Genomic DNA, 144,179 nt, shown 5'->3' on the forward strand with positions numbered 1-144,179 from the left:
CCAACGGACGTTGTACTCATATTGAGACATATTTGTGTTTGTGTTAAATACAAGATTAGAAACCCCAAATTTATAGAAAACCTAGTTGAATATGGACCACCCATTTTCTATCACAAATCGTTCCGTAGGTATATTCACCGAAAGATCCTAGATATTTTGTTTTCGTAGGTGCATCTACATAAAAACTCATAGTTTGCAAATTTTGTACTTTTCGTAGATACATCTACGGAACTTTCCGTGTAAGTTATTTTACCGTAACATGATAATATAGCATGGCAGAAATTGGGTTGATAATGTGAGCAATGCAACGAATAAGGATGAATGTTTACCTGAAATTATGTCTTCTCTTACTCCATTTGATTTGTTGCACCAAAAAGTTAAAGCTTTAGAGTGAAAAATGATAATGATGGTGCAAGGTTTTTTAGGGTGGTGAGAGTGAGTGTTGAAGAAGAAATGTAACAATGGAGAGTGGTCATGTTGGTTCAAACTATATCAGATGCTTCTGTAGATACATCTACGAAAAATTTTAGCGCTAAGTCATTTCGTAGATGTACCTACGAAAAAATCACAGAACTGAACTAATATGCAACTTCTCCCAACATACACTACTTTAAAATACTTCCGCCAGGTGCCTAAGAGAATCAATGCGTGCATTGAGCATTTCTAAAAAAAGAAAAGAAAAATTGACAATAGTCACAAAGATTTTGTGTTTTAAAATCTAAAATATTTAAAAATCAATTTTACTTTTGACTTTTATTTTGAATTTCAATTATAAATTAGTTAAAAAATATATTTTTAATCAAATCATTCTATTTATAAAAAATATATAGATTATAATTATAAATTGAAATAAAATAAATTTATTAGGGTAAAAAAAGATGAATCAAGTGCAACTACTCAGCACTGACTCCCAGAAACCCCAAACACATGAAATAATATTATACACAAAAAAATAAAAAAATCATACTATATAGGTTGCATTATTGAAAAATCTCACTACTACTATTCCACTTACTAAACACACCTAACACCCATTACTAGACTGACAGCGAGACAGATACCGTTAACTTACAGCTTAATCTCGTTCTCCTTCCGGTAGTATTGGACGGAAAGTCTCACCGTCACCGATGTACCTTTTCTTCCCTTTCTCCGATTGGTCTTGGTGGAACCGTTTCACCGATTCCACTCTCATTCACAGTCCTTTCTTCTACGCTCTTTGCGCTGTTTACTCTCTCATCTCCTTCATCGCTCTCGTCTGTTGCTTTGCTCCTCTCTCTCTTCTCTTTCTCTCATTCATTGTTTCGTTATGTTGAATTTCGGATTTCGATTTTGCAGATTCAACTCATTAGAATTGAGCTTAGAGTGCCGGAATACGGTTGGACTACGCAGAAGATTTTTCATCTGTTTAACTTCATTGTTAGCGGAGGTTTTTATTTTTTATTTTTTTATTATGCTTTGTATTTTTCAACTTTATTATTCGGTTGATTATCCATTTGTATGTTTTTTTTTTTTACTTTGATTTGTAGTTCGTGCTCTAGTGTTTGGATTTCACGCTCGGGTTTTTTTCTTGCATCCGAAGGTTAGTTTTGACTTTTGTGTCTTTGGAATATTCAGCTTCACTTTCAATTGCTGAGACTGAGAGTGATGATGCATAATAATTCTGTGTTTGATTCTAAGGCGAAGAAAATTGAGTTTGACTTAATTGACTATGATAAATTTACTCCAGAGTTGAAGATAAAGTGATTTATTTATGAATAAATTCTTGCAAAAGTGAGTTGAAGATAAAGTGATTTATTTATGGATAAATTCTTGTAAAAGTGAGTTCAACCGTAAATTTTACTGTCAAAGTTATGTTTAAACTCAAAAGTAATAAGTTCTAGCTTCTAGTATAATCAATTCTGAAAAACATAATCAATTTTACTTCAGAGAAATCAAATACATCATAATCAATTTTATACATCCAATCAATTCTGAGTGCTCCAGATGTGCAACCAAATATACACATTATTATGGCTAAAATTGATTTTAATTGAAGTGATTTTAGCTAGAATGAGTTTGAAGTGGAGTGTAAAAATCACTTTGAGAGGCAAAAGCTACAAATTATGGCTTTGAAATAGAATTGATTCTAGAAGCAAAATAAATTCTAAACAGTAGCTGCTGCAACATACCAAAATCAATTTGCAGTCTTTAGAATCGCTTTTGACTCTCAAAATTGGATATGAAGATGCATTGCTGGCTCATTTAGGTTTTATATTTGACTTTTGCCCCTGTGGAATGTTTAGTCTTTGAATGGTCAGTTTCACTTTGAATTGCTGAGATTGATGATTGGTAATAAAGGCTTGAATACTGACATAGAGTGGTTACTTTACTTGTTCTTTTAGGTCTTGATTTTGGTGCTGTTAGATCTGCCGGGGCTTGTGTTTTTCTCAACATACACACTTCTTGTCCTTTTCTGGGCTGAAATTTATCACCAGGCATGTTTTTTTGCTTTAGTGAATATAATGAACCAGCTATTATTAGGTGATTATTATGCACAATCTTCTGATTGAAGGAATATTTTCTATTTTAATCAGGAAATGGATTATAATTTTATTTCATGTTTGAGCAGGCGAGAAGTTTACCAACTGATAAGCTCAGGATAGTTTACATCTCTGTAAATGGTGCCATGTATTTTATCCAGGTATGTCTCATTTCTTGTTGCAAACAACAATACTGAATATTTAAGCTTACCCGCTGTATTTTGTTTGTTGGATTTCCTTGGTGTTTGTTTTGATACATGACCATATTTTAGGTCTGCAGCATTTTATTTGAAGCAAACTTTTATTTTTAATTTTAAATGATAATCTGTTGGTGTGTGGGCCGGTGACTGAAATTATTATGGCACAATAATTTCTAGGACACTTGTTCTTGGTTGAGTACCAATTCTGGCTTCTCAGTGTTGAAAGTTGTTTTAAAATATGCAATTTGATATCTGTTTTGGATTGTAATTCTGGGTTGTTCATATTTTTTAGCCGCACGATACATCTCGATTCAGAACAATTTTTCCCTAGGTAAACAGAGCAAAAGAGTTAAAAAGACTCTTTGCTAGTCGACATCAATTATCACAATACTAAACTGTGGCTTTTGATTCAGGCTGGTATTTGGATTTACCTCTGGATATATTACAATGATGTTGTCGACTTCATTGGGAAGATATTTATTGGAGGTTAGCTTTTTAAGCAAAGAATTATTATGCATCTCATGTTTAAGAATTGCTTTTGCAACATCTGAAATATTGGTAAAGCCATAGCACGTTTTTCACAAGAACTACTTTACTTTTCTTCAGGTCTATCATTTGTGGTTGCAATAGGCTTCCTAATATTTGGAGGAAGGTAAGACTTCTGCAATTGATTGGATTATCTATGAAATACCTTTTGCAATTCCTCAGTTTTGTTTATTCACTAATGGGTTTTGTTTTCGGTGAAAACTTTTATTTCCACCTGGTAATTCATGTTTTCAGATTATTTTTCATGCTGAAGCGTTTCCCAATTGAATCGAAAGGGAGAAGAAAGAAGCTTCAAGAGGTATGTCAAATTCCTCTTTTGGTCTCATATGGTCTATTATTTTCTTTTTTGATGTAGTAAGTTCACTCTTCTATTACAAAAGTTCATATACATTATAGAAAATAACAATAGAGACTTGGGTATTATGGGATACGTAAGTTTCACATTTAGTAGTATGAAATGCTCGATGGAGTACTAAATGGCTTGGTTCTTTCCATTTGACAACTATCTTTTAAGAGATGGTTCTTGTGATTGGGTGCTTATCTTATAGTAATCTTTGTTTTAATTGGAAAATTACTATGGTTCTGCCAAGAACATTACTGCATAAATTTTATGTTTTAGGTGCTCTTGGGTTAGATCTCATTGTGAAATAAAGAGAACTTTTTCAATATTTTCATCTCTTACTCTAGATGACCAGATGTAGACAAACTATAAAATGAAAATATGTATAATAGTATAGTTATACTCACATAAATTTGGTTTTGCATTACAGGTTGGATTTGTCACAGCCATATGTTTCACCTGTTTTCTGATAAGATGTGTGATGGTAACGTCTAACTATATTATTTTTCTGTTATATTATATATGTTCAAGTTGGCATTTCTCAATATTATTTCTGATTTTCAGTAAATATGTTAGGTGTAAAAAATTTATTCCTTTTTTGCTTGGATTCTGCTCATTGTTCCTTTGTTATTATGTAATACTGTAACCATCTTCCCTTTCTTAATTATCCTCTTGTTACACGTGTAGGTTTTTGTATCTGCATTTGACTCAGATGCATCTCTTGATGTTGTGGACCATCCGATTTTGGACTTCATCTACTACATGGTATTTTACTCTGTTCCCTTTTGTTAATTGCTCTTACTACTTTGGTGTCACTCGTTAAACATATGGGAATTTACCTTTCCTTTTTTAAGTACAGGTGGTTGAGATCCTGCCTTCAGCTTTAGTCCTCTTCATACTGCGCAAATTGCCACCAAAGAGAATATCAGCTCAATATCACCTTATTCGTTAACTGCAAACATCTTGGATCTTACTGTATTCTTTCACCAATTGGTTATGACTTTAATGGCTCTGCAGTTAATGGTGTTCTTCTGCTCTTGCCCATCAAGTATATATTCTCGTGCAGCAGTTCTTTACACGTGTGATAATCAGCAGTTGCTGCTCGGGTAGAGTAATATGTAATCTTATTTTTTGATTTGTGTCATCAAGATTGTGACTTTCACTCCATGTAAGTAAACCGAGGATTGAGGGAAGTTCGTTGAGGGAACTAAACAAATAGAAGTTTTTATGACGTTTAGAGATGTAGGCTTGCCATGATGTATTCATTCTTTCCATATTCAATACTCCATGAAGTTTCTGATGCTCAACTCTGAATGAATGTACACTTGGAGTGAGCGAAAATGTTGAAAAAGTGAATTAGTACTGTTATTTATATGAGGTGGATGCATTTCAAGAATTAAAGCAATTCAGTAGTATTTGTTTAACACTAGAAACATGTTTATTTTTTCTTTCTATTTTTGCTTTCTACTGGACCAAGTATGTTTCAAATTTAAAAGACATGCTGTAAGTCATGGCGTAAATGTTGAGTTGCTGGTATCTTTGCTTTCCATTATTTATTGGAAAAACTTAAATTCACTCTAAGTTCATGTTTATTTTGGTCTTCATGTTTATTTTGGTCTTCAAATTTTTAAATATCTATGTCGGAGCCTCACATATCATAAAATTAATTTCAATTGCATTGTATAGCACCATTACTGCCAATCCTTTGGACTTACATAATGCACCAGATATAATTAAAACCGACATCTCATAAAAGCAAGGACCATAGCATAAATCGTTGATACAATTAAAACCGACATTTCATAAAAGCAAGGACCATAGCATAAATCGTTGGTCAGATGTTTTCTGATACACATAATCTTTATTTCTGAGGCAAGTGTAGTGCATACTAGCATCTTAATGAGATATCAATGTTGAGAACATGAGGATTAAAGCTTTTAGAGAGAAGAGAAAGATTCTTAAAACATGTTTAGAATATAAGCACACAAAGTTTTATTTCATTTGCTTCTGCCGAAATAGGATACAAATCATCCCCTTTTATAGCTGAGGAGAGACATAAAGAACAAAAAAGTCAACAGTGAATAAAGCATTATTGAAATGCTTTATCAATTGGCAGACATACTTTTGACTACTTTTTCACAAGAAAATAAAATAACACTGTTCATAGTCACACCTATTATAAAAAGTAGGTATCTGTCCACATCAATATTAACACTATTCATAGTCACGCCTATTATACAAAGTAGATATTTGTCCACATCAATCATTGTAGTGGGTTCATGAGATGGAGACATATTTTGACCGGATAAGTTTCCTTCAAAAAAGCAATCTTCAAATTTGGATGACTCGTGCTCCCAGATGTCATCCATCATGTAAGTATGGTCCATCATTTTTCTATGAGCTTCTTCCATGTCTCCTTCTGGGAATTCAGCTTCCAATGAAGAGTTTGATTTCTGTTATATGGCTTGAGTTGAGCTTTCTCCTGTTTCTAGGCTTTTAAACTTTTGATGATTTATGCAAGTTGTATTGTAATTCATGTTCTTTGGTTCATGGAAGTTGACGAAGCATACATACTCCATTAATTCTTTTGTTATTTTTAGTCTGGGAGATTAATCATCAATGGTTTCCCATAAATGAACATCACTCTTACAATCAAGTAACTTAGTTGCAGGATCTATTTGATAAGGCCTGTGTAGGAAGAAAACAAATTTGAGTTTGCTAATAGCACCTGGAGCTAATCTTCGCTCTTTCACTTAATATAGGACTGACTTTAATTGATTTCTCAATCATGTTAATGGAGAGTACCATTCAAGAGTAGTCCAAATTAAGGATTTGTGTTTTTTGGGGTCTATTATGTGTTGATACATGACTTCGGTAGGTATGAGAACATGCATAAAATATAAACTAGTGGCACACCAGATATGCCATAAATGGTGTGAATTTAACATTTGAGTTTATTAGAATTGGTAGGAGAAATGGTGTGTATGGAAAATAAAGAGTATGATCCAGGAGTTTATTCCTTATGATTTTTGTCATGTAATAAAAAAGATTATTCCTGACATATTGTTTGAGTTGTGATGGTGAAGAGGGTCTAGTTATTTCTGGAGGAAAGTCCTTGAACTAGGATGAAGACTTATTCTTAGAACCTTAAACTCATTTAATTTGAGATATTATAACATTTAATTATTTAATGTTTGTTGTTGAATAAGGCAAAGGCCTTGGCCGTCTAAAGTATGAATTCTCTCAAAAATTTAGTTTAAAGTAACAAAGGTAGGATCATATTCTTTTCTCTTGCAAGGGAAGAGGTTTTAATGAGGGGCTCTGCCCCTATGATGTTGCACCAATTATATAATGGATATTTATTGAAGATTCATTGCCACCTATGAGGCAATTATACAATGAACCATCATTAAAGGCTCTTTGTCGCCTATGAAGCAATCATATGTTAGACTTTTGGTGAAGGATTCTTGCCACCTATAAGGCAATTATATGTCAGATCTTCACTGAAGGAACCTTGCCGCTAGTAAGACAATTATACGTTGGACTTTTATTGAAGGATCATTGTCGCCAATAAGGCAATTATACGATGGACTTTCACTAGAGAATCTTTGTCGCTTATAAGACGATTATACATTGGACCTTCACTAAAAGATCCTTGCCTCCTATAAGGAAATTATATGTTTGACCTTCACTGAATAATCCTTGTCGCATATAAGGCATCGATATGTTGGACCGTGAGTGAAGGAACCTCACCATTCACCAAGGAATACTTTATTCAACACTTGGAGAACTCCCCCCAAGTGACGCTTGAGGAATTCGCCTCAAAACAATAAATTCGCACAACTAAGACAACATAAATTTCAAAATTAACGGGCAAACTACGACGAGTTTTAACCACCTTAAAATTAATCATAAATTCTAGACATTTTATTAATTAACCTCGATGAGCATGGTTGCTAATGTGCCTACAAAAGACAAGAACATAAATGCAAATTGAACTCCCCCCCCCCCCCCCCCCAAAACAATGCTTAAGGAACTCACTTTTGCAAGCCTCGTCGGATGGACTCATTTTTGTAAATCTCATATGAGGGATTTGTCTTTACGAGTGATGTTTGAGGGACTCACTGATAATTCTTAGAGGATCCATTACTGATGATACCACTAAGATCGTAGCAAGTTTAAGTTAATCACTTCACCCTTTTCAAGGTCTCGTGCTTAAGAAAGAGTGGACTAGAGAATATTTCACTGAACCTAGAAAGGAATACTCCTTTATAAAACAGGCAAAACTAAATACGGTATTGTTGGGCCCCGAAACAAAATTGGCCGTCCGGAGCGCCCGAAATAGAGTTGGTCACCCCGTCCAAAATAGAGTTAGTCGACCGAAGCGTTTAAGACACGTTGCGGGTCGCCCGATATGGTTGGACCTTGAAATTCATGATTTGTCTCATTTGATATCTGACATGTGAGGTATCTAAGGAATAATGATCTAAAAATATCAATCAAAGAGAAAACCATCTCCTCCAAATTTTTAGGAAGAGTTTGTTTTCCTCAACGACATGTTGAGGATGAGAAGGAAGGAAATTGGTTTAAGTTGAGGATGAGAAGGAAGGAAATTGGTTTTTCCTGGAATTAAAAGAGGAGGGTTTCATTATTTCCACAAAACTCTAACATACACCTACATCTCATAGCCTACTATTTCCAACCTTTATTATACTTTTGCAAATTCACACATATTTTGAAATGACATAAACCGAAATATCTTCCAGACACTCTTATTTATGTATAATTATTTGCTAATAACTTTTTTTACTAGTACAAGCTTCCTAATAGCCTTTATTCCTACTCATCGATAAATGTTGAGACCAATAAATCAATTAGAGCTACTTTTACGCTATTACTGATTTTGTAAAAACCACATCCATCCAGACATGTCAATCTGAATGACGAAAAACCATCTTTTTCACCATCAGAATAAATAAACTCGAATAAATGATATCTACAAAATAATGAGAATTTTACATGCAGACCTGCGAAGTAAAACTGTTATCAACTACCCAGTTTGGAACTGCAGTGATTGTGAGTTTGAACGTAATGTGGTGCTAGAATGTATATGTCATTGCCTAACCAAACATAGTCTTAGTTGCACATAAAGGCCTACAATTGACTCTTAAAAATGCAGGTAAGATCCACAATAATTTTGACAAAACTGCAACTCAATCTTTGAAAGAGTTCACTCAAATATGCACAAGGTCGAACTATTTTTATTTTGGCTTAAATATATTTTTTGTTCTCTTATGGTCATTTCTAAAATCAGGTTTTCAAACTTTTATTCTACAAATTTTGGGATTTTTTATCCTTACCATTATTGATGATGTGACACAACAGAATTGAAAATCTAGAAATAAAACTATAATCTTATCTGTGAAATCAAACTTTTCAAGCTTTCATTCAATAAAGACATATAACTAAACAACTGTAAATAGTAAAAGGAATGATAATATTATATCTACACGATCAGAAAAGAGAAAATCTATCATCTCACTTCTGTAAAAACTTTGGTCATTCGACTAGGTGCAACTAAAATCTTAATTAACAATTGCACGCGAAAAAAAAGTTTGAAAATATTAATATATTACAATGTTTGATGACCACTTAGTTGTGTATTTTCTTCATGTATGTTCTCTCACAACAGTGGAATGGACCACTCAATCTTGGTGAAGTTCGTCAGCTTGCGGGGCAGCAAATCTAACATTGGCAGGTCGTGCCACAACAACTGGGTCATCAGCAAAAAGTGCTTTGATGAGTGATGGTGTTTTTAGGGGCCGACGACCGGTCATCCTAGGATAGACATCTTCAAGAAAATAGTATGCATGGCCAGCAATCATTCCCTGGAAAATGTTGCCGAGAATTACATTAGTTGTTGTATAGATAGAAATCAGATGTCCACATCAAAGTATATTTATTCTTTGAAAGGAAACATACCAGTAGGTCTACCCAGGCACTAGCACCAACAAGGACAGAGAACCCCAAGAGAACCTACATGTATAAAACTTTAAGATTAGATTTCCTTGATTATAAGCTAGAAAAACTTATGTCAACAAAAAAACGATCTTTCATACAAATCAAACCAAAAACACAGATTAGTGTTATCCTATCAGTAACCACTGTATAGCTTACGCACCCAGGGAAGGTAGGCCGCGGTGAAAGTAAAAAGACCTAGGAAGCTCATGTGAATAAAGGGGTTCTGTTTGCTCCATACATAAACCTGAAAAATATAAATGAAGGCTTTGAGTTTGAAGTGGATTTGAACACGAGGACTCGACAAAAAAAAACACGATGTAACTCACCATCATAAAAGTCAAGGAGTTGCTGAGGAATATAATTTTTGCAAATGACTCTGATAAGTAAGGTATCATTCCCCCAAGAAGAACGATTCCAGTCAATACAGAGGCACCAAATAAGAGCATGTAAAAAAAATCAGCAGTTCTTCCCCTGAACGAGTTCTCTTCTAGAAGCTTGCAGTACCGAGCAAGAAAAAACATATGAAACAAGAAATCCAAGTCTGCATATTCCATAAGATACCATGATGAAGTTAAATGTATGATTCATAATTTTCAAATTATAAGGATTGAAAATATATTCCATATTTCCATTGATCATCTAGTCCACATGTAGAAAAGGCAAACGAAATCAGAGGTGTAAGAGAGGAGGGAAGCATCTTGCACACCCATTTATATCAAGAGATTATTGATTTCAGTAAATATTTAACACCAAGCCATCAATGTGAGTCTCAAGTTTCAATCCTCTTACTTTAGAGTATGCATTAAGAAATTTGCATAGTGTATCAATGTAAATGTACCATGACAAGAAAAGCATTATATCTAATTTGCAATGCAAAAAGGGAGTTCATCAAATGAGGTAACCAAGGTCATGTGTAAATATGAAGCAAAAGCTATGCTATGATCTAAGCAACAAAAATAAGTATGATAAAGTGGTTCTATTGCTTCTGATAAGTAGCATGGGTGCGCGAAAGCTCATATCTCATAGGTAATTTAATAATTGGAACTATCATGCCCACATCCATTCCCCCCATGGTTGTATTTGGATCAATCAATCAGATTAACACCATATCCAATAAGTGTGTACATGATCTCCCCTATAGCAACAGCCTCTCCTCACTCATGTTGTTCCCAAACATAACGTTGATTTTATTAGTGCATTGGTCCTAAAATGTTGTTTGTGATGTAAGAAATAAGCTCATGATGCTTGAAAAAAGTCCCTATTTATCTCAACAAATATGACATAACCAATACTCATTAGTCACATTAACACACATATTATAGAGGGAAAGATAGATGCATCAATATGGTCTTGATAATTGGAACTATCATGCCCATAATCATTAGCCCTATGTTTATATTTGGATCAATCATACCCACAACCATTAGCCCTATGTTTATATTTGGATCAATCAGATTGACACCTTACCCAATAAGTGTGTACCTCTCCACTATAGCAGCAGCCTCTCCTCACTCGTGTTGTGCCCAAACCATAATTTTGATTTTATTAGTGCATTGCTCCTAAAATGTCTAAAATGTGGTTTTGCTCCTAATATTTAAGCTCATGATGCTTCAAAAAAGTCCCCATTTATATCAACAAATTACGAATAACCAATACTCCTTTAATCACATGGACACTCACACATGTTACAGAGGGAGAGATAGATGCATCAGTATATAATCTTGATAAAATAGGAGTAAAATGAGTTCCGCACATGTATCAGCAAGTAGAAATCTCCATATTATGACAATTACGAAACAAAAATCAAAGCCACAAGCATGTAAGCCACGCCACCAATCACAATGGACAGGCAGCTCGGTTGGTGAGCAGAGGGATACCAAATGAGTTCCAAGTAGGATGACCAAAGTTCAAACACCAAAAACAAACATAACCATTAACATACTAACCTCTAACATTAGCCAAAAAAATAAAACAATGCAAAGAGCAAAGAAAAATTTACCCATTTTCCTGAAGTACAAGAAATTAGTAACCAAACGCCAAAACTGATATTGCTTCACAACCAGTCTAGGATTCAAGTACAAATGATACGGAGAAATTATCTGCAAAATCATAAACAAGAAAAAAATAATCAACCACTTGCAATTTCCAAATCAGTAAAACAAAAGAAGAAATCAAACCCTACACAATGTCAGAAACGAGAAAAAAAAAACCTAAATCACGATAACACAATAGCTTTAACAATCTGATTTCAAATTAGTGTACTAACAATTACAAATCGAGAAATCAAAACAACAACAATTCCAGATAGCATGAAAAAAGGATTGAAACCCTAAAACCTAGAAAGGGAAAAGAAAATCGGTATACCTCGAGGGAGCATCCGATGGTGGTGACAACAGCCGCAGTGAGATAGGATCTTGTAATCACCGGCATCTGTTTGTACCATTCTTCAACCGCTTGAGCCATTGTTGTTTTTTGCCCTAATCTCTGTCTGATCCTAATTAAACTTTATAATAAGAAGAAGAACGATGTGAAACGAAAGTGAAAGTTTAGCTGTGATGTTTTCAGAAAAAGTGGGAACGAACAAAGCAAAAAGTGAGGTTTGAGGGGAATTTGATGTGATAGAAGAAGCGTGGAAGATGAGAACGAGAGGAAGAAGAAGAAGAAGAGGTGAGAATACGACGAATGACAGAGAAACCACGAATCATAAAGCGCGTGGTTTGCACGGACCAATAGGGTTGTTCCTACTTGTTGTATTTTGTTTTTGGTAGCACAGGAGTTGGGCTATTATTGCGAAATGGGTTGGCCCGTATGTTGAGCCCAACATTTATCCACAAGTTGTTCTTGTTTTTTAGTTGGAAAAATTCTCCAAATATATCAATTCGAATATGTATTTTCGAACTCACTAAATTTCAGTTTTTTTCATAAGTTTAAGGATAAATATCCGAAAGAATCAAAAAGTATATTCGAATTAAAGATTGACTCTCAAAACAGAAGAAAAATCTTAAAAACAAACTAATTTAACATATATTTAGTATAGATAGTCGAAATTACATAGATAATGAAACATAAATTAAAAATTACATTTAGTTATAAACGGGTAGTTGGGGATGTTGCAACATTTTGATAACATCTTCTCCCGATCGTTGAAGCTTCACATTGACTTCAATAAGACCCTTAGTAGAGAATTGGTGAAAAATACTCCACATAACTTTCAAATCATCATATGTCTTCAGTGCAAACTGGGTGAACTTTATCTTTTCTTCAGTGTCAAGTGAGTGTGAACGATACTCGAACTTGACCACCTTTCAAATTTTTGGATATTGCATGAGAGAATTCAGTATGTTCTTATAGTATTGTGGGCTAAATACCCTTTTTGGTCCCTTAAATGTACCTCGGGTCCATTCTGGTCCCTTATCTTTAAAAAGTTCCAAAGTAATCCTATAATTGTTCAAAAAGGTCCACGTTAGTCCTTTCCGTCCAATTTTTGCTAACGGCGTCAAATTTTTCATGTTGGCATCTGACGTGGCGCTGAAACATACGCGTGGCACGTGAGTTGGCACACATTCATAAAATTCTGAAAAAAACATTTCAAAACTTCTGCTTTTGCTTGGATTCGAACTCAGGCCAAGTTGTTTGCAAGCAATATATATTATCCTCTACACCATTTCACAATTGATGTTAACTGGATCATTCAATTTTATCATCAATATTATTATTAATATTATTATTATTACTACTATTCTTAATTTAAAGTAAAATAATAAATAAAATAAAAAACAACAAATTAAATTGTTCTTGTTGTTCTTATATCTTCATCGTGTTCTTCATTTGCAGAAAAGTTTGAAAAACTAAAAGAAAAATAGGAAGTATCCTTAAATGTAGTATCCTTCTTTGTTCAACTTTCCTCTTAACCAACCCATGAATTTGAAGTAGATGAAGAAATAAAATCCCTCTCTCAATGTGTTAGTTATTGCCGCTGTGGCAAGCAGTTTTCACCACTGTTAGCTGAGCAATCCCAATGGACAATGAAGACCTACGTTGCCACCTATTTCCTCTTCAGATCTGCACGTGAATCCTTTTATTTCTCTCAGATCTTCAATCTCGTTTTATCCTTAGATCTATATACGAGTCTTTATTGATCTGGCCATATGAATGTTTCCCTGGTAAATTCATAGATTTTGCTGCAATGGCAAGAGAACATAACTTTGTTTTCTTTTATCGCTGAAGAAATTGTTGGAAAGAAGGATTTTAAGAAGAGAGTTTTCAAAAAAGGAGAAGACAAAAAATCAATTTTGCAATTTTGATTTAGAAACATTTTCTTTCATTTACGAACCTTTGCTTTGATTTAGGAACACAAATCACTTTTGCAGATCTGAAGCATTTGATAAAAATGAGGATTTCAAAGCTGATTTTTTATTTAATTACTTTGATTTGAGATTTGATTTAGGAAGATACATTGCTTTTTGTTTTTATTTAGAAACATTGCTTTAATTTGTGAATATTTTGCAGCTTTAATTTTCATTTAATAATATATCAATTTTTATATTTTGATTCATTGTTTAATTAATATTTTTTTATCACATCAGCATATAATAATAATAATAACAATAATAATAATAGTAATAATAATAAAAGTAGTAATAATAATGTTGATAATAAAGTTAAATGAAAATAATAACACCAATTGTAAAGTGGAGTAGTGGATAATAGTTAGTACTTGCAAAGAAGTTGGTCTAGGTTCGAATCCAAGTAATAGCCAAAATTTTGAAATGTTTTTTTAGAATTTTAATGAATTTGAAGATGGCGTATGACTCAGCGCCACATCAGATGCCAGCATGAAAAGTTTGACGCCGTTAGCACAAATTGGACGGAAAGGACTAACGTGGACCTTTTTGAACAATTAAAGGACTACTTTGGAACTTTTTAAAGTTAAGGGACCATAATGGACCCCGAGGTACACTTAAAGGACCAAAAAGGGTATTTAGCCTAGTATTGTGTTTGCCTCATCTCTGTTTGTGGTGTCTGATGTTGAAGAAATGGTTTGGAGACTATATTTATAGAAGATTTGGAGCATTTTGGACGCAAGAATTCTTACCCTGCCACCAAGGCATGTTTCGGATATACGCCTCTGAATTCACATTTTTTTTATAACGAAAGTAGGAGTTTCTGATATGTATATCCGAAATATGCAGAAACAGGAGTAAAATCATTTCCATAGAAACATGAAAAAGAATAAAACAGTAAAAGTAAACAACAGTAAAATGTAGAATAGATATATTATACATGTATTGAATCGTATAGAATATACATTGTGCACGACAACATTCAAAAAATGGTTCGATTACATTCTAAAATGCACCGAACAAATTGTCACAACTTAAATCTAAAATCGATTCTTTCTTATACTTCTCCCTATTTGATTCTCTCTCAAGCTCCTTCAATTTGGTGAACTTTGTCATCCTTTCCGAAAAGTGATCCGGCCAAGTTTTCGCCGCTTTTGTAGAATGTGTCGTCCACTCCACTGATGTAGCCGAAATAGGATTCTCCGGTTTAAAATAAACTTAAACAAAATGGAGCGATCTAAGATACCCAATACAAATGATGCGGTCAAATGGGTCTTAAGGTGGGCGACTCCGAAGTGGGAAAAATATCTCCAAAAAACCATATCTCGTCTGATCGATATACACCCTGTCATATGCACTTGCTATAAGATGACATATTTTAGGGAAACACGTTGAATTTACAACTAGTATGGGACCACTAACACATGGAACAAGAGCGTTGTAAATTTTATCAAACTCTTCCCTTTTCCCATATAGTCGTGTGTAAAGTTCCCTATGCACTGTCAACTCCGAAATAAGTGTTTGGCGCACAAAAGTGTGTTTTTTCTCTCCTTTACCAAGTAAATCGAACACGGCCTGAAACCCACAATTACCATCACACCCCCATATCTATGATCCTTTAAATGTGTTTGTGCATAAAAAATGACATCTCATCAATGTGGATAATAGGTGGCTGTTTTTAAATAGGCGGTATACGATGTGGATGATAAGTGTTTTTTTAAAAGCGTCATCTTCTCTCCTACCATTCAAGCATATGTTGACGAGCAATGAAGGGGAAAGAGTATGAGAATTTACGGATGCACCAAAATCACGCCAAAATATATTATTTTGAGGTTCATTCTAAATTGATTAAAATATTATTTGGAGATGCATCTTCGTATGTTATTTAGATGTATCCGGATATGCATCTTCGGAAATCATCCTGAATCAAATCAGGACAACAACATTGTCCAAACATTGCAATATTTTGAGGTGAAGTTATATTAAAGTGAAATCAAGATAAAATGAAGTTATATTAAAGTTAAAGAAAATAACAAGTCATACATTAATAAACAAATTCAAAACCATACATAACCTTTTTCCGGAAATACAAAATAATAATACATCCGGATATAAACTATTGAATATGTATAACCCCCTGCCTCATCCTCCGCCACTTGTATTGCACGACATTTTGTAACTCGGCAACCACGTGTTTCACGACGGCCAATTAGGGAGTGTTATCCTTAAAATGTCTTGCCTCTATGGCTCATCTACCCATCTTCGCAATACGCCGACAAAACATTGTCACACTCTTGGTCTGGTCATCCTGAACCTCAACTACCTCCTAGTTAGCTGGCCTATATCGTCTTCCAGGAGTGTCTAATGTCAAGATAGGTTTTGACACATTATAGAACCATGTCATGTAGCCCTCAACATAAGCCTAATTTACATGTGTTGGCTCTCGATGATATTCCTCTGGTGCCAAGTGACTCTTGAAAGCATCTAGTATATCACCAAGATCTATGTGGTGGATAGTCGGAGGAGAAGACTCACGGGGAGGTCTTGAAATAATCTACAAGTAGCCAAATTAGCGCATTTCTTGCTCTGGAAGATAGGGCTACATAAGAGATAATTTACATGCCATCCATTTGGAGTATAAATAAATGACGTCAAACTCACGCGTTTGACGGTGACCCTCGTATGAGCGGAAGCACCATCTAATACCATACGGTCAAGAGAGACTTTGAATGACTCGACCGCATTGTCCCCTATGTACGGAACAAATGCGACAACCCGCGGTCAATCTTCATCGTAGGCAGGTGCAACTTCCCACCTAGGGATGGCAAAACGAGCCCGAACCATTTTGCCCGTACTTTAGTGCGGGGCGGGCCAAGAATTTAGACCTTCACCCTCTAATGTGACCTCCTCGCCCCGTTTTATGCGGGCTTTTATGGACACATGCATTTATATGAATTTTTTATTTTTAGACCTAAAATATGTGGTGCCCGCGGGTTCGCCCCGACCCGCCCTCACTTTTAGCACGGGGGCGAGTCAAGGTTTTAGGCCTGTATCCTTAAGTATGTCTGCCCCGCCCCGCCTCATTTTTTGCGATCACTTGCGGGGTGCGCCTAAACAGAGCGGGCACGCCTATTTGCCCCCTATCCCCCCCCAATGATGTGAGGGAAGTGGGAGATGATTCATCCTTGAAAATGGTTTGGATAAAATTATACTAATAAAAAACAAACTACAAATTAAAACATACAAAGAAATCAGCTAACGTAGCATAAAAAACAAACTACAAATTAAAACATACAAAGAAATCAAAATTTGGAAAATTTACCAAATGAAATTAATTGATGAGAATGAGAAGCTTAAATGTTATGAGATGCTGGAAAGAATGAGAAAAAGCTGAACTAATGCAAGCTTGAATGAAAGGATAAGATGCTTCAGTGGTTGTGAAAGGTCAAATGTTTTGTTTTAGAACTCGAGAACTTTTGAGAAAATGAAGAAGGAGGAAGAGGGAAGGGTCTAGGGCGGGATATGAAACAACATCTAGAATTGCATCTCTCAGGAGAGCAAATTTTATCAAACTAGAGCTCAAAGATGGGGGATACCGTCTCCTTATTAGAATAGCCTTGTCGGCCATACTTTTTTGTGTATTGTATGTAGAGTACTATTGTAATGAAAGATATGTATATATTTTCATTCTTGAAATTGAGTTATAAACTTGTTATCTGAATTTGGCATATTCTCTACATATATTAGAGAGATAATAACAAACTCACTATTTGTTATGAGTAAATTGCGAAGAACTATTGGATGTGCATGTAGTTAAGATCCTTTGTGATTATCCGGAGGAAAGTCCTCGTGTGCTGAGAAGATTTTGAAAGGATTGCCATTACTTCAAAGTGGTCAGTCGGGGTCGCTATAATCAACCTATAATAGGCTATATTTGTACAACAACTACATTTTTATGCATATATTTACACACACAATTTTAAACAATTATCTCATCTCTTAGTAAAAATAATTATACACATTTTTTATTTCAAAATAAACCCAAACTATCATAATTCCTGGTCCAATTTTATGCAAAATGGTGGCAATCATCCTTGTACCCCAAATCAACAAAACTCCTCATATTTTGAAAACACATCTCATAACCCAAATCTACACCATTATCCAAATTTTTTTAAATTCCCCTTTTATCCCACATCCGCAAAATAATCCACACTTTGGAAATTACTCATATCATACTTCACCAAATCAATATCAACAATTTTTTATCTCAATCAACTAGTCCTACAATGTCTCATGGGATTCAAATGGGTACTAGCGACACACAATCAAATGATCAAGAGCTCGAAACACCAAGATTTTGCACTCAAAGTGGCATGAAAACTATTAGCTTTAGTGAAGAAATCAGACCAACATTGGTTGTGAATACGCCAAAAACAAGATTTCAATCAAGTGAGGATGAAGTTTTCATTCAATCACGGTTCAACATTTCAAAAGACTTAATTGTTGGGATTGGTAAAAAAAGATAGTTTTTGAAAAAGGATGACTAAAGCTTATATAAGCATCGTGACAAGAATTATTAAGGGAGAAATTTAATGGCATTAAAATGTTGATGGCACAAAAAGATCAATCCTTTGTTCATAAGTTAGCTGGGTGCTACAAACAAATCCCCACTATGAAGAAAAGCAGTAGCTCCAAGAGCAACATCATTTTGACTGCATATGAAATTTATTACCAAGATGGACATGAAAAATCTGCATTAAAGGGCGCGTGGTAATTAATGAAGGATGAACCTTCATGAAATATAGGTTCATCTAAACCTTCTTAAAAAAGAACAAAATAATCATCTTTTTAGAGTGTATCCATCATCTTTTAACCCAACAACACCAACAAGCATCGAGTACAATCCACCATCACCTACTTTGTTACGTCATCCAATCAGTCAAAAGACGGCCAAAAGGATGGAGAAAGAAAAGCTTGAGGAAATTTGTAATTCTAAGCTCAAATACAATGTTTCACAAGATGACTTCAAAAAAATTGGAATTAATGTCGAAGTTTGTACATGAATATGATTATGCACATAGCGAAGGTGAAAAAGTCGAGATAGAGAGAAAAAGGGTCGAGCATGATATGTTAAGATTGAAGATCAATGATTTGGAAATACTCACAAAGGATACATCTTTTATGAATCAAAGACAACTACAAGATTATGAGTTTTTGTGTAACGTGATTAGAGATAAATATGGAGTTAATTGATATTAATATGTATGTCAAACTTAATTGTTATATCATTAGTTGTTTTTATGTATTTTGAACTTAATTATTATGTAGAATTGATATTTTTATGTATGTTTGCCCGTTATTTAAACTAGTTGTTAGTCAAACTAGTTGTTACTTATAAACTAGTTTTTAGTTAAACTAGCCGTTATTTAAACTAGTTGTTATTCAATTTAATATTATAATGCAAACTAAATTTCACAATCATTCCTAACTTGTATCTTTCTTCATTCATTATGAAACTTCGCTTAATATGGATCCTTCCAATCCTTCACATATTGGGAAAAATATTCATGAATTATATGAATGACAACATGGATGGAGAACTTGTGAGGCTTTTACTTTGAAAGTCAGACACAAAAAGAATTTGCGAGTTCCAATAGGCTTATACGCCAAAAAAGGAATATAGAGAGGAATCATGAAGAGGGACATGAGCGGTTATTCAATGATTATTTTTTAGAAGCTCCGATGTACACGAATGAGCAATTTTGTGGAAGGTACCAAATGCATAAACATGTCTTCCTTCACATCCTCGAAGCTCTTGTTCATTATGATGAATATTTTCAGTTAAAGGTTGATGCAACTGGTAGGTCAGATATTTCACCGCTACAAAAAGCACTATTATTATTCGTGTTGGCATATAGAACGCGTGCAAATAATATGGATGACTATTTGAGGATTGATGAAACCACAACACTAAAATGTGCTGATAAGTTTACAAAGGGTGTGATAAATGTATTTGGGTCACACTTGTGAAAAGTATCTCAATACCCCAATAGGAAAAAAGAAAATTGTTTTCCCAACATCAAGAAGGTGCATGAAAGGCCATTGAAGGAGCATTTGGAGTTTTTCAATCCCGATTTGCGATCATACGTAATCGACTCGATCTTGATACTTGGATACATTGAAGCGTTTAATGGATACATGCATCATTTTGCACAACATGATTGTTGAAGATGAACGTGCCACATATGGCGACAATTTTGATTATTATCATGATCATCTGGGAATTGAACCAATTGCACCACCAGACGATTCTAATAATGATTTTCAAGAGTTCCTACGGAGTAGACATCATGTTCACAATAAGGAAATTCATCGACACCTAGAAGATTTAATAGAATATTTATGAGAACGTTTTGGGCATGTCCCAATGTGATGATGTAGTGTGTTATTTAATATATTTTTAATTTATTATTATTTTTTTGGATATTTAATTTATTTAAATGTTTTGTTCTTTTCTTTTTAATATATTTTGATATAATTGACTTAATTTGTTTCAATTACTTACCGTTTAAGAGTAATGCTATTCATACACCCAATTGTTACACCAATACTTACACCCAGTAGTACTTTACACCCAATTGTTACACCAATACTTACACCCAGTAGTACTTTACAGTAGTCACTAAATTTGGTTAATGCAGTGTAAAGATTTGGTTAATGCAATAATGAAGTTGGTTAATGCAACATCCAGGTATTAAAAATAATTTTTAGCAGTCACCGCACTTGGTTAATGCAGTGCAAAAACTTGGTTAAGTCAGTAATAAAGTTGGTAAATGCAACATCCAGGTATTAAAAATATTTTTAGCAGTCATCAAACTTGGTTAATGCAGTGTAAAAACTTGGTTAATGCAGTAATAAAGTTGGTTAATGCACGTCCAGGTATTAAAAATAAACGTCCGTACATGAATAGTATCCGCCCATACATGAATAGTATTCGTCCGTACATGAACAGTGTCGTCCGTACATGAACAGTGTCGTCCGTACATACGGTGTAGGTGTAAGATTTGGTGTAAGAATAACATTTCTGATAGTTTAAACACATGAAAAAAGTTAGATAAATAAGAAACACATGTATGTCCAAAGAACTGAAATTTTTGGATTTTCTTTTGAACATAAGAATATAATATAATGAGATTAAGATGAGTGATATAAGCACTTCGCACGCAAGACTAACTAAATAGAATAAGTACCAATCATGCAAAGCAAAAATCTCATTTCATTGATTCTAATCCACAATCAATCAATTAATCCATTGGTAATCAAATATCTCCTAAAACAACCTCTCAAGCAGCTCTTGCAAGAACATCCAATCTCTCAGGCACAGTAGCAGGGTCAATATAGAAACCTCTCCTGATTAACCTCGGAACTGTAACAGTTATGACTCCATTTTCATACGCAGCAGAGATTCCATCAACATCAACCCTCCCAGGAAGCCGAAACTTCCTCTTAAACTTCCTTACAGGTTCTGTTGATTCTCCATCCATTGCAGCAGCTTCGGTTCTAATGATAAGGTAGCTTGAGTCTTCAACCTCTACCCTCAGCTCTTCTTTCCTAACACCTGCCATTACAACCAAACACAAAAAGTTGCAATATTTGTTCCACATCGCAACTATCTTGCAAGAAATCTTCGTTGGCAACTCTCTCTGAACTTTAATATAAACAAAAAAGTACTTGTATTATATGGACCATGAACATATACATGTATTATTTGTTTGTATTGAAGTTCAGAGTATTATCAATTAAGAACAAATCCAAAGCAAAGGAAAATTACGCTTAATTACCTGGGATGTCAGCTGAAAATATATGAGATTGAGGGGTTTCAGTCCAGTGAACATAGTTTTCTGGAGTGAATTTATAGGGAAATAGAAGGTTAGAAGGGACAAGGTGCCATGGAAGATAGTGAGGTGGTGCAGGGAACTCCATTCTATGGTTCTGTGAATGAAATCAGAGTTTTGGATGGTATTAGTGGAAGGGAAAAGTTAGGTAGTTGGCTGGCCTTTCAAAAACCAAGTGGGCAAGTTGTGTGTATCTAAGATGTTACCTTACCAAAGATTTTTCTTATGCATATGTTAATTAAATGGTCTTGACATAACGTGGGTCACTGGTTGAAAAAAATCAAGGACTCCTCATCTATAAATTATCCTTCACTATCAACAATGGAGCAGTTTTTAAATAAATAAATAAAATAAAGTTGTATCACATGATTCACCGCCTTTTTGGAGCAAAGCCACCTCACTTCTTGACCTTTCTTTATCAAGAGGAAACATAATCAACAGAATAAATAGACTAATAAATAAAATATCTAAGTTTGAAAAGTGAGTACTCCAAATTGTAATTTACAAATCTGTCTAAATTCTTACAGGATTGCAAATATGGACACACTTGCTCATATGTCTAACTTTTTGTAAAAAAACAGTCATTTATATATTTGATGCAATATAAAGATGAACTTCAGTTTCACTAGACAACCTTTTGTAACAATCAAGGTGTTGCACAATATTCATTGAAAAATGAGAAGAATAAAACTTCATTGTGACAATTGACAAAGGACAGATGAAAGAACTCACCAAACTCAAGCTGGAGTCATCGGTTACATAATTGTGTAAATAACCTTAGGATCCATTATTCAGATATTAATACTAAGAAAAAAAAAATCATAATCAACACAACATAAAAGAACTTTCCTAGTTTAGTGGTATGTCTCACTCAACCACACGACAACTGAGAAGATTTGAAGTTTGCAGCAAGCTTGAATAAACACTCATTTTCCTAGGTTCTAGGACAGGCTGCATTTATGTGTTAACCCCAAACACAAAACCATTACTGTACGAAGGAAGATTGCTAGAAGGCGTGATATTTTTCACAGGGGAACGAAAAGGATTCGGTGTGACCGGATGTGTGATGTGAAGTCCAGCATTGCGAAGGACTTGTTTAGCATTTACGCACGAAGCTTCAGATTGATCAGTAAAGAAAGCAGGCACACTCATTGATTTAATTAAATCAAGTGCTCCACCCCAACTAGAATAATTTTCTAATCTAGAATTTAGAGCAATAACCACATGTGGAGAAGGTAGGTATGAGGCTTCCACCTGATAAACACCTCTCACAAAATTCACTCTTACTCTGCTTCCTATTCCTGATGTTGTACCTGATACATTTGTTGGAACTTCTGGTCCCACCATCACTATTTGTACATTTCCCAATCCATTAAGTAAATGACCTACTTCTGCAAATGCTGGCATCCAATCTAGCTCGCCTTCGGGTCCAAGGTAATGAATAATCACTTCCTTCCCTTTCAACAAAAGGTTCTTTGAACTTACATTAAGAGTAGTTAGTATGTGATACACAGTCAACGGATGCGAGAGTATATCGGCAACAGGACTTGACAATGGAAGTGAGCGAAGGTTGTAGTACTCCGACCAACCCGAGAGAAGTAACGGGCTTGAGGCAAAATGGTTATTGAAAGAAGTGTCATGAGGATATTCGAATTCATCGAGTTCACCCCATTGTTCGTGCAGGCCACCTTTCAATGGAAGGAGACCAAAAGGGCAGTGAGAATAACAACTGCATTTTCTCCTCCACATACCCTTCTGGTGAATATCTAATGATTCAAGCCACTTGCAAGGTTGGTCAGCAGAACATGGGAACAAGAAAATATTTATGGCTAGTTCTTCATCCCTTTCCATCATCGCCTTGTAAAGTCCACACAAGCTTTTGTGTGTCTCATTCCAGTGTTGCTTCTGGCAGATGGAACCGCAATAAACTACCGTTCTACAACGGCCACAACAAATCGACTCTTCTCCGAACACTTCTCTCTCACACATAGCACACTGTCTCAAACCAGTACTCGAGTATGCATTTGCGTCCATAAAAGTGTCCTCCCTGGGCGGTTCTACATATTTAGTCGGCGTTGAACCAGCACTCACACTACTAGATTTTTCATCGTACGGCCGACCAGGTGGATGCGAGACAGTAACAGCAACAAGGTCATAACCTCCCTTAGTTACTTCTGGTGGCCACTGAACATCAACTGTTTCTATAAAAGGTTCAAAGTTCACCATTGTCGAATACTTCGAACCACCTTCCCTATCCGCCACCACAAGTAAAGGATGAACCATACAAATAGCCTTCATGAACGCATACACAAACCTAAGCTCATCAAGAGTCGGACCTCTAAACTGAAGATCACCCGCAACCGTGGACCGAGCAACATCAATAACAGGAAACCGATCATTCCCCGACGCTTCAAGCGACAACGACTTGATTATCTTACGGTTCAAAGGAAACATCATAGACTCCACCTCATAAGTAACCCTCAGAACCTCAACATTCGGAACACGGACAGTCTCTCTAGCCCCAGTCATTTTCTTAGCATCATTATCTGATCTATACATGTAAAAACCAATATCCCCTCCATCACCTCCAATGAACTGAACACACGGAAAAGGCTGTTTCTTAGCATGCCAATCCGAATCCTTTCCAACCCGAACCCCGAAATAATGCACCGGACGCAACCTTTTCCACGGCTCAGTTCTATACAAAGCTGCAGAAGCTTTGTATATAGATCTGATGAAATTGGGAGCAATGCCATCCACTTTCATCAAACATGTCCCAGATCCAGGACCAAGTCCAGGTCCACACCCAAACTGTTCCTGATATCTATCAAACAAACCCTTCAAATGCAAATCCATTCTCTCCCCAATTAACAAATTTCAAAATCCACCAAATCACTTCACTGAAACCAAATCTATGAACATACACTTGAAATTACACAAAAACTAATCTAAGTATCACCAAATCTATTAATCCATAACTCTATTCCACTTCAACAAACCAAATCAACATCATATTCACTATCCATAACTACTCAAATCAAAATCATCAAGATCAATTCACATTCAATTCTTGCAACAAACAAAACCTAGAAGGAAACATAATCAATTATTTCAAAATCATGAAAACAAATGAAAAAGTTAAGATCAGAGTAAAATGTGATTCATTACAGGTTTCAGTTCTTGGAGAAAATTCTGAATTTCTTGTTTTGAGAAAAACGAAGGAATCAGTGTTGACTGTGATATATGCTGCGGCCGTTCTCATATTAGATTCAGTGAGCTTGGAAATTCTATCATGAAATCAGTGCCATTGAAATAATCGACGGTCAAAATAAGAACCTTTGATGTCAAAGGTTATTTTAAATCTCCGCGGAATCAACGGTGATTTTTCGTACAGACAAAGGGGTTTTCAATTAACCAATAAGAGCCTGCCAGCGAATCATTAAAAGATAAAATCGTAAAATCAATTATTATTAATTAAATAAATAATTATTTATGATAATTTACCTGCGGAAAATATCATCCATTGCATCAGTATCATTATTCTAGGGTTAGGGTTTGAGGATTCTTTAAATACACAACAAGACACGAAATTTGCTCTCTCTTTCTCTCTCTACGCACAGTCGCTTCCTCTTTCTCTCTCTAGAATTTCAGATTCGGTGAGAAAGATGATGCAGCCTGGACATGGTATGGCTCCTCCAAGCTTAGGACAACAGCCACCGCAGCAGTACCAGCAGCCGCCACCCCAGCAACCGTACGTCATGATGCCACCTCAAGCGCCGCAAGCCTTGTGGGCCCAATCCGGCCAGCCTGCTCAGCAGCCTGCCAGCGCCGATGAGGTCCGTACTCTCTGGATCGGCGATTTACAGTACTGGATGGACGAAAACTACCTCTACACCTGCTTCGGTAACACCGGCGAGGTATAAAAAGTTTCTTTATCTCTTGGTGTGTGTCGCTTATTTTGCATAATTAGGGTTTTTTTTGTGTTTATTTGAATTGCGAATTTATGATTTTATGGATTCATTATTTGTGTAAGTGTAGGAACCATGGTAGTTTTATTGTGTAATTGAAATTAGGGTTTTGTGATTTTGGTTTGTAGGTGACATCTGTGAAAGTGATTAGGAATAAGCAAACTAGTCAATCAGAGGGTTATGGTTTTATTGAGTTTAATACTCGTGCTAATGCCGAGAGAGTGCTTCAGACATACAATGGAACCATTATGCCAAATGGTGGCCAGAGCTTTAGATTGAATTGGGCTACTTTCAGTGCTGGGGAGAGGTCGTCTAGGCAGGAGGAAGGTCCTGATCATACGATTTTTGTTGGAGATTTGGCTGCGGATGTTAGTGATTACCTTCTTCAGGAAACTTTTAGGGCTCGTTTTAACTCTGTCAAGGGGGCGAAAGTTGTGATTGATAGACTGACTGGTAGGTCTAAGGGTTATGGTTTTGTGAGATTTGCTGATGAGGGTGAACAGATGAGGGCTATGACTGAAATGCAAGGGGTTCTTTGTTCGACAAGGCCAATGAGGATTGGACCAGCCACTAATAAGAATCCAGCTGCCACCACTCAGCCCAAAGGTTTGTCTCTTACATATGCGTGCAGTTCTTTGTTCTGTTGCGTAATCGTTAATTGAGCTGTCTTCCTTGTCTTGCTAATATACGTGATTTTGATTGATTGAATTCAAGGCCCTGTGTCACTAATTATTGTCCCTGAATGATGCTGTTTAAGTTATGTTCTTTTCAGTTTTGCTCTTGAAGAATTTACGTCCACAGTCCTTTCTTCCTGCAATTTTCCTTTTCGAAATTTGGGCTAAATAAATGATTGTATTTGTAGTAATAAAATCTTATAGAACTCCTGTTGTCTCAAAGCAGGGTCTCAGGAGGCTCTGTCATATCTCTGAGCCTGGAACTGATTTCAGCTGAAATGGTTAACATTTTAGTGCATGTCCATGCTTAGGTCAGTTATGCGTTTATGTTTGCCCATTATTTTTTCTTGCGGCATTTTCTTTTCCGCCTACATTTTCAAGTTCTTTCCGTTTTGCTTTTGGCTTAGTTTTAATTCAATTTAAGTTTGCAATTTCTCTGCTTACTTACTTTTCAGTCCACCATTCTTAGTTTCTGCTCCTTTAATTTACTCATATTAGTTTTCCATAAGATTTACAAGCTACAGCTTTAATTTCTTTTGTAGCTTTTCCTTATGCCAAAGTAAACTTATTTACATTTAAATATATCTTCTGTTCTTGTATCAAATGCTTATTTATTTCAGTTTCCATTCACTTGGCATAAGTAAAGCAATCTTTATTGCTTTGATTTTCCAAAAACCACAATTTATTGGCTGGTTAAGCTTTCCGTTTCCTATATATGAGCATGTTGTCATGCAGTTAAATTTGTAGATATGAGTCTTAAATTAAGCTTAAAGCATAGTAATTGGTGTATTGAAATAAGGTGTTTGTGAGCAAGTGGTTAAATTATTTTCTGTGCAGAGTCTCTGTTATAGAATAATTATAGAGGTTTTTGCCGCATAAATTACTAGCGTCTACTTTTTCTTCTTGAGTTAGCCTTTCATTGGCTGTGGTGAGTTAGCCTGTCAATTGCTGCGTGGACCCTGTGCATCACTTTGTCAGATTCTAACTGTGAGATTGATGTTATGTATTTGTGGGTAATTATTACCAGTCTTCTGTATGTTGTCCCTTTTCTTTATCCCATCCCAGGTGTCCTAACAGTGCAAACTTGTGATGACTTGCTAACAACTATTTCCATTCAATTATATTAATGTTTGGTAAACTTAACACTGATTTAATCTCCTTTGGCAAAGCTTATTAATTTCATTTCTTTTAGCTTTTGTTTGATGGTATCTGGTGCATGATAATGTAAGTTACTGCCCATTGTTGCTTCTGAGACTGCTGACTAAATATATGTATATGTGAATTGCGCCCACAGCGAGACTTCTAGTATTTTATAAAATAATTAAAGTAATAGTTGTACCCTTGGTTTATATTGTCTTGTCCTTTATCGTGTATGAGTTAATTTGACATTCATTTAACTAATCATTTTACTTCACTTTCATTTGAAATGCAGCCTCATATCAGAATCCTCCTCTAGGTGGACAAAGCGAGAATGATCCTAACAATACAACTGTGCGTACATCTTTTCAGTATGTTGAAACTGCCTTATTTGCTACTAGTTAGTGATTTATCTTTTCATTGCAGATTTTTGTTGGCAATTTGGATCCTAATGTCACTGATGATCATCTGAGGCAAGTATTCAGCCAATATGGTGAACTAGTCCATGTAAAGATTCCATCAGGCAAGCGATGTGGGTTTGTCCAATTTTCCGACAGGTAATGTAACTTGTATATTTGTTATTTGTTGTAATATGTACAAAATTGTTTCCTAATCTCATTGTGCCATTATTTTTCTTGCATCAGGAGCTGTGCAGAAGAAGCAATACGAGTTCTAAACGGAACTCTATTGGGTGGACAAAATGTGCGCCTTTCATGGGGTCGTACTCCCTCAAACAAACAGGTAATTCTATTTACCGAGCTTTGCAATTCTGGGTTTATTTGGAATCAAAGTCTTTTTCTTATTCTTTTCCTTGAATGTGTGCTTTTTTAATCTCAGACTCCACAAGATCCAAACCAGTGGGGTGCTGCTGCAGGTGGTGGATACTATGGTTATCCTCAGGGTGGTTATGAAAATTATGGTTATGCTGCTGCTCCTGCTGGACAAGATCCCAACGTGTATGGAAGTTATCCGGGTTATGCTGGTTACCAACATCCCCAGCAGCAACAACAGCAAATGGGATATAGCTAAGATCTCATTGCAATATATATGTCCATTGTGACTGTACTGTTCTGATGGAGTTGCTTTTTCCCTTGTGGAATAACTTCCCTCTCCCCCCTTTGATTGCTAGAAACATTTAAAATTTTCAAAACTGGCTCTTGTATCCCTTTAAATATGCTTGCTGATTTCTTTTTGGTGTTTAGATTTGATTACATTGGCTATCTGTTGTCTGTTAAATTATTTCATGTTTGCTGATCATATTGACTTTTAGGTCGGCCTTGGTTTCTTATGCTCATGTTTCTTCAAAAATAAAAGATTAGATGTTGAATGGATTTTTACCCCCATGAATGAAATTATCAAACATGTTACTTTTTAAAATTTCCCATTTTTGAGGAATCAATCACTGACTTTAGAAATGTGACATTTAATTGTAATTTAGTATGCTCTTACATGTAAATGACATCATTGAATTATCCATCAGGAATTGGTATTGTTCGCTTTACTCCATGAACTCTTCACTTTTGAGGAGTCTTCGTTCATGGTAAGAAGGGAATGGATGGTATTGTTCGCTTTACTCCATGAACTCTTCACTTTTGAGGAGTCTTCGTTCATGGTAAGAAGGGAATGGATGGGTGTGAAGGGGAGGTATTATCTTTTGTCTAATAAAATCCCCGGCAGTGTCTTTGGATTTCTAAAGTCCATTTAAACTTCAGAACACGTCCTTTATGCTACAAAACCTTCTTTCCCTCCATCATTTCTTGTATTGTCTCATTTCTGGCTAAATTTCTCACTTGTTTAACTATTTTGAGACATGATAATACGCATTTGTTTGATTATTCTATAGATTGCATATGTTTTTCTTCTTCTCGGTTGTGGGTGTAACTCATTATAAATTTCGAGAACTTATCACGGTGTGGATTCAAATTATAGAGTTCAAACTCTTCTTGAGATATGCACTCTGATTCTATAACTGATTTTATTTTGGTGGTATTTTGGTCCAATTTGATTAGTTAATACTACCTCTGATCCAATTTATAAGAACAAGTTTATTATTATTTTTTTTTTTTGAGAAGAGAAAGGGCCAAAGGCCCAAAGAACAAAAAAGAAACTACACAACAAGCACTCTAGGAGATTGACTGTGAATCAAATCAGCACGGAGAAATAGTTTTAAACTTTCAGGAGCCTCCTTGAAAAACTTGAGGCCACTCTTAGACTTCCTCCCCAGCTTTGCTAGATGGTCTGCAGCAGTGTTTGTTTCTCTACTAGCATGCACAATTTCCACAACCTCGTGCTCAACAATTAACAGACGAATTTGTCGGATCAACGCCAGCTCTGAGCGGTTATTCGTGTCAGATTGATTGATGACATCTACAACCCGCTTGGAGTCAATATTCAAAACAACCTTCGCTAGACCTTTTGACGACGAAAGCTTTAGCCCTTAGAACAAACCTGAAACTTCCGCCAAAAAGACACTACACCTGCCAATGAATTTGGAGAAACCACAAATTCAGTTACCGTGGTTGTCACGAATAACCCCACCTCAGCCAATAAGGTTTCCATTATCACATGCACCATCCACATTCAGTTTTACAAAATCAACTATGGGGGGACCAGTTTGCTATCTCAACATTCCGCTTCCTTCTTAAAGCTACATTTTGCAGCATAATTGCATTTCCATAGTCTCGAACTCTATCCACAATAATACTATAAGACTTAAGAGGCCTTGCAAAATCGTCCACATGAATCTTTTTTTTCTCCACATCCAATTAGCGTGACATCTCATAGCCTACGTATTTCCCCACTGTAAATCATAACCTTGCACATTTAAGTTTAGATGAATCCATTCCTGTAAATCTGTAGAAAAGAACCTGCCAAGGATTTGAGTAGGAATAAGCTTGTCCCAAGCTTGCTTTGCTCTAGGACAATCTCTCACAATATGGAGAATGCATTCAGCCATTCCCCCACCAAGTTGGCAAGCTACATCACTAATGCCACACAATTTTTTTTCTCATGTTAGTCATCAATCTATCATGTTTAAGCAACCAAAAAAAAGTTTTCGCTCGTTCCGGAATCCACGACCTCCAAACATGAATCCATGTTCCATCTTTACCAATATCCACTTTCGCGTGAAGTCTATTATAAGTACTCCCAATAGAAAAAACAACCATTTTTCAGTATCTACAATTTGCATATAATCCTCATTATCATTCCCCACCGGCGGTAAAATAGCTTCTAGCCACGGGACATAGTCCTTTCAACCAGTGGCCGTTTAGTCCGGAAATCAAATAAGTCGGGGCCCTTTTACCTTACCAAGTCGAAACGAAGATTTTCTAGAAATCAACTTTCCATCAAAAAAAGTTTAGTTTTTAGATACATTGAATAATTAATATATTTGGACACTATAAGATACATTAATTATTGAATGAATCTAAAAAACAAAATTTTCTTTTATAAATGAATCTAAAATACAATTTTTTTCTTATAAATAGGACCGGAGTATTTTTTTAAGAATGACCTCGAACAATATGTTTAGAACGCGCTCGAAAGACTCAACTGCCGCATGGATATAACTAAACTACACATGTTCCACAATTAGGCATGGCAATAAAAACAAAATAATGTGGCTCTCAATTTACAATCATGTGTTTTCCTTTCAAATAAAATATATTTTTAATGTGATTAATTCATATCGAAAGATTTTATGAGGTTGAGAAAAACAAGAATAGGGGAGCTAGGTCTACCTCTTCTGTAATTGGTGTGGTCACACATGCTGGATTATAGAATAGGGCATCTGTGACTAGAAAGAAATCTGTGACCAAGATGAAGTTCTTGAAGAAGAGACCTATTCAAACCCATGAATCTGACACAAAGGCTGATGAAGACTGGATTACCTTCATGAATTCAAAAAGATGGACTAGAGATCAAGATTGAAGGGTGTTAATTTAAGGTGTTTCTTTTGCTTAGCCCCTGTATTTGGGCACATTTTGTTTTCTCATGACTGGGTCTGTATTGGCCCTGTTGCAAATAATTGTGACTGATGCACTAGTATCTTGATCAACATATGTGCTTTTGGTTGATGTTTGTCTACTACTGATCTGATATGTGCATGTACTAACATACTAACCTCTGTGATGACTGACCAATATTTCTGAGGAATATCTTTGCCAATTTGTGGCAAAAAGGGAGAGAAATGGTGTGTAGGGGGTATTTTTTCTGACTACTAACTGCTGACTGTGAGGATCTAATATCTGCTGATATTTTATGTGTTTAGTACAAACTAATACTAAACATTCTGATTTTCTGGTATTTTGTGGAATGCACACATGCTGAAACATCGGGTCTGACATCTAGCTCAAAATTTGATTAATTATCTGTGATAGCATATAAGTTAAATTTATTAATCATATTTCTATCTTCTATCCACTTATATTGTCACTTATCTGAAAAGTCCTCTGACTTTTTGGTTATTTTCTGTTAGTTTTGTTGTTATCCTTAAGATTTTGCTTGATCTATGAGCTATATTAACGTCTTAATTCATGGAGCAATATGTTTGAGTTAACATTGGGAATCATTATTACTATTCGTAAAATGAAATTTGTCTTGCAAAGTCAATTTTTTTTCCAATCGTTTTAATATAAAACAATATTGGCTAAAATGATTGAAGCGCATCTATCAACATCAGTGATTTAATCAAAGGATTACTCTGGAAAAAATTTCATAAAAGCTTTGGGAAAAGGATCTGCTAGTTTTATTTAAGAAGAAACCAATACATGTTCTGAATCATTCTCAAGAAAACAAATGCAATACAATAAATGATTATAACCTTCGGTATTGTTCAGTATGCCATCCACCTGCTCTGAGGAAGTTAATCTAGTCTTCTTCTTGAACTCAAAAGTTCTTCCTACTTTTGATGTTTCAGCAGTTGTGGCAGTCTGAGCTCTTGTTTCTACATGGGCCTTGATCTTCTCTTCCCTCTTCCGCTTTTTCATGAGCGTGCTAATCTCCTTGGCGAAGTCTTTCCTCAAATTCTTATCTGGCTTTGCCTTACTCATACTACTTGATAAGAAGAGAGCTATTTGGAAGAAAGAGTATTGTACTGTTGCTGGTATTGAAAATCTTCTTTTATAGGGAGTTCAAGATAAAGCTAAATTAGTCTTGGACTTTGCGCACCAATGGACACAAGATATAGAGTTGGTCTTCATGCACATCTTCCATGCTTTGACTCCTACTGAACTACGATCAATTGTCAGAACCGAGACTTGACCATCTTGAATATTGGAGATGCTTTTGCAAACATCTTAGCCAAATCAATATTCTTTTCAATTTTTTTTACTATGGGGGAGCAAATAATGGTTTTAACTCATTTTTATTCATATTTACTAATTTCCCAAACATTTTATCGTGTTTCAGTATTCTAGCTTATTTCCATTATTCCTTTTGTGCTCTTTTTGTTGATGACAAAAGGGAAAGTGTGATAAGTATTATTTAAGCATCTGAATCTAATAGGTTGAATTCTATTACTGCTTAAATTCTGAAGATTTGTTTTTGGAATTTAAAGATAAATGTGTTAATATCTATTTTCACTCCTATCATATGGAATTGATTTGAAAAATCTCTGCCAAAAAAAAAAAAAATTGCAAGAAATAAATTATCATTGTATATCAAATGTAGTTTATTACAATATCTTAGAGTAAAAAGTAGATTTCGACTAAATCATTTGAATTGTTTAAAATTCAAAATTTCTTAAAACAAAGCCACTCATAATCTAAATAGTCTCTATTAAAAGAATTCCAATTACTCGACTACCATATAAAGGCAAATGGCTGTAAACTAAACGAAATCACTACTTTTACTCAAAGAATGAAAACAAAATTAGAGAGAAGAGCACAGAAAAAAGCTTCGAGTATATTTAAGAGAAAAAATTTTAAAAATTTCTATGGATTTTCTAAGACTCTCAAGCACGCTGTTGGTAATTATGGTATGGTCTATGTCGCATTGCAAATCGACCCAAGCTTCTATCACGTGGATGCAACTTGCACAACTATTAGAAATTTCATGCTTCTTTTCATATGAAAAAAAAATAAAAAATAAAAATATCATTCTGTTCAGACTAATGCCTCTTCTGAGTCGGTGATAAAAGGTATGCTATTCACACTACATCTTATATGTGAATAGGACATACTACAGCTGCGCATTAACTCGTCCTTTCAAATCTCATTTCTTCTTCTACTATTATTTTGTTTATTGATAATTATATAACTTATTCTAGTCTTTTAGTATAAAAGATCCAATAACAAGAATATATGTGACCTGGTTTGCTCTTTCTTTGCCGCGGACCAATGTTATGTGAGAAGCCCTATTAAGTGACTGATTGTGTTGAGTCGGATACCTCTTTATAACGAAGTTTACCTCTAGTACACTGTTGAATTTAATTGGATGACAATCAACACACGACAATGACATTTGATCCTACGAATACAGTTTTGACCGTTCACAGTATATAAAACACAACACATTTTACTTTAATTATTCTCTCATTCCACACTCAAAATACTTTTTCTTAGATTAACTGTTTTGAACGTGAGTGTTAATCTTGCAGGTCTATCCTACTCTGTCGCACTAGAAACGCAGTCCACCACATCATAACTCTATTTCATTTAATTTTTGCTTATTTATGGTTCTAGTACAGAACAATGGCCTCACACGTGAGAATCGACTTCTGATTCTCGCAAATTTTCTACGAAGAACTATCATATCTCTACCACGATCGAGATCGTCGATCTTTCCCCTTTTATTTTTCTTCTCTCAAAGCACCGATTTCTTCCTAGTACAGATCGACGATCCACTTTCTACTATCGTGGCAGCTTTGAAAGCCATCAGTTTGGTGGTCGCATGCCACTACTATGACCAAAGCCGCATCCAACACTCCCAATCCAGTGAAGGAGGCTCCAATTCCTTCACTAGCTAAAGATGCTTTGATCTTAGTTACTCCTTATACAGTTCCAACGCCACAAAGTCTAACATCTCCAATAATTGAATAAGGGAACCTTCCAAATTGCGTCAATCTTCCAACCTTATCTACAACCATTCCAAGGTCAAACATTGAAGTAGACTTCGTCGCAACCTATAATTCTTGGATATGAAATGCTGTATAGTCTCCAAAAACTGCAATATAATTTAGGCATGCAACAGACAAACAATCCGTTGAAAAATGTCTATAACCTAATACATCGTAAAAATTCAAACTTCCTTGTTGAAAGGATACTTCAGCTCGAATAAATCTTTCAGTTTGTCTCCCATAGACTGCTTCATGCGGTGAGTAGAGAACTGAACCAGAATATATCCTCGTCGGCACTACTTCTCCACATAGGGTGACCCCTACAACACCATGCCATAATCGACGTCGAGGACACCGGCCAGACTCCGCCTCTAGTTCTGGAGGAAGAGGTGGGAGCCACACACCACCACGTGACTGTTATCACCATCGATGGTCATCACACCAGTTCTGAAGGTAGAAGTGACACGACTCTGAAGCATAAGATCATAATTGAAAGAAGAACCCTCCCTCAAGAAAAATCCCCGATAGTAGGATCCTCATATCTCTTGAAAACTCAAGTATGCTAATAGACAATAGTATTCCAAATTGTCCTTAGCCTTAAATTCTTAAGGGTATACTTTCTCAGACAGACCACTCAGTATATACCAAATATGAAGGCACCAATTTTACTGCTATCCTAGTATATGTATATGACATTGAGCTAGCTGGAAAATGTAAGACAAAAGCCCCTAATGTTAAAATGTTTCTTTACCAACAATTCTACATCAAAGATCTTCATAAGTTGAAGTTTTTTCTTGGCTTAAAAATTGCAAGATCATCCAAGAGCATCATTGTTAATCAAAGAAAATACATCCTTGAGCTACTTAAAGACACTGATTACCTAAGTGCCAATTCATGTCACATTCTTTTTAGGGCCAGTTTGTTTCAGTTTTAAAAAAATGAATTTTTTCTTTGTATTTTTGAAAATAGATTTTCCAAAACCGTTTTTCAAAATGTTACAAATTTTTTTATATTCGTTTTTTCTAAAATGAAACACTAATTTTGACATCCTAGAACATAAACATAGATTATTGAAGACCAAAACTTAGTCAAAATCGTAACTTTTTCAAAAAATTATATTTCAAAAATGATTTTTAGGAAAATCTATTTGAAATAGCTTCAAAATTAAGTGATTTTTTGAAATTTTGATATCCAATTTTTTTTCCATAAATAAATGAAATACCTAAAATCACATTTTAAGAATAACTATTCAAACAAAATTTTTATTTGAAGCTTTTATAAAAAGTTTCTTTATAAATTTTTTTTCACAATTTTTTAACACTATAAAAATCATTTTAAAAAAAAGCCAAAACAAACGGGCCCTTAATCTAACCACTAAAATCTCGAAATTTTAAATTTTATTTTCATGATAGTTTGGTGAGATTTAAGAGATATTGTATATCTTCTAAATTTGATGAGATTCAAAGATACTATCTTAAAAAGGTAGACTTTATAACTCTATTTTTTTTATATATAATGAGATATTTTTCTAAATTATGTTTCATAATTTCTCTTTTTGATAGAGTATTTTTCATATAAATTTTTAATGTGATTTTACTATTCTATCATTTTTACTTTTATTTCTACATCTAGCTGATATTTATGAAATAGTTTATCTCTCTCATATTTTTTGTTGTTGTAATAACATGATACAAAATATTAAAAATTTCTTTAATACTCTCCATCTCAAAATAATTATCATAGTTGAACATTTTATACGGATTAAAAAAATATGATAAATGAAAGAAGGAGAATAATAGTTTTACCAAACTATCATTAATTTTTATTAATATATTCAAATTATCATAAATATAGAATGAAAGAATAATAAATTGATAGTATTAATTATAAGGTAGAACTGAAAAATAAAAGATAGAATTACATTGGAAATGTAACACTTATTTTGCACTTTGGATCCTCTCCTTTATTTTTCTTTCATTCCTTCTCCATCCTTTCTATCTCTCTCTTAATTTCAATCTCTCTCTTGATTATATTTTGTTTTTTAATGATGAGTGAGAGTGAGATTAAGAGAGAGATAGAGAGGATGGAGAGGGATTGAGAGAAAAATGAAGGAGAGGATCCAAGTATCTTATTTTGAGATGGAGGAAGTAATTGTTATATAAAATTATTGTGGTCAATGTACCTTTATTTTAAAAGCATTATTATTGTACAAATATATTTTTTTGTACAATGTAGATTTGTTTTGACGGGAAATTGTACAATGTAGATGTATATATAAAATCCCAGTTACTTATTTCTTATCTCAAAAGTAAACATTTTTTTTGTTGAAGAAATACACTTTATTAAATTCCAAAAGCAATGTAGTACAAGTGATCTCTTCTAGATCCAACTAAATCAATAACAATAAACTATACCCTAACTCAAAATAAATATGACTCACATCAAAAGATTGCTCACAAAACTCCTATGTTTAACCTTAGACCAGCATCTATAAACAATTGCATCAATAATTCTGCCAACTGTTGTACTAGGGGTACCACCATCACCAAAAATCATTTGATTTCTAAAATGCCAACTTCCATGTACCGTCTCCGTGAAAGCACACAGAAGCACACGAGCTTTGCTCCCTTTCTTACCGCATTCAATAAAGCTCTTTTTCCCAAACATCCGGACTATGCATAATTCTCATCCAAGCTAGGATTTTCTCCCAAATTTGTCTATGACCATGGCATAGGAACAGAAGGTGGCTCTGCGTCTCAATCTCATGGCAGAACTGGCAACTGTTGTTATTGATCATCCCAAACCTACAAAGTCTATCTTTGGTGGCCAAGCTGTTATGACATGCCATCCAAAGAGTGTGGATCGCACGAGGTTGAGCAAGATTGTTAAACATGAGTTTCCTCCAACTGACTGCTGAAACTGAATCACACAAGGCATAATATATTCTCCTAGTCACATATTTATTTTGCTGCATCATACTATGTCATTCCTGCAAGCTACTTACACTATCTCAAACTTTCAGAATGCTCTTCATTATCTAAGAATCTAACTGTTTGCTGAAGATTGACTGTTTGCTGGAGATAGCCATAATGCCCTCATTCTTAATGTAATAGCTATAACCAGTAAAATTCATTTTTATATTGGATAAAAGTTTAATTTTATCTCTAAATAATCACACTATCTTATTTATTTGTTCTCCGAATTGTAAAAATATAATAAATTTAAATCACATGTCAACTATTATTATTTTTGAAAAAAAAATTAATGAAAAAATTACATAATAATCTATTTAAAAATAAATATTCAAATACAATTCACTAATATAGGAAGAGAAATTTGATAAAAAAATTCGCTTATAAAACATCAAATTGACATCAAATTAAGAACTAAAGAGAAAAAATATTGCACAAACTATTTTCATTAGATAAAATTGGTATCTAAGATCCTAAAAATAAATAGTTATTTTTTTAAAAATAAAATAAATAATACCTAACCTAACAATCTTTCTAATTTTAAATATGATTGTTGTATTGACTTGATGAACTGACAAATAATTATTAAATTTTTGTAGGTCAAGAACCAGGTGAGTGAGAGGGAGAGGCCAGAGGGGAAGTTTAAGTTATCAAGTTCTATAGTCAGTATTATATCGAATTATTATGGTCAAACCTTTATTTAAATTAGCATTATAGAGGTCAATGATGTCATTACTTTAACAAATTAAAATTAATTTAAAATTTTTAATACAAAGATATGACATGCCTTTAAGTAATTGGATGATAACTTGATATACAACAAAGTTTCATATACAATTTAAACTTTTATTTTCCTAACATAAATTAATTAAACAACAAAAATATTAGTAGCTAACTTTAAGAGTAGTGGATAATATAAATTACACATAATTTTGTCACATTTCATGCTGGTTTTATTTAGAAGCCAAAAACAAGGAAAAAAAGGACAAATTATTCACTAAAATTAACTTAAATTTTGAGGTGGCAGTGTCACTAGTTATAAATTTACATGTGTTTTTCTAAGGTAGGTTCTATTAATTAAATTAAATGATGTAAGCCAGTTCAGAGGCACAAATTAATAAACTCCATTATTTGTAACACATAATTGGTGCACATGATCTTCTTCATCACCCTATGACATTATAGAATGACCCCACATTAATATATTTTTTTGCACCACCCCTAAAAATAAATACTATAATTAATTATTAATTAAATATTACTTCAAAATCCATATACTATATAAATATAGTAACCATAAACTACATTGTTACATCCACATCTACCTCTTCTTTCTTAGTTTCTTAAAAATGGCTCTTTCTAGGAAACAATGCTCTTACTCAAAGATGGATAAAGAAGATCCTGAAGAAATACTCCATAGAAGAGCACAATTCTTGATCTACAAGGTGTTGGAACAAGCGAATTCTCGACGAAAACAATCTTGTCTTAGAATAAAAATATCTAAGTTGAAGGTGAAGATTGGGAAGAGGTTAAAGAGGCTAAGAAAGAGAATTATGTCAAGTGTGGTTGCAACTAGGGTTGGCATTCATGGACATGTTGTGAGTCAATTGAAAACATTGAAACGTTTGTTTGGGAGAGAAAAACAAACCCTTTTAACCATTCCTTCTCTTATTATCAAATAATGTGCGAGCAAATTCAAAATCTAGCGCAAATGATTATTACGCGAAGCAGAGTGTGTGTGAGTGTTGTAAATCTCAGATATTGAAAACTCAATAATGTTTTTGTTTTTTGTGTAATACAATGTTAGTGTTATGTTTTCTTCATTTATGTGATATGTTTTTCTTTAGATTAGAAAAGAGTGAAATTTTGAATTGTACCTCAAGATCAATATAGTTTACTTTTGAATGTTCTTTTTGCATTTCCTCTCCCCTTTCTTGTTTTGTTAGATTCTTGAATATGTGGTAGAAAAAGTACAAGAGAGAGTAATTTTTCTATGTTTGGATTATTGTTCAATTTCTATCATAATTGATTATGATTTTACTTCTTCTAAAAAATGATGCGATTTAGGTGATATATACATGTTCTTATATTTTTGCTGGCATTGTGCAACTTAATAGGTATAAAACAAAATTTGAAATGATAGCTTTTAAAAATTAACGACAATAAACTTTAAAGTTTTTCTAAAATTAATTAATTTTACATGTTAAATAAGATAAAAATAAAAATTTGAAATTTGAAATAATTTAAAAATATAGCCAAAAATAATTAGTGTTAGTAAAATTAATAATATTAATTAAATTAAAATCATGAACATAAAATCTGGAAAAAAAATCATGTTTGTCCAATGCTTGATGAAACAAACACTGCAAATTGCAATGGCTGGTGGAAGTGTTTTTGCAGTAATGTTATATATTAAGAATATTTTTTTATTGGAAAAGAATAATGCAAAAGTTAACATACATCATACATGTCTTATTTTCAAAGAAATATATTTTTTTTTAAGCAATATGGAATTAATACGAGAACTAAGGGTTCCCGAAACCTGATTACACGGAAAGCGGGCAACAAAAACAAAAAACCCCGCAAAGAGAGATTACAAAGCAAATAGAGTTATGAGAGGAAAAACAAAGGATCTTTGCTAAACTCATAAAAGCTATAAATTTGATGCGTAATTTCTCCGATAAACGACCACTTCCATAATAAAGACTTGATATTCCAAATTGTGTTATCAACAACCCAACCTTCATTTCGGAAGCAAATACCGTTCCTAGTTAACCAAAAAATCCAAACAATAGCTAGCCAAACCAAACCACATTTACCCTCTTTAACTTTCTTTTTTTTACAAAAAGTGAACCACTCCATGAAACTATGAAGACTCTCTTCTTCCATATTCCCAAACGGTTTACCAATCCACAATGCTACCTCCCTCCACACTCCCTCAAAGAAATAATGGTGATGATTTTCTCATTGACACAGAATTTTTGTGACATTAGTCAATAAAGAAAACTTCCTACATTTTTGTTTCTAAATTTGTTATATAAATATAATTTTAATATAATGTTAAAGTACTATTTAGTCCTCTTCTAGTCATTAGACTCTTTAATTGTGTATAGAAAAAAAAAAGATGTCATTTTATTTATACAAAAAAAAGTAATAACCACTAAAATCAAATATTTTTAACAAATATTGTTATTAAAAATTATTAATTTATAAGTATCAATAACAAAAATGTTATTGTGAGATATTAAACTATAAATTAACAACTAACACTCATCTAATTCAACTAATAAAACAAGTAAATAGTAGTTGGTTTAATATTAAAATTCATTAAAAAAAATTTGATAAATGTTTATAAAATGTACTTGTGAATACTTGAATAGAATCCATTATTATATTAGTAGTATTTTACAACTCAAATATAATGTAGTGGTATTTTTTTCATAAAAACTGTTATGCTTAAAATAGAAGTTGAATTAGCATACACTTCAATTCAACTGAGGCCGGTAAACATGGATGCTGGCTTGCCAGGAGCTTTGGATTCTTGTTTTCAAGATCTAATGCTGACTTCTTAAACAAATTAAAAAAACAAGAAGAATCGAAACCGTGTGAAAGTTAGTGCAAGCATTAAAGAGAACAATTATTGGTGAAATGAGTCTATTAGTCAAATACACCATCCACATCCAGTACACTACCGTAGTAAGCCAGCTACTAGTTTATTATGTACAAGAATCTGCTAGTAATGCAATTGCTTCCTTCCATCTAGCAAAATACACAGCCTGGCTACTAAATCTTCACATATCCTACCAATGGGTAAATCATAGTTGAGTGGACTAGTCTATTTCTATAATATGATGAATCAATCTGAGGCAAATTAAGTGGTTTTCGATGAAAACTAGGGGTGGACATCGGTTAAGTTCGGTCCAGATTCATGCCTAAACAATGCAATCGAACCAATTCATCGGTGAAATAAATAGGCTTCATTTTTTATTGATTTAAATATCATTTTTTCGGATTCACTTCAAATCAGTTAAACCTAAACACATTAATCTTGTAAAAAAATAAATTAAAAACGAAACAATAAACAAGATAACACTAAAAAATTTAGTCGTTTGATCTTAAAGATTTGTTATAAGTAGCGAACGCAAAACAAATTTTAGTATGATAAGGAGTGATTACAAGATCGAATTCATGCTATATTAGGCTTCTTTTGGTCCGTTACAAGATAATACCGTTACTTCAAAAAGCAAACAACTATGAGGCAATGACATGTGAACCAAAAAACAACACTGACAATGTAATTAATTGAGGCTAACTGTATGCCTAGCTGATAATAGTTTGTTAGGATAGTTGACAGATGATTTCAAGCTATGCTACGATAGGTGCTAGAGTATAGTTGAGTTCTAACTAAGCGTGTGTTTGGATCAGCTTTTTTTTACCGCACGTTTGAAGAGCAGTTTACTGTGAAAACCAGAAGCTACAAAGTGCAGCTTTTATGCTACCATAACTTTTCACTCTGCTTCTTCAATTTCTGCCGCCAAACTAAACATAGCATAACTTTATAAATATCACTGTACTTCAATGAAGTTTCACTTTTCTAACTATTTTATCAAGTTTCATATATGGTATCAGTCACCATGGTTCATACTTCATTCTTATTATTTTCTGCTGAGTTTTCGTGTTCCTTTTCATCAATGGTTTTCGAATTCAGTTGCAAATTTATCCATTCATATCTTTGATTTTTCTTGACTCGTTTGTTAAGACCACATTGTTCTTAGCTTTCTCTTCTTGTTTATCACTAATCGTTCTTCATTATGCCTTCCTGCGCTTGATAAAGAGGGTTCAACAACTATTACCAAATAAAGGAATTCACCATTAAAAATAACACAAAACTAAGAAGAAAGATAAAATTCTGGTTTCATTCATGCCCCCTGCTGCTACAAAAGAGTTGCTATATATACAAACAAAACCCTAATGGGTCACTAAAAAGGGCCAAGCCCAACAATAAAAATTAAAAGGCTGCTGAAAATATAAGAAGGACTATTAATTAGTAACAAAATCTCTCATCCACATGGGCTGTTTCCTAATTCGGGTGGGCCCTCTATCACTACTCACCGGCCCAAGGACAACCTTGTCCTCAAGGTTGGGTATTATCTCTTTCTGTGGATCAGCACTACAAGAAGGCCCAAGAGGAGAAGTAACACGTGAAGCCTTGTGGTGGACAGGCTGTACTCCATGATGGGGAAAGTGTGGGGCGCCAGCTGTGTCCAACGAAACATGGGGAAGTGTGTTGGTCTTGGAACTCATCAAGTCACGTGAAGGGGCAGAAGGAAGCAACGGTGGAGATTGTAGATCAAGGGTAGGTGGGCTAAAGGATGGCGCAGATCTAATTGGATCAGAGACGTTAGAAGGAAGCGTGGGAGAGTGGGAAGGTAAAGTACATTGGGACTCTATATTTTGAGTCAGAGTATTCACTTCCTCATTTCCACTTCTTTTTTCTTCACAAGTAAACGCAGCTTTCCCTTCCACTTCTTGACTATGTTTTCTATTTTCAACAGATGTTGTTCGCTTTCCATCTCCCTTATTTTGTGTATCTTCCTCCCTAACTTCTTCTGCTTCTACATCCGTGGTGGCTAGCTCGGTAGGGATTGGAGTGAAACGCAGCGAAGGGTTCGTACCATGGAACTGACGTAGTTGTGACACATGAAAGATTGGGTGGATCTTGGCGGAAGGAGGTAGATCCAGATGATATGCCACTTTACCGATGCGACGAATGATCTGGAAGGGGCCAAAGTATCGTTTGGAAAGCTTTTGTGAAGAACGACGAGTCACCGAGGTTTGGCGATATGGTTGAAGTCGTAACCACACGAAATCCCCTTCAGAAAAGGTACGATCTGTTCTCTTTTGGTTTGCCTGTGATTCCATTCTCTGACGACTTCTTTTGAGGTTCTGTTTCAGAGTGTCTAAAATCTCTGTTCGTTGTTGCAGGGACGAGTCAATGGTCGTGAGTTGGGTGCAGCCACGGGTGTAGCGTAACAGAGATGGAGGAGGACGGCCGTACAGAGCCTCGAAGGGAGACATATTGATGGCTGAGTGGTGAGCAGTGTTATGCCAAAACTCCGCGAGATGTAAGTATCGAAACCATTTTTTTGGATTATCACTTGTGAAGCATCTCAAATACGTCTCTAGACAACGGTTAGTAACCTCAGTTAATCCGTCTGTTTCAGGGTGATACGCGGAGCTATACTTAAGTGTGGTGCCCTGTGCCTTGAAAAGTTCACGCCAAAAGTTGCTGAGAAACAGGGGGTCACGATCTGAGACAATGGAGGATGGTATTCCATGAAGGCGACATATCTCAACAGAAAATCGGACGGCTAGATCTTTAGCAGAGAAACTTGTTGGAAGAGCAATAAAATGAGAAAACTTGGTCAGTCTGTCGCAAATGACCCAGATGGTGGTATGGCCAAATGAATTAGGTAAGTGAGTTATAAAATCCATGCTTAACTCGTCCCAAACTAGGGTTGGTATATTTAGAGGTTGAAGTAAACCCTGTTTCTTTTGGGGTAAATACTTGTTTTGCTGACAAACAGAGCATGCTTTAACAAAGGCTTTTGTATCCTTGTAGATACCAGGCCACATGAACGAAGAAGAAATTCTAGCCAAGGTGGGTTGAAGTCCAGAGTGACCCGCTGTTGGGGTTGAATGGTATTCTTTGAGCAGGATCTCTCGAAAATCTGTTTTTGAAGGTATAAAAATTCTGTCTTTGAAGAATACTAGTCCATCTTTGATCTGAAACGTAGTTTGCATTGCTGTGTCTGTTTGAATTTTGTTTAGTAGATCTTTACCCTCCTGTGTTGTGTTGTAATGTATCTTCAACTCTTTTATGAGGTGTGGAACTGGTGAAGATATGGAGAGGAGTACAGCAGCATCGTCCTCAGTAGGCCGGCGACTCAAAGCATCTGCAACCTGATTTGTGCGCCCAGGTTTGTAAAATATCTCAAATTGAAACCCTTGTAGCTTCGCAGCCCACTTTTGCTGCTCAGGAGTTTGTATTGTTTGAACCAACAAATTTTTAAGACTCTTCTGATCAGTATATATATGGAAATGCCTTCCAATTAAATACTGACGCCATTTCTTGACAGCTTCTGTAATCGCATACATCTCGCGGACATATACAGAAGAGGCTTGTAGTCTGTGACAGAGCTTTTTGCTGAAGAAGGCGAGTGGATGACCCTGCTGTGAAAGAACTGCTCCAACCGCCAAAGCAGATGCATCGGTTTCAAGGACAAAGAGCTGAGAGAAATCAGGGAGGCTCAGAACTGGAGTTTGTGTCATTTTGTTCTTTAAAATTGTAAATGCTGTCTCAGCTGATGTATCCCAATGGAATTTAGTGGATCGTAATAAATCGGTGAGGGGAGCGGCGAGAGAGGCGTAGTGGCGAACAAATCGTCGATAGAACCCGGTGAGGCCTAAAAAACCCCTGAGCGCCGTGAGTGATCGAGGCCTTGGCCATTCTAGTATAGCTTTTATCTTTTCTGGATCTGGGGTTACACCAGCACTTGAAATAATATGACCTAGGTAATCAACTTTAGGCACAGCAAACACACATTTTGATAATTTGGCAAAGAATTGATTAGTTAAAAGCAACTCAAGAACAGTTTTTAAATGAATAACATGGTCAGCAATAGAAGAGCTATAAATCAGAATATCGTCAAAAAAAACTAAAACGAACCGTCTTAGATAAGGGCGTAGGAGATCATTCATGGCTGATTGAAAAGAACTAGGAGCATTAGTTAGGCCAAAAGGCATAACCAAGAACTCATAGTGCCCATCAAACGTTCTGAATGCAGTTTTGTGCGTATCTGCCGGTGTTACCCTTATTTGGTGGTATCCGGATCGAAGATCGATCTTAGAAAAAATAGTTGCTGAACCCAATTCATCAAATAGCTCATCTATTGTGGGGATAGGAAAACGGTCACGTATAGTAACAGCGTTCAAAGCGCGATAATCAACACAAAATCGCCAACTGCCATCTTTTTTGCGAACTAATAAGACTGGGGAGGAGTAAGGACTGTTGCTAGGTTTAATGATACCCTCTTGAAGCATCTCCTGAATTATAGTAGTCATAGCTTCTTTTTGGGAATGAGGATACCTATAAGGTTTTACATTGACTGGTGCAGAATTGGGTAAAGTGGGAATGTGGTGATCATGTTGTCTAGGTGGGGGAAGGCCTTGGGGTTTTTGGAAAATGCTGGCAAAGGATTTGATAAGTTTGGAAATTGTTTGAGGAATTGTGGTGGGTAGAGTATCCATGGTCTGAAATGTAGGGCAATTTAGGTTTGTTTCATGGGCTGGGGTTGGTTGATAAAGTAACAAATGGATGGAAGCAACTGAGTCAGTGTCAAGGAGATGACATAGTTGATTGTAAGAAGAGTGTGTGGGAAGGGATTTGGGGTCTCCTGTTATGGTGATATCATTGTTGTTATGGCTGAAAGAGATTTTAGGGATAGAAAAATCGGCCACAAGGGGACCTAAAGTGCGTAGCCATTCCATTCCAAGAACTACGTCGGCTCCTTCAATAGGAAGGAGGTGAAAAGGAATTGTAAAAAGGTTATTTTGTAGGGTGATTGGGACTTGTGGGCATAGGCCAGAGCAGTGTAATTTGGATCCATTACCAACCATGACAGAAAAGTTAGGTATTGGGGTGGTTGATAATTTAAGGTGCTGGGCTATCCTAGGTTGAAGGATATTGTGAGTGCTACCTGTGTCAATAAGAACTGTCACTGTTAGACCATTTATGAACCCATTGAACTTGAGTGTTTTAGGAAAAAATTGTCCAATAGCAGCCTGGGGAGAAAGTTGGAAATAAGTCTCATTGGATTCTGTTGACACTGTAGTGCCTTGCTGGTCGTGAGTGTCTTGAATGAAAGAATCATCATCATCATCCAAAAGTAATAAAAATTTTCCTGCTGCACATTTATGACCTGGTATGAATTTTTCATCACAGTTAAAGCAAAGCCCTTGAGCTCTACGCTCTTGTAGTTGGCTGCTGGAAAGGCGACGTATGGGTAATCGGTTTGGATTGGCTGATTGGGGTGTTTTAGGCATTGCTGTGGTTGGGGTGGGTGCTGCTAGGTGGGGGTGAGCAGGCTGACGTGAATAGGTATTTGGGGAAAAAGGTTTTTGAAATTTAGGTTTGGCTTCCCTTAACTTAGATTCAATTAATTTGGCAAGACCAATTGCTTGGGAAATGGAGGATGGTTTATGAATAGCTAGCTCATTTTGAATCTCTGGTAGCAAACCTGAAATGAAACAATTTAAGATAGCCTCATGTGATAGCCCAACTACTTGATTGCCCAACTTTTCAAAAGCTGCCTGATACTCCACTACAGAATGGGTTTGTTTCAATTTAAATAATTCAGCTTGATGATTTTCAAAAGTTGAAGGGCCAAAACGCAATTCTAGGGCTTTTGTAAAAGAAAACCAGTCAACCAACAGATTATTCTGGTGCATCCATTTGAACCAACCTAGAGCTTCTCCTTTCATATAAAATGACATCATGGATAATCTACTTTCAGGAGGTAATTGGTAAAAAGTAAAAAATTGGTCAGCTTGAAAGAGCCATTCTAAAGGGTTTGACCCATCAAATAATGCAAGTTCCAATTTAGGGGTACGGAAAGTAGGTATTGGGGGTGGGGGTGTAGGCTGGGTATAAGGAATATGGCTAGAGAAAAATGTAGGTATAGGTTGGCTGGCAGAAAAACCAGCTGTCGCATATGGAATGGAGAAATTTTGGTTTGTGGAAAAAGGGGGTGAATAAAGGCTGTAGGGTATGAAGGCTGATTGAGTAGTGTTGGGTAATCTGGTGGTAGTAGAAACCGTGGGTTGTGGGGGATTTTGAGAAGTGAGTGTAGAGTTATGAAGAGGGGTATGGACTTGGGAAAGGGTATAGGCAGAATGCTGTGTATGTAAAGGTGAAGAGAAAATGCTTTTAGGAGTACCTGATGAAGAAGCTGCTGTTGGAATAGGAGATGTAGATTGGGGGGTCTTTTGAGCTACCAGCTTTGTAAGAATGGTCATCATGGAATCATACCTCTTGTCAGCAGTTTCTCTATCGCTGTCCATACGGTTGTTCAGCTTCTGCAGATCCGTGGCAGCAAGCGCAAAACGTTCGTCCAGTTGGTTTTGGGTATCTTGGAGCGCATTATTAAGGTGTAGGGAGGAGGTTTGTAGAGCTGTTTGGACAGCTTCATCAATGATTTCTTTGGATGTAGGGTTTGGTGGTTTGGGAGGAGCCATGAGAACAATAAGATGAAAGCACCAATGATAAAGAGGGTTCAACAACTATTACCAAATAAAGGAATTCACCATTAAAAATAACACAAAACTAAGAAGAAAGATAAAATTCTGGTTTCATTCATGCCCCCTGCTGCTACAAAAGAGTTGCTATATATACAAACAAAACCCTAATGGGTCACTAAAAAGGGCCAAGCCCAACAATAAAAATTAAAAGGCTGCTGAAAATATAAGAAGGACTATTAATTAGTAACAAAATCTCTCATCCACATGGGCTGTTTCCTAATTCGGGTGGGCCCTCTATCAGCGCTGCTCTAGTTATTCATCACATTGACATAAATTTTATTTACTATATTCATTCAAGTGAAGGTTCAAATTCAATCACAAGCAATCCAAAATTAATTGGATTGATTTATCTTTCTTGGAGCAAATCAACACAAAGAGCATTGGGTGTACAAAACAAGCTTCAATTCATTGGTGGTTTAATTGAAGTACCTCTTCTTCTTGGTCTTAATCAATTGTAATGGGAAAGATACAATCACTTAATACATTCTTGGTTGTTAAATTCTATTTCTAATCAACTTTTATCTTCTATGGTATTCAATGAAAATGCTTTTGATGTTTGGATTGATTTAAAGTTAAAGGTTCTCCAAAGATGATCAGATTTTCATATGATCAATTCATTCCTCCATCATCGTCCAATTTAGGCACACATTATTTCATTGAGCTGAAAGATTTATGGAAAGAACGTAATGAGCTTCGACCGCTACCTATTTGTACATGCATTCACCAATGTAGATGTCCCGCCATACAAAATGTTTGAAATTATAGGCATGAAGACCGAGTTATCCAGACTCCAGTTCTTGACAGATCTTAATGAGCAATTTTTCAATTGTGAAAACTCAAGTATTATTGATGGATCCTTTACGACCAATCAACAAAATTTATTCTTTGGTTGTACAAGAAGAAAGAAATCTTCAATTTGTCATTATGCTAGAAGAATCACCACTCTTGATTAATGCAACACAAATATCTGATTTCAAAGGTAAGTCATATGGCCATAATGCTACTTTCAAGAATTCTTACAGACAATTCACCTTTTTCCATAGAAGTGGCCATACTATTGATTTTTGTTACCAAAAACAGGGTGAACCTAATTATAACAAGAACAAGCCAATTATTAATGCATCAAACTGTGATAGTTTTGATAAGGGTCATACAATTGGTGAAAATGAGGTGGCTTCATCTGCAAGCAACAATTTCTCAGTTTCTCAAGAGAATTATGATCAACTTCTGAGATTGCTCCAACAAATGAATTTACTTACCAGTGAATTTACAACCAACTAGTACTAACTAGAATTAAGTATCTTCTTTGGCTCATGATCCTCAATCATTTGAGTCTTCTTCAGTTATTATTTGCACTACTTATAGATTATTTCATATTAGAACTCAATTTGGGATTTTAGACTCTTGTGCTAATGATCATTTTTTCTCTTCACCATAATTTTTTTCCTCAATTTATAAAATAAAACTTGTCAAAGTTACGTTACCTAATGGAAATTCAGTATCTGTCTAACATGTTGGTAATTTCTTTTTTCCACCCAGTCTATTTGCACAATGTGATATATTCTAAAGACTTTCAACTTAATCTCATTTGTATGTAAAAAATTTGTCAGGCTTTGAAGTGTTCTATTAAATTTTCTACTAATAACTGTGTTTCACAGGACTTGAGCACCAAGATGATGATTGGTTTGGGGTAATCAAGTTGAAGGCTTGTATAGACTACAAATTGATATACTAGTTCTTGCTAACTACAAAAACTTACATCATGTGCTTAAACCAATCCATTCAATTTCCAGTGTAAATAGTATCGTACCTAGAAATGCTTTATGGAATTTTAAGCTAGGACATGTTTCTAATAATAGACTTAGCCAAATGTGTTTTATATCAATCTCTTTCATTTGACAATAAAGCTACTTTTGATATTTGTCACTTTTTTAGACAATTGAAACTTTCTTTTACACCTAGTTCTTCAATTGCAAATTCTAAACATGAATTGATCTATTTTGACACATGGAGAATATTATCCACTATTTCATTCCATAACCACAAGATTTGTTCATACAAGATTTATGTGGATTGTCCTTCTTAATTTTTTTTTTTGAAGTATTTTCACAAGTACAAAACTTTATCACAATGTTATAAACTCAAAACAACATAACCCGTAACACAGTCAAAATTAATAACAAACCTGAATTCACGTGTCTCTCATTTTATAATTAAAAAAGAATCACACACCAAATGTGGTGCATTGAAATACCTTCTCAAAATGGGAGGGTAGAAAGAAAACATCAATTTTTGCTTAAGATTGGAAGAGCATTACTTTACCAATCCAAACCACCTAAAACACATTAGTCTTATGCTTTCATGTATGTTACCTTCATTATTAATAGGGTACAAACATAAATATTTAAAAATAACCCCTACTAAAAGCAATTTGATAAAATTTATGGAATTAATTATTTTAAAGTGTATGGATTCCAAATCCAGAAAAACAATTTTCCTTGGATATGATATTATCATGAAACATGTTTTACTTGATCATGATACAAATGAAACTTTTACCTCAAGAAATGTATCATTCCATGTACACATACTGCCATATAATGTCCAAAAACCCTATTTTACTCACTTTTGGATAAGGGTGTTCAAGGGTACGGGCCAACCCGCGAACCCACACACCCAATCCAATCCAACCCTTATTTTTACCCAACCCAATCATGTATAGGTCCAATCCGAACCAACCCATTCAAACCCATTAGTATTTGGTTCGGGTAACGGGTTTGAAGTTTTAAATCCACGAACCCGCAAGCTCAACCCATTGACATGTCACTCTATTTTTATTTTATTCTATTTATAAATTATCTAGCATAAATCTTACAATGCATATATATTTTTAAATATAATTATAGTTTTTATTAATTGTAAAAGTCTAAGTCTAAATCAAATTTGAGAGATCAAATTTATTTATTCGAAGAGAGATATATCGTACATTTTAAATTATACTTTACACCGTTTATATATATATTTTACTTGATCTGAATCGTAAAAGAATTTTTAGGTATTAAGTGATAAATTTTATTCAAATTAAATACAAAATTTTATGATTATTTTTAATATTTTTGTAAAATAAATGTGTTAATTAAATTGATATTTTATTTAGAATTTAAAATTATATTTAGTGGGTGACCCACAAATCCAACCCAACCCATTAATGAGCGAGTTGGTTTGGTTCGAGTTTAGTCTTAGAAGTACGGGTTGAACACTCAATCCAAACCAAAATCTATTGATTGGGTCGCGTATTGGATTTAATCAAATTAGACCCAACCCCGAACACCCCTACTTTTGGACATATTATCCTTCAACTTAATTTTATCGCTCCATGAAACACACTTACTCATAAAGTAATGAACCAAATTAAAATCCTAATCAACCTATGAATTGCCTCGATATTATACCAATTATTCGTCATGATCTTCATACTCGTTCTTCAAATAATGTCGATCCCCTCATATATGATCAATCCACTGACATTCTAGTTCATTTGTCACCTAATAGAACCATAAATATTCCATACCAGCCTTGTAACGATAACACATATAACCTATAATGCCTCATAGTTACCATTATATGAATCTTCAAGAACTAAGTATAAGCCATCTTATTTGCGAGTTATATATGCACTACAACTCAAGATCCATTCCAATCATCCAAACATATACTCTATTATATTTCCCAATTTATTTTTATTCTAATTTGTTTGATCTCCAATGCCTAAACCCTTAACATCTCACATCAATCCAAATACATAGGTTAAAGCTAGTAAGTTCGAGTGTTGGAACCAATCAATGCAAGCTGAGCTTAATACTCTTGAAAAGATGAGAACTTGGACACTTTTTGATTTTCCTCCTGTACTGATCAAAAAGTACAGGTATGCGTGTTCCTTTACAAGTGGAGTAAGACTTAGAGGCCTTTGTAGGTATAATATGTTGGTATGGTGGTTAGAGCTTACCCACGACAGTGAGAAGTCCTATAAAAAGGCGTTGTACAATTGTTTTAGGAGTCCTACTCATGTGTGGTAAGAGGCTCTGTGTACGAGTTATGAGGGGTAATCATATGAGTTATGATCTTAATAAGTGCTATACTTTAGGGTGTCATGTTATCTCTCATCCCTTGAAGGATAAATATTTATAGAGACCCTCTAGGCCCAAGATTTTAGTAACCTTGAGTGGCGACAACCGCTCCCCCTAATCAAGAGAAGTTATTGACTACATAACCTTCAGGAGTCACTGGAGGACCCCCTCTCCTTTGACTAACATCCTTACACATCATCAATGTCATGGGCGAGACATTGGGTCATTGCATATGTGATACCATTCTTGGACAATGGCACCCTAGTTTAGGACGCTCACCAATATAACACTACACCTCTAAATGTTAAACCAATTGGATGCAGGTGGATTTATAAGTAAATATCTAGCAAATGAAACTCTATAAAAATTTAAGGCTAGAGTGATAGCTAAGGACTAAAAACAAATTGAATGACTTTTATTTTGACGCATATTCACCACATGCAAAACTCACAACTGTCAGGACTGTTATAACTCATGCAACTATCCATTATTGACATATTCATCAATTTGATGTAAACAATATTTTTCTATAGGGTGAACTTAAATATGATGTGTACATGATTGTTTTACCTATTTAGAAATCTATAAAGCTTAATCAAGTTTGTAAACTTGATAAATCCCTATATGTTCTGAAACAAGCTAGTTGAAGATGAAATGAGAGACTAACTTCATTCATTACTTAGTATATCTATAAACAAGCCAACTTAGATGCATCATTATTCGCTAAATAGAGCTCGTCATTATTTACTATTTTCTTATTTACGTAGATGATGTCTGTTGTGAAAAACGATGTCAAGAACAAAATATAATAGGGAATTAGGAAAGATAAGAAGAACACAAGAATTGGTTATAACTGCTATTCTTTCACTTTCTCTTAAAACAAGATTACAAGTTTACAAGAATAAAAAATAACCTCTCTCACCCTAAATTAGGATTTGCAGCTTAGCAATGATGAGAGACTAGTATGCTATTTATAATAAAACCTAACATACTAACTAATGGGCTTTTTCAGCAAGGCCCATTACACAAGCCAACTTAATAAACAAGCTAACTTAACAAATTAGGGTTTAAACACTAAACCTAATTTAACATGCTAACAACCCTAGCATCTTCGACACAAACATGTGAAAAACCTTCGACTTCATGCTTAATCCTGTCGAACCAAGAAGCTACCCTTCGGCCATACTAGAGTTCGATCCAATATCTCACAAATCTCCACCTTGGATCTAACTCTACAATATCAAGGGAACAAACTAGCTTTCTTCATGCAGCTTTATCAACTGCATACAGTGGAAAAACTTGCAACTCGGCAATGTTTTGGTGATCATATCAGCAGCATTGTCTTCAGTCGAAACCTTCAGCACTTGGACTTCTCCACGCTCGATTACTCCTCTGACGAAATGCAGCCTCACATCAATGTGCTTAGTTCGCTCATGATAGGCTGAATTCTTCGACAGGTGTATTGCACTCTGACTATCACATTTAACAGTGATACCTTGACCTTGAAGTTTCAGCTCCTTTGCAAAACCTTCAAGCCACAATGCTTCTTTCACAGCTTCAGTGAGAGCAATATATTCTGCTTCAGTGGTTGATAGAGCAACAACTTTCTGAAGTGTTGCTTTCTAACTAATTGCTGTGCCAAACATAGTGAAAACATATCCAGAAATAGATTTTCTAGAATCCATACAACCTGCATAATCAGAGTCGACATATCCTTCAATTACTGCTTTACTATCTTCACCTAAGGCTCCACCATAAATTAAGACTCTATTCAGAGACCCATTTATGTACCTTAAAATCCACTTCAATGCTTGCCAGTGAGCCTTTCCAGGATTCGCCATGTACCTGCTTACAAGACTTATTGTATATGCTATATTGGGTCTAGTACAGACCATAGCATACATCAAAGAACCAACTATATTAGCATATGGGATGCTATTCATATAGGCTCTTTCAACATCAGTACTGGGACACTGATCAATACTCAACTTGAATTGAGGGTTTGTTGGAGTCACAACTGGCTTCGAATTCGACATACCAAACTTTTCGAGAATCTTTCGTAGATATGCCTCTTGAGATAAGCATAACTTCGACTTCTTTCTATCTCTTCGAATGTCAATTCCAAGAATCCTGGAAGCAGCTCCCAGATCCTTCATATCGAACTCCTTATTGAGTTCAGCCTTCACCCTCATCACATCTTCAACATTGTTGCTTGCTATGAGAATATCATCCACATAAAGCAACAAAATAACAAATGAATTACCAGGTCGAAATCTGAAGTAAACGCAGTGGTCGAACTGACTTCTAATGAAATTTATGCGTGCCATGAACTTGTCGAATCTCCTATTCCACTGTCGAGGAGATTGTTTCAGCCCATACAAAGATCTCTTTAACTTGCACACATAATCCTCCTTCCCTTTTTCGACATACCCTTCAGGTTTCCTCATCAGGATCGTTTCATCTAGATCACCATACAAGAACGCAGTCTTCACATCCATCTGTTCCAGTTCAAGGTTGAACTGTGCCACCATGGCAAGCAACATTCGAATGGACCTATGCTTCACAATAGGAGAGAACACATCATTGAAGTCAACACCTTCTTTCTGAGTGAAACACCTTGCAACTAACCTTGCCTTGTATCTTTTCGACGTCACTCCTTCGATTCCTTCCTTAACTTTGAAAATCCATTTACAGCTGACTAACCTTGCCCCAGCAGGTTTCTTGATCAGTTCCCAAGTATGATTATCATGAAGAGATTTCATCTCATCATCCATGGCCTTCAGCCATTCAGTCTTATTTCGACTCCTCATAACTTCCTTGTAGTCTCTAGGTTCTTCGTCTAGAACCTCACTTGCAGAGATTAAGGCATAAGCTATAAGATATGCATACCCAAGTCTCTGAGGTGCCTTGATGACTCTTCTCGACCTATCTCTCGAAAATAGGTAGTCATCATCAGTTTCCTTAGCTTCCTCAGCATCTTCTGCTTCTTCTTCGACTTCATCAGGGATATGCAATTCAGCATCAACATGCTCCACCTCAACAGGAATCTCTACCTGTTCCAGCTCTTCGTCAGATGTTTCTGTACTTCGACCAACATCATCAGTTTTCTTAAAAGCCATTTCAGCTTCATTGAAAACTACATCTCGACTGGTGATACACCTCCTGTGACCTGGCTCTAGGCACCATAGCCTATAAGCTTTGACTCCTTCAGGGTATCCCATGAACATGCATTTCAGAGCTCTAGGTTCGACCTTGTCTTGCCTAATGTGAGCATAGGCTACGCAGCCAAATACTCTCAGTTTATCGAGATCTGGTGGATGTCCCGACCAAACTTCTTTAGGTGTCTTCATATCTAACGCTGTCGAAGGACATCTATTTATCAGATATGTTGCTGTCGAAACAGCCTCAGCCCAGAACACCTTTTTTAACCCCGCACTAGTCAACATACATCTGACTCTCTCCAAAATAGTTTGATTAAACCTTTTAGCCAAACCATTTTGTTGTGGAGTACCTGCAGTAGTTCTGTGTCTTGCAATACCAGAGGCAGCACAAAAAATGTCGAATGCCTCATTGCAAAATTCAAGGCCATTGTCGGTTCTCAACCTCTTGACCTTTCTGCCAGTCTGATTTTCAACCAGAGTCTTCCAACTTTTGAAATTCTCAAAAGTTTCATCCTTAGTCTTCTGGATGAATACCCATAATTTCCTGGAATAATCATCTACTATGGATAGGAAATACCTTGCCCCAGAATGTGATGCACACCTTGCAGGCCCCCAAAGATCAGCATGGATGTAGTCAAGGGATCCATGTGTTCTTTGTTTGCCTTTGTTGAACTTCACTCTGCAAGATTTTCCAAATACACAGGGTTCACAAAACTTCAGCTTTTCGACTTTGTCTCCACCAAGCAGATTTTGTTTCCCTAATTCGACCAGACCCCTTTCACTGACATGGCCCAATCTCATGTGCCAGATTTCTGTCTTCGACAATGGTTTCGTGGATGCAACATTTGTCGAACCACTTACAACTTCAGCCTCAAGGGTATACAAGCCTTGTTTCTTCACGCCTCTCAAGACTTCCTTCGAACCCTTCATGACTCTTAGTATACTTTTCTCTCCTTGGAAAACATATCCTTTCTTGTCGAATTCACCAAGAGAAAGAAGATTTCTCTTCAAATCAGGAACATACCTGACTTCAGTCAACAACCTTATTGACTCATCATGGAGCTTGAATCTAACAGATCCAATACCTGCAATCTTGCAAGCCTTGTTGTTTCCCAGCAATACTGATCCACCATCTCGATCATAAAATTCCTCGAACAAGTCTTTGTTTGGAGTCATGTGCCAAGTGCAACCTGAATCCATAATCCACTCTCTTCTCGAGTCACTGCTTGAAACCACAAGAACATCAGATGATTCAAAATCATCTTGAACAATGGCTGCATTGCCATTATCCTTACCTCCATGATCTTTTAGGCGTTCAGGGCACACCTTTCTTGTGTGACCCTCCTTCTTACAATGATAACATTGAATGCTAGATGCTTCGCCACTATAAGACTTCGACTGGCTTTTGCCCTTCTTGTCGAACTTACCATTCTTTCGCAAGAATTTTCCTTTAACGGCCAAACCTTCACCAACAGTCGAAGATTTATGCTCCTTTCGTTCATTCAAGTCCTTAAATACAAGGCTGATTGAACTTCTTCAAAGGACAGGGACTCCCTTCCATACAGAAGAGTTTCTTTGAAGTGAGCATGTGATCGAGGCAAAGCGCACAATAGTAACAGCGCTTAATCTTCATCATCGATCTTTACATCAATATTTTCAAGATCAAGAATCAGCTTGTTGAACATATCCAACTGCTCAGCTATCACTTTATCTTCAACCATCTTGAATGAATACAAAGCTTGCTTCAGGTAGAGTCGATTTACCAGCGATTTGGTCATATACAAACTTTCAAGTTTCACCCATAACCCTGATGCCGTCGTCTCCTTTGATACCTGCCGGAGAACCTTATCACCAAGGCTCAACAAAATTGCGCTGTGTGCTTTCTCGATCATATTCGTCTTCTCCGCTGCCGTCAATTCTGCATTCATGGCTGTCTCTCCCTTCAACGCTTCCAAACAACCCTGCTGAACCAGTAGGGCTTTCATCTTCAAGCGCCACGGACCGAAATCATTCACTCCGGTGAATTTTTCAATCTCATACTTTGTTGAAGGCATCTTCTCCACGCTCACCGCACCAATTTGTTGTGAAAAACGATGTCAAGAACAAAATATAATAGGGAATTAGGAAAGATAAGAAGAACACAAGAATTGGTTATAACTGCTATTCTTTCACTTTCTCTTAAAACAAGATTACAAGTTTACAAGAATAACAAATAACCTCTCTCACTCTAAATTAGGATTTGCAGCTTAGCAATGATGAGAGACTAGTATGCTATTTATAATAAAACCTAACATACTAACTAATGGGCTTTTTCAGCAAGGCCCATTACACAAGCCAACTTAATAAACAAGCTAACTTAACAAATTAGGGTTTAAACACTAAACCTAATTTAACATGCTAACAACCCTAGCATCTTCGACACAAGCATGTGAACAACCTTCGACTTCATGCTTAATCCTGTCGAACCAAGAAGCTACCCTTCGGCCATACTAGAGTTCGATCCAATATCTCACAATGTCATTTTTGTAGGTGATTCTTTGTCGTAAATGCATAACATCAAAGAAACACTAAACAAAACATTTAAAATGAAAGAACTTGGAGACTAGAGTTCATAATTTAATAATGTGAAATTGACACTATGACTATTGTTTTTTGTTTAAACCAAATAATTAATCAACATTATTATAAAACAATATGAATACAAAATAGAAGAAAAATTGAAATTATTGTTAAAGCATGAGTGTATTAACTTGTCTCCCAATAAAATCATCTTTGAAATTGTAAAAGGAAAATACAATTTTCGAATCTATAAAACCATAATATGACCTATTAGATTTTAATCTTTTTAAGTTGACGTGTTTTTGGTTTTAGACACTATATCTTTTTTTGGATATAGTCCTTAAATGTTAATTTTTATTTGATTTTAGTTCATGATTTTAACTTTTCATTACAAAAATGCTGATATAGCAAACGCTGCTGATGTGGCATTAGTGATGTGGTATGGGAGGACGAAATTCAAAAAATTAATTTTACAAATTCATCCTCTTCTTCCTCAATCCATCTCCAACCTCTAACCTCCCTTTTTTCCTAGCTCCAACCTCCATATTTTCATCTCCAACTTTCAACCTCCATTTTTTCATCTCCAACCTTTATTTTTTTCTCATCTCCAACCTCCATTTTTTCATTTCATCATCCATTTTTTCTTCATCTTCAACCTCCATTTTTTTTTCATTTCCAACCTAAATTTTTTCTTCATCTCCAACCTCCATCTTCATCCTCCAACCTCTATCTCCAACCTCCATATTCAACCTCCATCTTCAACCTCCAACATCTCTAACCTCCATCTTCAACCTCCAAGCTCCATCTTCAACCTTCAACCTCTATACATTAAGGTCATTCATTAAGGTACGAAGACGAAAATAAAAGTAAATCCAAACTTACAGGGACAAAAACTAATTTCATACATATATTCAATCATTACATTCAAACACTTCACATTCATCATGTAGACATCTTTGAAAGCAATTTGTGCATTACATACATAACAATTATTTAATTCTTGCAAAATCTTCAATCTCATTCATTAATGAACCATTATAGTGACGAAAATCTTAAACTCATAAACTCACAGGGACGAAACACAAAAAGATACATGGTCTAATTATTACATTCAGAACAATTTTATAAACATCAAGTATAATTGTTCCTTTCAATGTCAAACTTCATCTTCTTCTCCTCATTTTCCCTACACTATGAGACTTTCATAATGCTAGTTAAGTCCTTCACAACCTCTCAACAATTGCAAGCGATTGAGATTATGGGTTCACTTTATATCCTCTTTATAGAGTTTTCATTGGAATTGGACATGAACATCCTCATTGATTTATTGCAGCCATATTTTAGGATTTGAAACGAGGTTGAGTTCCCAATAGAGGAGTTAAACATGATTCAATGTGTAGAAATGTAGGAATGAGGAAGAATACGATGATTTTGAAATAACACTTTTGGATTTGGCCCTTCCTTTCAATACCACCAAACTACATAATGCACGTCACTATCTGATTCATCAATTGAAACTTTAAAAAAGTAAAGTCACGTCAATAACGTTAACCATCTCAGCATTTTGTATCGGAAAGTTGACGTCAGACACTAAAACCGAATGAAAATCAACATTTAACAACTTTGTAAAAAAAATTACAGAAACTAAAACCAAAACACACCAACTTATAAGACCAATTGACAATTGAAATCTAAATTTTATCGTGAATACATCATCAATAACCTGTATGCATTGGAGTTTAATTGTTGCATTTCTAAGACAACTAACGTAGTTTCCCATTACACTAATTAGTTAACTTGTTGAATAAAGTTAAGTAAGTTAAATGGTTATGTATCATCATGGTATAGTGCAGGGATGGATCTAGAAATCACATATAGTGCATTTTAAACAATAAAAAATATAAAAATAAAGTCACAAGATAGACAATAACTTTTTAAAAATTACTTAATTGTTAATTTTAAAAATAATATTAAATTATTTTATTAAATTAGCTCATTCAATAACTGCGTGAGAGACGTGGGTCGAACTTAAATGATATATCATCTAACATAAGTGGTGCGTGAGAGACGTGGGTCGAACTTAAAAGATATATCATCTAACATAAGTGGTTGGTTGGTTGGTATGAGTTTAATTGTTATGTCCAGTCAGGATAAAAAAACAATATACAGCATTACTGCATCTTGACCATTCAATTGTATATTATTTAAAAAAAATTAAAATAAAAATCAAATATTTCTAGCTTATCCACAATTCTGATTAACTGATAGTGTAAAACTTCTTTATACTGTCATTATATTTCAATTAAATTCGGTTGGTACCGTAAATATTGTAAACTTCATAATCGTGAATTTGATTTATGGTCATAAAAATAAGATTTTTTTTTACACAAGGTCATAAAAATAAGATAAAATGCAGACATATATGGTTCATGCATATCATTTTAACAAATACCATTGCCGCGATCATTATTAAGAGATAGGTAGCAAATAACATGCCATCACGTTTCCTCGAGCCTAGGAATTGGACTAATTTCAACCGTTGGCGCATGAGTTCACACTCACTTTCAGACCATGTTATGTCAGATTGACTAATCACATTAGTATATACAATACTGCACACTTCGTATTATATCATTATCATCCATTTCATATCACTTTTTGGGTTGACTTTGAGGAATAAAATAATGAACCCTCATTTTGGAGTAATTAAGAGTTCAACAATTTGGTATATTATAAAAGAAACTCTTTCATTTTCTGCATAATTATTCAATTTACTAACAAGCAGATGCAACTTCTATTTTATAATACAGGATGAGATATAGAAGTTTCTAGACTAACAGTTAGTTAAGTTTTTTTTTTTTATCAAATGTTGGCTGAGAAGTTAATCGTGTCGAGGTCTCAATGCCCCATCGCATCTTATGCGAGGAAGAGATCCAGGCCAACCGTCAGAGGAGATAACACACTAAGGATTATATCCAGCTTTGCTTGAAGACTAATAACTGTGAGCCCAACAAAATGTTGATGTGAAGGCTTACTTAGAACTTCAGGACCAGTCGGACGTAGTGGAGTATGACTAGGTGGATGCTAGAATAATGAGTTCTCCATCTACTCTAAGCACTGAGGTTGCTATGGATGTGGCGGGAATCATGGTCGGTGGTCCTTTGGAATGGTTGACTCTTCCGGTGGATCCAAAAAAAGAGAATATGAATTTCTTTTGACGATTGTGTGATCTCGTTCTATGAATTCATGTTCACAAGAATAGGATTGTGATTGCCCTTTTACAATTTTGAAGTAGCCGTCCCGACATATTTAAAATTTGCTCCTTCTCAACATCATTCGGGATCCTAGCGTGCATGAGGGTATTTCAGCTATATGTCGAGCATAAATATGAGAAACCTTCTCTTAGATTATTATTTGATCTATTCCATCTGAGGCGCACTTCTTAGGACAACTTTATTAATTGGGGGCTCCTTTTCTTCCATCAGATCAATCCTTGGTTCGACCCCTTTTCTATTAGACTAGGGTGATTTCTTGGAGCGCTTCTTACTGGCAAAACCCCTCACACTCGCGACCCATCTCTTTTTTTGCTACCTCCCTCCCGATTCTCTTCACTTTTGTCGTACTTTATATCTCAACTACTAGTCTAAAATTTAATTTTATCGGGAAGTTCATTCCTACTGCACCAGGTCGGTCTCTCTTTCTCCGAACATGGTATTAATGAAATAGGAAATACAATCTTGGTTTAGGGGCTTGGATGTGAGGAAAAGATCGGCCCTGATGAGGTGCACTCTACCGAGGTTAAAAGAGGCAAATTGGCACTTATGTCATTGTGAATGCAATTATCCAAAAAGACAGGAGAGTTTTTCGGTGAGAGCAAAGTTATCATGCCTTTTTTTAACACATGCATGGTTGCGTTTTGCAGATAACATGTAAATGGTGAGCAAGTTGAAGATGTTTCACAGTCTTGCAAATGCTCAAAGTATTTAGGTCATGGTGAATACCGGGACTTCTAATTTTTCCCTAGCTCTTTAGATGACTATTGTTCCTTCTCTAAACCCTTCTCATATCCTAGATATGGAGACTTATACTTTTTCTCCAGTGGTAGATCAACTTGTGGATGTTGCGGCCACTTTGATTGTGGTCGAGTCGACTTCGCCTCCAGTTTCAACAGAGACGGTCCAGGTTGAAAATCAATAATTCCCCAGGGATGAGGTATTAGAGGAGGTAACTCCCTTAATATGGATGTTGGACGTCTTCTCTTTCCTGCTCTCCCCCACTTTTGAGAAGGCTGCCACAATCATTTTGACGCCAGATCTATCCTTCTTTCAGAATCTCCATGAAGGGGATAAGATGGCACTTTCCTCCGAGCTTACTCACAGTATGTTCAAGGCTGCTTCTATATTCTCCACTATCTCTGTTGTTCGAGGAGACGTCTTGGCTCTAGGTAATCCCTCCAAGGAAATGGATACTTAGAAAAGGAAATGTGTGGCTATGGAGCTGATGTGCTATATTCTCTAGGAGAAACTTGTATTACATGAGGAGATTAAAGCTGCCAACTCTTTGCAAGATGAATTAAAAGTACATGGCTCCCCTTCCATTATGATTGCTCAGGTGACTAAGTTGGAGGATAACCTCAAAGGGGCAAAGAAACAGTATCATGATGCTTCTTATTTTGTTAAGGAAAAAAATCGTCAGTTGGGGACTGAGACTCATGTGGAGACCTTGAAATTTCTCTAAGACAAGGTGGTCAATCTGAGGTATGCGCTCTGTAACTCCCTTCAGTAGACTATGCTGGTCATGCTCGACGTCTATGATCGAGTTCTAGAACAGGCAAGGAAGTTCTGTCATAATATCATAATTTCAGCCGAGATGCTTGAGCCATTTTAGTCTGCTCTCAGAGTGACTTAGGAGGGTGATCTTGGTACCTTGGCTCCAAGAGCTTCAACTTGTTTTTATTTTTTCCTTTATTATTTTATTTCCTGCAACGCTTCCGAGACTTTTGTGCTCTAGGTGTAAGAATTATTAATATTTATGAAAATGTTTTTACTTCAATGCTTTGGGTATTGTTTTACTTAAAAATTTCCATTAAGCTCCCTTTTATTGTTATTGTTATGTCGCATATTTAGCTGTTTGAGAATTGTTGTTACACAGGGGCTTGCTCTTTTACCCAACAGCGCGACATTTGTTTGCTTAGGTCGGACCCCCGACTTCCAACGGCTGTGGCGGGACACTTATTTTGGGTGCGAGAACCCAACTGCTCACTTTATATAGGACACAATGCACATTATTGCAATGAAGTGGCATATACACCTCATGAATTTTTATACTTTTGTGATTTGTGATTTAATGCATTTGTTAAAATTAATGTGTTGTAACCACCACTATTAGTGAGCATTATGAAAGAAGTGTAACCATCACATTATAATGATTGTCTTTATGTTAGAATTGTATCATTAAGATTGAGAGAACCAAAGAGTCCTCATCTTAATTATCATCTTATTGTCTTCTAAGTCAGTTTTGATTCAAGCCTATATAAAGGCTTTTTAATGTTAAAAAAGACAGAGAAGTTGGTGGTGAATTCAATAAAATAGCAGTTTTAAAGCATATGATCTTCCACCAGTGGAAGTATAGTGAGAAAAGTGTCCGGTGCAGTTTTAAAGCATATCTTCCACCAGTGGAAGTATAGTGCAAAAAGTGTCAAAAACCAGTTTTCCTTTGCAGAATCCTGCAACACCATAATTTATCACATACCACCTCTAGAATACCACCAACAGAGTGGTATCAGAGCTGCAGATCCTTGCAGCTGCAGCAAAAACAACAAAAGTTATGGCTTTTACAAACAACCCTTCCGCAACTTACAGCAATGTCAAAGTTCCTCTATTTGAAGGAGAGAACTATGATTTTTGGGCTGTTAAAATGGAGACTCTATTCACATCTTTGGACGTTCTAGAGTATGTCAAAAACGGATATGAAGAACCGCCACCAACGGAGGCTGAAAAATCAAAAGAAAAAGCTGAAGAATCAAGCCAACGGCTTGAAGAGTTGAAGAAGAAGAAGATCACAGATGCTGGAGTTCTCGGGATGATTCAAAGAGGAGTCTCTCTATCCATCTTCCCAAGGATTATGAGAGCTAAAACATCGAAAGAAGCCTGGAGTATCCTACAACAAGAGTTCGAAGGAGACTCAAAGGTGCGAACAGTGAAGCTTCAATCTCTTAAGAGAGATTATGAAAATGAAAGGATGAAGGAGAACGAGAGCCTGAATGAGTACTTCAACAGACTCTCAGAGTTGGTGAATCAGATGAAGTCGCATGGTGATACGATAGAAGATCGCAGAATTGTTAACGAAATTCTGATTAGTTTGACAGCAAGATTTGACCCAATGGTAGGTGTGATAGAAGAAACCAAGGATCTATCAACCTTGACTGTTCAAGGGTTGATGGGGTCTTTGAGATCCTACGAGCAAAGGATGTTACGACATTCTGAAAAATCAATTGAGAGTGCCTTTCAATCTAAACTCAGCATTCAGTCCAACAATGGTGAAAATAAGCCCCAAATACAAACTAGAGGTGAGTCTTCTAGAGGTGGCAGATTTGGAAGAGGCAGAGGCAGAGGTCGAAACTCACGTGGCAGATCTGGAAGAGGCACAAATGGCGGAAGATGGAATGAAGCATCAAACAAATGGTGCAAAATTTGTAACAGCGGCACTCATGACGAGAAGGACTGTTGGAACAAAGGCAAACCGCAATGTCACAATTGCAAGAGATTCGGGCACCTTCAAAAGGATTGTCGTCTTGCAAATCAGCAACATGCTTCGTACGCAGAAGGAGAATCTGATGAAGGAAATTTGTTTTTTTCTTGTCAAAAAGCATTGCATGAAGAAGGTAAAAATGTTTGGTATTTGGACAGCGGTTGTAGCAACCATATGACTGGACAGAAGGAAGCATTTATAAACATTGATTCTTCATTTGGCTCAAAAGTTAAATTGGGCAATGGAGAACATGTCGAAGTGAAAGGGAAAGGAAGCATTGGAGTCACCACAAAGCAAGGAAGCAAAGTCATGCATGACACGCTTTATGTGCCAGAGTTAGACGAAAATTTGCTTAGCATTGGACAATTTCTGGAGCACGGCTATTCTCTGAACTTTGAGAATAGAGAGTGCAGAATTTTTGACTCAGAAAGAAGAAGTGTTGTTGTTGTGAAGATGACTAGCAACAGGAGCTTTCCACTATCTTTAAACTATGAGAAAAATGTAAGCGCATGATGGCCAGAGAAGAGAATGACTCGTGTTTATGGCACAGGAGACTTGGGCATTTGAATTACGAAAGTCTCAAGTTACTCTATCAAAAGAAGATGGTGTATGGGCTGCCAAGAATCGAAGAAAAATCTGGTGTGTGTGAAGGATGTGTCCTTGGAAAACACCACCGGCAACCATTTCCAAAGGAAAGTGCATGGAGAGCCAAACAAGTGTTGGAACTTGTTCACACAGATGTGTGTGGTCCTATGAATACTTTGTCTCATGGCAAAAACAGGTACTTTATCTTGTTTATTGACGACTTTACCCGCATGACTTGGGTATATTTCATGAGACAAAAATCTGAAGCGTTTGTAATCTTTAAGAAGTTTAAAGCATTAGTTGAAAAACAAAGTGGAAGATTTATAAAGATGCTGAGAAGTGATCGAGGAAAGGAGTACACCTCAAATGAATTTCACAAATTTTGTGAAGATGAAGGTGTTGAAAGACAGCTCACTGTTGGCTATACACCTTAGCAAAATGGTGTATCTGAAAGAAAGAACCAAACTGTGATGGAGATGGCGAAATCTATGCTACTTGAGAAAGTTTTACCTAAAACCTTTTGGCTCGAGGCCGTTAACACTGCTGTGTATTTGATGAACAGGTGTCCAACAAAGGCCGTATGGAAAAAGACTCCATTTGAAGCTTGGAGTGGAAGAACACCGTCGGTGAACCATCTTAAATTTTTTGGATGTGTTTGCTATGCTCAAATTCCTAAACAAAAGAGGACAAAGTTGGAAGAAACAAGTGAAAGATGTGTCTTTATTGACTATAGTTCCATGTCGAAGGGCTATAGACTTTACAACTTGAAGACAAACAAGGTGATCATTAGCCGGGATGTTGTATTTGATGAGAATGCTTCTTGGAATTGGGAAGAAGACAAAATGAAGGAGAAAACAGTCCCTGATCTCATAGTACAACAACAAAATTCAGCACCTGAGAATGAGCAACCAGCCCCATGTACACCAAGTTCCTCATCCTCTCCAAGTTCATCAAGTTCAAGTTCATCATCTCCCAGCTCAACTCCAATAAAATTGAAGGATTTGAGTGATATTTATGCAAGATGTAACTATTGTGTTGTGGAACCAGACAATTTTGATGAAGCAATCAAAGAAGATGTTTGGAGGAATGCGATGCAAGAAGAGATAAATGCCATTGAGAAAAACAAAACATGGCAGCTAGTTGAAAAGCCAAATGACAAAGAAGCTATGGAGTAAAGTGGGTGTACAAATTAAAGCATAATCCAAATGGGTCAATTCAAAGAGCCAAGGCTAGATTGGTAGTAAAAAGGCTATGCACAACAGCCTGGAATTGACTATAGTGAAACTTTTGCCCCAGTTGCAAGATTGGATACCGTACGAACAGTTATTGCATTAGCAGCTTAGAAAGGGTGGAACCTGTACCAACTTGATGTGAAGTTAGCTTTCCTGAATGGAGAATTAAAAGAAGAGGTATATGTGTAGCAACCTCAAGGCTTTGTGACTAAAGGCCAAGAAGAAAAAGTTTACAAGTTGAAGAAAGCTCTCTATGGGTTGAAACAAGCCCCTAGAGCATGGTATAGTGAAATTGACAGCTACTTCATTCAACAAGGATTTCAAAGAAGTCCAAGTGAGCATACCTTGTATGTGAAACATCAAGGTAAAGATGATATCCTTCTTGTTGCCCTTTATGTTAATGATTTGGTGTAAACGGGTAACAACAAGAAAATGGTTGAAAATTTTAAAATAGAAATGATGAAAAAATATGAGATGAGTGATCTTGGCTTGCTGCATCATTTTCTTGGTATTGAGGTTTACCAAGATGAATATGGAGTTTTTATTTGTCAAAGAAGATATGCTGAAAATATTTTGAAAAAGTTTGGCATGAATTGCTGCAAACCTGTTGATATTCCTTTAGTGGTGAATGAAAAATTAAAAAAGGAAGATGGTGGAAGATTAGTAGATGCGAGCATGTATAGAAGTTTGGTTGGAAGTTTGTTTTATCTAACAGCTACACGATCCGATTTAATATTTGCTGCTAGTTTACTCTCAAGGTTCATGAGTAAACCGAGTCACTTACACCTTGGAGCAGCAAAAAGAGTTCTAAGGTATGTCATGAGAACCATGGAGTATGGAATCAGGTTTGAAAAGAGTTTTAAACTCAAAATTAAAGGCTACTGTGACAGTGATTGGGCTGGAAGTGTTGATGACATGAAAAGCACTTCTGGTTATGTGTTCAGCCTGGGTTCAGGAGTAATTTCTTGGTGTTCGAAGAAACAAGACACTGTAGCGCAATCTTCAGCTGAAGCAGAATATTTGGCAGCTGGTTTGGCTACACAACAATCATTGTGGTTGAGAAGAATACTTGAAGATATCGGAGAAAAGCAAGAAGAAAGTCTGCTGCTTCACTGTGACAATAAATCAACAATAGCCATGGCGAAGAATCCTGTTGTCCACAGTCGAACAAGACATATTAATATAAAGCACCACTTCATTCGAAGTGTGATCGAAGATGGTGATGTGCAGTTAGTGTTCTGCAATTCAGAAGAGCAGCTTGCAGACATTTTTACTAAAGCACTACCAAGAGGAAGATTTCAGCAACTTAGAGAAGCAATGGGAGTTAAAGAGCAACACATTAAGGGGGAGTGTTAAAATTAATGTGTTGTAACCACCACTATTAGTGAGCATTATGAAAGAAGTGTAACCATCACATTATAATGATTGTCTTTATGTTAGAATTGTATCATATTAAGATTGAGAGAACCAAAGAGTCCTCATCTTAATTATCATCTTATTGTCTTCTAAGTCAGTTTTGATTCAAGCCTATATAAAGGCTTTGTAATGTTAAGAAAGACAGAGCAGTTGGTGGTGAATTCAATAAAATATCATTTTTAAAGCATATCTTCCACCAGTGGAAAGTATAGTGAGAAAAGTGTCTGGTGCAGTTTTAAAGCATATCTTCCACCAGTGGAAGTATAGTGCAAAAAGTGTCAAAAACCAGTTTTCCTCTGCAGAATCCTGCAACACCATAATTTATCACATACCACCTCTAGAATACCACCAACAACATTTACTATGTTAGTTACCATTTTTGGTAGCTATACTTTTCCGTTGTATTTACCGCTTCCTGTTGTTGTGAAAAACGATACCAAAAACAAAGTATAATAGGGAATTAGGGAAGAGAATAAGAACACAAGAATTGGTTATAACTGCTATCCTTTTACTTTCTCTTAAAACAAGATTACAAGTTTACAAGAATAACAAATAACCTCTCTCACCCTAAATTAGGATTTGCAGCTTAGCAATGATGAGAGACTAGTATGCTATTTATAATAAAACCTAACATACTAACTAATGGGCTTTTTCCACAAGGCCCATTACACAAGTCAACTTAATAAACAAGCTAACTTAACAAATTAGGGTTTAAACACTAAAACCTAATTTAACATGCTAACAACCCTAGCATCTTCGACACAAGCATGTGAACAACCTTCGACTTCATGCTTAACCCTGTCGAACCAAGAAGCTACCCTTCGGCCATACTAGAGTTCGATCCAAAATCTCACAAATCTCCACCTTGGATCTAACTCTACAACATCAAGGGAACAAACTAGCTTTCTTCATGCAGCTTTATCAGCTGCATACAGTGGAAAAACTTGCAACTCGGCAATGTCTTGGTGATTATATCAGCAGCATTGTCTTCAGTCGAAACCTTCAGCACTTGGACTTCTCCACGCTCGATTACTCCTCTGACGAAATGCAGCCTCACATCAATGTGCTTAGTTCGCTCGTGATAGGCTGAATTCTTCGACAGGTGTATTGCACTTTGACTATCACATTTAACAGTGATACCTCGACCTTGAAGTTTCAGCTCCTTCGCAAAACCTTCAAGCCACAATGCTTCTTTCACAGCTTCAGTTAATGCAATGTACTCCGCTTCAGTGGTTGATAGAGCAACAACCTTCTGAAGTGTTGCTTTCCAACTAATTGCTGTGCCAAACATAGTGAAAACATATCCAGAAATAGATTTCCTGGAATCCATACAACCTGCATAATCAGAGTCGACATATCCTTCTATTACTGCTTTACTATCTTCACCCAAGGCTCCACCATAAATTAGGACTCTATTCAGAGACCCATTTATGTACCTTAAAATCCACTTCAATGCTTGCCAGTGAGCCTTTCCAGGATTCGCCATGTACCTGCTTACAAGACTTACTGCGTATGCTATGTCGGGTCTAGTACAGACCATAGCATACATCAAAGAACCAACTATATTAGCATATGGGATGCTATTCATATAGGCTCTTTCGACATCAGTACTGGGACACTGATCAATACTCAGCTTGAATTGAGGGTTTGTTGGAGTCACAACTGGCTTCGAATTCGACATACCAAACTTTTCAAGAATCTTCCGTAGATATGCCTCTTGAGATAGGCATAACTTCGACTTCTTTCTATCTCTTCGAATGTCAATTCCAAGAATCCTGGAAGCAGCTCCCAGATCCTTCATATCGAACTCCTTATTGAGTTCAGCCTTCACCCTCATCACATCTTCGACACTGTTGCTTGCTATGAGAATATCATCCACATAAAGCAACAAAATAACAAATGAATTACCAGGTCGAAATCTGAAGTAAACACAGTGGTCGAACTGACTTCTAATGAAACTTATGCGTGCCATGAACTTGTCGAATCTCCTATTCCACTGTCGAGGAGATTGTTTCAGCCCATACAAAGATCTCTTTAACTTGCACACATAATCTTTCTTCCCCTTTTCGACATACCCTTCAGGTTGCCTCATCAGGATCGTTTCATCTAAATCACCATACAAGAACGCAGTCTTCACATCCATCTGTTCCAGCTCAAGATCGAACTGTGCCACCATGGCAAGCAACATTCGAATGGACCTATGCTTCACAACAGGAGAAAACACGTCATTGAAGTCGACACCTTCTTTCTGAGTGAAACCCCTTGCAACTAACCTTGCCTTGTATCTTTTCGACGTCACTCCTTCAATTCCTTCCTTAACTTTGAAAATCCATTTACAGCTGACTAACCTTGCCCCAACAGGTTTCTTGATCAGTTCCCAAGTATGATTATCATGAAGAGATTTCATCTCATCATCCATGGCCTTCAGCCATTCAGTCTTATTTCGACTCCTCATAACTTCCTTATAGTCTCTAGGTTCTTCGTCTAGAACCTCACTTGCAGAGATTAAGGCATAAGCTATAAGATCTGCATATCCAAGTCTCTGAGGTGGCTTGATGACTCTTCTCGACCTATCTCTCGACAATAGGTAGTCATCGTCAGTTTCCTCAACTTCAGCATCTTCTGCTTCTTCTTCGACTTCATCTGGGATATGCAATTCAGCATCAACATGCTCCACCTCAACAGGAATTTCTACCTGTTCCAGCTCTTCGTCAGATGTTTCTGTACTTCGACCAACATCATCAGTTTTCTTAAAAGCCATTTCAGCTTCATTGAAAACAACATCTCGACTGGTGATACACCTCCTGTGACCTGGCTCTAGGCACCATAGCCTATAAGCTTTGACTCCTTCTGGGTATCCCATGAACATGCATTTCAGAGCTCTAGGTTCGACCTTGTCTTGCCTAATGTGAGCATAGGCTATGCAGCCAAATACTCTCAGTTTGTCGAGATCTGGTGGATGTCCTGACCAAACTTCGTCAGGTGTCTTCATATCTAACGCTGTCGAAGGACATCTGTTTATCAGATATGTTGCTGTCGCAACAGCCTCAGCCTAAAACACCTTCTTTAACCCCGCACTAGTCAACATGCATCTGACTCTCTCCAAAATAGTTCGATTAAATCTTTCAGCCAAACCATTTTGCTGTGGAGTACCTGCAGTAGTTCTGTGCCTTGCAATACCAAAGGCAGCACAAAAGCTGTCGAATGCCTCATTGCAAAATTCAAGGCCATTGTCGGTTCTCAACCTCTTGACCTTCCTGCCAGTCTGATTTTCAACCAGAGTCTTCCAACTTTTGAAATTCTCAAAAGTTTCATCCTTAGTCTTCTGGATGAATACCCATAATTTTCTGGAATAATCATCTACTATGGATAGAAAATATCTTGCTCCTGAATGTGATGCACACCTTGCAGGCCCCCAAAGATCAGCATGGATGTAATCAAGGGATCCATGTGTTCTTTGTTTGCCTTTGTTGAACTTCACTCTGCAAGATTTTCCAAGTACACAGGGTTCACAAAACTTCAGCTTTTCGACTTTGTCTCCACCAAGCAGATTTTTTTCCCTAATTCGACCAGACCCCTTTCACTGACATGGCCCAATCTCATGTGCCAGATTTTTGTCTTCGACAAAGGTTTCGTGGAGACAACATTTGTCGAACCACTTACAACTTCAGCCTCAAGGGTATACAAGCCTTGTTTCTTCACGCCTCTCAAGACTTCCTTCGAACCCTTCATGACTCTTAGGATACTTTTCTCTCCTTGGAAAACATATCCTTTCTTGTCGAATTCACCAAGAGAAAGCAGATTTCTCTTCAAATCAGGAACAAACCTGACTTCAGTCAACAACCTTATTGACTCATCATGGAGCTTGAATCTAATAGATCCAATACCTGCAATCTTGCAAGCCTTGTTGTTTCCCAGCAATACTGATCCACCATCTTGATCACATAATTCCTCGAACAAGTCTTTGTTTGGAGTCATGTGCCAAGTGCACCCTGAATCCATAATCCACTCTCTTCTCGAGTCACTGCTTGAAACTACAAGAACATCAGATGATTCAAAATCATCTTGAACAATGGCTGCATTGCCATTATCCTTACCTCCATGATCTTTCAGGCGTTCAGGGCACACCTTTCTTGTGTGACCCTCCTTCTTACAATGATAGCATCGAATGCCAGATGCTTCGCCACTGTAAGACTTCGACTGGCTTTTGCCTTTCTTCTTGTCGAACTTACCATCCTTTCGTAAGAGTTTTCCTTTAACGGCCAAACCTTCGCCAACAGTCGAAGGTTTATGCTCCTTTCGTTCATTCAAGTCCTTAGAGTACAAGGCTGATTGAACTTCTTCAAACGTCAGGGACTCTCTTCCATACAAGAGAGTTTCTTTGAAGTGAGCATGTGATCGAGGCAAAGAACACAATAGTAACAGCGCTTGATCTTCATCATCGATCTTCACATCAATATTTTCAAGATCAAGAATCAGCTTGTTGAACATATCCAACTGCTCAGCCAATACTTTGTCTTCAATCATCTTGAATGAATACAAAGCTTGCTTCAGGTAGAGTCGATTTACCAGCGATTTGGTCATATACAAACTTTCAAGTTTCACCCATAACCCTGATGCCGTCGTCTCCTTTGATACCTGCCTGAGAACCTTATCACCAAGGCTCAACAAAATTGCGCTGTGTGCCTTCTCAATCATAGTCGTCTTCTCCGCTGCCGTTAATGCAGCATTCATGGCTGCCTCTCCCTTCAACGCTTCCAAACAACCCTGCTGAACCAGTAGGGCTTTCATCTTCAAGCGCCACAGACCGTGTTTGGAGAGTTTCTGGTGTACCCTATGGCGAAGTTGGCATGATATAGTTGTATCTTTGTATTGTGCTATGCATCATAGAGGATTGTTCCCCGGCCAAGGGTAGGTTCTTCGTCCCTTTCCCCCGAGGCTTAGCTCGGATCGAAGTGGACGTCTTCGTGCTCCACCGGCTAGATCTGAACGGGGGTGCACCAGCTACGTAGAAATGTGTTTTGTATGCCTCAGATGAGACGTCATGCAAGGAATGCGCTTAAGCCGTGTCAGAATCACATAAATGCATTTAGTCTGTATCAGATACACTATCAGGCAAACAATGCATTAAGTCATGTCAGAATTGCATAAATACGTTTAGTCTGTACCAGAAACGCAATTAGGCTAGTAATGCATTTAAGTAGAGTCAGAAACACGTAAACACATTTAGTCAGTATCGATTACGCAATTAGGCATTTCATCGCTGTTACCCCTATTAGACAGTGTTTTCCTCAGCATAATCATCAACGAAATCATTCTTGAGAGCCATCAAACAATCTTCAACAACACTAATTATTATACCTCAGCTCAAGTTTATAGATCAGATTTACCTAATTCTGTATCTTACAAACCATTTTTGTAAACACCATCATATCATCACCCAAATTGGCATCGAGTGGTTCAGTTCAGTGTTGACTGTCAAAGCATGGTTTTGGTTTAGGTTCCTCTTAACATGCTCTGGCCTATCAACATTTCTCTAAGCAAAATAAAAAAAGAAAGATATAATTCAGGTACTAATTACTAAGTACTAATTACAAAACCAACTTCAACATTAATTCAGGTATACATTTCAATCTCTGACATGTAGGTTATTGTATAACCTATGCTTTCTAAATTTCATATATACAAAAAAATTATTGCACAAAGCACATAATAATCATTAATCAATAAGGATCAGAAACATATCGGGCTTCACCTCCAACTCGGACCTCTCGGCCATAAAACCAGCTACATTTTAATGAGAATTAGCCTTTGACATTAACATCTATTCGAAAGCCCTTATCGTTGAAGGACTAGTAAAGCTGCGTCTAACTAACAAGAAAGCTCTCGTAAGTTACACGAGTGCCATCACGAGAAAGAATAAATTGACAAGAAGGAATATCAGCACGTCGCGACTGTAGAGACCTGCATAACATGAAAAATAAAATCATCGATATCAGTAACGTTAGTTAAACAGTGTTTAATAATTTCATAGATTACTGAATAAACCAAATAAATTGAAAAGATTCTCTTACAATTTTGGCCAGATGCAGCAGCAGCCGGAAGAGCAGGTATGATGACAGTTGCTGCAGTTACAATAAGGTAGAGTTGTCAAACAAATGAAAAAGAAATAGTTTTCACTCAAAGAGGGTATGCGTACTTTTATTGCACGACGTTGAAGAAGATCCTTGAGATGCAGAAGGCCAGGGAGCTGGAATATTGTCATTTAGATCACAAATGAAGCTAACTCCAGAAGTTTGGTCGAAAACAGCATCTGAAGGCAAGCTAGGTAATAGACAGCCATATTCTGTTTAGGGAAGATAATGCAACAAGTCAATTCACAGCATTACATTAAATGATAGAATACAATAAAGAGTAACTGAGTGACTTGTTTGAAGCATGTAGAAATAAATTAAAAATGCATTTCAATTAGTCCCACCAAAGCATGTAGATACATTTAGTACTTTTTGTTATGTGTCAAATGTGAGTTTATGTCCCACATTGAACGGAAGAGTTGAAGTTGAATACTTTATAATTGAAAAGACTCGTATACCTAATGTTTTAAGATTTTGAGTGAAGATGTGGTTTCTTACCGGTGTCAATATCTTAATGGCGAACACGAACTATGAGAACATTTGGTTGTACTAGAGGTAGGGGTGGGAATAGGTCAGGCTAGCCCTTAGAAGTCCCGAGTCTGTCTAGTATACGATAAATTTTTAACGCTTGAGTCTCCTATTATAAGCTTCTTTTTTCGGCATGGCCTGACCTTTTCAAAAATATGGCCTGGCCTGAAAGTCATCCCTAGCTAGAGGCGAATCATACTCTCTAGTTTAAGAGTTGTGTTCCAGACTGGGTCAAGGCTTATCCAGAAGGAAGCTTACACCCAAAGTCCATAAGCACACGCACATTTCACCTCCTAGAATAATCAACGCCTAATGAAGATCAAGAGGCGATCCACCAATCATGGAAGGAATCACTCAACAACCACACCGGGATTTTCCTCCATAACTCCTGAAAAAGTCCGTTGACTTCATCAAGGTCCTTGCACTCAAGAGAAAGGTACGCATTATTCTAACTACCTATCACTCACCTCAATCTTTCACTGACCTGAGCGTCTAAGTGTTTGCAAGTACAACACCCTCCACCGAGGATTTATCACAGTTGCTCTCAAGTAACACTGGCCGTCAATCGAGATCCCCCTAAGATTAGGTTGCTATCATTAATGTAACAATTTTGTATCTAATTCTATTGAGTTTGCAGGGGAAGAAGTTGCACACTGACATCAAGCTAAAGTTTGACGGGTCCGGTGCTTTTGATAATTCAGATATGGTCCCAAAAAAAGGTAGACTCGGATGAATAAATGTGTGATCAATTTAAAGGCCTGAAGGTGGGATATAATTATGGGTTTGAGGCGTATGATTTTCAATTGAGGAAAATACCAAATACATGCAGAAGAAAACACATTGTCAATGTACTAAAGAATCCTGTGATGGAGGATTTGTATGATGATAAAGAAATGAAACTACACAGAAGTTTGATTCAACGAAAAGAAGTCTGACATGAGTAAGCGTGAAGTTCAAAAAAGGAGGGGAACACGAGTGCCAATCTATGTGATAAAATACTATGGGCTAAATACATGCGATAAGCAAGCAAGTTAACATGACATACATGCAGATCAATTAAATGTCACAGAACCTTCTTGATAGAAGGATTAAACATACAAATTTCTGGTGATACTTGCAAATAATATATTGACATAACATTATGTAGTTACCTTGATTTGCAACTGAAGCATCCACATTGTTGATTTCCACACCAAGTTGAACAAGGAGGGTGAAAAAATGAAACATTAACATCAGACATGAAATTTATATGAATTAAGTGTTGTTGTGTTGCATACTGATGTGAAGAGAGAAGAAAGACAAACCTTGAAGTGAAAAATCCTTAAGGCTTATGTGACAAAGACTATAAACATCATCGACGATTTTCAACTTTTTTAATTTCATTGCCAAAGATTCTGCACAACCCAAAGCTTGCAAGTTAGTGATGAAACTCTGCTTCTGCAAGTGAGACACGTAGCTTTCCATGGCACCACAGCAGGCTGTTTTGTTACTTATCCCATTACCGCACCCCTGGGCAACATGCTTTGCGTCAGGCAAAACAAGTGGACAAACTGCGGCAGAAAACGTAGAAGATTTAAGCAAAAATGATGCATCAAGGAGCCAGAAGAATTAGCATCACTGGGAAAAATATAACATTATACTCAAACGAATTACCTTTGTTGATATTGCAATTAGACAGTCCTCTAAGAACTTTCTTTCCGTGAGACGGATCAAGCTTACTAGCTATCCACCGGAGTACTATATTTCTACAATCATTGACCCGAATCGAATGTTCAGGTAGAACATGTGATGCGTCTGAGTCCAAAACATTTGAACCTTTTGATGCAATTTTTGTAGCTGCTTCTAATATAGCATTGTGGCAATTTTGGTAGCAGCATTCTTTCACGGGATCAATGTTCTCACAAGCACTAAGCAGCTTAGTAGTATTCACCATGTCATAAAAATCATTCACATGTTTTACCGGGCAAGATGCCTCCGTGAGATTCAAAGAATTAACCGAACATATTTGCTTCAGATCACCATTTGCACCCTGTCCCATTAAAATCTGCTCCACATCGGAAAGGCAATGTTTAGCAGTGGTCCCATTTAAGGCAAGTACATTGGTATATTTACTGGATTGACCGACGAGAACAGTGAGAGTGGCTTCCAATTGCGGACAGCATATTACATTAGCCAGAACAGGCGCGAAAAATCCCCAGCAATCAATTGCCGTCACGCTTAGCAAACTTTTGGCAGTGGTGAAGTTCAAAGTGCAGAGTCCTGAAAGAAACATCAATAAAGAGTGAGAAAAAGAGATCATTGAAAATCCAAAATGACCAGAGAGATTATTTAGAAAATGACCTGATAACTTTGGGGTGGTAATATTGGTGAATGGAGTCAATGGTGAAGGCGCAATAAGAGGAAGAAAGGGTTGCAGTCCCTGCGGAGCGCCAACTGGTGCGATTTGGGGCAACATGGAGCCCACACGGTTATCCAATTGAATGTGACCTTGAGCATGATCAACTCTACTGCCGTGGGATTCACGCGAACCTGTGCCAAAATACAAATAAGAGAAAACAAAGTTCATGAGTGACTAAAGTAAACTTCAATATACATCATGATAAGCACTTAAATGTTGGCGCAATAAGGCCGATATCATAGAAGCTCCTTTGTCAATATGATAAAATAATCGATAATAATCATGTTAAGCCAGCTCGGTTGATAGCTGTGCAGGGACATCAGATGTAAGAGTGTGGGTTCTAACCCACGACATTTCACTTATATGGTGAAATTTCAGCCACTAGCGACTAGACAAAATACTACAACAACAACAACAACAACATCTAAGCCTTATCCCACTAGGATGGATCGGCTATATGAATCAACTTTCGCCATAATGTTCTGTCAAGGACCATGCTTCTACCCAAAGTAAAAGATCAATAATAACTACAATGGCCCTGTTTAGATAAACAACTTATTTGAAGTTTATAGTGCTTATCACGATAAGCACTAACGTATAACCTATTTCCATAGTAAAAGATAAAATAAACTTAAATTGTTTTCATATAAGCTATAACCTATTTTCGTCAGCTACCCTAGGAAACTTATGGTAAGAAGCTAAAAATAACTTATAAACAATGTCATAAGTTGTTTACATAAGTTCGCCCAAACATTCTCGCAAAACATAAGCACTCCATACCACAAACAAGAATGTTGCTTATCTAAAATTAGATAGTCTAAAACATAAACATCTATATACATAATATCCATTATTTCAAATGAATTAGTTTTGCACATCATCATCTGCAGCTAAATTGAAACCAAAATTCAAGAATGACCCAAAAATAATTCCAAAACCCTAACTGTGGCCATCCCACCTCATAATAACCAACATTAGAAATTAACAGCAAGAGAAACACAAACATAGAATAATGCAACTAAGTAGTGTTCATGAAACCAAGAACCAAACAAAATTCCATCATTAACAATCAAAAGACAATGAAATTCACACACACCCAATTCCAAATTTAGCAATGCTCAAATTTCAAACCCCAACAAAACTCCTCCACAAAAACAAAAAACCCAACTTAAGAAATCACCAAACCCACATGAATTCCTCAAAAACAAAACAACAAATCAACCCATTAACAATCACTCAAACAAATCAATAACAAAAAATAGCCATTTATAGCAATCAAGTGGCAAGAACTAAGAAGGACTTACAAAGAAGAAGAATGAACAAGAGCAACATATTAAAGTTCTTCATATCCACAAGAGTCAAAAGGTGAGTGTAAGCATTTGAAGATGAAAAAGAAGCATAATATGAGAGATCAAAAAGGTTGGAGTGAAAGAAGATTCAAAAGTAAGTGGGGACTATTACAACAAGGTTTTTCTCTCTCTCACTCTCATTGTTAATAGCTGTCTGTAGAGAGAGAAAGAGAGAGTAGACCCCACCATTAACAATGATCTGAGCTTACCATAACTACCGCATTTACACACAACTAGTTATCTCGCACGAGGCAAGCGTGTGAGAGACAAGTAGAAAGAGACACGATGTGTTGTGTTGTGTTGTTGGCGCTAACTCATGTAGCAGTTGGTAGATGGAGACATTTATTATTGAGAGAGAGGTGTTACTCCTACCTGTTCTGTTGGTTTATTTATCAACCTCCGCCATTTAATTCATGGGTGTTCTTTCTGGTTAATGGCCTATTTTAAGTATGATGAAATTTACTTTATACGAGCCTTTTTTTTAATCAACATCATTTTCCATTAATACATTTTTTATGTGGCTTTTTAACTTAATCAAATTGGGAATGAATGATAAGTTTTTGTTATCGATATATTTAAGATGAAAATAAAAAAAAGTATGAAAATACTCAACTTAAATACACCTATGATTATTTTTTTTAGTTACCGGTCCATAAATTTTTTCGTTGTTTTGGGTCGCTCATAAGGTCCCCAGACGTAAGTTCTAGAGACAAAACAAAAGAAGCAAATGCGATGAATCGATGTTCTTTCATTCTCATCTAAAGTAGACAATGTCGTTCGCGGATGTATTAATCAAACAGTTGTCTACACTACATTTAGCACTTCTCGCAAACTTTTTTAACCCTTTCAACTATAAAAGAGAGAAAGTGTATCATTTTCAGGTATTTAAATTCATTCTCACTCTTACATTACTTTTCATTCCCTCACTGACTTGGGTGTTGAAGTGTTTATCTTGCAGATCAACCTCTACTTTGTCGCACCGAAAACACAAGTTCGTCGTAGCAAAGCATTACCTCACCATTTCACCGATCATTTATATTTTTGAACCGAGCAATAGCTCTGTCTGTGAGAATCAGCCTCTGATTCCCCCGAATTTTCACACATAGATTTCTTTTGATTTAGAAATTCAGATATTTTTTTCTAAAGGTTCAGATATCCGTTTCTTGATCTTCCTTCTTGAAGCTTCAACATCTTCTTTCGATAGATACATCCTTAGATTTATCAAGCATGATAGCATCAAAAGCTACTCGATCTACAATTCAACAACAAGCAGTCGCTGAAGCTGCTAAGGCTCCACCTCTTCCTCCTTCTTCTCAAGTAAAAGGCAGTCTAGTTCTGGCGGTGTGTCATTCTAACCATGTGCAACGAGATTTTTCTCCACTAAGAGTTAGTTAAGGAGCATTTTCACTACGCCAAATTTGTCTTTTAGCAGCACCCCTACGAAAGCGCTTTTAGGAAAAAGCGCTGCTATAGGTTTCGCTAAAAACAAAATTAAAAAACACGGAAAAAAAAAACGCTCTTATAGGGGGGTTACGAAAGCGCTTTCAAAAAGCGCTACTATAGGGGAGGATATGAAAGCGCTTTTCAAAAGCGCTCTTATAGGGGGGTTATGAAAGCGCTTTTAAAAGCGCTGCTATAGGTGTAAGGCTACGAAAGCACTTTTATCCTAAAAAGCGCTGGTAAAAGCCTAGGTACGAAGGCGCTTTTCAGAAGCGCTGTCATAGCTTTTTTAAAATTAAAATTTTTAAAAACAAAATTATACTAAACGCGTTTGCCCTCGTAAATCCCTAATTCCCTCTTTCTCTCTTGCCATCGCAGAAAACTCAGAAATCTTTGAAATCATCTCAGAAAACCGTGAGCCACCATTCATCGTTGCCATCGTCGCCCAAAAGAGAACATTGTTGCCCACCATTTCAACTCAGAAAACTCACCATCTCAGCCATCGGAGAAGAAAACCGTGAGCCACCATATATTCTACGTTCTCAACTCAGAAGGTATTTTCCTAGTTTATTTATATTGATTATTCAATTTTATACTGTGAGTTACGTGTGGGATTTGGTTAGACTTCCAAAGAAATTGCTGGATAATAAAGAACCATGAGATTTGGGGTTAGTCCGGATAGTATTGAGGCTGTGAATGGTCTTATGGCCCTGTTAATGTTACTGTTGATTCACTTTATTATATTCCTCTCGATTATGGTTAGTCTTTCCTTCATTGCAATCTTATTCAATCATTCTTCCTAGAACTTTTCTGTGTGTATGCTTATGTATTTGTGTTCTTATGTTTGAGAATTGAGAGGGATGTTTTGGTTGAGGATGTGCTGAGAGTCTCATTAGACGAGAGTCTCTCAAGTTACTCGGGTAACACTACACAAGTTTAGGAGTGAGCATGAAGGGGTGTTAAGAGTCTTACAATTGATGAGTTTAGTTCTGTATAACTTTGTGCAGTGGCATATTGTTTGTTTTATGGCAATTGAGTAGAATGTGAGCAATGGGGCTATATTTGGTATGAGACTTATTGTAATTCGTATGGAATAAAAGTGACTGGATTAACAAAATTAGATCCGAGGTAAATTTCTTTCTCAAATTACTGGTATTGTGATGAATTTGTCTGAAATTGCCTGAATATATATGTTGCGTTTTATTGCTCCGGATTCATTCTGTATATACTGTGTTGTGCCTTAATTAGTTGTTTTTGTTTAGATTAATTAAGACATGGATAAGACATGGATGAAATCAAATCGATTGTCGAAAGAGTACGAGAAAGGGGTATCGAAATTCGTTAAGTTTGCGGTTGCGCACATTGAAGACCCGAGTCGAATGACGTGTCCTTGCTTGGGTTGCTGTTATGGGGGTCAGGTTGACGCGGTTCAGTTGGCATCACATTTACTACGGTTTGGAATTGATAGAAGTTATACATGTTGGAATTTGCATGGTGAGAAAAGTAACGGGAATGTTGAGTCGAGGTATAATATGACGTATGCTTCAAATGACGATTGCACAAACACATACGATTATGACCGAGTCAAAGAGATTGCATAAGCGCTTGAAGAAGATCTTGAGGATTTTCCCAAAATGTTCGAGAGGTTAGTAAGCGATGTAGAGAAACCGTTGTATGATGGTTGTACAAAATTCACAAGATTGTCTGCGGTGTTAAAGTTGTACAACTTAAAGGCGGACAATGGATGGTCGGATAAAAGTTTCACAGAGTTATTAGCCCTTATGAAAGATATGCTACCAAAGGATAATGTTCTTCCCAATCGAACATATGAGGCCAAAAAGATGTTGTCCTCTATTGTCATGAGCTATAATAAGATACATGCCTGTTCAAAAGATTGTGTTTTGTTTCGAAACGAGTATGCAGCGTTGAATGAGTGTCCTAAATGCGGTGCCCCTCGATATAAGAAAAAGTTGTCTCCTGCAAAAGTCTTATGGTATTTTCCTATAATTCTGAGATTTAGACGCATGTATTGTAGTGAAACCGATTCAAGACACTTGACTTGGCATGCAGATGAAAGAATTATTGATGGAAAGTTGCGACATCTGGCAGACTCACCACAGTGGATGAAAGTTGATAATGATTATCCTGAATTTGGAAAAGAAGCAAGAAACCTTCGTTTGTCATTGTCTACTGATGGAATGGATCCGCATGGTATTCAAAGTATCTCGCATAGCACCTGGCCTGTGATTCTTATTATTTATAACCTACCTCCATGGCTATGTATGAAGCGTAAGTACATGATGTTATCTATGTTAATTTCTAGGCCTAAACAACCAGGGAATGACATAGACGTATACTTGACACCCTTAATCGAAGATTTAAAGTTTTTGTGGGAGAACGGTGTGGAGGTTTATGATGGGTATAGGAAAGAAAGTTTCAACTTGAGGGCGATGTTGTTTGGAACAATTAATGATTTTCCAGCATACGGAAATCTATCAGGGTACAACAATAAAGGTCAAAAAGCGTGTCCTGTTTGTGAAGATGAAACCGATATGACACAATTGGATCTTTGTCAGAAGAATGTCTTTCTCGGTCATCGTAGATTCTTAAATTCTAATCATCACTACTATGGGTGGAGAAAAGCATTCAATGGAAAGGCCAAACAACGTAGTGCCCCGCCTTTTTTGACAGGTGATCAAATTTTTGAAAAGGTGAAAGATGTGAGCACTCAGTTTGGCAAGCCTTTTGCACATTTACTTGTCAAGGGTGGATGGAAGAAGAGGTCAATTTTTTTTGAACTTCCATATTGGAAGTCGTTGTACGTAAGACATTTTCTCGATGTTATGCATATTAAAAAAATGTATTTGACAGTGTTATTGGTACGTTACTCAATATACAAGGAAAGTCTAAGGATGGCCTTAACATGAGGAAGGACATGGTAAACATGGGAATGAGAACTGAATTGGGACCCGTGACGAAAGGAAGACGAACATATCTGCTACCTGCTGTTTACACTCTATCTAGAAAGGAGAAGAAAACATTGTGTAAGTTCCTCGGTGAAGTTAAAGTTCCAAAAGGCTACTCATCAGATATTAGAAGACTTGTGTCCATGAAAGACCTCAAGTTAAAGAGTTTAAAGACGCATGATTGCCATGTTATAATGGAGCATTTTCTACATACTTCATCGGTGAAAGAAACTAGTGATAAAGCTAGTATCAGCTGCCAAAAAAAAATTCCCGAGGTAATTATAAATTCTTTTTTCTTACAATTGTTCTATTTTTGTAATGATAATGACTCTATATTTATTATTGGTTTAGGGCATTTCATCTTGCCAAATATACTTATCGTCACCGGATTATCGCCTAGTTGGCAAGGGAAAAGTGCACAACACTTTGGGAGATTTACTTCACCATAGACCGCTCCCGGATGGACACCTGAAAGTATCAGTTGATGTTGTATTAGATCATGATGCGGTGCTACCGGTACCTGACATGGACTCAGAGACAACATTGTTGCGAGATGCAATAAGGTCATTTGTTGCATGGCCCTCAGACCTCATTTTCATTGGTGATGAGGTGTGTTGAAAACCATTATGAATCATTTAGTTTTCGAAAGTCAATTCTGAACCGCTACGTTAATTATTTTTTACATGATAATTTTAGACTACTCCTATAAAACCCGCAATTAAGGGTAAAGGGATTTTGCAGGAGGACGAGTCTGTTGCATCACTAAAAGAGGTACATTTAAAGTGTTAATATATGATCTGAATCTAAAACTGCATGATTTTATAATTTACCTAAGTTATATGATTTTTAGGTATCTGCTTGAGGGTCACAACAAGTGACGCAGCAAGTTCGTAGCGTACCACCTAAGGGAAAGGGTCCTCTGAAGGCCGTGGCAAAAAGAGGTGCTTTTGTGCCTCGATACCGGCAGACGCTCGGAACACTTGTTGATATGTCAGATTTGACGACAGGTGCTTTCCATGAAATTAATATGGATGAAGCTGTCTTTGGTATTGAATTCCTCGAAAAGGTTGCACTAGATGACATGAAAGAGATTTTTACGCATGACCAATTAGGCGTCGGTAATATTCACTCATACATCCGGTAATCCGATGAATATATTATTTAATTAGTTGAACAATTTATTTACACATTTCAATGAAAATAGTCTAATGTTTATTTATGTTTTTATTTAAGGTTGTTGTATGACAAAGTGTTGCGCGGGACTGAATTGTCAAACAGATTCCATTTTGTGTCTTCCTCCGATTGCAGCGGACAGACAATTGCTACGGAACCGGATTCAGTTAGACATCGCTTAGTCAATAGATTCATGACCACCGGCAATACAGAAAGTCTGTTTCTTTGGGCGTATAATACCCGACCAGTAGGGTTAGTTTTTCATTCTTGGTTCATCTAATCTTTGTTTCTTTTGCGTAGCAAAATTTTTATATAAACTTTTGTTTTAATTTATAGAGCACATTGGTTGTTGTTTGCTATCAACCCTGTAAAATAAGTGGTATATTTTCTGAATTCGGTAGATGGTGAGTGGACCAATTATCCGGCTATGAAGTCAACGATTGATAGGTAAGTGAGATCGTTCTAAATATTCGTGTATATTTATATATTTAATTATTTGTGAGATTGATCTAAATATATGCTTTTATATTTTTGTTAGATCAATACAAGTGTTCCGAAGTCAAAGAGACGCACAGGAATCCAGACTAAATCAAACAACATTACTTGGATCAAAGTGCAGGTACATTAATTTTCACAATTTTGCTTATAATAGTTATGCTACTTGATAAAACAAGACAAATATAAAATGTTATTTGTTTTTCTATGTAGTGTCCGCAACAGCGAAACAGTACAGATTGCGGATACTTTGTTTTGAGGTTTTTGAATGAAATCCTTCAAACGAATCAATTAGAGATTCCAATCACGGTATGAATTTGTAACTTAGGATAATTTATTATAATTTATTACATTTAACTAAATCATGCATATTATGTTTTTGTTATGTAATACTTTGATAACTTCTATGCTGCATCTTACACGAGACTTAAGTTGGAAGAAATCAAAGAGGAATTGTGTCAATTTTATATTCAGCGACTATTCATATAGGTATGAATACATTATTGTGTGAAACGTTTTATGAATACATTACTGTGTGACAGATTTTGATAATGACTTTGTGTTTGAGTTTCTTTGGTGGATGTTGGTTCATTTTGCTTAATATTAATTGACGATGATGATGTTGTTATATGAATCAAGTTTGTTGTTTGCTGAATAAGAGTGCTGAACTTTATTTTTGTTGTTGTTGAGTTTGATTCTTAAATAAGTGGTGTTGATAGTTTGATTTGAGACTGGATTGATGACACATTACATTGGTCGATTGAGTTGCAAATCACATGAAATTGTTGCTAATAATATTGTTGATGTTTCTGCAAAGTTAGTTTAATTGACCGTGTTGTTCTGTTCATACTTTGTAGGACCAGGACCGTGCGCTTGTCGGATTTTGAGAATTTCGGGCTTATATTATGATTTAGTTATTGTTAGAGATGATTTAGTTATATGTATCTGTTGTAAACATGTGAATTGAACTATAATGGTGTATATATTTTATTTTGGATTATAATGGTATTATATTGGTATATAATGATATATAATGTCCTACCTATGGTTGAAAATATTACAGGTTGAAAATATATTACAGGTCGAAAATAAATATAGGTTGAAAATATTACAGGTTGAAAATATATTACAGGTTGAAAATAAATATAAATTACAGGTCGAACTGCGAGGCTTAAATTACAGGTTGCACTTTAAAATATTGCATTTAGCAACGACAACGCTTTTAAAAACGCTCTTATATGCTGTCATACCCCAAAATTTGCCCATCTCATTTCTCCTATTCAAGCTCATACCAAAGTTCAAAGCTCAAAGACACATCCTCCTAAACAATGGCTCAAGGAACTAGGGTTTTGATTTCTCTGAATAAAATCAATGAATCAAAGTCTCCAATGGATTTCATATGGCCTATGATGCTTCAAACTATCCCTATGGCAAAGTACAAGTTTCAATTCCAAGGATTGTCCAGTTAATTGTTCAAAAAGTCAACAGTCGACTAGTTCGACCTAAAAGTCAACTGTGGTCAAAGTACAGTCAAAACTCCTGATTTTTTGTCAACATCCTTATTTTGAAGTATCATTCATCATTTGATCAAGGATTGATCATGATTCATCAAGGAAAGTTCAGAAATCAACAAAACCTAAAGTTTCTAAATTAGGGTTTTTTTGGACTAAAAGTCAACTGAATTTTGACCAGCCATAACTTTCACATGAAACATCAGAAATTTTCCATCCAAAGCTCAATTTGAAGGAAATTGAATTCTCTACAACTTTGTCTCTCACATGCAAAGTCTAAAAAATGTTTCATTTGAGAGATATGGATCAAAAGATTATAGGTCCTTTTTGAAAGTCAACCAAAAGCAGTTTTTTGTCAAAGCCCATATCATCAAGATAAATTCTTCAAATGGAAAAATGCTTCCAAAGTGGCTTGTAGAGGACATCTTGAGGTTTTCAAAAAGTCCTAGAAATCCTCCATATCTTAAAAATTGAGGGAGATATGCCTTGTCAAAGTTGGACAATTTTGAGAAAGAAAATGGGAAATAAAAGGCTTCAAATTGAGTTTTCTTGTAAAGGGACCCAATCTTTTTTGGCCCAATCTTGTGCTACAAGTACCCAAGAGTCCAAAATCCATTTGCCACGAAATTATATAATTTATTTGATTTTATAAGAATTTTATTCATTTAAAGGGTGATTAAAATCAAATATTCAAGAAATCATGGAAAAGAATTAATGTGGATTTGATTTCCAATCAAATTCAATGGACTAATCAGCATATTTTCTACTTAATTTCGTGCAAAATAATTTTGGTAAAGATTGGATGTGAAATTTGACAAAATTAGAAACCACCATGAACCATGTTATCAAGATTTGCAAATCAAGGATTTGATTGGATTTTGTCCAAATTAGTTGGCCTAAATCCTTCATTATATAAACACAATCAATTGCAAACCCCAAGGTCACGAATTCTGCTGTCAAAAAGCTCCTTCAAGTCTTCAAAATCCAAGAAGAAACTCAAGATCGTTTTTGGTGATTGAGGAAGATTCAAGGAGATTTAAAGACTCTGACGTGTTCTATGGACCATTCTGAAGCTGTACTGATCCTCACCTTCATTCACAGAGCCAAGAACCATCCTCCATAACTCACGGTTTGTTCAATATTTCTCAAACTCGATTCTGCAATTGTACGCATCATTCATGAATTTGAATTGCATATCTGTGTTTGGTATGTTGTTTTGATTGATTCTGGAAATTGAATTGCGTTTACATATTGATTTGAGTGATGTGCCATTATTAGGGTTGGAGTTTTGTTTTAGGGCTTTCAGGTACAGGCAAAATTAGCCCAAAATTGGGCCATTGTTGTGTTCAGGATGATGAAACGAATTCATCTATGGTTTTAGAATTGATTTTTGTTGCATGTATAAGGATTTGTGTGCTTGCAGGCTTGTAGCGACGGAAGTATGTCTGTAGGTAAAACCCAGGTCTAAGACGACGGCTGGGTGAGGACGATGAAGATGTGTCTTCATACTGTTGGCTGATTTAAATTTCGCGCGTCTGTTTTTTCCTTTAATTATTATTGTATATTTTATCTATTGAAACCATGTGACAAACAAGCAAAGCGCGTGGACGAGTTGGTGGCGAGAGAATTGCATGAAACCAAGGTTGGGGGTTCAACCCTCACGCCAACATTAATTTTTATGAAGTACAAAACCTCTTGATCTGGTACGTGCTGTCCACATCTATGCGCTGTACCCCTATCAAATCCAACCATCAGAGCAGTTTCCAAGCAGATCCAACGTCCCATGACGTGCTGGCACACCATGCATCCCCACCAGCCTGCCACACATGATCATAAGCTAAGAATTTTATAATTTCTTTTATTTTTTAATATATGAACTCTTTTTATTCCTTTTCTTTTATTTCTTTTATCATAATTGTTTTTTATCTTAAATTCAATTCTTTCTTTTTACAAATGTTTTTTAATCGATTAAATAATTAGGATTTAATCCCCTAATTATTTAATTGACATATTAAATCGAACTTTCGACCTTTTTTTTAATTTTTGGCATTATTTAAATCTTTTAATTATTTAATGGTTTCTAACCCTGATTTATCCCGATAAATCAGGGTTGTAGATCAGTTAATACACTAAAATTTCTCTTCTTCTTACCTAATTTTTCAGGGTTAATAAAAAATCCTTCAGCCATGCGCCATATCAGATCGAAAGCTAAGTTTCTAATTCTTTTCTTGTTCAAATGTCATTTCAATTTTTATTTTGCCTTTTGCCCAAAATAGGGTTTACCTCAAATAGTCAATGGATTACTCCTACACTCACCCCTTTTATTTTGCCTTCATTGATTTTTAGGGTTAACCAACCGATTAAAGCTCGAACCTTCGGTAACCCTAAACTCGTTCTTTTTTAACCCTTATATTATTACTTGTGTTTAACCCATTGTTTTATTTGGGTTATATTATTGCTTCTTCCCCTTCCCCATGGCTATATATTTTGTAACTGCTCCTGGTTTGTATTGTGTGGCCTTGAAGGCACTTAAACAGTTATGCATTATATTATCACTGTGTGGTTCGTAATTTAGGGCGTGAAAACCTCGAATTAAATTTAGAATAATTAATTATAAGATAATTATCTGAATTGAATCACGTGATTGTGCACCCACACACCTTTTATGGTAACCCCTTTTGTTTCCTGTTGCCTGTTGCCTTGTTGCCTTTTCAGTGCAGAATAGTCAAGTCCCTCGGATACGAGGACGCCTCAGCAAATGTTGCCCTCAGTTCATTCTCATCACTAAAGATCATAAGTCCCTACGATGCTGCCTTCGATTATATGATATCGTCCCTCGAGGTTGCCTACGATATGATGTGATAGTCCCTTTCGATTGCTGAGGTGTCCTCTTTGGTTGCCTAATAATGACTATTCTTATCCTTCCCTTAGACTACCTGCCCTCTTTATGGCAGGGACAGTCTTATGGCGAACGATAACTACGACGACCCTTCAACCTCCAAATAAAAGGACTTCCTACCCTCCTATGGTATGGATAGCCCTGAAAGGATAAAAGAACTCTTTTACAATGTTAAGGTAATTACCTCCTAATTGCTTGCTCTGGTTTAAATCCTTTTCTACTCTTTTCTCAAAAACCTTAAAAAAGGCTACGCTTATTTACAAGCTAAAAGTCTTATTTCATTTCTAAACATTTTCAAACATTTCAAAGTGAGCTAAGCAATTAAGAGCCCATGGAAAACCATGGATGCAAAGGGTGCCTTACACCTTCCCTTTGTATAAATTACCCCCCGAACTCAAAATTTCTTTTAAAAGGTTTTTCTGTTCTTTTAGCCTTTCTTTAATTTGGATAAAATAAAAGTCGGTGGCGACTCTTGCTTAACCGCGACATTTCTTTAAAGTCAGTTCATCGTGTTACATATGCCTACCTACGAAAGCAATTTCTAATTAAAAGCGCTGCCTAAGATAATAAAAAAAGCATAAAAGATAAAATAAGCGCTACCTAGGAAAGCGCTTTCTGGAAAAAGCGCTGCTATAGGGGATGCTACGAGAGCGCTTTTCTGAAAAAAGGGCTGCTATAGGGGATGCTACGAGAGCGCTTTTGGTGTACTAAAAAGTGTTGTCTTTACCTACGGCAGTGCTGGCTATGGCAGCGCTTTTAAGCGCTCTAAAAGCAAAAAAAATGCTCTAGAAGCTCTTGTACGGCGTAGTGTTTGGGCTATCCTGTTCTTTGGATCTACACAACAAATTCATCAAGGCGAACCATCACATAGACTCCTCAACTACCTCTAATACCAAGATAAAAAATGCTCTTCGACCTTCAGCTGTTACAAGAAAATCTTGGAGTACAAGGAGCCACTGACCTACTGAACAACGTTTATAACCTGGTGCACCAAAAGAATTCACAATTCTTAGCATAAAGGCTATTCAGAATTAAAGACAGTCTGCAACATGTGACACCAAGGAATAACAATGTGCCAGAAATGATATCCCAGTGCAATCAAGTCGTTCTACTTAAGTCGGTCTCCATTAAAACATTATCATCACGAGGAAAAGATTTGAGGTTGCCAGCTCAAGACCGACTCCTCCACCTAACCCTGAAGGGATGGGGGATAACCATACTCCTTCTGAGGTTCATCATTCTCATCATTCATGAACATAGTGTCCTCGAAGAATAGAAAGGTATGACGAAGAATTTCTAATTCTAAAGTGGAAAAAGAACTTATTATCTGCCCGCATCCTCGATAGAAGAATTTTGAGGTTATTGGAGAAGCCTCCAAAGCTTTAGAGTTATGACAGAACAAAAGATCTTGATTATTACATTAAGCATATAGACAATAGGTTGGACTACTATGTACCATGTCTAAGGGGCAGTAAAGTGTAAGATCTTCGCACTAACCCTAATCGGAGTTGCAATGATGTGGTTTAAGATCTTTCTAAATGAGAGCATAGACTCATAGAAGGACCTCTATGACGCCTTCATTGCCTATTTCTGACGCAGTTGAAAACACTAAGGATTAGCGGAAGAATATGCAGGAGTTGAGTTTGCATAGGAAGAATATGATGAGAGAGTAAATTTCTTGTTGTTGAGAATTTTACTAGCATCGAAAAATAAAGGGCAACACAAGAATTTGTTTAAAACATATTGTTCTGTCGAGAACAATGTGTGTAATCTGATTGTGGATAGTTGGAGCACGAAGAATCTGGTGTCACAGAAATTGGTAGATTATTTGAAGTTATCCACATAATCCTATGAACCCCATGAGAAGTCATACACGATCTGTAGATTCTCTGTTTGTATGGTTGACATTAATTTTAGTAAAACAAATTAGATAGCAACATGTTAGATAGAATGTTTCAACATTGCAGAAAATATATGTTGAACAAGATGTTCTATTTACTGCATCTGGTATAATATGTCGAACAAGATGTCCTATGTATGACCATCCAACATTGTGACTAAGTGTTAAGTTGGGCTTTTGGATTTTGCTTAAGTTGTTGCAGATGCAGAATATTTGGAGAATATTATGCAATCTAATATATAACGCTTAATCTAAGGTTAATAGATTTTATCTATTTAAAGAGATTTGATTGGTTTCTAAATTTGGAGAATATTTAGGAAACTAATGATTTAAGATCTATTTTCTTGGAAAATATTTTGCAGATCTCTAGCAATCTCCCTAATACGTTTTGAAGCCCGTGTCTAGTTCAGATGTGTGCTATAAATAGCAAGTTACAAGTTCATTGACGAGTAGAACTTACGAGATTAGGTTAGAGTTTGTCCTTTTATTGTGAGCCTCTCTAATATCGTATTGATAGAAGAGCATGTTTGTTTATGGAGTTATAAGTTCTGCCATGCATTCATAAGCTACTAAGTATTAAATGTATGTGTGTTACTTAGGTATCATCGATACAATTATCTAAGTATGTATTGCTTGTGGTTCAAGATATTGTTCTCGATTAAAGCTTTTAATCAAGATCGAGTATTTGTTGATTAAGGGAGTCTTAATCATGTATTGGTTGTACTTGGATATTGTGGTAAAGGGCCGTCAATATCAGTGACTTGGGTAGTTATTGTGAGACATCACTGTGGTGATTGGAAGTGAGATGAGTTTCTCTTATCTAGGAAGTTCTTAGGTAGAAGTTGTACCAAGTAGGGATTAAGTGAGAAGTCACTAAATCAGAGGTTGTTTGCATAGAGATTTGAATTGATACTACTAATAATGGATTTACTTCCAGGTTTGGTAGCCCCCAGAGTAAGTGTTGTTGTACATCGAACTGGGTTAACAATTCTGTGTGTTCAATTACTTTCCAGCATTGTTTTTCATTCACGGATATTTGTCTGTTGTATGTTGTGTCAGAACAGATGTCCCAATAAGTCATAGGACATATGGAATCTGAAGACCTGAATTTCACCATCAATTAGGTAAGCAAGGGCTCCCAAGTTCGAGTAACACTGGCCTCCAGAGTTTCTATCTCCATCGGAAAAAATTATAGAGAAGAGGTGCTTTATAATGTTCTTGATATGGATGTTTGTCATACTTTACTTGGTAGACCTTGGCAGATTGAAATGATATCACTTATCGAGGACGCGATAACATAAAATTGTTATGGCTCTTGTTTTGCACTTTGATAAGAATCTAAGAGGATATAAGTCTAGTTTCTTGGTGATGACACAAAGTGAAAATGAGCTTGATGAGGTAGTTAAAGACACTTCATTATTATGTCAAGCGGTGAGTAAAAGGGTTATGAGTATTGTAAAGGAGGAAATACTAATTTCAAAAGAAGTGTTATGGATCCTAGAGAATTTCAAGGAATTGACTGCATATGAGTTACCAAACAATTTGTCTTATATACGAGATAAACACCAAAAATTTAAAATTTTTAATATGGGAGACGATGTGATGGTGTTTTCGCGTAAGGAGGGGTTTCTGGTTGGTACTTAGAGCAAGTTGCAACCACGTAAGTATGACCCGTTCATAGTGACCCGAAAGATTAATGATCATGCTTATGTGGTAGCTCTCTCGAATGAATATATTTAATACTTTCAATGTTTCTTACATTCATGAATATCAAGTAGATGAGTCTCTTTATCAAGAAGAGAACTCGGGGTCGAGTTCTTCAGTGGTGTAGGAGACTGATGTAGGGAGACTTTTTAAGTCATGTGAGTTTGTTTAAGGCCCAAAAACAACATTTTAATATTTTTTCGCAATTTTCTATTTTATTTTTGTTTTGGATTAAAAGTCCATTAGGGTTTCTTTCTTCTATTTTATTTATGTTTTGGATTAAAAGTCCGTTAGGGTTTCTTTGCTTCTGTATTAAACACTTTTGGCGTGAGTCAAAGATCATCTTTTGATATAATAAAATTCAGTATTTTCTTTATTTTGTGCATTCCAGAGTTTATCTGACAGGTTTTACGCTTGCAATCATGTGTTCTCATTTTAGATTTAGCATTTGCTAATCCTTAATGTTTCCGACTCCTTTAGGTGGTATCAGAGCAACATTCCACGACAATGGCCGTACTTGTAACACCATAAACCCCAAATTCTTTATTTATAAAAATATGCAGATATTTTTCTCAAACGATGTTACACATTCTCAACATGCATCTTTACTCAACAAAAATATAAAACATAGCAGCAGAATTAACTCAAAAATAACATATTTAATTGTGTCAAATTATAAAATGCTTCATTTAAATAAATAATTCAAAAACTCAAAATACAAATAGAATTAGGTAACTCATCTCAGTGTTACACTATCAGAGTGACAACTTAACTAAAACATAACTCAAAATGATAAACAAAGAAGAAAGCTTTTATGTCATACGCCAACATATGAGCATCTAAGGCTCCTTTACCCGAGTATCTGCAACACCGACATAATGAACAACATAACAACAAATAGAGGGTGAGAATAAATTCACAAATGTTATTGGTGTATAAAATAGCGAGGATAGCTCAATAAAATTATTCAACAATCACATAAGTTAATTCATAATAACAAACAATCATAAATGCACTTATGTAATGCAATGTAGTTATTCTCTCCTCATCCAAATGCATGTGGTACCAAAGTTTGGATGTCAAAGTTACGTTACTAATTGATCCATCGTCTCTGGTTCCTCTCTGAACCTGAAATATGTCACTGGTTCCTCTCTGAAGCAACGATTCCTCTCTGAATATGAGCCTCACTGGATCAAAGTCCTACCTATCTCCGATATACATGATACATTTAATGCAACAAACAATATTAACACACTAATAATCATTGGTCCCTCTTAGAAACCACAACATCGCCAATATAAGGTCACCATCGTAGTTCCACTCTGAACTTCACATCTCAACATAAATATCGTCAATATAAGGTCACCACAGTAGTTCCTCTCCGAACTACGTAACTCAACATTATATATATTTACAACTCGGCATAATACATACAATTAAATAATTACTCAACATTGCTCACCAACATGGTAAATATAACATTATACAACCATCAACCTTCAAAAGAGTCAACTCATAACTCAACAGAACTTATAAGACTTTTTCAATTTTTATTTAATAAATTAAAGAGGTATAAGGCGTACTCTACCCTTAACTCATAACAACTCTAACAAAAATCAACACAACTCTAACTCGTGAGATAACTCACATCTTAACTATAAACATACCAATTTTAACTTTAAACAACTCAATAACTCAAATTTAAATCATTTGATTCTCAATTATGATTCTAATATATTAAATAACTCAAAATTTAACTATTTTATCGTACATAACTCAAACTCAGCCTCTAAAGTTTTATATACCTTCAACTCTAACTTTAAACACGTCAATTTTAGTTCTAAATACTACAACAACTCAAATCCAACTCTAAACATCTCAAACTCAAATACTGTACCAAATATTTAAATTTTCTTTACACCCTTTTTCAAATGCAATAGATCTCATCTTGATCGGAGTTACGAAACTCCAGTTCTATTCGTTTTAAATAAGCCATATCATAATATCACAATATGTTTCGCAAAGCTTTGAGTGTCTATTTTAAGACTATGATTTTTATTTTAAGACTTAAGAAATCAATCGATACAGTTTAATCAAACAATAGGAACTAGTGCAGACATCGAACAAAGTGTTTGCTATTAGTCATACCTCAAGTTCAAACAATTCTTTAAAATATCAAACGAAGTGACCATTAAGAAAATGAATATGTTTTCGAAAGCTTAGAATGTCTATTATCATAATATAATTTTTATTTTTGGACTTAAGGTCTCAATTGGTATAATTTAATCGAATAATGGAAACTGCTACCGATACTAGGAGGAATGTTTTGTCAGACTTGTAACTAGTATTTCTCCTACTGAACTTAATGAAATGAAATTATCGTTAAGTATAACATGTAGGAAATTTTGTCTATTTTCCTATGATATAAAGTTTACTATAAAAGAACTTACAAAAATAAAGTTATGCGTGAAACAAGACAACCAACTCATGACTGAAATTTGCCTACGCTTCTGGTATAAAAACTAGATCACTGCTACGGTTGTAGTGCTCCTAGATCCAATTTCTCCATTTGAAAAGAAAGATTATTGCATTAGCTTTCTAACACAACTGAAGGAACCTCAAATGGGCTTACGAAACTCAAGTTAAGCATGAAGCAAGGCGATCAATCTCATTCTATGTATACTTGCGATTTTCTGCATTTTGTGTTTTTGGGATTTTTCATATTTTTCTAAGTTTTACGATTTTATCTGATTTTCCTCCTAATCGATCCCAACAGTCCCAAAAAGCACAAAATGTCAATCAAGGTTAATAAAAGTAAAAAAGAGAAATATACAAATTCATATATGCTCGCTTTATCATAAGGCACAACCATTATTAATTCAATCAATTCTGACTTATAAAAAGGCATTCACAAAGTTACCACAACAAGGTCAATTAGGATCAAGTAAAAACAATTGAAATAATATCACACCAATAACCTTAGAAGGTTTTGGTTAAACCTTCTTTGGCAATAGACATAAACACAGAGAATCAAGAAGAAGAAGATAAGAGGGTAAAGATTCCTTACTATCTGACTGCCTAATCACCCACATGTGAATAGTTTCCCCCTTACCTTAAATTTTTAGGTCGATGAAACTTTCCTTCCAATGCTCTTCTTAGATTTTGCCTATTTGCCTCTTTTCTAAAATTTTCACGATCTAACTAAAATTTCCCCTTAACTTATCTATTTATATAAAAACCTAATTTATTCTAATTAATCCAAATTTCCACTCACCCCTCAATTTTCCTTAAACCTTTACTCTTTTCTATTTTCTAAAACTATATTTTCTTCCAATCTCTATAATTTATACTATTTTATATTAAATCAAATATTATGCTAATTTATTTAAATTAACACAAATATCTAATTTTTCTAATAAACTTAACCATCCCAATAAATTAATTAAAACACTCAATTAATTATTTAAAATACTTCAACACTAAAAAAAGTAATTAAAAATGATAATAATAATAATAATACTAGTAAAACAATATTAATATTATTAAAAATTAATCATGGTGTTACAGTACTCTGCGGGGTCACCCAGTAAAAGAAGAAAACCATACGCGAGTGTAGTTACTGCACCACAAAAGTCATTATAGCAGCATAAGGGAACAATTGATGGGTTGAAGTGTTGGATGTTTACGAAGGTATTGAGGTCATACTGCATGTTCCTAGAAAATCTAGGGCTCAAAGGAGATTTCAGCTTGAGTGATTTGTGGAATAAGGGGCAAACCAATATATATTTTAAAGGAGAACTTCTGGCCAAATAGAGAGAGAGAGAGAGAGAGAGAGGTCGAGGAAAAGGAAACATAAAGCATAATCGAGCACCAAAAAGAGATAGGAGTTGTCGTAGAATAGATATGGAGCACTGACCTTAATCTAGATTTAACTCTTACACTCCCCTGGACACTTTAAGAGAGAAAATCTTGAAAGAGTGTGTGAAAGAATTATCCAAGGCAGATAATTTGAAATACTGTCGTTTCTACAAGAGTCACAACCACAACATAAATAATTGCATCCATATAAAGGACGAGATAAAAAAGATAATTAAGGAAGGAATACTTACTAAGTACACTCGATATGATGACCAGAAGGGAGGCCGAGACAATAAGTGGGGGCCTAGGAGCCGAGAAGATTCGCCAAAGAAGAAACGCTTCCCTGCATAGAAAAATCCCCCAATAAGGCTATTGAAATTGTCATTAGAGCCAAAAGAGGGAAAGGCAACAGTAGTGGGGAAGAGGAAAACTCGAAAAAAGGACGCAATAATATATCACATCCATTACGGGTGGTCTTCTAAGAGAAAGGAACCCCTCAAAAGGGACGATGAAGAGAAAAATCATCAAGTTGATGGTCGTAAACATAGAAAAAGGGAATACTTCAACTAAGTAGATAGAGAGACACATCTTCACACTTAAGGAGCATTATTCTCAACACAGCTGACGCACCCTCCTCTTAGGATCTAGCCATCAAATAGAGTAGGTGATGAATCCCGAAGACGTCCACCCCGAGCGAGGTCAAACCTGGTGGTAGGGATAGGAACCTTACCATTGGTCGGGGACGATTCCTAATAATGTGGAGGAAGCACAATAACTCTTCTCAATTGGAGCTAGTAACAACAAAACTTCAATTGAGACTGCAGGGTTCAAAGAACACATCAAACATATCAACTCAACGAGGCATTCCTTCTAAAGGATAAAATAGAAAGGGTTCTCACATAGGAGGTGGACTATACATCGTATCCACGGCGGCGCAGACTTGAGATCGATTGGTACAGAGCATCTACATCGGCAACGCCCATGAGGCAAGCAAATTTCAAATTGTAGGGTCAAAGAGCAAGCCCTAACACAATTGTAACTTGCTTATCAATCCATAGCAAGGAGACTAACAACTAATTAGTGGCATTAGGCAACGATAAAGAGGAGACGAATATTGATCAAGTACTCAAAAATAAATAAAACTCCAAAGTACTGAGGTAAAAATATATGTATATAAATATTATTGTCATAGCCATGACATGAAAGCCTGGGGAATATTATTGGAAAGAAGAAAGGCAAACTCAAAGAAGGAAAAATAATCAAGCTTTTGCACCGGGAGATGAGGCGCCTAGATCACCCCTAGAAGTCCCCTTAAGAGCAGCCTTGAAAGGGTCAAATCCTTCATCCGAGATAGGAATATCAAGGCAAAATTCCTTCGCATGACCTACTGCCTGATCAAGGACCCCGTACACGCCCTGAATAATTTGTTGAAAGGACTCCCTGAACCACTCCTTTGGAGCAGACACCTTGTCTTTGTGAGTGTTTAGAGCCTCAACATGTGTCTATTTTTCCTGCTAAAGTATTTTCTGAGCCTCCTCTACACGGCGGCCCGCCATAGCAACAACATTTTAGGTCTCATAATGTTGTTTTTTCTCCACCTAATGGGAGGATTCCAACTCAAAGATTCGGGCAACCAAAGTTAAAGGAGAGTCGTGGACCTTTGCCTCTTCTTGCAAAGCCTGAGCAAGCTTGATCTTCCCCTGAAGGGTAGAAAAGAAGAAGCATCAATATGGGTATTTGTGTAAAATTATAATCTCAAAGACCCTTGACTCACCTCTTAATGATTTATCAATAACTATATTTAATGAATTTGTCTTCTTGTCTAAGCGTCACCAACACATCATTATTTCCATTAATTGTCTGTGTTCTTGTCTGAATGTAGGGGTGGAAAAACGGGCTCGGCCAGTTGGGCATGCCCATTTTTCCCGAACTTTTGTGCAGGACATGCCAAGGATTTAGACTCTCACCCCTAGTATGACTGCCCCGCTCCGTTTTTTATGCGGGTTTTTTCGGGCACAGAAATTAACATAAATTTTATATTTTAGGCTTAAACCTGTAGTGCCCGCGGGCTTAGCCCGCCCCGCCCTCACTTTTTTGCGGGACGGTCCAAGGTTTTAGGCCCGCACCCTTAACTATGACTGTCCCGCCCCGTTTTCTTGCGGGCTTTTGCCGGACGAGTTTAAACGGGGCGGGCATGCCCGTTTTCCAGCCATATCTGAATGTATGTAATCTGGAACAATGATACAATTTATAGTTGAGTCAGGAAGGCTAAATTGATCCCCTGACCTAGGGTCAAACCGACCTGGAGGTCAGAGAACTTGCGTCTCTCTTTGTTATGTCGAGCTTAGCCGATATAATTTGAGATTGAGTTGAGTTCACGCATATTCTTTTGAACACTCTCCAATAGATTAGTGGATTGTAGGTTTAAAGGGTTGATACCAGTTTAAAGCGTATATATCAATTAACGCTAAGACTATGTTTAGGAGTTTGGAAGAAAATGGATAGGAGGACTTTAAAAAAATAGAAGGATTGAGTGGAAAGAATTGAATGATTTTGGTTGGGAGGATTTTAGAGGGTTTGCTTATATTCATAACACTAAAAACCCTATAATATGAGGGAACTTAATATGAGGGAACTTAAAATTTGTATTCAAGGAGAGCTTTTAAGGACTTACATAAAATTTCGAAATATCTTTTATATTATAGTATTCGAAAAATTAAAAATATAGTAATGATATACACTCTTATCGTTCTATACAAATTCATTTTTTAAAAAAATATCAAATATATTTTTTATAAAATATATTTTTAAAAGTCTCTCGTTCCTTTTTTTTTTCTTCAAACTCTCTTTTTCTCATAACTAAACCAAGTTTGTGAATTAAAAAAACGTTGATTGTATTCACACTTGATACCACAATGACAAAGTCAATAATTATCCTCTAACAATAGGGAATTGGAAATTAGATAAACACTCCATGTGTATAAAATAAAAAAATTCTAGATTTTATCTCCTAGATAATTTTGTCACGTCATGATTTGTGGGTAATTATATTATACTGTACAAGAAAATTACTATGATTTGGTCTCTTCTTTTTCTATTAGAAGTAAGAGAAAGTAATCAACTAATTTTGTAAAGTTTGAAAGGAGTTTTCTTTGGAATCTCGCCGTCCTTTTCGGCTGAGGTTCGTAACATTTTTCATGATCATTTTGAAATCTAAAAATAGAAGCTTCGGGACAACAAGCCCTCTCAATGTGCATGGAATAATTTTAAGAGGTAAAACACTCTAAACGAACGGATTTGGGCAAAGAAAATAAATTCATTTTGCATGGTATTAGTGTTGTTACCAAGACTTAAGTAGATAGATGACCACCTCTTGGTCAAAGCCTTCCCTTGGAGAGTTGAAATGTAACATTGATTCAGCTTTCTTTGTTGGATTATGATGAGAAAAGTTTCAAGTGTTACCATATTTTAGTACTGGCTCAATCACTCATAAGTAGGACCCACACATATTTTAAAAAACCAACAAATAAAAAGATGAAATTCCTTTCCTCGCCCAAATCCTCTTAGAAAGAAACCTCTTAATAACTTAATAACATAAACTAGCAAAATAATTATATATATATATATATATATATATATATATATATATATATATATATATATATATATATATATATATATATATATATATATAAATTCGAAATGAATTATTTATTTATAAATTAAATAATGATAATATAAATTCAGTTGTATTAAATAATCATAAAAAAAGTATGTGAAATGGATAAAGAAAAGAAACAAAAATTTTGACATTTAAAAATAAAAATTTTGTGTCTCAAATAAAAATAATTATTAATTAAAATAAATTAAGCATTTTGTTCATCACGATCTATGACAAAAAGAGAAAACTCGGTGTATATTAATATGGTAAATGTAGCAAACAAACATATTGTAGAACAATGTGATATGAAGGAGAGTTTTAAGTAAGACATAATTTATTTTAAAATATATATGGTAAATATAGCTAACAAACATAATGTATATATTAATATTCAATTAAATCAAATAAAATTCAATAACATAATACGTTAACAATACATCAACATGAATGTCTCGTTTAGTCAGGTCAGTTGGTAGTTGTGCAAGGACATCAGATGCAGGGAATATATTACACAAAGAAGTTTTTAAGGTAACATCTAATTCAATCAGTCTCTTGATATGATACTCATTAAGAATAACAAGAATGAGCCGACAACGATTAGGACGATAACAGGGTGGAGGATGTGTATCAACTATAGAAAACTCGACAAATCCACTCAAAAAGATCACTTTCCACTCCCATTTATCGATCCATTGATGAAATGACAATATAAGAATTCACATTTCTTCTACTTGGATGGATATTTGGAATTATCCACATCTTCATCCATCCAAGCAATCATTAAAAGACAATGTTTTCATGCCCTTATGGCACATACGCATATAGGTAAATACTTTTTGGGTTGTGTAATACAACAAAAACATTACAACGATGTATTACGTTCATTTTTTTTATTTTATACAAGATATTACGGAAGTCCTTATAGAATATTTTTATGTCTACCGATCTAGTTTTGATAATTTTCTATTTAATCTAGATAAGGTACTTGAAAAGTGTGTTAAAATCAACCTGGTGCTAAACTAGGAAAATGTCATTTTATGTTAAAAGAAGGTATAATACTTAGAAACCTAATTTCTGAAAGAGGTATTGCGGTAAATAAGGAAATATGGAATTAATAGAAAAATTAACTGTTCCTACCTCAGCTAGAGAAGTAAGAAGTTTCCTTGGACATGCAGGATTATATCGTTGGTTTGTCAAGGATTTCTCTAAGATCTCTAACAACTGACAAAACTTCTTATGAAATATGTAGAGTTGGCATTTGATGAACTCGGACTTGGGTCTTTTCACAAACTAAAATAAATGTTGATCTCTGCATCAATTTTGCAACCTCTTGATTGGAGTATTCCTTTTGAGATCATGTGCGGTGCTAGATATTTTGTAGTAGGTGTTATCTTAGAACAATGAAAAGACAATAAGATAAATGTTATTTACTAGGCAAGTATAATGAAGAAGGAACTATTAGTTGTAGTATTTTTTATCACTAAATTTCAATCAAACTTAGTTGGATCAAAAACCATAATTTACAAAAGTCACACAACAATAAAGTATCTTCTGAATAAAAATGATGCTAAACCAAGGTTAATCCATTAGATATTGCTACTCCAAGAATTCTACTTAGAGACTCGCAATAAGAAAGGAACAGAAAATGTAGTAGTATACCATCTTTCTAGAATAAATGAAGCAAAAAGGAATGAGTTACCAATTGATTATTCTTTCCAAATGAACAATTATTTACCCTGGTCCAGAAGAAAGTACATCATGCTACACTAAATTTGTGAATTATCTAGTAGTCGGAGTGTTACCCTTAGACTTAAATAATCAGCAAAAAGAAGAAATTATTTTCAGACCTGAAACACTATTTTTAGGATGGACCTATTCTTTTCAAGTGAGGGACTAATTGTATTTTTCGAAGATGCATACCCTAAAAGGAAATAAAGAGCATAACATTTCACTGTCATTCATTTTCCTATGGCGGCCATGCAAGCTCTTCAAAAACCCCAAATAAGATACTTCAAGCTATATTTTACTAGCCCACACTCTTCAAAGATATGTATCAATATTTTGTAAGATGTGATCAATATCAGTGCACTAGTAACATTTCAAAGAGAAATGAGATTCCATTAAATAATATACTTGAGGTGGAGATTTTTGAGGTTTGGGGTATAGACTTAATGAGGCCATCCCCAAATTTTTGGAAATCAATATATGTTTGTGGTCGTCAATTACATATCTAAATGGATTGAGGAAACAACATTTGTTACTAATGATTTCTAGGATTTTATTAAATTTTTTAAGAAAATCATTTTCCCATGATTTGGTGTGTCGATAGTGGTGACCAATGAAGGAGGTTCCCACTTTAACGTGAAACAATTAGAGAACTTGTTGAAAAAATTCGGTGTTAAGCACAAAGTTGCAACACTATACCATCCTCAAACAAGTGGTTAGGTTGAAATATCCAATAGAGAAATCAATAATATCTTGGAGAAAACAATTTCTATGTCTAGTTAGGGTTGGGAGATGAAGCTCATGATGCACTTTAGGTATACAAGATGCATATAAGAATCCCATTGGTAATGACCTCATTCAAATTGATATACAAAAATCTTGTCATCTGTCGGTTAAGCTAGAGAATAACGCCTAATAAGAAATAAAGGCCCTAAATCTCTACTCTAAAGTTGACAGTCATAAGAGAAAATTATAGCTTGATGAACTTGAAGAACTAAGGTTAGACGTGTGTGAGAATGCCAAGTTGTATAAGGAAAGGACAAAGAAATTAAACGACAAGGAGATGGATGGTCAAGCTAATGACCCTAAAAGATATGGATGGTCAAGCTAATGACCCTAAAAGAAGCATCGTGTGGAGGCAATTGACAAATTTTTAAGTTCTAATGGTTTTGTTCCTTTGATTTTATAGGTTTAATAAAAGTTCATAAAAATGGAAAGGAGGAGGTAAGCAAATTGAGGCATAAATAAAGAAAGTTTGGGAGAAAATATAAAGAATCAGGCCGAGCATGAAAAATTGGTAAAACACAGGAAAAATGACAAAATAAGACATCCAAAAATCACAAAATAAGCAAATTTTCACCCAAAACCAGTGCATATTTGGCATGGACACCGTTTTAAAAATCCAAACCAAGCGGCATCACGAGCAGCCCATAATGGGCATTATGCTTGTAATGCCCCGACCCCTCCCCAAATTCTGATTTTTTGTGAACCCAACTCCATCCTAAACCATTCAAACCTTATCAAATCCCACTAAAAATCCATTTAACACGAAATTGGATCCATTCTCTCTCTTCATTTTCACTTTCCATACTCTCTTTAAATCTAAACGTCTCCATCTTCCTTAAACCTCTAAGTTTCAAAAACCCCATAACCAACAATTTCTCTTCATCTTAAACTAATGCTACCTACAATCCAAAAAATTTACTATCACCCATTACTAAAATTATTAACCATTCAACTTCCAAATCCAAATCCCACCATAAACCACCAATTAGCCATTTTCTCTTTCACCTCTACCAACCCATAACACCAAAATTTATCTACTTTGGCACAAAGAGAGTGGACAGGGGAAAACCTCCATAAACACCTCAAGCAAATCAACATTCTCAATCACTGGAAATTGATCCAATGAGTTATATACATCAAACTAATTTTGAAACACTAGGAATAACTAATGATATTGTATGTTTAGTTTAGCCATGAGGGGGAAGGGGGAGTTTTATGTTTTTCTTATCTTTATTGTTTTTAATTACAATAGTCTATATGCCTTCTATTTTATTTTGAATAAAATTTTAAAATTTCTCTAACTTTGAAATCACACTAAATTTTGGTGAATAAATATTATGTGTATTTGTGCGGTAAAATTTACATTTCCATAGAAAAGTAAATCCTAGGTTATATTAAAATCCTAAGCTAAAAATTTTGGTGAATAAAAATTACATTTCCATAGAAAAGTAAATCCTAAGATTACGTTTATTTGAGCAACTCCTTGATCTATTTAAGTGCGATCCACACCAACTAGAAAATAAAAAAGGATAAAGAAGTAAAATAAATAAAAGGTATGTGTCATAAAAGTACTAGGCTTAGTTTTTTAGCTCGTGTGCGATTCAATTAGAACGGATAAATCCATAGTAGTAAAAGTGGAATATATAGCCAATGTGAAACAAAATACGGTTAAAAAAATGAAAGGAAACGATAATATATGATAAGTGTAGATGCACAATCCTAAGGGGAGATGGTTGCGTGTCCTTATCAAATGCCAGGGAAACATTCCCAATACGATTATTTTGTTTCTTATTGAGTCTCCCTCATGATTGCACATATTTTGAATCAATTTTGAAATCGATTTGTTATTATTTTAGCATGCATAAAACAATGGTTACATTTGAAATAAAAACTATGTGTTTGATTCAAGTTAGGTGCAAAGAATAATCTCAAATTACCTTTAAAATTATGAAAAATTGAGTTTTTAAGTGTTTGATTTGAATCAATCAAATACACACTCAATTTGATTAAAATCAATCAAATACACACTCAATTTGGTTAAAATCAAATCCAAAAAATGTGAACAAAAGTTTTTAAAACCACTTCATCCAAATCATATTTTGAACATGATTCGAATCAAACAATTTTATGACACTGTTGTACCCCAATTTTTGACCCTGAGATCCCACCTCATTTTAAGAAGAGTGTGATCATCATCATCATTATTATTATTCACACATCATTTGCTAACCAAAAAAACATACAAAAATATTGCGGTTGCTTATTACTTGTTTCCCAAGGTAGGTGACTGATCAAGAGACTCGGGCAAATTAGGGTTTTATGTCTCACAAGAGGCTCAAACATTCTCATGTGCTCAATTGGTTTCCCTCATCAAAATCCAAGTCCAAGTGTGGTTCAATTCGAAGTCAACAGCTTTAAATTTCATCTGGTCCACAATTAGGGTTTTTGACGTAATTCATCTGGGAGTTGAATTTTAATCAGGACATTACTCCATAGCTAAATTCATGATTTAAGGATCTCCAATGCCTCATTATAATCCACTCACATCATTCATTTGATTGGAAGAGCTTGATTCAACTGATACTTACAAGAATGCAATTCATGTGAAAAAAGTCAATTGTTTAAGGTTACCTTTGACTTTTCAGAAATTTGGTCAACCATGGAATTTTGAAGATCAAAATCATGAATATATGTTTATTGAAGTCATTTGATCGATAAAAATCAAGAAAATCAATCAAGAATTAAAAAGTCAACAATTCGGGTTTTGACTTTTTCATGAAGAAAGCATGATTTTTACTCAACTTTGAAGGGCCATAACTTTCTAATCCCTTGGCCAAAATATTTGTTCCAAATCTCATTTTGAATAAAAAGTCAAGATCTACAAATTTGTCAATTTGTATAAATTCTCAAAAGATGAATGTGTTTCAAGTTATGGAGCTTAGAAGTTAACTACTTTTTCAAAAACACTTAGAAAAATTTTCAAAATGTTTTTTAACCAAGTTTTCTTCCAACTTTATGGGCACTTTACACCAAGATGCAAGTCTAACTTGAGGAAACACCAAACATGAAAGTTATAGAGCATGTTTAGGGCTTTCCAAAAAATACTAGAACACCTCCATAGCATTTGTGAGCTAGGAGTTTCGAAGGCTTGAAGTTGGGCTCCCATTCTTGAATTTCAAGCCATTTCCATGAAGAACTAAGTCAAAAACCTTGAACCAAATCTGCATAATCCTTGTTTGCATACCCTTTTGCTTGTAAATCTTGCCCTAATTAGAGGATTACACAAACTTTTGAGTTATAATCCAAGTGTTTCAAGCATTGTCCATTGAAGTTATCCATTTCAAGACTAAAGCTAACATTTCCATTTTGGAAAAGCAAACTTTAATCACAAAGTCCACTTTCCTTGAGCTTCCAACTTGTTTCTTCTGCACACACTCAGCCAAAAGCTCAGACAAAACATGTTTAAAGTGATCAACCACTCCAAGCATGCTTGTACTATACATTGGAACCATGTTAGCAACTTTGCTTCAAAAACAAGTCATCAAGCCTTAAGACTCCATCTGATCATACTTAAGCCCTAATGTTTATCTATAAATAAAGATCATCTCTAAGCTTCAAAACACACCAGAAATCCCCCTCAAACCCCTCTGAAACTCTCTAACCAGAAATGCCCAAAGTTCTTCATTTTTGAGCTTTGAAGTCCATAACTTTGAATCTCTTCCCTCTTGCAATTTATTTGCAAATCAATCATCCAAACACATTCCATGTAGCATATAGACACTTCTCTATGCACTAAAACTCCACTGAAACACTCAAATCAAAACCTCCATATCTCACTTGCTCAGCTCTGCAACTCTAGGCCTTCAGAGAGATTGAGGTGTTCTCCATCCAAAGTGAGCATTAAAAACGTTTCTTGGGGACTCAGGGAAGCTATTAGGATTATTACAACACCTATAGAACTGCTCTAAGTCAACTTTCGATTTCCAGTTGCAAAGGTAAGTGTCTCACTCTTGAACTTTGCCATTTAAGCATCAATTTTTACATTTCTCGGTGCCACATTGTTTGTTTTGATGTGCTGAGTAATAGCCCTAAGGTATTAGAGATTGTTTGTACATATTAGTCATTTAGTTTGAATGTGAAGTTTTAGGGTTCTTCACGTTTTCTGGAAAATTGATGAGTTATAGTTAAAATAAATGAATGATTGATACATGTCTAGATTTGTAGTGGAAAAATGAATCAACTTTCATGTTTATGTTTTTGAAAATTGTGGAGTATTGATGATGGTCGAATTTCCAGAATTTTGAATGTCGTGAGGTTGAAGAAGAAGTTGCTATTTGAAATTCATGAACTTGTCTTATTTTATTTTGAATGGTATGCGTTTTATAAATGACTACATCGTTTGCCCCAGCGGCTTAAGTATGCGTTTTAAGGCTTTCCTCCCGAAGGGCGTGGGTTTGAATCCCCCCTTTTGCAACTTTTGAGTGTTACTTTCATTTTAACTATTTATGGTTTGGTTTCAATATGTTATCAATTGAATAGGCCTTATGATCACTTGTAAGCTCCTGGCCCGTTGGCTAAGGTTTTAAGCTACAACCTCTAGGGCGTGAGGTCAACACTCACCAAGTGCAAACCTAATTTTTTTAGCACTATTTTATTTTAATTTTTTATTCAACTTTGATAATTTATTAAAAAATAGTAAAATTAATCTTTTTCACTTGAAATTTCGCACACTCATTATTTATCTTGTCTATTTTAAGAATATAATTTAAAACCCCAAAAATATTTATTATATAATCATTTTAAATTAAATCAAAAAAACAAGTATTTTATTCCTTTTAAAGAATTTTTAAATCAACTTCTCTTTTAATATTTTTTACCAAGTGACTTGTATATATCTTGTGTGAATTAATTAGGACTAGGAAAAAATCCACCTTGATGATAACATGTTCCCTTAGTCCATTCACTTAGGGTTTCTTTTAATTTAATGAACTTTTAATCAATTAGGCTTAGGTGTACATCAAAACAAAACCCTAAAACCCTAATCCACGATCCCTTGATCTTTGATCCCAAAGCAATGTCATGTTGATATAACTTGTTGCTATGATCTCTCCTTACTTATACGCTTGTACATATACTTGTTGATTTACATCTTTGTACATTTATGCATTGGTTATGTTTCTATACTTGTATATATACATTGATGAACTAACCCCACATGCATGGGATATTTATCCATCATTACATCATATTCATTCATACATGAAATGATCTTGAGGTATGTCATCCTTTTATTTATTCAACTTTTATCTTTGAGTTTACACCTTGATATTGTTGAACTCACCCTTGATGCATATTGTATCCATGATATACATGTTATATCACACACATCACTTGAGATATTCACCATGAATGATTTCTTAAGATGTTGCCTAAAACTCGAAAGAAATGGGAATGATATTGACTAAAATTGTCAAGGTACTCACTCTCTTTTCCAACTCTTTACTTTGTGCTTAGTATTGTTAAAGCTTTGCACCCTACTTGTTTTAAAATGGTTTTGTGTTGTTAAATCTCTACCTTTTTTTAAATCAACCCTTGGTGTTGTATTATTAAAGCTCAACCAATCACCCTTGCCTTGTATTGTTAAAGCTTGACATTTTGTTAAAAACTTGTTAAGGATTGTTAAAGCTTAACATTTTAAAAACCCGTTGAGTATTGTTAAAGCTCAACACCCAAAAAGATTTTGCCTCTTGGCTCTTTATTTTCCTTTTAAGAGGAACTACAAAAGCTTTGACTTCCCTATTGAACTTAAGGGGTATGTAGCCCTAAGATGCGATGTCTTATCGAGCTCACTTTTAAAATCTTCTTTTCTCATCCTCCCACTCTATTTAAACAAAAGTACAAAAAAAACATTTTTATGACAATAACAATGATAATATATATTTCAAAAAGGTTCCTACGGAGTACCGTAGATGTGAGGGGTTCTAATACCTTCCCCTTGAATAACAAAGCCTCCGTAGCTAAACCTCTGATAAGTTTATTAGTTTTTATTTTAAAAACTTTTGGGATTTTTTCGCTCTTTCTCCCATTTCCTTTGGAAACAATAAAGCGCGGTGGCGACTCTATTAAAACATATGAGCTGATTCACCTATGTCCATAATTGATTTGAATGACACTTTTCACGTGATTTGAATCACACAGTGTTTCATCATTTTTCTAAGGGCCTGGAAAATTTGATTCGAATCACAGTTTATACATGATTCGAATCACGAGGTCTCTGATTCTAATAAGACATTGCACGTGATTCGAATCAAGTGAATGGGTCAAAAATTATAATTTTTTTTCATTCCATTCACTTGCTCACTTGAATCATTACATGCATTATTTTTTATTCAAATCTAACTAACTTTTACCACTCATTTTTGTGCTTAAACTCAAGCACATATAAAACATTTTGTTAACAATTTTTCATGTGTGGAATTTCATATTCATTTATGATTTTCTGTGAAATCAAATCTCTCACTTTGAAAAGTTCAAAGTTCTTGCATTTGAATATTTTTCTTCTTCAACCTCAGCTTGTGTTTTAGATTTTGATCATGAGAGAAATGTGATTGATTGGGGGAGATGCTTTCTTGAAACTAACCGTTCTTGGAGATTGTTTAAAGATTGTTTATGTTGTTGCAAGATTGAGAAATTGTTACTGGTGCTGACAAATTCCAATGAAAAGAATGAGGTTCTTCTCTTCATATTGCCTTAGTAGTGACTGTGTGGAAGGCTACTGATAAGGCAGAGCTCTTCTCAAATCTTCAGACAATTTACAGCTCAAGGAATCAGTAAAATCTAATTGTTGATTGCTATAAGCGAAGGCTTGGAGCATAATTGGTGATATTGGAAGATTCTTGAAGCGTTGATCGAGTAAAGATTGCGCTGAAGAGTTTGGCGTGAAGTTGTATGCAAGTCAAGATCCAAAATTAAAGTTTTATTTTCTTCAGCATTATTGTGGTTAAGTGATTGTATGAACTCTTTCAATATTTGTCAAGCTAATGGGATTATGCAAGTTCTTTGAAGAGTGCACGTAGACTCACGCGAGGACAACAGAGTCGAAGCACTATAAATCCTTGTGTCATCACCCTACCTTTTACTCTCGCATTTACATTTCGTAGTATATTGCATGCCAAGGTTTTTCAATTCATAAAGTAGTTTATCGTTTATTGCATTGATAGCGATTTATTGCTTAAGATTAGGTTTCGTTGGAATTGGGACCTAGTCGAGTTTTAATGGTGATTAAAATTTGAGAAACTTGTTGAGTTTAGAATTCACTACTTGAATCATTGTATAATCATCTATCATGAATTATATTAGTATTGATTGAATACCTTGTGTATCACCAATAATTCAATTTGTGAATGTTGTACATTGATTACGTGTTTATGTATTCACTTTATTTTGCTTTAATACTATCGCGCGCATACTCTGAAAAATCTCTGATATTTTGATTTGAAAAAATTGATTAATTTGATTTTAAAAGTCTATTCACCCTGTCTAGACTATTTTCTTGCACCATATTCTCACCCAACAATAAGAATAAAATAGGGTTGTGGTGGTAGATCGCTGTGTAGAAAGCTTTTCTAGTTTTAGTTATAATTTAAGTGTATGAAAAATGATATGCTCTATAGAGACCTGCAGGGTTTAAAGTTAATATGTGATGTTTAATTTTATTTTTATGGTTACTTAATTCTCCATAATTTGATGGTTCGACCATATTCTTGTAATGAAAATTTTCTTAACCAAGATATTCAGGCAAACTTTTTTGTTGATAACTCAAGTAACAACAGGAATGAAAATGATTTTTGTTCGAGAGAGAGTATGAGTCCGTTTGTTTTAGCTTTTTTTTAAAAATAATTTTTATAGTGTTACATATCTTTGTTTAAAAATATTTACAAAGAAACTTTTCATAAGAGCTTCAAATGAAATTTTGGTTTCTATAATTATTCTTGAAATGCTATTTTAGGTATTTTTATCATTTTATTGAAACTTTTTTTAGATATCAAAATTTAAAAAAAAAATTATTTAATTTCGAAGCTATTTCAAATAGCTTTTTATAAAAAATCATTTTTAAGATATAATATTTTGAAAAAATTGCGATTTCGACTATATTTTGATTTTCAATAATGTATGTTCATGATATATGATGTCAAAATTAGTCTTTCAATTAAAAAAAACGAATTTAAAAAAAATTGTAATATTTTGAAAAACATTTTCATAAATATCATTTTTGAAAATACAAAGAAAAAAATCTATTCTTTTAAAGCTAAAACAAACCGACTCTATATCTAAATGAATGAATGAATTCATACTTGAGGAAAAGATTGTTGATATGTTAAGTGTGAGTAAAAGTTCTATATTTGATAGAAAAATAAATATTGAACACTATTTAAGTGAAACAATAAAAAAGGCATGTTTTCATATAAAATATTCTTTGAAAGATCCCGAACAAGTGAAAATTAAATTTTAATATCCTCTAGAAGATTCAAAAGCTTACTATGACTTTGTGTTAATATATACATGAACTTACATCTTTTAGTTCAACCCAATTGTAACAAAATCAAGAAAGTCGGAAGAAACACATAAAAAATTGAGGGAATTACAAATCTCATCCTAAGAGGTGGAAAAATACTCTATGAAAATCTGAAAATTTCATTCAGGTTTCGGAAATGCATCTTCTGATGCACCTTTTGCCTCATTGAATAACACTTCAAATGAGTGTCACCCCAATTTTTTTCAAAATTTTATTCTGGAGATGCATCTCAGATCAAATCCTATCAATTAATTGATATTTTAGCATCCTAGTGGCTTTTCCGGAAATGCATTTATGGAGATTTGAAGCAGGAATTTGAAAACCTGCCACATTTGCACGTCAATTTTTTTCAAAGATGCATTTTTGGAATTATCAAACGTGGTTTTTAATAAAATAGCATTTTGCATGATCAAACTCCATACCCATTTTTACCCAAAACCCTTTCAAAAACCTTCTATTCTAAATCAATATTTTCACTCTAAAACTTCATTCTTGTGTTTCATCACATCCAAAGAAGCAAAAGAAGCTAGGATTCAAGGTAAATATCGTTTATTCCATTCCTCATTCCTCACATTTATCTTGTTTTATAGGTGAAAAACGTATGTTGCTTTCGAAAATACATTATGAATTTTGTATGAAAACTTTCGAAAATGCATTTATGGAATGTATCTTTTCATTTGCCACCTATCTGTTTTAAATTTCAGACTTTCAGCTGTTGTTGAATATTTTATGTTATTGTTTGCATTAGATATGGTGCACTCTGATGTTTTCCCCAAACCTATTATGTCTCCGGATGCCAAATGTGTTAATGTGAAGGAGGTAGATGTTGGGAACCAATTTACAAATGAACAAGAGTTTGAATTTTATAATCATATGCTTCAATGGATTCATACATAGGAATCAAAATTGGGGTTTGGTGTTGTAATTGGAAGGTTCGATAATGGTTTGGATAGAAGAATTTCATTTGTGATAATGACATACGAAAGAAGTGGGAAGTATATAACTCCTCTCAAGAAATTCAAGCGAGATGACACTGATTCGAGAAAATGTGAGTGTCCCTTAAAGTTGTATGGTTATCTTTTGTCACGTAACAAATGGAGATTTAATGTGACATGTGATTTACGTAACCATGAAATGTGTGAAAAGTTAGTTGGTCATCGAATTGAATGTCACCTCATGCCGTAAGAGAAGGAAATTGTTTCAGACATTACATTGAATATGGTGCAAACGAAAAACATACTTGCAACTTTGAAACCTAAAAAATCCAGAAATATCACAAAATATCATGAAAGTCTACAATATTTGGACCCTTAATTAATAACAAGGCGTCGATGGGGGATAGAACATAAATGCAACAACTCTTGAAAAGAATATGAGAATAATGTGAGAATGTCTTACGCATTATTGTGTAGGTATCACATAACAAAGAATGTGAGAAGTCGGGTTAAACCTGCGGTAGGGACAAAACACACAAAGGGCGAAGACGAAAAAAATGGCCAAGGAGGGCGTGCTAGTGGAAAGAATAATGGATTCATGGAATATTATAATAAATTCTTCTACAAAAGTGTTATTTGTTGATGTTGTTATACATTTCATAAAGGTTTGTGAGAAATATTCAGATTTGTTGAAATATGTTGAAAGTACAATTCTGAACTAGGTGAAGGGGAAGATTGTTTATGCTTGAACCGACCAGGTTAGACACCTTAGAAATACAATAGCTAACTGAGTTGAGTCTGCCCATGCTACATTAAATAATTGGTTGGGAAATAGTAAGGGTGGTTTGCATAGAGATTGAGACTCTGTGAACCAAATGATCCAAAAATCAGCATAATAAGATACATTTATCATTTGGTTGCAACATCACAGTGTTGGAACAAATATTCAAAGACAACAATCTTTATTCTCAGTTGGTCGGTAACATATCTCTAGCAAGATTAAATTATGTTTTTCACAAAGTCAAAGGAGATAAGAATGCATGTTTTGATAGCTAAATGTGTGGTTGTACACTTATGAAAACCTATGGCGCCCATGTGTTTGTCTTATTTCTAAGAAGGTGAAACTTGATAGCCCAATACGGATGGATGGAGTTTTCACTCACTAGAAAAGGCTCAGGTTTGTTAATGACGGTGTCATGAAAGAAAATAAATCGAATATCTCTATCTTAACCGAATGGGAAATGATACAATAGAAATTTTAAAAAACTGAGGACAATATGAAACTCCACATCAAAGAACAATTGAGGAAGATTGCTTATCCGGAAATCACAAACTCGAAACCGCCCTCTCAACCGGTAAAAACAAAAGGTGCTCCTAAGAAGGTCAAACTAACACCAAGTGGCAATTCAACGATGCAGTCTCCTTCTTATTTTTGAACATGTTGACAATTTTTTTCTCAATTCTCCAACTCCAAAATCTCAAAAAAGGTTTTTGAATAAGTTCATTATCAAACCACCTCCTTCATCTCCTCCACCAAAAATTCCACTCATTAACGAGATGCTGATTTTTATGCACAAATACATTGAACGGGTCATCAATGTTGATATTAATGGTAACTGCACTTTTTGAGTTGTTTTTGCTTTGCTCGGTAATGGATAAGAGGATCACACTTATCCAATAGTAGAGGGGCCATAAAGAATCATACACATGGCTATACGGGGAAAAAAGATTTTTTTTTTATTTGTTCCTTGCATTAGTGGATCAATACTAGAGGATAAATTGATGCACTTTCTAGAAACAAGTCATCTCATAACAAGTGCGTATGAAAGAGTGTGTATTGATCTTACAAGATACAATATTTTGGAAACATTTTTTCCACTACGCACTTCCCCACCTCAAAATCCAAATGATCATATTATGTATGTTGGGTGAATTTCAAATCCGTAACACTTTGCTCAAGTTTATTTGAAACTGAGATGCCAAATATCACTCACATCCCTGTAGTGAACAACTCATTCAACAACTAAAGTTTAGACTTGACCAAATCATTTTGTGAAAAGGATGCAAGAGTTCACCAAATTTAACGATATTGAAAGAGAATCAAATAAATAAAAGTCAAAGGCGGGGTACCATCCATAAATATAGATTTAGCCGGAGACACATGTTTTAGTTCATTTTAGTTTTTATTCGACAATGTATTGTATGAAATCTTGTATTAATATTAATGATGTCTAATATATTCATTTTCAAATTCAAATATTTCAATACATGTTTAAGTTTTAAAAAAAATTACATTTTAATATAGTTATGCTTCTGTCTATCTGAGTGGTTTCAGAAATACATCCCCAGAATAACAGAATAGGATGGTACCAAAGATGCATCTTCGAAGTTATCGTCTGGTACAAGATAGAATTTCTAGGGTCCTTATTTGTCTAGAACTACTATAAGTATAGGGCTCTTGTCTCGAGTTACTTACCAAAACACATTACACCATAATGAACATCAATTGACATGTCGCAAATGTCTACATTAACGACGTGAAACTCCAATTGAATTTAAGATTAATGAGTACACCCCTATTACAGATCTGAAATATATACGGCATAATTTCTTAACGTACTCCGACAATTAAAAACTTGTGAAGCTCAAGTACCGTTCACCGTCAATTGGCAACAAAGGAAAGATTGAGTTCAACCATTTTTAGCTGAAGATGGGTGCAGATTTAAGGACTGTGTGGAATACTTTTTCCGTTAAACAAAAGTATTCTATAGTATTTTGTTTTTCTTGAGGAACATGACAAACTTAACCGTTAACATGAACTTTATCTAAAGCTTATCCTATATATGATCCCCAAAAAATAAAATTAAAACACACTGTTTTCTTTCCTTCATAAAAACAAAATAACACATTCTCAACCTCCATATATATCTTACAACAAAACACAAGCCGAAAACATGAAAAAAAATTAAATAAAAAAATTGCTGAGAATATATATAGCTTAGCTGATTTTGTACAAGTAGAAACTTCCCAAACTTTTCCTCAACCAACTTCTACTATCCACACCCCACCACCACCAACATTCACCTTAATCAATTAACCTCAGGAATACTTTGCAACACAGGCTTCCATGTCCTATGATGAACATCATGGCTAACATGATCTCTTGCATTTAACAAGCCAACCAAAACCTGTTCAGCTGAAGCATGTCCTGTTCCTCCACCACCTTGGTTCTTTTTCTCTCCCAACAACACTGCAAGCTCTTTCTTTGATATCTTAATCTTCACTTTTCCATTAGCATCAGAAGAAGCTCTTAATGCACCTAAAAGGTTGTGTGTCTCTTTGTTGTCTAAACTCATTCCATGAACTTCGTCAAACACCTTGCTTGAATTCATCCTAGAGTTATTATGTTTTGATGAAAATGAACCCCAATCGTCTCCCGCCCATTCCATCGTCGACACCGCGCAACAATTTCCCATATATATATTTACTTTTCCACGTCCAACAATATCTTCTAGCTATTTTACAGAACAACTCAACCTAAAATCTTCAAAGAAAACGGATAGGTCTAGAACCAGACATCGGATACGACACAGACACTGAAACTTTTTTTATGTGAAAGATGAAGATACATATGATAATATGTTGAAGTTTTGTGTAAAATGAATGACAAGAGAGATTTATGAGGGTGATAAGTTTTGATATTTATAAGGTTGATGTAATGTAAGATATATATAATTAGGTGATATAGAAAATTGACTTTAGAATATTTTTGAATTAACAATTGGATTAAATAGTAACCCATGTGGCAGCTAGATCTGGTCACATGCATATGTGTATAATGATTATTGGTTTAATTTCATTGACCAAATATTAATTTATATGAATTTAATTAATTAGGTTATTAGATATACATGACGTGTAGGACCCATGATGAACAAAAGTACATGATTTGGTCTCTTTCTCTTTTTTGTTGGTGTGTGAAATGAGAAGGAATAGCATCTTTGTAAATGCCAAGCACAAGTGAGTGTGAACAAGAATTTGTGATTGGAATCTTAGACTTAATCAGGATATATTTTGATTATGTTAGTTTGCTAATTAATTCCATTTATTTACCTTCACGTGTGGGCTTGGTATAATAATTACTTTGCGTAATCTTGTGGAAGTTAACCCTTTTTGATAAAAAAATCATTTTGCGTAATGTTTTTATCCTTCTAGAGTTTGGGCTATAAAATGCTAATTTGTTAGTTGCCACATTTTACATTATTACATTTATTCATTAAATAAATGGTTATATATATATATATATATATATATATATATATATATATATATATATATATATATATATATATATATATATATATATATATATATATATAGGGGATGTATCAAGTAGGAGGAATTTTTAAATAAGAGATAGGAGTATTCAATGCTAATCAATGGATTAATCAAGAGAGAGAAATAATAATTATATTAATATTTTAATAAATAATTTATTTCTCTCTCTTGATTAATCCAATGGTTAGCATTAAATCCTCTTATCTCTTATTTAAAAACCCTCCTACTTGATACATTCCCTATATATATATATATATATATATATATATATATATATATATATATATATATGTTAACCTTCATTTTTAGTCCCTATAAAAATTTTCTTCTTTGGTCTCTGTAATATTTCCCGTTAAAATCTACTAACGGTGGGTGACATGTCATGCCAGTTGTGTTAATTTATTTGACATATGTGTTAATTAATGGGACACGTAGGATAATTTTTGAGAATTAAAAGGGACCGGGTATTTTGCAACCATAATTTCATTTTCCTTCTGCCCCTTTCCTTGTTCCTCTTCCATCGTACCAACTTGTCTTCCTCATCATTCTTCAAGTCGTCTTCTTCTTCTTTCATGGTAACATCCAAGTAGAAGTCGTATCTTCTTCTTCAAAGGCTTAAGCTTTCCGCAAGTTACGATGTCATCTTCATCAAGAAGAACGAAGTCAACATCGTATCAATCCACAAGTGTGAGTAACCGTCTAGGTAGAAGGTGTGCGTATGATGCTCGGGTGATTTCGTATCACTGTAAGAATGGACTTAACAAAGGGCGTATGTTTTGGAGATGTTCATTTTGGCAAGGTGAGGAAACTTGTAACTTATTTATATGGGATGATGATATTGCACAACGAACCGATGTTTACGAAAGGTCAAATGATGAAAGGAGTAAAAATGAGAGCAAGGCCAGGGAGGTCCAAGCTCTTGAAACTATGAGGGAGTTGTATGAAATTTCACAGTAGAAGAACAAGAAATTGAAGTTGAAGATAAAGTCAGATGCTATGTATGGAAAGATGAAGTCTTGGTGTATTGTTGTTCCGGTAATGGTCAATATGTATTTTTTATGGAAATGTAACTGTTGAATCAGTGTTTGGAATGTATACTTTGATTCCGGGAATATACAACACATCCTTTGTCAAAGAATGTCTACCATTCTTTCTCTCGATTGATACATCAATGACCCCTTCAGCTGCTAGAGTGGTATCATTCGCGAACTTAACCTTGTTCTTTATGGCATGATTGGTTGTAACAAACCAATCTTTCCTTCACATCATATATATTGAACATTCGGAGTCCAAATACCATCGATCTTTGCACTGCACTGCTTCTTTCGAAGTCACCATGGTGTTTTCTTCAGCATGTAATCAGTTAGCATAAAACTGCAATTGGTTACATTTTGGATCAGTAGTGTTTTTCAAACTGTTGTTGTTGCTTATGTCTTGCAACTTGTTGCTATTGCATTCTACTTTTATGATCATGACCAAGAGTGTGTTTTCATCATCAAACTCTTGTCTTGCAACTCTAGCTTCATCTTCTCAAGACTCTTTTTTGTTGGCATTGCACTCTCTTGCAAAATGACCAGGCTTTTGACAAATATTACACTGCACGCTGCTCTTCTCAACCATCATCCTACCTCTAACATTGCCGCCTCTAGAGTTATTTGATCCAACAACCATATTGCCATTATTCTCATCCTTTTGGAATGTTGAATTCTTGGAATTTTGGGACTTTCTTCCACTAAAATTATGAAAGTTCCCTTTACCTTTGCTCATGAGCCACTTTCCCTTTGCCTTCTTGTTTCTCTCATTAAAACGGGCTTGCAAAGCGATCTCCTCCTTTGCCTTATCGACATATGTTTCCTCCATTCTCTGCTCGCGTGCCTCAAGAGAGCTTTGCAGCTTCTCTTTGCTCATTGTCGCAAGATCCTTCGATTCCTCAATGTATTTGCTCTTTGCTCTTGGCAGCTCCTCTTTCTCCTCCATGTGAATAAACTCAAGATGTCTTTTGTGAGTTTGCAACCTCACAACCTTTGCCTTGTCTGCTCTTACATACACTTTCTCCAAGATTTCCCATGCTTGCTTCGATGATTCTCAATCACCAACTTTCTCAATTTTGTTTGTATCAACGCATTGATGGATTAAAAACAACGCTTTGAAATCTTTCTTCTTTTCTTCCGTATCCGACGCTCTTTGCTCAGTAGTAGCACATTCAACAAGAGGATTCACACCATTCTTGATCACATCAAGAACATCTTGATAGCCAAACAACACTTTCATTTGCATGCACCATTTGTCGTAATTCTTAGATAGATTTCTAGGAATTCTTTCATTGGAGACAGAAATCATGTTTGCACACTACGTGTTTGATTGTTCGAACCGGATTCTTGATGTCAAATGTTAGAACTTGGAACCATAAGGTTGGTGAATAATTGAGTGTGGAGAGGGAGAGCGTGAGAGAGGATAATTGAGATTGAAAATATGACCACTAAGTAAAGTAGTCAAAGCCGATTTAAGTAAAGTGATAAAATATGAGAAAACGTGGTCCGATAATCAATATATTTTCATGCCATTTGCTTTGGCTTGTTGATTTTCTAACACCAAATGCAATGTATCTTTTAAAGAGAGCTTAAATTCTTATGCATAGTAATGTTGTGTCCTTTAAATCAATGAATATAATTTAAAAAAAAAAATTAATTTTACCATTAGCAGCGCTGCATGTTGTTTCACTAGTTTGTCAAAATAATTTTTGTTTTATAATAAGAATAAATTACTGGATGAAATAAATAGTAGTATACTTTAAAACGATATCATATTTAATGAGTTATTTTCTGGATGAAATTATCTATGTGCGGATAACTATGTGTGCGGATAACTATGAAACAAGATCAAGTAAGTGAGAAACAATTACAAGAATATGACGCATTGATTGTTACAGTTAGTGGATAGTTGTTTGGGTGAAACTATATACAGATGACTTTGAAATATTAATTGAAAAAGAGAGTTCAATATCAAAGTTTCGTCATCATCGATAGTAATTTATAAGTTACGTAAATATATTTTGTAATCGTTAAGAATGTTATTGGAATTGAACCAAAGAGAAACAATCAACCATGCATTATTCTAATTATATAGTCTAAGCATCCAAAGATTAATTTTATTGTTTCAACTTTTGTTGATGCTTGCATATAAATTAAAAAATCTTACATGGTATGTACATAAAAAATAAAATAAAAGGGTGTAACAGCCACATATATTGGTTGTCTAAGCTGGCTAGTGTTCTGTAGAGCACTATGTGTCCCATTGGTTGTTGAACCCATGTGCAATTTGTCTAAACTTTGTGAACAGAATAATATTTGTAGTTTCCTAGAAGGAGGATTAAGCGATCCCTTATCTAATGGTATCAATTAATAATTGAAGAAAAACAAACCAAAATTATGACATTATATCAATATGATGTATCAAAATTTATACTCTCTGGGGTCCAATTTTTAAGATACAATATATTTTTTAAATTTATTCAATAATTAATTTATAATCATTATATAAAATTAAAATTGGCAAGCTATAAAGGCTTAGGACAACTAAACCTTTTCATTTCTTAGTAGCATTAATTAGTTCGTCTATTCGAAAAATGGGGAAGTATAATTGAATCATTATTATTAGAGGGTTTTGATTGTATTATTAACCATTCCTGTGTTGTAACTTGTGGCAGCCTATACAAAACTTTACTTTGATTTTAAACGAGACCTTCGCTAACAGATGGTGGAATTGTTATTCTTGAAATTAGTCGGTCGTAAGGTCGAATATCAAGATTTAAAAAAAAAAAGTTTTATCATCAATATTAGAGGGGGTTTAGAATTAATAAAATGTAAGGGTAATGGGACAAAGAAGAATTTCTTATTAATTGATGAATAATTGGCGCGTCAATTAAAAGAGAAATTGTTAGAATTATAAGTATTGATGAATGAATAAGAAGAGAACGGTAAGACTTTGTTTAGAAGGGAAAGGAAGACTTCGAAAAACGACTTTTTTAAAAAAGGATTTTGTATAGAATGATAAAAATAATATTTATTATTAACATATTTTTAATTTTTGGAATATTATAACCAAAAAAGTATGCTATCGAAACTTTAAAAATCCTCATCCAATACAATTTTTTAGTTCATTCAAATAAGATGGATTTTGGTTTTTGAATAAAAATAAATTCTCCAAAAATCTCTCTACCTAAATTCTTCTATTCTTTTCACTCAATCATTCTCTTTTTTCGAAGCCCTCATTTTCCTTTCCCTCGAAACTCTCAAACAAAGCCTAAGAAAAAATAGATGACAATATTTTCACTATTATCCATATCTCACATTCTGGATTCTTAGCCACCATATACTAATTCAAGTGTAGTATTTTCTTAACAGTCTTGAGGGAGCTCGTGATCTGCACGGTTGCTCCACTCCCTGATTTTGTAGCCTTTGCATAACATAATTTGATTTTTCCATCACATTTTCTAAAACCTTGCCCAATGAGATTTCATTCGGTTTGCAATATGGCTTTTACTTCGGTTGTGAGGGCGAGGTAACATATGGTGTCATAGAAAGTGGATACTTTCTCCATCAGGCCATTGACAATCGAAATAAAACGATGCTCTAGTTATGGGTTTGATTCTCAGCAATAGCATTTTCAAAATGACGCCTGTTATTTTTTCCTTCGATTGGAAGTTACAATCGATATGAAATGTAACGCCTCCATTTTGTCCTCGATTGGACTTTTAATCAAAGGGATAAGTGGTAGAGATGTCTTTTCCTTTCGGTTGAAACTTTTAACCTATGATAAATTTAATATATCTTCTGTACTTTTACTGTGCTCTTTACATGTTGGGTTGAACAAAATTTATTTTACAACATAAGCATTTGTTTTTCTATTAATATAGGTATATCATAAAAACATAACAATTTTTCAACAAAGAAGAAATTGCATCTTCTAGAGAAGAATTACAACCCAATAAAAAATTGGTAAGATTTTGAAAGGAAGCAACACAATGTGTTGTTGCGACACAATATGTTGTTTCCTTTTCAAATTCTTACCCTTCACCATTTTCTTTTTGGGTTGCAATTTCACTAGATGATGCAATTTCTTCTTTGTTTAGCAAATGTTTATGCTTTTATATAATAGATATACTAATAAAAAAACAAATTCTTATACTTCAAAATAAATATCATTTTTGTTAAACCTAAAATGTCAAGAACATAGTAAAGTGACAGAAGTTACAAAATTTAGAAAACTACAATTACCATGAAGAATAGGTAAATCTAACATAATATCTTATCATTCCAATGAATCATAGAATAAACAATTCCCTTAAAAATAACTCATGTATTTTGTGACGCAAGATCATCCATTGATGCCACTATCTTATAAGGACTTTAATCTTCTTCCCGTTGATGATATCTTATACTAGCATCAAATATAAAAAGTTAAGTCATCTCAACAACTACAACTAGAGACTGAGCTATGATTAACAATGTGTAGGCTAATGCCCCCACTATGTTTTACATATTTCTTCAAGAATGTTAATTATAAGCTATAGCCTATAGCATATATAGATACAAATACTTTTTACTGATTGAAAGCATGGTTGAAGATTTTATATGGTTTATTCGTAAAAAAATATAAGTCTAAGTCGTACCATTCTAAACATGTTTTTTAATATTGATTTTATTTTTTAGTTATAAAATTAATATATAATATAATATTATATGGTTATAGCAATCAGTAAATATGTTTCATATTTCTTATATATTTATTTGGTATTACAATTCCTTTGATATTACAAAAAAGTAAAATTGTTGAGAATTTTCTTAACATATTATTTTTTAAACTCAAATATAATATTAAATTTAAGATAAATAAATTATTTATATAAATATTGTCTCCTCTAACAAAAGTTCCAGGTTCCGTCCCTAACTATAACTACAACAATAAAAACAAAAACAAAAACAACACCGACTACAACAACAAGACCAACATCAAGAATAACAAGAATAATAACAACAACCACATCATCAATAATAAAACAACAACAAATACAAAATCAAAATATTATTTCCACCTTAAATCAAAATAACAGCAACATTAAACATTATTTGACACAACAACAATAAAATAATTTCCATTGCTAAGTTAAACCCATATTAGTTGATCCCTCCTCATATATATATATATATATATATATATATATATATATATATATATATATATATATATATATATATATATATATATATATATATATATATATATATATATATATATATATATATATATATATATATATATATATATATATATATATATATATATATATATATATATATATATATATACTAATGAAGATCAAGGATTAAGATTTGGAGTAACTCTTTTAAACATATTTTCTTTTTTAAATAGAAAAATAAAATAAAATAAGTAAACCTCTAGGTTTTAGAAAAAACCGAGGTAATGTGTTTGAAGCAAAATTTTTAAATCATAACAAATTGAAAGTATCATGTCATGTTTTCATTTCAATTTTTTACCACTCACCATTTTTTGTATACAATTTACAACATGTTTAAGAATAAATTTCTCAATATTGTCAGCCAAGAAAAGCAATGTTGTTTTCTTTGATTGACAGTATAGAAAGGTTATTCCAAAAATACAACAACAAAATCAACACCATTATGTGAGATAGATTGCAAAGAAAAAAATGTTTTGTTCAAGATTGAAGAACATCAAAGATTTTTTGTGTCTTGCAATCCATCCCACAAGAATGATGCATACGAGTTTGGGGCGGCTACATATAAGTTAGATTTAGGGTAAAATCTGTTTAACGAGTGGTTTTATAGTAATATGTGATTATTTTATCCTTCGGTTATTAAGGAAATTGATGGGATAGATCATTTAGTTTACACTTATAAAAACGTAAACTTCAATAAGTGGGATTCGAAGCATGTCTTGAATTTTTTTTCCACTCGGTTATTTTAAAAACCTATGAAATATGTTGTTTTTATTTTTAAAAAATAAAATAAAATATGATATGTATTAATTATGTTTTTAAGTTTTCTATTTTAATTTTCAAAACATGACAAGTACCACATTTCACTATATCTACCTTTTCTTATAATACTAAAGATACTTTTTTTCTCATTTACTCGTGATGCATGTTCATATTTCAAGGAATCTAAAGCCATGTTAAGATGTAAAATTTATCTCTCAAATCATTGAATCTAATGAAATTATGTGAATTTACATGTTATCTTTCTAGTATGCATACTTTTCTCCCATGCATATGGGAGGTCTGTTGTACATACCCATCAGACCATCCTTGTCTATATTCTCAACTGTTGAAGTTACAAGACATGATCAAATGACCTTATATTGATGCCAATTGTCGGGGGGGGATATGAGTGAATATTGTACAAAGGGGGGGGGGGGGGTTGAATAAACCTTTCTCCTAAAGCTAATTTTAAGAAAATGTTTTCTTAAAATCATAGTTTTATAAAAAGTTTGGCAGCGGAATTTTCAAAAGATGTGTTTGGATTGAAATTCTGGCACTTGCAATATATGTCAATACTGATGTCCCAGCATCAGAACATAATGTTAAGACAGATGTTATAACATCTATTGACAGACAGAACCAACGTATTAAAATTGTAACTTATGCAGAAATAGATTGCAGAATGATAAATAACACAAATTATTGTTAACCCAGTTCGGTGCAATGTCACCTACTACAAGGCTACCAAGCCAGGAAGGAAATTCACTATGATAGTATTAGCTTAAAGCCTAAACAGTCCCACTTTACAACTTCTCGCCTCATCCCTACCTTGTGAAACTTCTACCTAGAACCCTCTAGATAAGAGATTCCCCTCTCACTTCCTACAAGCAATCACCTTAGTGATAATAGTAACAATCCCAACAACTGTAACCAAAACAAAGTACCAAATAGAAGATTACACTTCCAATACAAAACAATACTTAGTTTTGCTTCAAAGCTTCAACTAAGAACAATACTCAACTCTATGCTTAAAATCTTTAAGAGTGAGAACAATAACTTGACAAACTATCAAGTAAGAATCGGTCTACCTCACTGTATCACAAGATGCATGGGTAACTTATAAAAAACACAAGAGGCTCTCAAATCCTAAGACTCGAAGCTTCCCATAATTTTACAATTGTGAAAGAATTGATTACATTAGGTTTAGGTTTTCCTTTAAATACTACTCAATAGTCCATGGGCTTCAAAATCTTCACCCATAAATTCCTTGATTCACAAGCTTAGAGCTGCACCAATTATGCAGAAAAATATCCTCAAATATTTGAACAAAACATTAAGTTTTCTAAATTGTCTCAATATCCAATTTTAGAAACTAATGTACAGTTGGAGATCAAATCACTTGTTCCAGATTAAATCTTCTTGTCCTACGAAAATAAGTGAGATATATCCATAAGGAATCTCACCAAATCAAATCAAATCTGTCAAGATTAAAACAACTTGTACTGATGTTCTGGTACAACATGTCACAATATCTGTCAGAACATATGTCTTTAATAAACCTGACCATCATGTTAGGGCATCTTCCATGATATCTTGTTGAGAACCATGTTTTAGCAAAATTGCTTCCAACCCTAAAACTATGATACTAACATGGATTAATATCAAGATTTATATTATTAATAGAAAATATAATGAATGATGAAGATGTTAAGCAATCAATGCACCAATGAAGGGAATTCAATTAATACGAGATGTCTAAATTGTACTTTATTAATCAATATAAGAGTCTAATATTACAAGCTAAAAAAAGTTATAATCACTAGAAAAATTGTTTGGTACACTTAATCTATTATAAACCTACGCTTATTACAAAAATCATTGTAAGCAATAAACCTCGCTGCACGCAATTTAACAAAAGTGAGAAAACCTAAAATCATACAAATCTATACCTGAATTTTAAATTGAGGGATATTGAAAAGTGCACCAGTATTTATGTTGGTTCAACTTATTTGTCATTGCTTATGTCTAATCCAGTCTCCAATGGAGAACCATTGAAAACTTGTAGGTCTTATACTATTTGACAATTTTACTACGTGTCTTTCAATACAATCAGATACCATCAAATAATGTTGAAAACTAAAATCAACACATAAGAAACTTCAATATGAGTCTTTCTTCTTCAAACAAATACAATTAATGCGGATGAATTCCACAAGATCTTGACTCTATATTGACAGAATTCATCTTCCATAATCTATAATTTTCTCCAAGCCTATGCCTATAGTGGTCTTCACTCAACCCTGCCGAAAGTCCCTTGTCTTATCTAACTGAAGGAATCACAAACTCGCAACTCCATCCACAACAAACTTCAGTTGGTCTTACCAAAATCTTCCTTGGAGAATAAAATCCTTCTTTTTCCTTTGCTGGATTGTCAATCCCCAACTACACAATTACAACTCATTTTTCTGATATGAAACTCAAGTTTCACAAAACATTAATGCATACACACACACACACATACACACGCACACACTCAAGAATGGTGATTTACTAGAGGTTGAAGATGAATGGTTTCAAATGCAAACTCTCACACAACAAAACTCAAGAACTCACAAAATCAAAGAAACATAAATTTGTTCTTCAAATTTTATTTGATAGAGTTTTTATGTGGTTGAGAAAAACCAAACTAGTTTTTCAAAAGTTGTGAATGATTTGTGTGTGATTTTTTTTCCAAAGTTGTGAGATATAAAGAGAAATATTTTGATTATATATGTGATAGAGTTAATGTTCTGAAATGAGTAAAATGACTCTTTTTATTCGGATCAAGAGAAAATATTATGATTCGAGTCAAACGAGATAATGCTTTGATTCAGGGACATAAAACCCAAATTTTATGCCTTTGAGTCGAGCCATGATTCAAGTAAAGGAAATACTTGATTTGAACCAAACAACCAGAGGTGAAATCCAAAAATTAATTCTCAACCATGATTTGCAACAACCTTTCATCTGATTGAAATCAAGAACTCTCCCAATTCGAATTAGAGGATCTTGTTATTCGAATCACACTTCCAAATGAAAATTCTAATTTTCACATTCATGTCATGTTTCATATCATAGATAATCCTTATTTGAATTACACTTCCAGAATTGAAATTATGAGAAATGTGAAGTATTTATGATTGAATGAAGAATTAGTCTCATTTGAATTTTGCATTCTTGAGTTTCTTGATTCAATTTTTTTAATTATTGAGTTGAACCATTTAGCATAAACGTTTGGAAAAGGTTTCTATTTTTGCATGCGTAATAGGATTTAATGAAAAACACTTAGTTCTAAGAGATGCACAATGATCTAACTAAGCGGATACTCAATTAATAAAAATGATAAAATCAATGATAATGAATAGGACAAGAAACAAAATCCTAAGAAGCTAACTCTAGTAAAAAAAATAGATAACAAAATGAGAATGAGTGAAATAAAAGAGTAGGTAGTTTCAAAAAATTTCTTTATGTAGAAAATTGTTTAGCTAAAAAAGGCAACAATCCATGGGCTTGGATGTTGTCTAATCAAATTAGACTATGCCAAAAAATTTAATTGATTTCAAAGATTTCAAATTCATTACAAAGTGAACTTACGCCTTAATCTATTAGATGAAATGTCTAACCAATTAGTTAGTTAGTTTATCTTTTCTAATTGATTAGAATTGCTTCTTAATCATTTAAGTACTTGCCAGGAAAATATGAAGATTTTAAAAAAGATTTTAGTGCGTGTGTGCATGCCTTTTTATTGATGTTTCTCTTTCTTGCTACTTTTCAATGTACTTATGTTTCTCTTTCTTGCTAATTTTTATTAATTTATGTATTCATGCCTTTATTAAGACCTTTTTAAAACAAAATTATTGACTCTTAATTATTTTGCATTTGCATTCAATGTTTCATCTTTGTATTCGTTAACATGGTAGTTTATTCATGCAGGCAAGTTAGATTAAGATGAGTTTTCATAGAGAATTATCTCAAAGTTCAATGGTACCTAGGGGGAGACATTTTAAGTTGCCTTTGAAATTATCTATTAACATGAGATATCCCTCATAGAGTGATAATGTAGATGCAATTTGCTACCATTATGGGCACAATGACACCAGTATGGACAAAATGGTACCATTATAGGTGCAATAATACAACTACGACAATACCATTATAGGTGCAACGATTGCACTATGAGTGCAACAATACCACTACGGGAGTAATGACACCCTTATGTACCTGGATTAAGAGATGACGATTCAACAAACAAGGCACCTTATAGGGGAAAAGGGTACCACCATAGTATTTTTATTGAATTTGATGAATGCTGTTATACCCCAAAATTTGCCCGCATCTTTTTTAGAAAGAAGGCAACAGACTTTTGTCTAAAAATTGAGAGTTTCATATAATCTTGGATTTTATTTCATAAATATCCTGATTTTATGAATACTCGGTTTTTAGAAATTTTCTTATACGGTATTTTGGTTCGCTGTTGAATTTATTCTTACACAAACGCCAATTACTGTTTATCACTTCACACACGCTGTTTATTTGAGATTTATTTGCAGATAAATAGTACTGACGCAATTGGTATAGAATTAAATTTTGCAGGCACAGAGTCCGGGATTCAGACTGTACTGGTAACAGTTAAATAATTATTAGTTTTTGTTTCCCACTCATTTTTGTACTATATTCTATTATTTTCAAAATCTTTTCCTTTCTTTTCAAATCTCTTTCTTTCAAAATAAAATCCTAACTTTATTCTATACATCTCTCTTTTCAAACCCTACCATACACTTTCTTTCAAATCCTACTACCACTCAAACTTTCCTTTTTTGTACGGAATCACTTTATTCCCCAACGTCTCTATCCTTCTTTTCACTTTATAAATACCTCTCATTCTTTCCATAAATTCTCACATCAAATTTCAACTCATCTCTCAAATTTCTACCTCATATTTATTTTCTCTTCTTCCCCGGAAAAAATGGCGAAGTGGATGGATACGTGTTTTCTTATGGTCATCACCGTCGTGGTGGTGATCATGTCTTTTTTCTGTCTGCACAGTCCTAAAAAATGCGGACCTGGGTTGCTTACACTCCCGATCATCTATATGTTGTTATTTATAGCATGGGTTTTTAATCGTCATTTTTAAAGTTTGTCGTATCTTTTGTTTTCAAATAATGTACCGTTTATTTGTCGTACTGTTCATTATATTATGTAATATTTGTACTGTCAGTATTAAATGTCGTACTATCTGTCGTACTGTAGTTTAATTATCCAGATAATATTTTGTGTGTTTTCTGCCAGTTAAATATTTATTTTTCTGTGCCTTAAATATTTTCAAGGTTATTATCGGTAATTTTGTTCGCGTACAGTATATATTATTTATTTATTATGTCTGTGTTTTTCTAACAACTCATGTAAATAAATTTTCACCATTAACACAACAAAAAACAAAAAGAAAAAATTAACTTTAAACTGTTGAATTTTCACTTTAACTGTTACGTTAATGCCTGAACAGCCAGTTGACAGTCAAACCCGCTGACAGCGCGATTCTCCGTGTTTTGTACCATCAATCAAATCAATATTTTGCATTTCAAAATTCAAAGATTTTTGTTCTAGAAGTCTTCTGATAATCACATGATCAGCAGAGACTCAGCACTGCACAAAAATCAGGTACGCTTAACTGTCTCCTACACAAACAGTCCTTAACTAGGGTTTTTGTTTTTTTTCAGGAGAACAAGTTTTTTGAGACCTCAAATGGATTTCATGGACCTCCATATATCTCAAAGTACCACCATACAAATTTTCAAACTTCAAATCGCTCAGACGCACAATCAGCAGCTCAAATAGTCAACAGACGACCAGTTTGACCGAAAAGTCAACAGATAGTCAAAAATGAAATTTTTTGTCAACATCCATATTTTGTCAAAATATTCATCATTTGATCATTGGTTGATCATAATTCATCAAGGAAAGATCAAAAATCAACAAAACCCTAAGTTTCAAAATTAGGGTTTTCTCCTAAAAAGTCAACTGAACTTTGACCGGCCATAACTCTCTCCTCGTTCATTCAAAAAATTCCAACCGAATCTTTTTTTGAAGGAAATTCAATTATCTTTTAAATGAAATTGGTCCCATGGTCATTGGATTCACCATTTGAAAAATATGAGCTCAGACATTACAGGTCATTTTCAAGGTCAACAAAAAGTGGTTTTTTGTCAAAGGCCATAACATCAAGATAACTTCTCCAAATGAAAAAAAGTTTCCAAAGTGGCTTGTAGAGGACATCTTGAGGTTTCTAAAAAGTACCAGAACTTCTTCATATGATAAAAATTGAGGGATTTATGCCTTGTTGAAGTTGGCTATATTTTGGGAAAATGCATGAAACCAACATTGATCAAAAATGTTTTTTTTTTCCAAAAAGGGCCAAGTTTTCATGATCCAAACATGATTCTAATGTTGCTAAGGGCCTCCCACGACCAACCTAAGGCCCATAACATTTTCATTTCTTTTTTGGTTTAATTTTATTACATTTAAAGTTAAATTAAAAAAGAAATGGTGCAAGATAATGTTATGTTGCTTTGATATCAAGCTAAAGCCCTCAAAATTGATTCAACTCTGCCACAAAGAGATGGTACAGCAGGCCTAGAGCAAGAGGGTGAAGAAAATCAAGCCATGGTTGCTTGAATTCAAAGCTTTATATTATTAAAAAAGTCAAAAATTCAACAAAGCAATCAATGCTTCTTAGCTTCAATTTGCAGCACTTCCTTGCTCATAAATAGCTCAAGACACTTCAACAAAAAGGGAGACACGAAATCATTCCCAAAAAGAATAGCCACAAACATCAAAAAACTCACAAATATCTAAACACTTATAATTTTCGTTTCCTTTGTAAATGCTATTATCAATCAAAACAGATCTTTTCAATCATCTTCTGAGATCATATAGAGTAAGCATGAACCCTTAATATGGTCCCATGAGAGTCATAACACGTGCATAGTGTTTTCCATAAACATACATGTATAGCTTTCGTTTTCTATATTAATGTTTGTGTCAACATAATATGATCACTCTAATTCGTTTCTGACACCATTTAGAGGAGATTGAACGTGCTATATGGAAGCCATAAGCCCTGAACCATGGTGTGCCATATTTGAAGCTCAAAGCTTCAATCTTTTCATTTTCATATTTAACATGCTCAAATGAAGAAACTAACCCCATATTCATGTTAAGGAGGAAATTTTAAGTTGATCTGGGCTGGTTTTGTTTTTTGTTGATTCCATTTTTGCAGGTTATAAGTTCATGCAAATTATGGCGTTTCTGCGAAGCAAATAACAACGGTTTTAACCGCCATAATTTGCATGAAGAAAAAAGCTGCATGGGACGAAGGAAGAAGACGACCACGCGTCCAAGCGTGGTTCGCTGGTCAGACTTGGTCTCTCTCTCTCCGCTCGCGTGGCATGGTTTGGCTGGCTGGTCAACATTTCAACTCATTTTCTATCAATTATCATTGGTCCATGCAGGATATGGTGGGCCCAGTCTGACTTTGGTCACCACACAAATCCAATGATTCTCTCTTTCCAAGACTATCATGTGACCTACAATCTGAGCCACTGGATTAATCTAACAACACATCCAACGCGCCAAAACACACAACCACACCATGCTCCCTCAGAATAGCACCACACCAGATTACATATATTAAATATTTTCTATTTTGTTTTATTTTCTTTGAAAAATTAATTTAAAATAATTTCAAAAATCAAAAAAATATAATAAAAATATTTTTAGGTTGATAAAATATTGTTTTAATTTTTGACATAAAAATATTTTATTTTTCTTTGTAATTAAAATATTTTGTTTAATTAATCAATATATCTTCAAATATTTCATTTTAAATATTTTAAAACCATCAAAAAATCAGAAAAAAAATATTTTCTTTTTATTAAATTAAGTTTATATATTGTAAGCTAATTTTGTACATATTTAGAATATTTTTCTCTTCAAGTTTTAATTATTTGTATAATTATTTGCATAATTATATGTTAATTAACTTAACAATTTTCAAAACAACTTCAAAAAATCCTAAAAAATTAGTTTTACTTTAAAATTAATTAACAAGCAATATGAACATATTTTAGACTTAATTTTTAGGTTTAAATTTTATTTCTACCTTTTCTCATTTTAATTAAATTAATTATGCATTAATTCTAATTAAAATCAACCATACAAAAAATCCAAAAATATTTCTTTTATCTTATTGCAATTTAAATTCCTAGATAAAGTGTATAGGTTGTCAAAATCATGTAAATAGCGTAGTTTACATTTCCCGCACAATCGATGTAATAGCGTAGATTTACTTTCCGCATTTTACATTCCCGCACTTTAAATTTCTGTACATATAAAACTGCGTGTATGTCAAAGATAATAACTGAAGCGTTAGGTCACTAACTTCAAAGATAAAAATATCTGAATAAAAACACAATCACACTTGCACCTCTTAGGGTAATCCCTCTGTTACTCTTTTCAAAAAAATCAAATTCTACTGTTTCAAATACAAATTCAAACTCTTGTTTACATCCGGTAAAGGAGAATTTTCTAAAAGAAATAGGAAAGGACCTTATAAACTTAGGGTAGATCTCCTAATTGCTTGCTCAAATCAAAACAAATAAATGTCTCATATATCATTGTTTTTCAAAATAAAACTTTCAAAAAAGACAATACTTGGTATATATCCAAACAAGGATCATTACGAAGTTAAAGCTCTTTTTTTTTCAAAACATCTTTCGAAAGATAAAACACTTTGTATACATCCGCACAAGGATCATTACAAAGCCAATTTACAAAGGTATTTTAAAACCACATACAAGCATTTCAAGGCAAGACAAATGATTCAAAACAAGTGAGCTAAGCAATTAAGAGCGCCTGGATAACCATGGATACAAAGGGGTGCTAATACCTTCCCTTTGTATAACCTACCCCCGAACCCAAAATCTCTTAAAGGTCTTTTTCTGTTTCTTTTATAAACCTTTCCTTAATTGGATAAAATAAAAGTCGGTGGCGACTCTCTGATTTTCAAAACTCAAAAACAAAAGAAGAGTCAGTTCGTATCTCTCACACGAGAGATAGAAAAAACCGAGGGCGACAGAACTGGTGACTCTGCTGGGGAATTCTAAAAAAAACATACTGTTTTCAAAAGGGGTTACCTTAGAGTATAGATCACTTCGATGTTTTCAATTGCTTGTCTTGATTGTTCTATTTTTCAAGGGTTGTTTGGGTATTTACTTGTGTGAAAGATTCTAACCCGAATCTCGAGATACCTTAAGTATGTGACAATAGACCAAGGAAACTGTACGGCATGTACCGATACGGTTAATCTGGTAGTCACCGTTAGTGCGACACTTTGGTTTATACTGATATCCCTTGAAAACGATCAAGGAGTATGTTAGGCTTCCGAAATGTCATTAAACACTAATTTGTCTTAGAACCTTTAGTTGAACTTGACTTGTCTCCTATTAAGTGACTAGCTTTGAAATTGATCGAAGTTAGTTATCGTCGAGGAATATTTTGATCGGCCGTCCGAGCGCCGTATTGAGATGTTGTCTCCAAGGATCATAGAACCCGAATACTATTCTAGGACAAGTTTTAACCAACTCAACTTCAGTGGGGAGGGTATCACCTATCAAACTTCATGCAAGCCTTTAAACCTAAGGCTATTGTTTGATTTGTTTGTGTGTGCCACATGTTTGACATCATGACATCATAAGCATCATAAACATATCATTTTCTCACTAATCATTTCAAGGATTGAAGAGTTTACTTTTGTTCTGTTGTTGCAGGTAATGGCTCCCGCTACCAGAGATTATATCCAAATCAACATCTTAATAGTACCATCTGAATTAAAGGACTTAATATCAGAATTTCCCAGAAATGCTCAATTCACCGAAAAGCACGGTCACCTACTCCATTTGGTTACCTCAAAATTTGAAGAAGACATGATACGGGTCCTGTTCCAATTCTTTGATCCTGAACATCATTGTTTTACATTTCCTGATTACCAGTTGGTACCCATTTTGGAAGAGTTCTCTGAACTGATTGGATTACCTGTTCGAGATCAATTACCTTTCACTGGTTTAGAAAAGATTCCAAAACCTGAAATCATTGCTGCTGCATTACATTTGCGAAAGTCAGAAATCGAGTCCAATTGGGAAACAAAGAGTGGAGTCAAGGGTTTGCTTGCTAAGTTCTTAATGGAAAAGGCTCGATTACTACTAAAAAACAGAAGTTACCTAGCTTTTGAAGAAGTTGTGGCTCTTTTGATGTATGGGTTGGTTTTATTCCCTAATCCCGACCAGTTCATAAGTGTGCACATTATCAACATTTTCTTAACCCGTAATCCGGTACCTACCTTGCTGGGAGACATACTACATTCCCTACACACCCGTACCATGAAGAAACGAGGAACTCTTATGTGCTATGTACCACTACTGGCTAGATGGTTCACGTTACACCTTCCCCGATCAATGTTGAGAAACGAACAAAGGATGCAATGGTCTCGCAGGATTATGTCTTTGTCTCATTCAGATATCCGGTGGAACAACTTCTTTCAAAGAGACATCACTATCATTGACCATTGTGGAGAGTACCCTAATGTGCCACTCCTTGGCATCAAGGGAGGCATCACTTACAACCCCTCTTTAGCTTTGCGCCAATTTAGATATGCACGAAGAAACGGTCCTCATGACATGATTATCCGTGGCATTGTGTTCGACTACGAAGATGATTCCCAAAGACATCGACGAAGGTTTATACATGTGTGGGGCAGTGTCTACAAAGTAGAAAGCAAAACTTTAGGACAATGGAACTCTGTTCCTATGGAGCCTTACCTCAAATGGGTGCGTGCTCATGCTCAGAAGTTCATCATGCCATATCCCGCTATTCTACCTGTGACTATTGAGCCAGAAGTCGAAGGGGACGAACCTCGAGTTGTTCTACATCCGGACATGCCAACTGACCTGGAAGAGCTGCAGAAATCTTGGGTTCAACTAAGAGAAGAATGAGACACCTTCAAAGCACACTGTCAAGACTATGAGAGGAAGGTGTTGGAGCTCACCAGACAACTTCAGGAAGAACAACAGATCAACACATTGCTGGGTGCAAAGAGAAAGCGTCCATGGGAGGCTTGAGGAATCCTTTATTTTCTTTATTTTATCTTGTAAGCCCGAAAGAGGCAAAGAAAAGAAAAAGGAAAAAAAAAGAAAAATAAATTGTTTGACTAATAAATGTTTGTTTCTCTTTTTGTTTTAACAAATCTAAATTCTAAGATCCTTGAAAACATTGCATATACATTTCATTCATAAACATTGCATAACAGGTTCACATAATAGGTTTCTCATCTCCTCGCTGTCTATTTCAGTTAGAAGAGATGGATTCCGAAACAAGCATCAAGAATCTCGAAGCACAGAACGCCCAAGTTCAGATAGCAATTCTGGAGCTAGCAAAGGGGCAACAGGAACTGAAAGCCCTGATAATCAAGAAGAAAAAGAAGCCCAAAGGATCTGTAGGCTTAAGTCACCTTACAAGAAAGGTCAAAATCCCAGTCAAAAGGTCCAAAAAGGCACCAATCCCTGAAATAGTCGGTGAAGGTGATAGAGAAGACAATCACAGCAACCAGGGTTCTGCCAAACCCTCTCTTTCTTCTAACGAAGAAGATTATCATTCCGAAGACGAACAGGGTGATGACAAATACCAGCAGTTGGAAGAACGCATGAAAGCTATGGAGATACAAAAAATACCTGGGTTAGACTTCAATGATCTTGGGCTAGTCTCAGATATTGTTATCCCTCCAAAATTCAAAGTTCCTGTCTTTGCAAAGTATGATGGAGTTTCGTGCCCAAAACTACATCTGAGGTCCTATGTAAGGAAGATACTAGCTCATACAGCAGATAACAAATTATGGATTCATTTCTTCCAGGAAAGTCTGTCGGGTACACAACTCGAGTGGTACTACCAACTGGAAAGTGCAAAAGTTCACACCTGGGAAGATTTGGCTGCTGCTTTCTACAAACAGTATCAATACAACGCTGACCTTGCACCAACCCGTACTCAACTACGGGGCATGTCTATGGCACCAAAAGAAAGTTTCAAAGGGTATGCACAAAAGTGGAGAGATCTGGCTGGAAGGGTTCAACCACCCTTATCTGATCGCGAGCTGGTCGACATGTTCATGGGCACTTTAACTGGCCCTTTCTACAGTCATTTGCTGGGAAGCTCATCATCAGGTTTCACTGACCTGATATTAACTGGAGAGCGTGTTGAAAGCGGTATTCAAAGTGGAAAAATTCAAATAGGCTCCTCCTCTGGTACTACAAAGAGGCCCATCAGTGGGAGAAATGAAGTCAATACAATGCATAGTCAGAAAGGTCGCAAAAGTGAGAATCACCAATCTGTAGGGGCTGTTCTGATCTCTGCATCTGCACCTCAAAAAGATCAACCGCTGAAGTATACGCGTCGACCAGATGCACCAAGAAGAAATTTCACCAGAATCAATATGCCAATCTCTTAAGCATTGCAACACTTGTTAAAAGCAAATCTGATCACGTTGAAAGATCCTCCAAAGAATGTCAACAATTCCTCTCCGAGTTATCGCCCCGATGCAACATGTGCATATCATTCCAACTGTCCAGGACACGATGCAGATCACTGTTGGGCCCTGAAAAATAAAATACAAGACATGACAGATGCTGGGGAAATTGAATTCGATCCTCCAGAGACTCCAAATGTCATCACTGCACCTATGCCAAAGCACGACAAGACCGTTAATGCTATCATAGACACTGTTTATATCTATGATGTGAGAGAATTGTCAACTCCGCTCGTTGAAGTCAAAAGAAAGCTAATCCGAGCTGGTTACTTTCCAGGTTGTGACCCTGATTGCTTTTATTGTGCACACCTATCCAATGGTTGTGAGAATCTGAGAATAGGAATTCAAAAGTGGATGGATCGTCGTATCATTATGTTTGAGAGGCTCCCTTCTATGGACGATTTATGCGAAGTTTTTTCAAATGGGATGAGAATAGAGGACTTCTCAGTGGTTTCTAACATACCATTGAAAATCCCTACCAAAACTCCTTTCAAAATTTCTGCTTCACCCAAAGTGGCATCTGTAATCATCACCAGTCCGGCTCCATTTCCATACTCCTCAGACAAAGCTGTCCCGTGGAGTTATGACACTAATATTTATGTCCATGGAGTTAAACAAGATACCCTGACTGAAGAGGCCATGAATTTTACTATTCCAACTGTTGATAATATTGTGGGTACTAGTAAGATTACAAGAAGCGGAAGGATCTTTTCACCAGAAATTTCTCCAAATGTTGCTGCTAATCCAGTCCAAATCCCAGTTCATAATCAAGATATCAACGCTCGAGGTAAAGAGCCACTAGTTGAACCAGTTCAAGTACCGGTGGAAGTCACTGTTGAAGATCCATCGAAGCAAGAAATGGAGGAAATATTGAAAATCATCTGCAAAAGTGATTACAATATTGTCGAACAACTAGGGCACACTGCTTCAAAAATCTCAATGCTGTCTCTGCTAAAGTATTCAGAAGCTCATGCCAAGGCCCTGATGAAGTTCCTGAAAGCTGCACATGTACCACAGGAGATATCAATCGATCAATTCGAAAATTGTGTTGCCAGTCTAACAGTCAATAACGGTCTCGGTTTCTCTGATGCTGATTTAACCCCTGCTGGGAAAAATCACAATAAAGCCTTGCACATCTCTATTGAATGTAACGGCACCACTCTGTCTCATGTGCTGGTAGATAACGGTTCCTCTTTGAACGTGTTACCAAAAACAGTACTGGAAAAACTTGATTTCGAAGGGGTTGTGTTACAACCAAGCGATGTTGTGGTAAGAGCCTTCGACGGGTCAACAAGAACAGTGTACGGAAAAGTGAAGCTCCCAATCAGGGTTGGCTCTCAGATCTTTGATTCTACCTTTTACGTAATGGAAATTCATCCAGCATATTCCTGTTTACTAGGTCGCCCTTGGATACATGGGGCAAATGTTGTAACTTCTACCCTGCATCAGAAGTTAAAGTATCCGGTAAAAGGTAAGGTCGTCACAGTTTATGGCGAAGAAGAGTATGTGGTTAGCCACCTGAGCAACTCCAAGTATGTTGAGATGGATGGAGAATTCATCGAAACTCCCTTCCAATCTTTTGAGGTGGTCCCTTAAGATGTCTCTACTGCCAAACATATTTCTGCTACTCCTGCTAAAAAAGTAACTCCAACTATGGCTTCTCTCAAGGATGCCAAAGCTGTGATCGAAGAAGGTGGTTGCACAGTATGGGGACAGCTCCTCGATGTACCTTACAAGTTCGATAAGCTAGGTCTGGGCTATGCTGATGGAACTCAAAAGAACGATCAAAGTCCTCGTTCTGGAGGATTAATGTCACATTTCATCAGCCAAGGAGTGAATGCTATTGAAGACGATGGAGTGATCTTGAACCATATTATTCAGCAATATCCAAATGAAGTTCCACCTGTTTCCATGGAAGTTTGGGATACTTTGGGAGAACCAAGCGGCGGGTATGATTTTCTAGTAAAATACACTGCACCTCAGAGTTCTTTTATTGCCATTGAAGACATCGTCCCAGCTGGATGGGGTGATCAGTTTGAAGATTGCAACAGTTTCACAAGTTCCGTCACTGAGCAATACCAAAGTCCACCTAGTCCAAAAGAAGTCTGGGATACACTAGGAGAACCAAGTGGTAAGTATGACTATATGGTGATGTATTCTGCTCCCCTGAGCTCGCATATCGCTATTGAAGACATCACCCCAACTGGATGGGACAACCATTTCGAAGACAATATGACATTCACAAGCCCTGTTGCTCCTGAAGAAGTCTGGGAAACTCCAAATAATGAGAATGATTTCCTGACGCAGTACACTACTCCCCAGAATGCACAAGTCTCCCTAAAAAACATCATTCCAACCTGATGGGACGATCTTATCGGGTATCTCGCTCAGCCAATAGAGGTATCTCAGCCTGGGCTCTCGTATCCAGCAGAGTATCTTGCTCATCTCGAAAGATCAACAGCTCATTTCACCACCAAAGAAATCAATGCTATGGAAGACGAAGAAGACAGCTGCAACTGGAGCAGCTGGATACTCCCTGCTCACAACAATGGATTGAACAGCTGGGAAGCTGAGGATATAATCTCCTTTGATCAGGAGTAAATGCAATTTCCTGTTTTCGTTGTTTATATGTTCAAAGATAAAAATGGTTCCTGTACTATCAAACCATGAACTTAAAAGCCAGGTGCCTTGCCCGAAGCACACTGGTCCTTTTTATAAGGGTTTGTCATATCATGATCATGTTCATTCAATAAAATCATGGGACGTTTGCATATTCAAATTTTGTGATCCTTTTTCTTTCTTTGCTTTCATTCATTTTCAAATAGCTATGTGTTCTTACACACACCCACATAATAATTGCAGATTCACATTTACTCTGGATCCTGTTGATAACGATTCTGCTATTGCCAGTCATGACTTTGAAAATCCGATCTACCAAACTGAGGACGAAAGTGAGGAAGATTGTGAAGTACCAAGGGAACTTGCAAGGCTATTAGAACAAGAGGAAAAGACTATACAGCCGCATGAAGAACCAATTGAAGTTATCAACTTGGGCAGTAACGAAGAAAAGAAAGAAGTCAAGATAGGGGCTGATTTAGAAGACAGTGTCAAGCAAAGACTGATTCAAATGTTACAAGACTACGTTGAGATATTCGCCTGGTCCTATGAAGGTATGCCTGGCCTTGACACGGATATTGTGGTTCATCGCCTGCCGATTAAAGAAGGTAGCACTCCAGTTAAGCAGAAACTGCGGAGGAGTAGGCCCGATATGTCCAAGAAGATCAAAGACGAGGTTGAGAAGCAATTCAATGCTGGCTTTCTAAAAGTTGTGAGTTATCCTCCATGGATAGCTAACATAGTGCCTGTGCCTAAAAAAGACGGGAAAGTCAGAATGTGTGTAGACTACAGAGATCTGAATCGGGCAAGCCCCAAAGATGATTTCCCTTTACCTCACATCGATGTACTAGTTGACAATACTGCACAATGCAAGGTATTCTCCTTTATGGATGGATTCTCAGGGTACAATCAAATCAAGATGGCACCCGAAGACATGGAAAAAACAACCTTCACAACACCCTGGGGAACCTTTTGTTACAAAGTAATGCCCTTTGGTTTAAAGAATGCAGGAGCAACATATCAGCGTGCAATGGTAGCTCTGTTCCATGATATGATTCATCAAGAAATAGAGGTTTACGTGGATGATATGATTGCAAAGTCCAACACCGAAGAGGAACATCTGGGTCATCTGCACAAACTGTTTGACAGACTCAAGAAGTACAGATTGCGACTGAATCCGAACAAGTGTACCTTTGGAGTAAGATCCGGTAAACTCTTAGGTTTCATCGTCAGCAGCAAAGGTATTGAAGTTGATCCAGCCAAGGTCAAAGCCATTCAAGAAATGCCTATACCCCGTACCGAGAAACAAGTCAGAGGATTCTTGGGACGTCTGAATTACATAGACAGATTTATTGCCCATATGACTACTACTTGTGTGCCGATCTTCAAACTGTTGAAGAAAGATCAAGTGGAAAGATGGAACGACAAATGCCAGTTAGCCTTTGATAAGATCAAAGAATATCTTCAAAAACCACCAATCTTGTTACCACCAGTGGAAAGAAGACCTCTGATAATGTACCTAACAATGTTAGAAGATTCAATGGGGTGTGTACTGGGGCAACATGACGAGTCTGGCTGAAAGGAGCATGCAATCTACTATCTTAGCAAAAAGTTTACCGATTGTGAAACAAGATACTCACTGCTCGAGAAAACTTGTTGTGCCTTAGCATGGGCGGCTCGCCGACTAAGACAGTATATGCTAAACCATACCATTTTCCTGATCTCCAAAATGGATCCTATCAAGTATGTGTTCGAAAAACCGGCTCTCTCTGGAAGAATAACAAGATGACAAATGATCTTAACAGGGTATGACATCCAGTATACTTCACAAAAAGCGATCAAAGGAAGTGTGGTAGCTGATCATCTGGCTCATCAAGTAGTGGATGATTATCAAGCGTTGAACTTTGACTTCCCAAATGAAGACATTATGCTAGTTACTGACTACGAACAACTAGGACCGGAGGAAGGACCCAAGCCAAGATCCCGATGGACTATGGTTTTTGATGGAGCTTCTAATGCACTTGGCAATGGCATCGAAGCTGTGATCATTTCCCCTGCAGGAGGTTATACACCATTCACTGCCAGATTATGCTTCAACTGCACTAACAATATAGCCGAGTATGAAGCATGTATTCTGGGTCTCAAAGCTGCAATCGATCTAAGAATCAAGTTCCTGGAGGTCTACGGAGACTCGGCGCTTGTAATTTATCAAGTCAAAGAGGAATGGGAAACGAAACACCCGAATCTAATTCCATACAAAGAATATGTACTGAGTTTGATTCCTTATTTTGAAGAAATCACTTTTGAACATATCCTGCGCGAAGAAAATCAATTGGCTGATGCCTTAGCTACCATGTCTTCTATGTTCAAAGTCAGATGGGACAATGAGGCGCCAATGATCACCATTTACAGACAAAATGAACCAGCCTATTGCAATGAGATTGATACCAAAGGAATGGAAGAAAAACCATGGTTCCATGAAGTAAAAAGATATCTCGAAGTCCAAGAATACCCTGAAGGGGCATCCATTAACGATAGAAAGTTTCTAAGAAGATTTGCTGCTAAATTCTTTCTAAGTAATGGAATCCTGTACAAACGCAACCATGACTCGACTTTGCTTCGTTGTGTAAACAAGAAGGAAGCAGAACATATTATGGAAGACATACACGATGGTGCTTTTGGTACTCATTCAAGTGGACATACAATGGCTAAAAAGATCTTAAGAGCAGGTTATTACTGGTCTACCATGGAGACAGACTGCCATCATCACTCCAGAACATGTCACAAATGCCAGATATATGCTGACAAAGTACATGTACCTCCAGTCCCGTTAAACGTCCTGACGGCTCCTTGGCCTTTTGCAATGTGGGGTATTGATACTATTGGAGAAATCAAGCCTACTGCCTCCAACAGACATCGTTTTATCCTAGTTGCGATCGATTACTTCACCAAATGGGTAGAAGCAGCTTCATTTGCTTCTGTCACCAAGAACGTGGTGGCCCGATTTATCAAGCACAATCTCATTTGTCGGTATGGCATCCCTGAAAGGATCATCACAGACAATGGCACAAATTTAAACAACAGAATGATTACTGAACTCTGCACACAGTTCAAGATCAAACATCATAATTCCTCTCCATATCGACCAAAGATGAATGGCGCCGTGGAAGCTGCCAACAAGAACATCAAGAAAATCATACAAAAGATGACAGTAACTTACAAAGACTGGCATGAGATATTACCTTTTGCTCTTCATGGTTATCGCACATCAGCGCGTACTTCAACAGGGGCAACTCCATTCTCCTTAGTCTATGGTATGGAGGCAGTTCTTCCAATTGAAATTCAGATTCCTTCCCTAAGGATTATGAAAGAAGCCGATCTAGACGAAGACGATTGGATTCAGACTCGGTTGGACCAGATAAATTTGGTTGATGAGAAGAGGCTTGCAGCTATTTGTCATGGTCAGTTGTACCAGAAGCGTATGATCAAAGCCTTCAACAAGAAAGTCAAAAGTCAGGCATATCAAACCGGTGATTTGGTTATCAAACGCATCATTTTACCACAAGGTGACCCCAGAGGCAAGTGGACTCCCACTTATGAGGGACCGTTTGTAATCAAGAAGGTATTCTCCGGCGGAGCCATGTTGCTTACCACTATGGACGGCGAGGATTTCCCACACCCTGTGAATGCGGACATAGTCAAAAAGTATTTCGCTTAAAGAAAAGCTCGCTAAGTTGAAAACCTGAAAGGGCAACTTAGGCAAAAATGAGCATCTCGGTGGATTGAAAACCTGAAAAGGCGATCCAGGCAAAAGTTAGAGACTAAATAATAATTATCCCGGTAGGCTAAAAACCTGAGAAGGCAGCCTAGGCAAAAGTTAGGAAATAAAGCGTAAGACTATGTCCCGTTTGGCTACCCACTCACCTTCAAGGTTCAACACATCAAAGGCACCGATCAGTCCAATCATTTTCTTCCAACAAGTGAGGGATGAGATGCTCGAAGACAGATTGGCAATAGCAGAGTTGAAACTTGACTGGATTGTTTTCACATAGCTATTTCCCTTTATAAGTACTTTTCAAAGTTTTATGACAATTTCCTACTACTAGGATTTTTTGTCTCCTTGTACTAATCCGCCTATTATGGCTCTCTTTCAAAATCAACGCAGCTCATGCTCAAAATCAATGTTTTCACTTTTTTCTGTTTTTGAATACGTAAACGTCCCAATGATAATTTTGAATGAACATATGCATTTGAATATGATTGATGTTTATAAGAAAAACAGGAATATCATTCAGGTAATGTCCCAATCATCTGGACATCGTCCCGAAACCAGCTTCAGAAGAAAAATTCCCCAACAGAGATGCATTTCTCAGCAAATTCCTCAATGAGATTTTTCTCTCCAACAAAGCGATTCGAGAAACCTTATTCCCCAGCAGGGCTGTTCAAGATCACTATCCCCAGAAAGTGTGATCCTCCACACCAAGGCTTGGTCAAATAGTGCATCGGAGGATTACGCATCTTTCTTAAGGTGCATCAAAATCAGAACTTTCAAATTACCTTCATCCCCAAGCGATAGTCAAAGATCCCTCAACAGAGTACTCTGGTCCGTAAAAAGGTTCCCCAGCCGAGTATACTCGAACAAGATAGCAAAGATCATCAACGATCACAATGCTTTCGTTTCCAAAATAGCAAGCAGGGATTTATTCTCCCAACCAGAAGATTGATACGATCTAGACTGCATAAGTCATGTCCATGCATCATACATCATATGCATATTCATACATAGCATATAATGTTTCATGACAAACGCATACATAACATGCACATTTCTCATTTAGTTTGAGAATCTCAACATATACATTACATGCATCATAACATTGCATGACACTAACTTGATTTTTTTTCACGTGGACGAATATCCTTAGAAAAGTTGTTCTCAGTCACATGCAGTGTTCCCCTGAATTCTGTTCAGACAAACATTCCTCTCAGATATAATCAAGCCAAAGTTTCATTCTGAGGAGATCTCTCTTTCCAAACCACTTATCAACTCTAAACAAGCAAAGCAGATACGGTCTAATGGTGACTCATTCTGACGCTTCTAGGCTATACCACAGTCGAATAAACAACTCCAAATCCTTCAGATCTAAGTCGATACCTTGGACGGTTCCTTAATGATCTACTTTCAAGATCCAAAGACGATACTTTGGACGGGTCCTTAATGATCTACTTTCAGATCTAAGTCGATACCTTGGACGGTTCCTTCATGATCTACCTTCAAAGATCTAAAGCGGATACCTCAGACGGTTCCACAACGATCAACCTTCAAAGATCTAAAGCTGATACCTCAGACGGTTCCACATAGATCAACTTTCAAAATCTAAAGCGGAAAAACTTTGGACAAATCCGTAACGATCAGCCTCCTAGACTTAAAGCGGTAACCTCGGACGGTTCCGAAACGGTCAACGCAGAGTTTTTCAAATCCTTCATCAAGATATAATCAATGGATTCATTCTGATAAACAAACCATCAACACATTTGCCAGATGGCATCTGAAAGCCCATCTCAGGTAGTGTTTCGATCTGCCAACAACATTTCTCAGACAACATTCAAATGCAATTTCCAACATCACTTCAGTGGAG

The 144,179-nt window shown here is 35.3% G+C and overlaps 9 protein-coding genes across 12 annotated transcripts; 3 read left to right on the forward strand and 6 right to left on the reverse strand.

The window, feature by feature from the left end:
- The first annotated feature begins 990 nt into the window (after positions 1 to 990).
- LOC131631015 (tobamovirus multiplication protein 1-like) lies at positions 991 to 5,010 on the forward strand. Its single transcript, XM_058901781.1, has 11 exons — positions 991 to 1,253; positions 1,336 to 1,426; positions 1,527 to 1,579; positions 2,382 to 2,474; positions 2,609 to 2,680; positions 3,133 to 3,205; positions 3,326 to 3,371; positions 3,500 to 3,563; positions 4,036 to 4,089; positions 4,293 to 4,370; positions 4,465 to 5,010. The coding sequence occupies exons 1-11, from the start codon at positions 1,128 to 1,130 to the stop codon at positions 4,555 to 4,557; spliced, it is 843 nt and encodes a 280-aa protein (XP_058757764.1). The 5' UTR covers positions 991 to 1,127; the 3' UTR covers positions 4,558 to 5,010.
- A 4,073-nt stretch (positions 5,011 to 9,083) lies between these two features.
- On the reverse strand, positions 9,084 to 12,324 carry LOC131631017 (derlin-2.2). The gene is made up of 6 exons (XM_058901782.1): positions 11,991 to 12,324; positions 11,626 to 11,725; positions 9,953 to 10,167; positions 9,787 to 9,870; positions 9,588 to 9,641; positions 9,084 to 9,493 (listed from the first exon to the last, which is right to left on the reverse strand). Exons 1-6 carry the CDS (start codon positions 12,087 to 12,089, stop codon positions 9,311 to 9,313), a joined length of 735 nt encoding a protein of 244 aa, XP_058757765.1. The 5' UTR covers positions 12,090 to 12,324; the 3' UTR covers positions 9,084 to 9,310.
- Positions 12,325 to 21,230: 8,906 nt separating this feature from the next.
- LOC131631019 (15.4 kDa class V heat shock protein-like) lies at positions 21,231 to 22,105 on the reverse strand. The gene is made up of 2 exons (XM_058901784.1): positions 21,814 to 22,105; positions 21,231 to 21,590 (listed from the first exon to the last, which is right to left on the reverse strand). Exons 1-2 carry the CDS (start codon positions 21,953 to 21,955, stop codon positions 21,316 to 21,318), a joined length of 417 nt encoding a protein of 138 aa, XP_058757767.1. The 5' UTR covers positions 21,956 to 22,105; the 3' UTR covers positions 21,231 to 21,315.
- A 393-nt stretch (positions 22,106 to 22,498) lies between these two features.
- Positions 22,499 to 25,124, reverse strand: LOC131631018 (uncharacterized). Its single transcript, XM_058901783.1, has one exon. It carries the CDS (start codon positions 24,721 to 24,723, stop codon positions 22,825 to 22,827), a length of 1,899 nt encoding a protein of 632 aa, XP_058757766.1. The 5' UTR covers positions 24,724 to 25,124; the 3' UTR covers positions 22,499 to 22,824.
- Positions 25,125 to 25,404: 280 nt separating this feature from the next.
- LOC131631021 (polyadenylate-binding protein RBP45-like) lies at positions 25,405 to 28,903 on the forward strand. 3 transcript variants are annotated; one of them, XM_058901786.1, is made up of 6 exons: positions 25,410 to 25,784; positions 25,964 to 26,441; positions 27,942 to 28,000; positions 28,073 to 28,203; positions 28,291 to 28,387; positions 28,484 to 28,903. In XM_058901786.1, exons 1-6 carry the CDS (start codon positions 25,533 to 25,535, stop codon positions 28,673 to 28,675), a joined length of 1,209 nt encoding a protein of 402 aa, XP_058757769.1. In that variant the 5' UTR covers positions 25,410 to 25,532; the 3' UTR covers positions 28,676 to 28,903. The 3 variants fall into 3 exon arrangements, 2 of the variants coding, with proteins under 2 accessions (XP_058757770.1, XP_058757769.1); XR_009292580.1 differs by lacking the exons at positions 28,291 to 28,387; positions 28,484 to 28,903 and adding an exon at positions 26,736 to 26,820 and having other exon boundaries at positions 25,405 to 25,784; positions 28,073 to 28,151; XM_058901787.1 differs by lacking the exons at positions 28,291 to 28,387; positions 28,484 to 28,903 and having other exon boundaries at positions 25,407 to 25,784; positions 28,073 to 28,207.
- A 10,098-nt stretch (positions 28,904 to 39,001) lies between these two features.
- On the forward strand, positions 39,002 to 39,551 carry LOC131630997 (uncharacterized). The gene has a single exon (XM_058901759.1). The coding sequence runs from the start codon at positions 39,025 to 39,027 to the stop codon at positions 39,355 to 39,357; it is 333 nt and encodes a 110-aa protein (XP_058757742.1). The 5' UTR covers positions 39,002 to 39,024; the 3' UTR covers positions 39,358 to 39,551.
- A 3,164-nt stretch (positions 39,552 to 42,715) lies between these two features.
- LOC131631003 (uncharacterized) lies at positions 42,716 to 47,971 on the reverse strand. Its single transcript, XM_058901764.1, has one exon. The coding sequence runs from the start codon at positions 47,969 to 47,971 to the stop codon at positions 42,716 to 42,718; it is 5,256 nt and encodes a 1,751-aa protein (XP_058757747.1).
- Positions 47,972 to 73,429: 25,458 nt separating this feature from the next.
- LOC131631022 (uncharacterized GPI-anchored protein At1g61900-like) lies at positions 73,430 to 78,681 on the reverse strand. 2 transcript variants are annotated; one of them, XM_058901788.1, is made up of 8 exons: positions 78,229 to 78,681; positions 76,867 to 77,055; positions 76,180 to 76,785; positions 75,831 to 76,076; positions 75,678 to 75,689; positions 74,064 to 74,210; positions 73,939 to 73,989; positions 73,430 to 73,828 (listed from the first exon to the last, which is right to left on the reverse strand). In XM_058901788.1, exons 1-8 carry the CDS (start codon positions 78,269 to 78,271, stop codon positions 73,758 to 73,760), a joined length of 1,365 nt encoding a protein of 454 aa, XP_058757771.1. In that variant the 5' UTR covers positions 78,272 to 78,681; the 3' UTR covers positions 73,430 to 73,757. The 2 variants fall into 2 exon arrangements, with proteins under 2 accessions (XP_058757771.1, XP_058757772.1); XM_058901789.1 differs by lacking the exon at positions 75,678 to 75,689.
- Positions 78,682 to 114,759: 36,078 nt separating this feature from the next.
- LOC131630992 (uncharacterized) lies at positions 114,760 to 115,614 on the reverse strand. The gene has a single exon (XM_058901753.1). The coding sequence runs from the start codon at positions 115,375 to 115,377 to the stop codon at positions 114,991 to 114,993; it is 387 nt and encodes a 128-aa protein (XP_058757736.1). The 5' UTR covers positions 115,378 to 115,614; the 3' UTR covers positions 114,760 to 114,990.
- Positions 115,615 to 144,179: the final 28,565 nt, after the last annotated feature.

This window comes from Vicia villosa, unplaced genomic scaffold (genome assembly GCF_029867415.1).
Source record: "Vicia villosa cultivar HV-30 ecotype Madison, WI unplaced genomic scaffold, Vvil1.0 ctg.000758F_1_1, whole genome shotgun sequence".
Classification (NCBI taxonomy): Eukaryota; Viridiplantae; Streptophyta; class Magnoliopsida; order Fabales; family Fabaceae; genus Vicia; species Vicia villosa.

Bases quoted from the DNA above. Each gene is read 5' to 3' on its own strand.
- LOC131631015 (XM_058901781.1), top strand. From the start codon at position 1,128: ATGTACCTTTTCTTCCCTTTCTCCGATTGGTCTTGGTGGAACCGTTTC. The intron at 1,254-1,335 runs GTCTGTTGCTTT...TCGATTTTGCAG, and splicing joins TCATCTCCTTCATCGCTCTC to ATTCAACTCATTAGAATTGA. The intron at 4,371-4,464 runs GTATTTTACTCT...TTTTAAGTACAG, and splicing joins TGGACTTCATCTACTACATG to GTGGTTGAGATCCTGCCTTC.
- LOC131631017 (XM_058901782.1), bottom strand. From the start codon at position 12,089: ATGGCTCAAGCGGTTGAAGAATGGTACAAACAGATGCCGGTGATTACA. The intron at 9,871-9,952 runs GTGAGTTACATC...TATATTTTTCAG, and splicing joins ACTCCTTGACTTTTATGATG to GTTTATGTATGGAGCAAACA. The intron at 9,642-9,786 runs GTGCGTAAGCTA...TTATACATGTAG, and splicing joins CCGCGGCCTACCTTCCCTGG to GTTCTCTTGGGGTTCTCTGT.
- LOC131631019 (XM_058901784.1), bottom strand. From the start codon at position 21,955: ATGGAGTTCCCTGCACCACCTCACTATCTTCCATGGCACCTTGTCCCT. The intron at 21,591-21,813 runs GTAATTAAGCGT...TTGTAATGGCAG, and splicing joins ATTTTCAGCTGACATCCCAG to GTGTTAGGAAAGAAGAGCTG.
- LOC131631018 (XM_058901783.1), bottom strand. From the start codon at position 24,723: ATGGATTTGCATTTGAAGGGTTTGTTTGATAGATATCAGGAACAGTTT.
- LOC131631021 (XM_058901786.1), top strand. From the start codon at position 25,533: ATGATGCAGCCTGGACATGGTATGGCTCCTCCAAGCTTAGGACAACAG. The intron at 26,442-27,941 runs GTTTGTCTCTTA...TTTGAAATGCAG, and splicing joins TGCCACCACTCAGCCCAAAG to CCTCATATCAGAATCCTCCT. The intron at 28,204-28,290 runs GTAATGTAACTT...TTCTTGCATCAG, and splicing joins TTTGTCCAATTTTCCGACAG to GAGCTGTGCAGAAGAAGCAA.
- LOC131630997 (XM_058901759.1), top strand. From the start codon at position 39,025: ATGGCTCTTTCTAGGAAACAATGCTCTTACTCAAAGATGGATAAAGAA.
- LOC131631003 (XM_058901764.1), bottom strand. From the start codon at position 47,971: ATGGCTCCTCCCAAACCACCAAACCCTACATCCAAAGAAATCATTGAT.
- LOC131631022 (XM_058901788.1), bottom strand. From the start codon at position 78,271: ATGAAGAACTTTAATATGTTGCTCTTGTTCATTCTTCTTCTTT. The intron at 76,786-76,866 runs GTCATTTTCTAA...TGTTTCTTTCAG, and splicing joins TACCACCCCAAAGTTATCAG to GACTCTGCACTTTGAACTTC. The intron at 76,077-76,179 runs GTAATTCGTTTG...TTTCTGCCGCAG, and splicing joins TAATTGCAATATCAACAAAG to TTTGTCCACTTGTTTTGCCT.
- LOC131630992 (XM_058901753.1), bottom strand. From the start codon at position 115,377: ATGGGAAATTGTTGCGCGGTGTCGACGATGGAATGGGCGGGAGACGAT.